Below are 144179 nucleotides of genomic sequence, written 5' to 3' on the forward strand. Positions count from 1 at the left end.
CTTATGATAAGAAAAAGTTCCACTAAGAGATGACCCTTTGGTGATGGTATGGGAAAGTCACTGTACATCAAAACCATAAACATTAATACTATTGTAAACATGTTACCTAAATCATAATCATTAAAAAATATATATCGAGATGCAATTGAAATAATATATCAGTTCAATTTCTTTATTTTTATAGATTATCATATTAAATCAAGTTGCTATCACCATATATACACACACATATATATGCATGCATTCATATACACATACATATATATACTATATATATACATACATGTATGTATACCTTTTTTCTTGGAGCAGAGACCTTTGAGATTTACTCCAACTACTCTCATATTTATAATACAATATTATTAACTGCATTCATTATGCTATAATTGTATATCCCTGAGACTTGCTCAATTTATAACCTGACCTTTGTAACTTTTGATCCTCAGAAAAACACAAACATGTTATTTGCGTCTAAGACTGTTTTAGGAAATAAACATCGGGGCTGGAGAGATAGCACGGCGGGTAGGGCGTTTGCCTTGCATGCAGCCAACCCGGATTTGATTCCCAGGATCCCATATGGTCCCCTGAGCACTGCCAGAGGTAATTCCTGAGTGCAGAGCCAGGAATAACCCCTGTGTATTGCTGGGTGTGACCCAAAAAGAAAAAAGAATCAACATCTTGGTGGTGTGTGCGTGATATAGTGACATTGTATTCATGAAACATTAATATTAGCACTGTTGTGACTCTTGCCCCAAATAAACAAACAAATAAAATTAAGTATGATCAAAAACACTGTCACTGTCACTGTCCTCTCGTTGTTCATCTATTTGCTCGAGTGGGCCCAGTAACGTCTCTAATGTGACACTTGTTACTGTGTTTGGCATATCAAATATGTTATATGATCAAAAACAAGTTCGACAAATTAATGTTGCAACTTTTGTTGGAACTATACTGAATATATAGACTTACTTGGAGAGAGATCCATTTTTTATGATGCTGATTGTTCCCATTTGTGAGTATGGTATAGTTTTCTATTTACTTAGGCCTACTTTGAAGTTTTTTTGTAGCAGTTTAGAATGTTCTCCCTAATTATTTTCTCCATGTCTTGCAGTGTCTACGGTAACTTTGGTGCTAACATAAATGGTTTCTTTTGCATGATGAAAATATGCAACCGAATTACATTTTACTGATTCCATATACCCTAAGCTACTCACCACTTCAGAGCCTGAGGAATGAACATTTTATGCTATAACACACTGATTTGACCTTGGGTTCTCTTTAAATCTCTAATGAGAGACATCCTGGTGGGCACCAGTCCTTTGGTGACAATGAGTGGAGCTTTAAAAATTCTAACCAGTAGATTGGAAGATTAAGCATAGGAATAATTTCAAAGCAGAGAGCACATGTGTAAAATGAATAAAATTTTTTTTCTTAATAATGGTCTCTACAGTGTCTAGTCAGTCTTATTAAGAGTGGTATTCAGAGACCCGAGACAGCCGGTTTTCAACCCCTGAGCCGCGTGGGACGGGCACAGAGGCCCAGCTCTGGGCAACAAAGCTGAACGGCTCCAATTCCAACAGGTACAGCCCGCCCCCAAGGGCCTGGGTTCCTCTCTGGGCACGCGCAGCTAGAAACAGACCCGAGACAGCCGGTTTTCAACCCCTGAGCCGCGTGGGACGGGCACAGAGGCCCAGCTCTGGGCAACAAAGCTGAACGGCTCCAATTCCAACAGGTACAGCCCGCCCCCAAGGGCCTGGGTTCCTCTCTGGGCACGCGCAGCTAGAAACAGACCCGAGACAGCCGGTTTTCAACCCCTGAGCCGCGTGGGACGGGCACAGAGGCCCAGCTCTGGGCAACAAAGCGGAACGGCTCCAATTCCAACAGGTACAGCCCGCCCCCAAGGGCCTGGGTTCCTCTCTGGGCACGCGCAGCTAGAAACAGCCCCGAGACAGCCGGTTTTCAACCCCTGAGCCGCGTGGGACGGGCACAGAGGCCCAGCTCTGGGCAACAAAGCTGAACGGCTCCAATTCCAACAGGTACAGCCCGCCCCCAAGGGCCTGGGTTCCTCTCTGGGCACGCGCAGCTAGAAACAGACCCGAGACAGCCGGTTTTCAACCCCTGAGCCGCGTGGGACGGGCACAGAGGCCCAGCTCTGGGCAACAAAGCTGAGCGGCTCCAATTCCAACAGGTACAGCCCGCCCCCAAGGGCCTGGGTTCCTCTCTGGGCACGCGCAGCTAGAAACAGCCCCGAGACAGCCGGTTTTCAACCCCTGAGCCGCGTGGGACGGGCACAGAGGCCCAGCTCTGGGCAACAAAGCTGAACGGCTCCAATTCCAACAGGTACAGCCCGCCCCCAAGGGCCTGGGTTCCTCTCTGGGCACGCGCAGCTAGAAACAGACCCGAGACAGCCGGTTTTCAACCCCTGAGCCGCGTGGGACGGGCACAGAGGCCCAGCTCTGGGCAACAAAGCTGAGCGGCTCCAATTCCAACAGGTACAGCCCGCCCCCAAGGGCCTGGGTTCCTCTCTGGGCACGCGCAGCTAGAAACAGACCCGAGACAGCCGGTTTTCAACCCCTGAGCCGCGTGGGACGGGCACAGAGGCCCAGCTCTGGGCAACAAAGCTGAACGGCTCCAATTCCAACAGGTACAGCCCGCCCCCAAGGGCCTGGGTTCCTCTCTGGGCACGCGCAGCTAGAAACAGACCCGAGACAGCCGGTTTTCAACCCCTGAGCCGCGTGGGACGGGCACAGAGGCCCAGCTCTGGGCAACAAAGCTGAGCGGCTCCAATTCCAACAGGTACAGCCCGCCCCCAAGGGCCTGGGTTCCTCTCTGGGCACGCGCAGCTAGAAACAGACCCGAGACAGCCGGTTTTCAACCCCTGAGCCGCGTGGGACGGGCACAGAGGCCCAGCTCTGGGCAACAAAGCTGAACGGCTCCAATTCCAACAGGTACAGCCCGCCCCCAAGGGCCTGGGTTCCTCTCTGGGCACGCGCAGCTAGAAACAGCCCCGAGACAGCCGGTTTTCAACCCCTGAGCCGCGTGGGACGGGCACAGAGGCCCAGCTCTGGGCAACAAAGCTGAACGGCTCCAATTCCAACAGGTACAGCCCGCCCCCAAGGGCCTGGGTTCCTCTCTGGCCACGCGCAGCTAGAAACAGACCCGAGACAGCCGGTTTTCAACCCCTGAGCCGCATGGGACGGGCACAGAGGCCCAGCTCTGGGCAACAAAGCTGAACGGCTCCAATTCCAACAGCCCGCCCCCAAGGGCCTGGGTTCCTCTCTGGGCACGCGCAGCTAGAAACAGACCCGAGACAGCCGGTTTTCAACCCCTGAGCCGCGTGGGACGGGCACAGAGGCCCAGCTCTGGGCAACAAAGCTGAACGGCTCCAATTCCAACAGGTACAGCCCGCCCCCAAGGGCCTGGGTTCCTCTCTGGGCACGCGCAGCTAGAAACAGACCCGAGACAGCCGGTTTTCAACCCCTGAGCCGCGTGGGACGGGCACAGAGGCCCAGCTCTGGGCAACAAAGCTGAACGGCTCCAATTCCAACAGGTACAGCCCGCCCCCAAGGGCCTGGGTTCCTCTCTGGGCACGCGCAGCTAGAAACAGCCCCGAGACAGCCGGTTTTCAACCCCTGAGCCGCGTGGGACGGGCACAGAGGCCCAGCTCTGGGCAACAAAGCTGAACGGCTCCAATTCCAACAGGTACAGCCCGCCCCCAAGGGCCTGGGTTCCTCTCTGGGCACGCGCAGCTAGAAACAGCCCCGAGACAGCCGGTTTTCAACCCCTGAGCCGCGTGGGACGGGCACAGAGGCCCAGCTCTGGGCAACAAAGCTGAACGGCTCCAATTCCAACAGGTACAGCCCGCCCCCAAGGGCCTGGGTTCCTCTCTGGGCACGCGCAGCTAGAAACAGCCCCGAGACAGCCGGTTTTCAACCCCTGAGCCGCGTGGGACGGGCACAGAGGCCCAGCTCTGGGCAACAAAGCTGAGCGGCTCCAATTCCAACAGGTACAGCCCGCCTCCAAGGGCCTGGGTTCCTCTCTGGGCACGCGCAGCTAGAAACAGACCCGAGACAGCCGGTTTTCAACCCCTGAGCCGCGTGGGACGGGCACAGAGGCCCAGCTCTGGGCAACAAAGCTGAACGGCTCCAATTCCAACAGGTACAGCCCGCCCCCAAGGGCCTGGGTTCCTCTCTGGGCACGCGCAGCTAGAAACAGACCCGAGACAGCCGGTTTTCAACCCCTGAGCCGCGTGGGACGGGCACAGAGGCCCAGCTCTGGGCAACAAAGCTGAACGGCTCCAATTCCAACAGGTACAGCCCGCCCCCAAGGGCCTGGGTTCCTCTCTGGGCACGCGCAGCTAGAAACAGACCCAAGACAGCCGGTTTTCAACCCCTGAGCCGCGTGGGACGGGCACAGAGGCCCAGCTCTGGGCAACAAAGCTGAACGTCTCCAATTCCAAACAGGAGACATTCCCAACTCCTCGCCCAGTGCCAGGGACTCTTTCCGGAGCCGCGGCCGCTAATGCGGCCGCGAAATATTTTCCCACTACATATGCCATAGGAACCATAAGCTAACTTCTTAGATGGAAACTTCTCTATTTTAGCTCAGCCACTAGAAATACAGTTGCCAATAACTCATAAGCCTATCTTAACTCACACTGCATATCAAGCAGAATAGTAACACTGAACGTGAAGGACTAAACCACACCTCTCACAATGGTAAAGCAACGCAAAAGCCCACCAAACATTCATATTGAAGATTCTAGCCCAGATGACACCAACAGTACTGTAGTGTTAGACAACCTCTCTGACAAGGAATTCAGAAGGGAGCTACTTAGGATGCTTAGGGAATTAAAAGAAACAATGGAAAGCAATGCCAATAGAAGACAAGAGGATCTGAAGGCAGAAATGAGGAAAATGCAATCAGAAATGTCAGACCTGAAAAATCTCGTAGGCGAATTGAAAAGCTCAGTGGAAGGTCTCAGCAGCAGAGTAACAGCGGCTGAGAACAGAATCAGTGAGCTCGAAGATGAAGTTCAGAGACTCTCCCGAAAAGAGCAGAAAATGGAAAAGAGACTCACAATTCGGGAACAGATGGCAAGAGAAGATCGTGATGAAGCCAAGAGGGGTAACATAAGAATTATTGGAGTCCCAGAGGGACAGGAAGAAAACCTCGATGAAGAAGAAACTGTCAAAGACATCATTGCTACAACATTTCCAGAGCTGAAGAAAACCTGTGACCACATTCAGGAGGCCCGAAGGGTACCAGCTAGAAGAAATCCGAATAAAAATACCCCAAGACACATTCTGATCAAAATGACCAAAACCTTAGACAGAGACAAAATTCTGAAAGCAGCAAGATCGAAGAAAGAAATCTCTTACAAAGGAGCATCCTTAAAATTCACAGCTGATTTTTCTGATGAAACCCTCATGGCCCGAAAACAGTGGTGGGACATAGTAAAAAAACTCAATGAAATAAATGCCTCCCCCAAAATACTTTTCCCAGCAAGACTCTCATTCATAATAGAAGGAACAACACACAGTTTCACAGACAAACAACAGCTCAGGAACTTCATAGACTCAAAACCATGGTTACAAGAACAACTAAATGGGCTACTTTAAGGCAAGAAAGGCTCCTCAAATACACCCAATTTTAACATAACAATGGGACAAAATCCCATAACAATAATCTCTCTCAATGTCAATGGGCTAAACGCACCAATTAAAAGACATAGAGTGGCAGGATGGATTAGAAAATTGAACCCAACATTCTGCTGCCTGCAAGAAACGCATCTCAATAGTCAAAGCAAACACAGACTCAGAGTCAAAGGCTGGAAAACAATCCTACAGGCAAACAGCTCCCATAAAAAAGCTGGGGTAGCCATCCTTATATCAGACCACATTGATTTCAGAGTGAGGAAGGTCATAAGAGACAGTGAAGGCCATTACTTATTGATCAGAGGATCTGTACAACAGGAAGAACTTACAATAATAAATGTATATGCACCTAATGAGAGACCAGCAAAGTACTTAAAACAACTACTCATAGATTTGGAAAAAGACATCAATAGCAACACAATACTAGTGGGAGACTTCAACACTGCTTTGTCACCTCTTGATAGATCAACCAGACTCAAGCTTAGCAAGGACATACTTCATTTGAGGGAAACAATGGAAGAAAGGGACTTAGTAGATATATACAGGACACTTCATCCACGAAAAGCTGAATACACATTCTTCTCAAGCGTACATGGAACATTCTCCAAGATAGACCACATGCTGAGCCACAAAACATGCCTCCATAAAATTAAGAAGGTAGAGATTGTATCAACAATCTTCTCAGACCATAATGCGCTGAAATTAGAAGTAAATCACACACAAAAACAGAAAACTAAATCAAACACCTGGAAATTAAACAGTGCACTATTGAACAACGAGTGGATTAGACAGGAAATCAAAGAGGAAATCAAAAGATTCCTAGAAACGAATGAAAATGAGAACACGAGTTACCAAAACTTATGGGACACAGCAAAGGCTGTGTTAAGAGGAAAGTTTATAGCTCTACAAGCATTCCTCAGGAAGGAGGAGCGAGCACACATAAGTAACCTAACCTCACAGCTTAAGAGCTTGGAGGAGGACCAAAAAAAGGAGCACAACCCGAACAGGAGAAAGGAAATAATAAAACTCAGAGCAGAGATTAACGAGATGGAAACCCAAAAAACAATCCGAAAGATCAATGAAACCAAGAGCTGGTTCTTTGAGAAAATTAACAAGATCGATAAGCCTCTAGCAAAACTCACAAAGAAAGGGAGAGAGAAAACCCTAATAAACCGAATCAGAAATGAAAAGGGGGTCATTACAACAGAAACCACAGAAATTCAGAGGATCCTCAGGGAGTACTTTGAGAAGCTTTATGCCACGGAACATCAAAACCTCGAGGAAATGGATAAATTCCTAGACTCCTACAGACTCCCAAGGCTGAACCAAGAAGACCTGGAATACCTGAACAGACCTATCACCATCAAGGAAATTGAAATGGTAATAAAAAGTCTCCCCAAGCACAAAAGTCCTGGCCCGGATGGATTCACTAGTGAATTCTTCCAAATCTTTAAAGAGGACTTACTCCCAATACTCTTTAAGCTTTTCCACGAAATTGAAATATCAAAAACACTTCCAAACAGTTTCTACGAAGCAAATATCACACTGATACCAAAAGCAGACAGAGATACCACAAAGAAAGAGAATTACAGGCCGATATCCCTGATGAACACAGATGCAAAGATCCTCAACAAACTACTAGCAAATAGAATCCAACTACTCATCAAAAAGATCATACACCATGACCAAGTAGGATTCATCCCAGGGATGCAAGGATGGTTCAACATTCGGAAATCAATCAACATAATCCACCATATCAACAAAAGAAAAGATAAAAAGCATATGATCATATCAATAGATGCAGAGAAAGCATTTGATAAGATCCAGCACCCCTTTATGATGAAAACCCTAGCCAAAATGGGTATAGAGGGGACCTTCCTCAACATAATTAAAGCCATCTACCACAAGCCTACAGCAAGCATCATCCTCAATGGGGAAAAACTGAGAGCCTTCCCTCTAAGATCAGGGACGAGACAGGGATGCCCACTCTCTCCACTGCTGTTCAATATAGTACTGGAAGTACTTGCAATAGCGATTAGGCAGGAAAAAGATATTAAGGGCATTCAGGTAGGAAAGGAAGAAATCAAGCTCTCACTATTCGCAGATGATATGATACTCTACTTAGAGAACCCAATAACTTCCACCAAAAAACTCTTAGAAACAATAGACTCGTATAGTAAAGTTGCAGGTTATAAAATCAATACGCAAAAGTCCATGGCTTTCCTATACGCAAACAGTGAGAGAGAAGAAAGCAACATGAAAAAAACAATCCCATTCACAATTGGGCCCCAGAAAATCAAGTACCTAGGAATCAGCTTAACTAAGGAAGTAAAGGACCTGTACAAAGAAAACTACAAAACGCTACTTCAGGAAATAAAAGAGGACATGAGGAAATGGAAAGATATCCCCTGCTCATGGGTCGGGAGACTTAACATTGTCAAAATGGCAATACTACCGAAAGCATTGTATAAATTCAATGCAATCCCTATAAGGATACCCATGACATTCTTCAAAGAAATGGAGCAAACACTCTTGAAATTTATATGGAACAATAAGCCCCCACGAATAGCTAAAGCAATTCTTGGGAAAAAGAAAATGGGAGGAATCAACCTCCCGAACTTCAAACTGTACTACAAAGCAGTAATAATTAAAACAGCATGGTACTGGAACAAAGGCAGAACTGCAGACCAATGGAACAGGGTTGAATACACTGACATCTCTCCTCAATCATATGCTCATCTAATCTTTGATAAAGGTGCAAGTAATGTGAAGTGGAGTAAGGAAAGCCTCTTTAATAAATTGTGTTGGCATCACTGGACGGCTACATGCAAAAAAATAGGCTCAGAACTCTGCCTAACACCATGTACAAAAGTAAGATCAAAATGGATTAAAGACCTCAACATCAGACCAGAAACCATAAGGTACATTGAAGATAAAGCTGGCAAAACCCTCCATGACATTGAAGCTAATGGTATCTTCAAAGATGCCACGCCACTGGCCGAGCAAGTGAAAACAGAGATAGATAAATGGGACTATCTTAAACTAAGAAGCTTCTGCACCTCCAAAGAAACAGTGTCCAAAATACAAAGACAGTCTACAGAATGGGAAAGGATATTCACCGAATACACATCTGACAAGGGGTTGATATCCAGGATATACAAAATACTGGTTAAACTCCACAAGAAGAAAACATCCAACCCCATCCAAAAATGGGGCAATGAAATGAACAGAAACTTTCTCAAAGAAGAAATCCGAATGGCAAAAAAGCACATGAGAAAATGCTCTACATCATTAATCATCAGGGAGATGCAGATCAAAACCACAATGAGATACCATCTCACACCTCAGAGACTGGCCCACATTCAAAAGAACAAAAGCAACCGATGCTGGCGTGGATGTGGCGAGAAAGGGACACTCCTTCACTGTTGGTGGGAATGTCCACTGGTTCAGCCCTTCTGGAAAACAGTATGGACGATTCTCAAAAAATTAGAAATTGAGCTCCCATTTGACCCAGCAATACCACTCCTGGGAATATATCCCAGAGAGGCAAAAATGTATAGTCGAAGTGACATCTGCACTTGTTTGTTCATTGCAGCCCTCTTTACAATAGCCAGAAACTGGAAGAAACCTGAATGCCCAAGAACAGATGACTGGTTAAAGAAACTTTGGTACATCTACACAATGGAGTACTATGTAGCTCTTAGAAAAGATGAAGTCATGAAATTTACATACAAGTGGTACAATATGGAAAGTATCATGCTAAGCGAAATGAGTCAGAAAGAGAGGGATAGACATAGAAAGATTGCATTCATCTGGGGGATATAAAGTAACAAAGTATGAGATTAATACCCAAGAATAGCTGAGATCAGCACCAGGAGCATTACTCCATAACTTAGAGGCCAGCCGGGTATCCTAGAGGAAAGGGCTATTCAGATAGAGAAGGGAGCACCAAATAAAGGATGTTTGGAGGATCCTCCCAGGAGGGGAGATGCATGTCGAAAGTAGACTATGGACTGAACATGCTTGCCACTCAAAGCCTCTTTTGCAGACCACAACACCCAAAAGGAGAGAGAGAACACAGGGGATTGCCCTGCCACAGAGACGGGGGGATGGGGGGATGGGGGTGGGAGGGATACTATCCATGGTGGTGGAAAATGGGCACTGGTGGAGGGATGGGTATCTGATCATTGTATAATTGAAACCAAAGCACAAAAAATTGTAAATCTACAACTTTAAAAAAAATAAAATAAAATAAAGGGAAAAAAAAAAAAAAAAAAAAAAGAGTGGTATTCATAGTCATCATTTCATTTCTGATTCTTAAACTTTTAAATTGATTTTCCCCTTAGGTTCATGAAATGATTATTCAGTTAAGCTCCCCTTAATGTTATTTTTTTAATATACACATAGGCTATGTAAGTTCTAATTTGTTCTTTTGTACTTTATTTCATAATTTGGGGGTTATAGTAGTTTTAGTACTATTTAATTTTTTAATTTATTAATTTTAACATAGACAAAAGATACAACTGTTGATACAATGCTACAGTTGAAATTGATTAGATAGCAAAGCTCCAATATTAAAATCAATAAGTATAAAAAGAATCTATTTTTAAATGTGAAAATTGCTATATCTCATCACGGGGTTATTCAGTCCTTTTCTGAGGACTTACTAAACCGTGTGTTGCTAGTTGAGCCTTCAATGTTGTTATTTTTGTTTGAGTTTAGTTGGCTTCTATGTTACTTCCCTATCTAATTTTGTTCTGTATGCTCCTATGAGAATCTATGGTCTGGACCCAAGAGTTGACACGGTGGCAGTATGGGAGGTAGTTCTGGCTGCCAGGGACTTCAGAAGTACAGGGGTCTGGAGGGAAGCTTCAGAGTTCTCAGCCTGGGCACCGGGATACCTGAAATTTTTGCAGTTTGGTGTCTGTAGAGAGTGTTAATGAAGTGGTGTGGTTGAGCAATTGACATGGTTGCAGGAATAAGATGTGGGTACAACTACCAGGCATTTGGGAGGGCAGATACTTGGCCCACCTCTGAGTGTGCCCCCGTGTTTCCAGTTGGGCAATGTTGTTTCCATGAATTTTATTACCTTCTTGGCTTACATCTCCTCAAAGATTTCATTGTCAATTGGGAAAACTGGAGGGTGAATCAACTTGGAGGTGGCTGTGGGAGGTGTGTATGGTTGCTTATTTTATTTTTATTGTAAAAATTTTTTTCTTGTTCGTACTTTTTAAAAATCTTCAGTTTGGGGGGGCATATTTCATGGTGCCCAGGACTTACTTTTGGCTCTGTGCTCAGGAATCATTCCTGATGGAGCCTGGAGAAACTTGGTTTGGCCATGTGCTGGGCAAGTTTCTTACCCACTGTACTATTTCTCTGATTCCATAAAGTTCTCTTAAGTATTAGACTATTCTACAGTTCATGAGTATAAAGAAACCATGATAGATCTAGACACATATAATACTTGTAATATCTTTGTTTTTTTCCTCTAAATTTCCATGTTTCTGAAGAATTCATTCTTAATGGCATCAGTTCTCTGAAATTTATTTTAATTACTTTTGTGAATGATTCAGTAAGCAGAGCATTTATTCTTTTTCTTGTTGCAAATACTTTGTTTTCTCTTAGGGGAATCTCATTAATTTTTTTTTCACCAAAATATTTAGCCCCAATGAAAATTTTCTTATGGTATTTTTCTGTTTTATAGAGGAATATTAATTTTGCATGATAATTCTATCCATTTTGTGCTTTAAATACTTTGAAGTAATACACATGAGTACATATTGTTCAATAATTTTCATATATTTTTGCAAGACAATTTCTGTTATAAAATAATGTAAGTTATTCTTTATTGTCTAGTCCCAAGTTAATTTTGTCTGATAATGATTTGCTATATTGGATTTTTATTATTTATTATTGTCTCAAATGTGTTCTTCATATCTTGATTTTAAATCTTTCTGTGAAACCATATTTTAATAGTACTTGGAAACACTGCTAAATTGAACAAAATCCACTGAATAATCTTCATTTTTAATATTTATGTTCAGTCTATTAATATTTTCATGGTGTCTGATGTGTTTGCATTTACTTTCAATATCTAATTTACAATTCCCTTTTTTTTATTTTTTCTTTGCCCCCTTTCCTTCTTTTCTCTCTTTTATTGAATTAGTGGAGTTTTAAAACATTTTTCCCCATTTCATTAATTTGGTTATATTGTATCTCCCAAATTGTAATAATCTTAAAATTTATAAATATATAGTTAATTATACCGTTTGCAAAAATCTTTACTTGTTCATTAGTTTTCATTCTCCGGAAGAAGAAAAGTTTTTCACATACATTAGCTTCTACTTTAATTCCTCAACTTTCATGTTACTGTTGCCTAGAACTTTTGTTTTACCACTTCTTTTTCAAAGAGAAACGTATTCATTCTGGCTTTGTTTATCTACCGAGAGTATCTCACCTGCATGGCAGAGCCTGGCAAGCTCCCCGTGACGTATTCGATATGCCAGACACAGTAACAACAAAGTCTCAAATGGAGACGTTACTGGGCCCGCTTGAGCAAATTGATGATCAACGGGAGGGCCTTTACTTTACTTACTTACTCATTGAAATACTTCCTTTAGTAGTTTTTGACTCTTTATCCTTATGTGCTAGGGAACATATTTTATTTCAGTTATGAACTAAGTAGCACAGTAGCACTGTCCTCCTGTTGTTCATCAATTTGCTCAAGCAGACACCAGAAACGTCTCATAACAAATTGCGAGTCTTGCTACTGTTTTTGGCATATCGAATACATCACAGGTAGCCTGCCAGGCTTTGTCCTGCAGGCGAGATCCTCTCAGTAGCTTGCCGGAATTTTCGAGAGGGGTGGAGGAATATGAATTAAGTATACATTTTATATTACATGATTTTATTTTAATACATTAAAGATATGATTTCAATGTAATTGGAACCTCCCTATTTTAAATGAAATTCTGCAGCTAGTCTAACTTGCGACTAATTTATATATTTATTCCTTTTCCTTTTTTCATTTTGCTTCCCAAGCAGTCCCAGGTGAGTCCCACCCTCAGTGTCCCCACCTGATATTTTCAGCCAATCAGGTGAAAGTTATCGTCACTGAGGTTATAGGATCTAAGGATATCATGTTATTTGGGTCCTGCTGAGTTGGGGATTATCTGGGCCATCCTTCAGAACCTCTGGGGCTATTCCCAGTGATGCTTGGGCACTGATGGAACCCAAGCTCAACACATGTTAGGCATGTACCCTAACCACTTTATTATCTCTCAGACCCTTCTCTTTTTTTTTAATTTATTTTTTATTTTTAGTGAGACACCATGAGGTACAGTTGTAGATTTACAATATTTTGTGCTTGGGTTTCGATTATACAATGATCAAATACCCATCCCTCCACCAGTGCCCATTTTCCAACACCATGGATAATATCCCTCCCACCCCCATCCCTCCCATCTCACCCTGCCTCTGTGGCAGGGCAATCCCTTGTGTTCTCTCTCTCCTTTTGAGTGTTGTGGTCTGCAAAAGAGGCTTTGAGTGGCAAACATGTTCAGTCCAGAGTCTACTTTCAACATGCATCTCCCCTCCTGGGAGGATCCTCCAAACACCCTTTATTTGGTGCTCCCTTCTTTAACTGAGCTGCCCTTTCCCCTAGAATACCTGGCTGGCCTCTAAGCTATGGAGTAATCCTCCTGGTGTTGATCTCAGCTATTCTTGGGTATTAATCTCATATTTTGTTTCTTTATATTCCCCAGATGAATGCAATCTTTCTATGTCTATCCCTCTCTTTCTGACTCATTTCACTTAGCATGATACTTTCCATGTTGTACCACTTGTATATAAATTTCATGACTTCATCTTTTCTAACAGCTACATAGTACTCCATTGTGTAGATGTACCAAAGTTTCTTTAACCAGTCATCTGTTCTTGGGCATTCAGGTTTCTTCCAGGTTCTGGCTATTGTAAAGAGTGCTGCAATGAACAAACAAGTGCAGATATCACTTCGACTATACATTTTTGCCTCTCTGGGATATATTCCCAGGAGTGGTATTGCTGAGACCCTTCTCTCTTATCTAGTGAACAAATGTTGAAGATTTATTTAAATCATAAAGAAAGAGAGTACAGTTGGTTACCTGACTCTTAAAACTACAGGAGAGACAGAGTTGTTTAGAGTCACTGAGAGGATTCTGTGTCAATGACAAACCTGACTAATGCAGAAGATTGATCACAACCAACCTTAGAGAAGGATGGTTCTCTCCTTTAAGAGGAACTATCTATGACACAAAAACACTTTCTTTATCCACAGGAAATAATTAATTTACATCTCTTAGAAAAGAGATCATTTGAATAATTACTATTTTGTGCAGAATAAAGCATGTCCTTATAGATTTTAAAATATCCTAGTTCATGATTCATGGTTAAAGCATAGACTTTTAGAGAGTGGTCAGATAATGCTCTAGGGAAGATTTTCAGAAAACATGAATCATCTGTAAATCTATTTCCAAGCCTTGAAAAGATTTCTTACTTATCCTCTACTATGTTTGTAAATTATCTCCAGGGAAAATTCTTAATTCAAAGATAGATCTCATTCTAACTTGGGACTGATGTCATAGGTCTAGCATTCAGTAATTAACATGGGTAAACTGTAGTGTAGTATTCAAAGCTAAAGTTGTTTTTACAAGTAATTATGAATATCAGGGAAGCAAGGGCCAGAGATATAAAACAGCATTTAGGTACTTGCCTTGCACTAGGCCAACACAGGTTTAACTCCCAGCACCACATATGGTCCCCCAAGTCCACCAGAACAATCCCTGCACACAAGGCCAGCCCCGAGCACCACCAGATGTGGCTCAAAAATCTTATCAAAGATTTTAGAAGAAATCTAGCACTAGAAGTTTCAATGTTATCTATTCTTTAGATATTAAATGAAGGTTTGTGTTCTAGATACTCAAAAACTAAACACCAGAATTTTTATCTTTACCCATGTTTTCCATTAGAATCTACAACATTGTGTGAGTTCTCCTTTAATATTTCTTAACATTCAGAGTTTTCTGACTTGACATGCCAGGAATGGACCAGTCTTACTAGTGGATGTTGTAAAACTGTAAAATAGAATGCATGAGAAATATTTCTTAGGCGAATTTTGTAGGAAATGGTTCTACTCAAAAGGGAAAGCTTTAATCTTTAATGGTGCTTACTTTTCAGAGCTGGTTTAAAAAATTTTATGAAATATAATACTCCATACATACTATTTATTTATTTATTTATTTATTTATTTATATCTTGATTAGTCTTGGGACTCCATGACAGGCTGTTTCCACTCGGGCTGCCTCAAAGGGGGGCGGATGAGAGCTCTCCTCACACCAAGGAACACAGCCCCAGCAGCCGACCTCTGCTATTCAACCACCGCCACACTCCAGGTCACTTTCCGGACTGTGCAGGCACTACACACCATGTTTGATGGAGTTCAGACAGAAGCAACAGATTTTTATATATATTTATATATATATATATATATATATATATATAGAGAGAGAGAGAGAGAGAGAGAGGAAGAAGACTTTTCTTACTCACCTTTCCCAACAATTGGAGGTTCTTTCAGGGTCAGGGGAATGAGACCTGTCATTGTATATATTCAATATACTGGTTTTGGTATATTGAATACAACACGGGTAGCTTTGTCTGCCCATGCAGGCGGGATACTCTTGGTAGCTTTCAAGGCACTTCTCTCTCTCTCTCTCTCTCTCTCTCTCTATATATATATATATATATATATATATATATATGTATAAATAATCTCTGGGCTGGGGTGAATAGAGACATCACTGGTGCCTGCTCGAGTAAATTGATGAACAATGGGATGACAGTGATACCGTGATACAGTGATTAGTCTAATTAAGTGAATACAAACAGCTACATTGCATGAAAAGGAAACAAAAAAATTGTTACTGAATTTTAAGAACAAAATAGAAACTTATTTACTAAATTGAGATTAGATATAAATGAAGAAGATGAATACAGTAATTTCCCTCCTAATAATACACCCAACAAAAAGCAGATAGACTCTCAAACGTATGTTTGTACACACAAAAGCATTATTCACACTAGTCAAAGACCAAAAGCAAACTGAATCTGTCAATAGATGAATGGACAAATGAAACCCCACATATAGATGTGGTGAAGAGGTATAACATGTGGATCTTGAAAACAATGGTATGTGAAATAAGTCAGACTTAATGAATCAAATATGTTGTGATTCACTTGCATGAAATATCTAAAATAAACAAATTCATGATTACAGAAGATAGATTTTTGTTAATAAGGACTGAGGGCAAAACAGCAGGGGTGTGGAGAGTTATCACTTAAAGAAGACAGAATGTTTGGGGGGATAATGGAAAACATTTGGAAACGTATACAGCGATGTTTTCCCAATAAAGAGCACTGTATCACTGTAGCACTGTCCTCCCATTGTTCATTGATTTGCTCGAGCGGGCCCAGTAACGTCTCCATTATGAGACTTATTGTTACTGTTTTTGGCATACCGAATATGTCACAGGGAGCTTGCCAGGCTTTGCCATGTGGGTGAGATACTCTCGGTAGCTTGCCAGGCTCTCAGAGAAGGGCAGAGGAATTGAACCTAGGCTGACCGGGTCAGCCACGTGCAAGGCAAGCGCCCTACCTGCTGTGCCATTCCTTCTCCCAATAAAGATAATATCATTAATGCCATTAAATTGTACGCTTAAATATAGTTTAAATGACAAATCTGTGTTTAAAATAACGAATCAAAGCAAATGGGACTCAAACATATACTGGTGCACACATGTTTATAAAAGCATTGTTCACACCAGCCAAAGGACAAAAACAAACTGAATCTATCAATAGATGAATGGTCTAATGAAAACCACAGATGGATGTGGTTGACAGGTATTAATTATAACATGTGGATCTTGAAAACATAATGGTTTTGTGTACAAAGCCTATATCAAGAAAAGACCTTTCTAATATAGTCATTGGAAAATAGACCATTAAAAAATCTACCGACATTATTCCAAAAGAAAATTCACTATTAAATGTCTTGAGTTCAGTTAGTCTTTCTTAATCAATGTGGTTTCCTTGGATGTTGAGTCATCAGTTGGTTTCCATGAAGAAGTTATCTGGCCCTGAATTCCAAAATGTTCTGGAAACCCTGGGCCTCACTAACAGTTTTCTAAGTGATGCCAGCTGCTAAGTCGAGTCCTTGAAATCAGTTGTTCAAAGTACCAGACGGTTTTTCTTTCTCTTTTTTTTTTTTAAAAAAAAAGGTTCTGAGACTGTTCTTCCTCATTGCACACCAAATTTCTAGTTTGCTGATTTTAAAAAAAGAGCTTTCCAGGAAGCATGAAAAAAAGCAGAAGGGATGTTTGGATGATGGAGTATCTTAAACATGAGAACAGAGAAGGGTAAAATCCTCTATTAGAGTACACTGCATTCCTCTTGTGAAGTCTTGATCAATGTTTCCCTTAGAATAAGATACTATATTGCATACTGTACTGATAAAATCGACAGAAGGATATATTCCTGAAGCCTTCAGCAAATAAAATTCCAGTGATGTTCTTCCAATGACTTACTGCAAGTTTATTTGATTATTCGCTGCTGATGTTTATGTAGATAAAAGGATAAAACCAGCCGATACAGCAAATAAATAATTGCAACTATTCTGAGTTCTCTCTTCCACTCTGTATTGCAAAGATTTATTGTCTCAAAAAAGATATTGGTAATTTTAATTTGTTCTGCCAGTTATAAATTATTTTTTCCTTTATAGTACTGAGGGAGAAAATTATAAAAATCAGCAAAGTTAATAATTTTTATACTTTGAAGGCTGATACAGGTATTGCATCTTCGATTAATGCTGTGGACAATTACGTTCAGTTAAAATGCAAAATTAAAAATATCTCCCTTACTTCTCTAAAGTCTAAAATTTCTATAAACTTAATCTATTAATTACAAGTTGCTAGTATGATATCTGCCAATATCTTATGCTGCTTTTCTACCAAAGCACTTGATTCCAAAGCACTTGAGTTTGATTGAAGGTTCCTACATGCAAACTCTTCTTTATCAAACAACCCTTGGGATAGAAAAACAAGTTGTTCAAATTTGGACAACATTGTTTACAAGTTACATCTCTTTGGTGATAATATGAGCTTAATAACAAAGTTGCACAGGTAAGAAATGCAATACAAATCATTACTCTCTAGAAAGCCAGACATTTGATTACAACTCACCATAGGGGAGTTTCTTCCTGCGTGTGTGTTTTCTTTTTCTGCTTACATTAATATGAAGTTTGAACTCTTTCTATTTGATCCAGTATTTTTTTCACTGCTTGGACTCTGAGCAGGCTTGAGTAGAAGAACTCATTGGAGGTGAGAGACACCATCCAAGAGACCTTAGATTTCAGGATGGGTCTAGGTCAAAGGAAGTTCTACCAGGCGGCAAATTCACAGCTTCTACCAATGTACAGAGGTTTAATTAGGCAGGGAGCAAAGGAAGGAAGGGGTACAGAGCTTTAAGGTCTTACAGAGGCTTTGGAGAATCAAGACACCAGGTGAGAAACCAAGAGGTTTTCTGGGTGGGGGTGCTATGAGCATCTCCACAAAGATTTGTGCTCATGAGAAAACAAGGATGCATTTTATGTGCTTCACTGTCACAATCTTAGTGCCGAGTAGGATGGAGTTTCCAGAGTTTTAGAAAAGGATTCGTTCCAGTGAAAACAATCGAGAGAATGAATCTTGACACAAGGCCCGAGTAGGACCTATAGGACCCTATTTAGCCCTGGATCAGAGCCTGCTTGTAGACTTCAAATAGCTCCTGTGGTGAAACTTGTAGGGACCTGAGCAGGGAAACTTGCCAGATCCTCTACAACTCCTCATCTTGTTTTCATTCCCTTTGTCTAGTGGCTTCCTGGTTCTGGATTTATGGTCTGATGCTGGTTGTATAGCAGGAAGCCAAGTTTACCACACAGAATGTGAATACGAGGTACATGGAAGACATGACATGGATAATAGATACAAGGAGAGCATGAATTAAGAATTTAATGCCAACAAAGAACTATGAATTCAAACAAAAACGAGATCATTTTTGGGGGGAGAGGAAAGAATTAGATGTTTTTATTCATTTATGAAAGACTAGCATGCCAAAATTAACATTTTATATATGTCATTAGATTATAAAAGTAAATATTTACATGCATTATATTTTTTTACATTCACTCTGTTTTTATTTTTCAACTGAGGTGTCCTAATTTACAATATAATTGAAGCCATTATTTTATAGCTGCACAAGTACTACACCAATCTTTCACCAGTCTTTCAATATTCCTTCACCTTAATTTCATGGTCTCTTGAGTTCCCAGTTTTAGTCATCTTGTCTAGCTCCAATATTTTTCCATTTGAGATTGTATAATCCCTTTCTTTGCTTCTTCATATTCTTCATGTGAATTAGATCATTTAGTATTAAATCTTTTTTTGTCTGACTCACTTCATTCAGCCCATCAGTTCCTTCTAAATTGCAGCAAACTACAAAATGTCTTCTCTTCTCACAGCTGAATAGTATTCCATTCAGCTGTGAGAAAAGATGTATCTGTACAGTTTGGTGTATACACACAATGATTTCCTAGTCCACTCATAGGTTGGCAAATGGCTGCTCTCACATTACTGTACAATGTTGTAGGAGAGGGGTTAGTGTGGAAGCAGAATCTTAAAATTGTTGTCAGTGGACAGAAATAGCTGGTGAATCTCAAGAAGCCTACATTCTGGGTGGCTAATAGTAAAAGGAGTTAAGAGGCTAGAGAGTTAAAACATTTTTTACCCAATTTGCTAATTTTCTTTGCTTGTTTGCTTGTGTTAGCTGTGCTGTTGTAACAAAAATGCATAAACCAATTAATAATGGAAATTTATTTCCCAAGTTCATAAATAGCAGAAATTTATTTCCCAAGTTCTGTAAGTTGGGAATCCAAGATCAAGGGGAAAGCCATCAGTCTACACCAAACTCATACTTTGGTCCTTAGTCAAGGAAAATATTATTTAATAAATATTTACAAAGGGGTCAGAGAGACAGTACAATGAGTAAGATGCCTGTCTTGCAAGTGACTGACCTGGATTTGATCCCAGTTGATTCCCTGAGACCTCTTAAGAGTAATCCCTGAGCACAGAACCAGGAGTAAGTTCTGTACACTGCAGGGTATTTCCACAAATAAAAATCTTAATGTAGACTCCTTTCCTCCAGTTAGAACTTTGCTTAATTCCACATAACTTAGCTCACCAACATCTAAAAATATATCAAAACACATCCTAAAACTAATGACAAATATTACTCATATTAAAACAATTTAATGTATAACCAACATAAGTTAATTATTATGTGAAAACATGATTAATATATAATTATTAAATATAGTTTTATAATACAATGATAAATGATATATGCATAGTTATTTTTCATTTAATGTAATATTTTTTCAAACATTAACTATTTGTTTATTTTTCATTTTCCCTTTCTAAATGTAACATAACAGAACATTTCCCCATTCAAACACGTTTCTAATTTTAAGCAGAATTAAATAATTCTAATTTATAAGAATTACTTTAATTCTTCACCTTCAATTATTCTAGAGGCAACATATTTTCTTATAATAAAAAACATTTATTTTTTTTTCTATTTGAGGCTTTTATTCAGAAAACTTACTATTCAGTTTTCCTTTTAGGGTTTCAATTTTGGTTCTCACTGATTTATGGGAAATCTTTATGTAGCAATCCTCTCTTCACATTTTTACAAATTTGATGCTTCTTTTTTTAATTTCTGTTTATGGTTATTTTCTTATTTTTACCAAAAAAAAAAAACTTTTTAAAGACCTGTTGCACAGTCCAGTTTATGTGTCTTTACCTTGTGAATACCCTGGGATACGAAGATCCTTGTTCTGTTGCTGGACTCTTGGGACTGTAGCTGCCATGTTGGAATTCAAGGGGAGAAAGTTTCTGTTGGTGCTTCCTGCCGATAGTGTTTGTAGGGCCAACCCATGGCTTTGCACCTTAAATTGTATTTCCCCTTCAAAACATTTTATCAATGAGATCATACAGTCTACAGCATCTGTGCCCCTCTTCTTTTATTCATCAGTGATTTACCACGACCCTTTGAATATTAAGGTCAGTTACCTGTTATTGCTGAGTGTGCTCCATTATGTAAATAAACTGCATTGTGTTTATCTATTCTCCTTTTGATGGACATTTGGGTACCCTCCAGTTTGGGACTCTTAAGAGGGTTACTAGGATTCACTCTTCTGCAGGTCTTTTTAATGGTTGAATATTTTCATTTCCTATAGATCAATGCCTGTGAATGGAATTGCTCAGCCATTATGGAGAGTAGGTCATCGATATGAGAAACTGCCAGATGAGCAGTCAATTGTGTTCCTTTATAAACTACACCAACCGTCTATGAGAGCTCCAGTTCTACAAACTGAATATTAAGGGTTGGCATCTTTTTAATATTAGCTGATCTAGTGGAGGTGTGGAAGATTTTATTAGAAATTTTCTAATAACTAATGATGTTGTGAGCTTCATACATCTTATGCTCACTTTAACACAGTAATTTATCTTTTTATTATTGAGTTGTTTATCATATTTTCTACTTACAAGCATTTTTTGAGGTCTGGTAGAAAGTTTATAAATATTTTCTTCTATTTTTGCTTGTTTGCTTTCCAAATTATGTATTTCAATGGGAAAAAAGTCTTAAATTTGATCATCGAGTTTTCCAATCTTCTATAGCCATTGATTTTTTTTATCTTACCTAAGCAATCTTTGCCTGCACCCTCTTATGATATCATTTTCCTGTGTGCAATTTTCCAGAGGTTTTAGGTTTTCTATGGTTTCTCTGTATAAGATTTTCTGGTATATAAAGGATGGAGAAAGTTTTCCCAGAATACATGTGTAATAGCTGCGAAACTGTTAAAATGCCTCTCTTTTTCCAACTTAATTGCTTGGGTATCTTTGTAAAAAAAAATCTAATGATTGTCTAAGTGTGGGTTCTGTATCTTGTTTGATTCGCCTATGTTTCTACATATTCTAATACTGACTAGTATTTATTAGAATGCCGTAGGGTAAGGTATTATAAGTACTTCAGCTTTGTTCTTATTTTCTTTGCTGTTTTTATAGGAGTCATACTCAGTGATGCTCAGGGATCAGCAGGGCGACACTCTGGTACTGGTAGAGTGGAATATTGTGCCAGTGCTCAAACTCAGGATCTCACACTTGATAGTATTTCTCATGAGTGGATATTGGATTATGTTAGATGATTTTATTTTGAACTGGGGGCCACATTTATTTATTTTGGGCTTGGGGCCACATTTGGCCATGCTCAGGAATCACTCCTGACAGGTGCAGGACAAGAGCAATATTGCTCTAATGGTACCAAAGTTTGGGCCCCAGTATCCCATATGGTCCCTCAAGCACCAAAAAAGTGTTTCCTGAGTGCAGAGCCGGGGGTAGCCCTGAGCATCACAGACACACGCAAAACAAACAAACAAACAAACAAACAAACCTTTTGACAGGCTCAGGTGATTATCTGGGGTTTGAAGGATTGAAATTGGGTTGGCTGAATACAAGGCAAGTGTTCTCCAGCCCAGAGGACTTTTAAAAACCTATTAAAATGGTCATAGTTCTCTATAATTTATTAGTATCATGGGTTAAATTTATTGAGTTATGAATTTGAAGAATTGTTGAGATAAACTACTCTTGGATGTGGCATATATTATCTTTTTTCTTATGATGCAGGATTCAATGTGTTAGTATTTTTAGGAGAATTTTGTGTCTGTGTTTATATGAAAAATTGGACTATTTTATTTTGCAATCTTTCTAGCCTTCTTGTGTTTTCTTCCCAACAGGTTTTTGTGTAAAGGTTATGATGCCCTCATAAAATGAACTGGGAAATATTTTCTCATTCTCACTCATCCTAAAGACATTGGTTAAGATTGGCATTATTTTCCCCTAAGTATTTAAATTCACTGATGAAACTAATTGAGCTTGGAGTTCCCTCGATAGGAATATTTTGATTTAAAAACTTAAGTACTTTGGTAGGGAATATATCTCGGTGGTAGTATTTTTGCCTTGCTTATATAGGCCCTGGGTCTGACCCAAAGCATCAGTAAATAAATAAACTCTTAATGAGAGTGTATGTAGATATTTCTGGTTTGTCTTTAAAAACTTTCATCTGCTAGTTTGACATGGAAATTGTTCACTGTGTCAGTTATACAATTTGCTTACAAGCATGTGGACACTACATTGTCCATGGCCTACCCAGGTTCAGTCCCCTGCATCCCATGTGGTCGCCCAAGAACTTTCACTAGTAATTCCTGAGTACCCCCTGAGCATTGCTGGGTGTGGCCCTAAAGCATAAATTATAATCATTAAAAATTTACTCACAACATTGTTCCAAAGTCCTTAATAGCTTTTTATTGTCTGAATATGTGGAAAGATAACCTATTTTTTACTTAATATTAAAAACTTGTGGTCTCTGTTCATCAGTCTTGCTAGCCATCTATTTTATTAAACATTTCAAAGAATTTTCTCCTGACAGTTTTGTCTATTTTCTGTTTTCTATCCCATGAGTTCTGGTCTTATTTTTCTTCATTAGTCTTGTTAGGATTTATCAATTTTATTAATTAGTTTAAAGGACAAATTTCTGGATTTGTAATGTTTCTCTTTTTTTTTCTATTTATCAAGAGCACTCTTATTTCCTTATTTTTAAAATTTTGTCTAATTACTTTGGGCTTTATTTTTCTTCTGACTTCATATAGTGGAAGTGATTTTTATCTTTAATTTTTGTTTAAATTTCTTTGTAATTTAAACATGTGTTTAAAATTTATTTTTAAACATGTAGAAGTAATTGTAATTATAATGTGAATAAATGTGATTTATAAGTGTAATTTCATTCAAGTAAATGTAATTTAAAATTGTAGCCCACATGTGGATATGTTTTATATTTATTGTTGTTTACTTAAAATTTTAGAATTTATCTCATATTATTAACTCATGAATTTATTTGGAAACACATTGATTATTTTTTACATAAATAATGACTATTGTAAATACTTTTATTTATTTCCAATGTTCATTTTCATGTTGGTCAGATAACCTTTCTGATATTTCAAGCTTTGAAATATATCCAAAAAAATTTGATTTATCTGTACGTCTTTGTGGACTTTAAATAATTTGTGTTTTGTACAAATGTATTATAAAATTCACATCAATGAAATAAAATTTAGATATTCTGTATTTTTAGTGAATTTTTATAATTGTTTTGTTAATTATTGAGAAAATGGCATTAGAAGACTCCAACTATTCATGAGTGTTTACTATCTTTTTACCCTTGGTTCTTTCAAGTATTTTTTTAAATGAATCTTTAAAAAAACATCCATTAAGACAGAGGGAAATGGACAGTCTGGTGGAGGTGGTGTCTGGGTGTAACATGCATAACACCCTATTATTAATGGTTTTAAAAATTAAAAAAATAAAATAAAAGCCTATAAACAAAAAATAACACATAGTTGGATAAATTTTTGCTTGGTATCCATCCTAACCATCCTTGCCTGCAGTACAAGCTCCCTCACCCCATAAATTGATTATTAACATGTCTAAAGTAGTTTTTCTATTTTCTTCCTATTTGCCCTTAGACATTTTCATTCTACTTATCTTTCTAAAGCCTCTTTTGCATTAACAAATGATTCATTTTTCTTTTTCTCCTTTGGACTCTTCTAAGTATTCCTTTTTGTGATTGTTGTAGGAATTACACATCCATAGTTTATCATTCACCTTTATTTATATTGCTGCTGATTTTTATTTTTGGAGGATCATTTTATCCTTTTCAGTTTTTCAGTAGTGTATTATTTATCCTTTATACTTACCTTGGTACATTTTAAATGCTGAGTCAGATACATTTTGGTTTAAAACTTTATTTGATTTTAAAGATATTAAAGTAGACATTAAAATTTTAATATATATTCTATATAAAGATATTAAACTTCCTTTATATATATTTTTACATGTCACATTTTCAGTGTTCTACATTATTTTCTAAGACATGAATTTCTGTTATTTAATAATTTATTTCTAGCCTAAAAACTTCTTTTGGAATTTTCTTTCTAAAGGCTTGCTAGTAAAAATTTATTTCAGTTCTTATTATCTAAAAATAGCTTTTCCCTTTATTTTTGGAGGATATTATTTTAGGATATAGAGATTTTGAATGGCATGGCTTTTTCCTCACACTTCAAAGGTTCTGTTCTACTCTTACGGGTTCTGTTTCTGATGAAACATTCACCTATATTTATATTACTGTTGATTTTTATATACTAGCCTGTTATTGAACTGTATTTTTATACTTATTTGGCAGGGGGGATGGTTAGGCCATACCTAGAGATGCTTAGCGGTTACTCCTGACTCTACCCTCAGAAAAACAACTCCTAGCAGTGTGAGGGCTGGAGTTTGAGTTGGAGTCAGCAGCATACAAGGCAAATGCCCTACCTGCTGTACTATCTCTCAAGTCCCTTAACCATATTTTTTTGAAATTTCTCTTTATGTTTAATTTTCATCTATTTGAGTATGGCAATGATTAACCACAGTGGTTTTCTTTGTGATGTTAAAATTTGCATTTTGCTTGCTTACTGGAAATGTATATTGATTTTTTTATCCCTAATATGGGAATTTCTCAGCTATCATTTCCATATATTTTTGTTCTGTTCATTTCTTTCCTTTTCTTAATATTTTATGTTATTGAGCTTCTTTTCATTATAGTTTGATTCTTTTTCTCTATGCCCTTAACTCTAAATAAATTTTATCGTCTTTTTCTTTATAAAGCTCACAGACTCTCTTTTTTCTGCTGCTCCAAATCTTGTAGAATCTATCTAGTAAGATTTTTATTCAGATATCTATTTTAAAAGTAAAATTCCATTTATTTTTATAAAAGTCTACTAGATTTCTCTATCCTTTTTATCTCTTGCAATAATATTTCCCTTTAAGATCTTGAAATCATTCACTAAAGGTGCTTTAAAATTAACTTTTTTGTTTCTAACATCTATTACTTTGAGACATGCTGTTAACTACCTTTTCATTTGTGTGTGGTTCACGCTTTCCCGTTTCTTTTCATTTCTACCAAGTTTACTCTGATTATTGAACATTTTGAATAAGTGGTGCCAAGCATGTTATTGTCCCCTTACAAAAGATGTTACTTAGGGACTGACGTGATAGTTCTGTGGGTGGGTAGGACATTTGCATTGCATGCAGCAGACCCTGATTCCTTCCTTGTCATTCTCTATGGTCCCCTGAGCCAGGTGTAACCTCTGAGCATCGCCAGGGGTAACCCAAAAACCATAGGAAAAAATACAAAACCCAAAAGATATTACTTTCTTTTCATGTAGACATTACCTTGTCGATTATTTTGATTTCATCAGAATTTTTAAAAAATTTGTAAAGATCCATTTTTTTTCTTTTTTGGACCAAATCCGACTGTGTCTCTTAACTCTAGCTTATGATCAATCATTTACAACTGATTGTCCAGTGTACTGAGTATAATTTCTTTTTGGGGGGGGAGGGGAGGTAATCACACCCAGCAATGCACAGTGGTTACTCCTGACTCTGCACTCAGGAATTACTCCTGGCGGTGCTCCGGGGACCGCATGGGATGCTGGGAATTGAAAAAGGATTGGCCCCATGCAAGGCAAACACCCAACCCGCTGTGCTATCACTCCAGCCCTAATTTCTTGATATGAGTAAAACAGAACTCCAATGTGTTCTCACACTCATATAAAATCTCAGGGATCATGTTTACATCTCTTCCCTTTAGGAGGTTGACCTTGCGACCAACCTGTTGGGTCTTACAGAATCTCTCTTTGGCACAGTTAGTTCAGCTTCTGAGTCTCCATGAACACCTCTACCCCACCCCATACACAACGTTACTGTGAACGCTTTCAGCTGTGCTTTCTGGACCCCAATTGCTGCGTCTTCAATTTAGGGCTGCTGCTCTGAGTAGCTGCCTCCTCCTCATTTGTGACATAAAATACCTTCAGGTAGAAGGGAGTGTGGTGGAAGAGCTGATGGGATTTACCTATTTTTGCATTTCCTTTCTTTTGAGTAGTAGTATATGCTTCAGAGCTATTTTTCAATGTATAGAAGCAGTGAATTCACTTTTTGTCTAGTTTAATTTGGGAGAACGCAAGTTCAGTACCAGGTATACTATACAGCTGTGGTTTGAAAGAGAAGTTAATGGGAGTTATTTTGAAATACTGTTGGTCTTGGAATGACAGACCATTACCTGTCTTTTCTTTTATTAAAGTCAATGACATCCTTGTGTGTGACAATTCATTTTTACTGAAACCATGTTATCTTCCTCTCTCCTTATACCTATAATATACAGAGCATGTAAATTATTGTTTTATAAAAATATCTGAGGATATATTTACCTATTTGGGGGAATATATGCTTATGAATACTAAATATATGTATATCTTTCAGTGTCTTTTACTCAATAATACATCTTCCTAAGCCAATTTTTATTTTATAAATCCTGATTATTGATACTAGATGTAACTAACATTTATAATTTTTTTAAGGAAATGACTGGAGATGATGCTCAGTCTACACTTTAATAGGCAAATTTTTTAACCATATTCTTTAGCTTATCACTACATGTTTGTGTTATTTTCCCTAGTCTTAGATAAAATTTCATTTGAATTTCCTGGAGAGAAGTTATACAAGTGAGTATAGATTCTCTATACCTCTCTTAGAAGTGGTAACACATTTGAAATAAATTTTGTTTAACAAATGAATTTACTAATGAGGAACTAAACATAACAAAGTTTCAGTAGCTAAAAAAATCTATATTTTAACTTAATCACACTTTTAGCACAGCAGGTAGGGTGTTTGCCTGGTACATGGCCGACCTGGTTGGCCCAGGTTCGATTCCTCCGCCCGTCTTTGGAGACCCGGAAAGCTACAGAGAGTATCTCACTTGCACAAAAAAGCCTACTGAGCTCTCCGTGACTTATTTGAAATGCCAAACACAGTAACAACAAGTCTCACAGTGGAGACATTCCTTGGCCCGCTGGAGCAAATCGATGAACAACAGGAGGACAGTGCAGTGCTATCATTTTAAAATTATTTGGCTATAAAGTTGCACATAGGTATTATAGTAAGTGTATAAATTAGAAGAAATAGAAAACTGCTAAACATTGGTAAACTCTAACCTACCTAAAATCACCCAGTATTTTCTGATTATTTCAAGTTTTGTGCAATGTGGATACCTATATGTATATCCATTACATATCCTCTATCTTGTTTTCACAATAAGAAAGCATGAGAAATCTGCTTTAATTGAATATTCTATCAAATTCTTCTGAATGACTGCATTAATGTCCACTTGGCAATGTGCCTTAGCTTGACCAGTCTTTATGCTTGATAACTTACTTTCCCCAACTTTAAACAACAGTGTAAAGAACATCCTTACCCATCAACCTCTGTCTTCAATCCACTGTCCTTTTAATCCATTGTCACTCAATCTTTCCAGTGGTATCAAGATTAGGAATTCAGGGCTTCTCATTTTCTGTGGCCTAAATTTGAGGTAATCTTAGAATATAATTTAGTAAGAGCCATTGCAATCTTAGAATATAATTTAGTAAGAGCTATTGCAATAAACAAAATATCTCTAGAATATTTTTTTTTTAAATCTCCATTGCTGTGGAAGGTTGGTGAGCTCCCTGAGAAAAGAATTTGACTGCTCCTGGCCAGCCCAGCATTTAATCCCAACCTGTCACCAGTTTCTATGAAGTGAGGTTTCTATTACTTCCTGGATTGCTCTAGTCTATCAGAGGTCACCATCTCCAATTTAGCCTAGATGTGGATGGGAAAATACCCTGCACAGCCCCAGCATCCAAAGAACATTGGTGTCAAATTCAATTACTGGAGAGGGAGACCTTTTTTTTTCAAAGGTCTCTGAATCCATTTAAAAAGCTTCTCAGATTCCTAGCACTTGTGCTGATGGTGAATGTATCTCCCACACAAGCCTTCTGACAGCGTTTCTGTAATTTCACATTGTCAACCGCTTTTGTGGTCTGAGTTTTATTTATTGGGAAAAAAATCGCAAATGGAAGTAGAGACAGGTATGTCTTTAACATATGTCTGAGTGTGGCTGAGTGGGGTGTCTGTTATGACCCAAGATGACTTCATTTCACAAAGCATTTCTCTTTGCAGACTCCCAAGCATGTTGATTTTCCAAATGTGAGGTATTAATTCTGGATTGTTGTGGCCACAGTTCTCATTAATCCCCTTGCGGGCCTGAAGGAATGAAAGTATTCTTCAGATCTGTTTTCATTTTATTCTAAATTTCTCTTTTGTGCAAATTTCCTCCATGTTATTGTGCTTGGTTTGGAAAGCTTTTTATTTTCTCTGATTATGAACTGAATAAATTGATTTTGAATTGAGAAACATGACACATGTTTTATTTATTTATTTATTGGTGGGGGCGGAGCATGTCCTAGAACTTTGTTTTCACAATTAAATTCGAGTGAAATCATCTAACAGTTATGAAAATTAGGTGGGTTTCCTCTCTCTGTTCAACAGTCTTAAAATTTGCCTGAAATACAAGCATATTAAGCCTTGGAGCCTGTTTTGAGGATTATAAAACGTAGCCTTAACAATTGGGTGAATCTGGGTACATAAACCTCCCATTTGAATCGTTAAGAACCATTTCCACAGAAGATACATTTTAGCCTGCTGATTGAGCTTTCCTTTTATCCTTTAAAGTTCAAATTTCATAATTAGATCATGATGAACAATAGAATTCTCACAGAGGAATAAAGATCACCCAGGATTTCTTTTTACACTCGCCCTTGAACGTGGAGTAAATGGCATGTGCTAAACTTTGCTGGATCATCTGTCCTTGTTCCAATCGTTATATTTCTGATCATTTCCATGGGGAAGAGGGACATTCTCAGATGGTGCTACCCCAGAAAAAAAAACTCCAAAAAATTCAGCCTAAATAGTACTAACTAGTAGCAATCATTAAGACATTGTTTTGGAAGATAATATACCAGTATACTTGAAATTTTATTCCCTAGAGTCAGCTATAATATCTAAATATCTTTGTCTTACTTTCTTTTATTTTTTTTAGAATTTTTTTTGGTCACACATCTTAAAGCCTGTTTTTTTTTTTTTGGTAGGTCTAAAAAACTAAATCTTGCATACTGACCTGTGTCGAGTCTGCCTACAATGACTAATGTAGAATGGAAAAGTTTCACTCTAGTCATGCTCAAGTTAAACTAGAATCCTCACTTGGAGTGAAGAGTAGTTTGCTCTCATAGTCAATACATATTATCCAGAGGTGCCAATTGATTCCATCAGATTTGAATGAGTAGAACAAGATGTAAGAACAGAAGTTTTCACACTGGGTTGTATGATAAGCAGACTTTAGTTTCTAAAAAAATTGCCAAGCTGTATTCTGGAATGACTGCACCGCGTGCATGCAGGCCTCCCGTTAAAATAAAGGAGATTCAGTTTCTCTGGTTCCAAACTCACATGTGGTATTGTCACTTTTATTTTTGCTTTTCTACTAAGTGTGTAATAATATCTTGTTACAGACTTAATTTGCTTTGCCTTGATGCCGGATAATGTTGAACATATTATCTCTTATTTATTCAGCATTTGTATATCTCCATAGGTGAAAGGTCACTTGGTGAAAATTCTTTTCTATTTAAGTAGTTTTATTTTATTGAATTTTGAAATTATATTCATATATTTTACAAATGTCTTTTGTCACATATATAGTTCACAAACACTCTAATTTGTAGCTAATTTTTTTGTTATTAAAAAGGGTCTTTCACACAGCAAAAGTGTTTATTTTAATGGATTCCAATCTATTTTTTCTTTCATGGATTATGTATTCTGGTATCATGTCTTAAGAATTATTAAATACATCCTACTCCTAAATATCTTATTTTTATTGATGTTTTAGTTTTTAACATATCGTAGATATTTTCTGTTACTTTTAATCTTTCTATGGTATTACATTTTAATGGTCTCATATCAATTCTTAAATTCAATCTCATAATCCTTATCCTTTTATTGACATTTTGTCACATTCAAATTTAATGCAATTGCTGATGTATTTTGTCTTAAGACTACCATTTTATTGTATTTTATATTCCACATCTGCAGTTTCACTATACTTGTTTTCTTTTTGGTTAATAATATTTATATTCACAAAACATTTCTTTGGGGACTGATAAAGTGACTATAGTAGACCCAGATTTCTGGGTTAATTCAGTCAGGATTCAGCTGGTATGAGGTTAGAATCCAGACTTTATTAGTTCTGCTATAATGTACTTTACTTTCACTACTGCAGTGTAGGCCTTAGGATTTGACTCCAAGCTGTCTTCTTTACTAGGGTTTAATTCATAGAGACTCATTTATCCTAATTTTGATCGTTATATGTTTGTAAATAGCAAAAAAATAGCAAACAATGAAAATCTCTTCAATTTCTTTTTTAGCAGATATAGACTATTGTATTTCTCAGTCTCTGTACCTTCTGCACATTCAACTTACCAAATGAGTTAAGAGAAAAGCAACAAAGCACACTGTGATTGTATCAATATTGTTCCACCTTTTTGAACATCTTGGCTCCTCACACTTTGGGCTATTTAGTGTTTTACCTGTGATTGTATCAATATTGTTCCACCTTTTTGAACATCTTGGCTCCTCACACTTTGGGCTATTTAGTGTTTTACAAGTATTTCTTGTGTTTTAAAAAATTAAATTGTAATTTAATTTATCGCTGGAGCAATAGCACAACGGTAGGGCGTTTGCCTTGCACGCAGCCAACATGGCCGACCCGAGTTCGATTCCTCCGCCCCTCTCGGAGAGCCTGGCAAGCTACCGAGAGTATCTCGCCCGCACGGCAGAGCCTGGCAAGCTCCCCGTGATGTATTCGATATGCCAAACACAGTAACAACAAAGTCTCCAATGGAGACATTGCTGGACCCGCTTGAGCAAATCGATGATCAACGGGAGGGCCTTTACTTTTATTTTACTAAATTGTAATTAAATTGTAATTTATCATCTTACTTTCTGGGAAAATTTGTATGGTAGGAACCATTCACTAAGTCTAGGAGTAGAAATTTGTATGTAATTTTATTTCTGGAGTCAGTGCTGTTCTCTCTTTTTTTCTGTGTTTTGTTTTGGCTTCTTAATAAAGGAACTTGATCATTGATTCCTTGCCTTTCTTGTGTCAAATATTCAACTCTGATCTAGCCATCAGAACACAGCTTTATCTGTATTCTACAAATTTTGACATTTTGAATTAAAATTTTCTTTCAACTCAAAACCTTCTCAATTGTCCTATAGCTTCTATTTCAACTCCTAAAAAACTTAGAAGTGGGCTATTTTTGTTTCTATTTAGGTGAATGTTCAGTTGTCTTTTATTAATTTTAATTTTATTATGGTGAAATGTATTTTTTCATCATTTCTATGATTTACTAATTTGTTAAGGTTTATTTTATTTCATTTTTTCCCCTAGGTAGTGGTTTGGACCATGCCTAGCTATGCTCAGGGCTCGGTTCTGGCTCTGTGCTTAGGGATCATTTTTGCATGCTCAAGGGAACATGCACAGTGCTGGAGAGTGAACAGGAGTCAGTCACATGCAATGGCAAACACTTTCATTTCTATACTGTCTTTTCTGCTCCATGTTAAGGTTATGTCATAGCCCAGAATATGATCCTTCTTAGAGACTATCTGGTGGTCACTCAAAAAGAACTGGGGCTGGAGCGATAGCACAGCGGGTAGGGCGTTTGCCTTGCATGCAGCCAACCCGTGTACAATTCCCAGCATCTCATATGGTCCCTTGAGCACCGCCAGGAGTAATTCCAGAGTGCATGAGCCAGGAATAACCCCTGAGCATCACCGGGTGTGACCCGAAAAGAAAAAAAAAATGTGTACTCTGCTATTTCAGAATGGAATGTCTATAGGCCAAATATTGATTAGAATCAGTTGGCTCATAATTTTATTCATGTCTTCCATTATTTATTCATTTCTGTCAATAATAATTTGTATTTATTGATATGTAGTGAGGCTTTTGTTTTTTCTTTCCCTTTGTTTTTTTTTGGGGGGGGGGTCATACCCAGTGATGCTCAGGGCTGACTCCTGGCTCTGCACTCAGGAATTGCTTGTGTCAGATCTCAGGGGGACCCTATGGGATGCTAAGGATCAACCCAGTTGGCTGCGGTGCAAGACAAGTGTCCTACCTGATGTATCTTCACTCTGGCCCCTTGTGTGTTCTTCTTAAAGCATCTCTAGTAATTAGTTAATCTATCTCCTTATTCCTAGTATGAGTCTGGTTTATGGTAATATTAATATTCTTTTGATTTCTGTGTGTATGGTAAGATATTTTACATTAAAGAGTCTGTAATTGATGTTTCATTAAACATTTTTCACTATACATTTTGCATTACATTTACACGTATAAACAACCCCATTGAAGAGTGTTGTAAGTTTTACTTTTTGGTTTGTATTGGGGGGTTACACCCACGAGTTCTCAGATGACGCTCAGGGATCACTTCTGGAGGTGCTCAGAGGACATAAATTGGCCATGTGCAAGGCAAGAGTCTTACCCACTGTACTGTTGCTCCAGCTCATATACTTTTTATTATTTTTTTAAATAATAAAATGTACTGCTGTAAAAAAAAAACTTGAAAGCGATATACTAGGGCTTTAAAAACATATTTGCAATGATTTTCTACAATAGTGCCAATTTTAGAATTTTTATAAGTGCATTGCTGCTCCACTTGCCTACCACAGACTGAAGGATGTCTCTGCCATCACAACCGCCCCCTCACACTCCCCCTTCACGTACCATGTCTCGGTGCTATTGCCTTTATCTCAGGCTCTGTCTCCACTGGGAATTGTCTAATCCTTTGCTTTCAGAAAAACTAGTTCTTGATATTTACGTAGGTATTTATCTTTCCTGTTGGTCTTAATTTCTGAACACACGTTTCCCTCTGATATCGTGGCTAAGTTTGGTTAGATATTTTAAAAATCGAGAGAAATATACATCCTGTGAAATTCACCATATGAACCAAATGTATTCACGTTCCGTTCAGTCTCTGGAAGTTTTGTGTCGTGTAAAACTGAAATTCTGTACTTATTAGCTCCCCAAGCTCTTCTGCTTTGAACCCCTGACAACCACCATTTCACCATTTTTTCATCATAAGAATCTGACTAGGTACCTCATATACAAGAAATAATATACTATTTGTTTGGGGGTCGGGATTTGGCACACTCAATGTGCATACGGCTTAGTCCAGGTTCTGTGCTCAGGAATCACTTCTGGTGGTACATGGGAGATGGTTCTTGGTGCTGGGGGACAAACCTTGATTAATATAGACAAGCAAGCACCTTACTTCTGCACTATTTCTCAGATCCCAGTATTTGTTATTTTTTTCTTTATTATTATTATTATCATTATTATTAGTTTGGGGGTCACATCCAGCTGTGAGCAGGGCTTTCTCCTGACTCTGAGCTCAGAAATCACTCCTGAACAGTTAGGGGAACATATGGGATGCCGGGGATTGAACCCGGGTTGGACCGCATGCAAGGCAAGTGCCCTACCTGCTGTACTAGTGGTCCAGCCCACCACCCAAGCCCACTCTCACTGTATTTGTTTTTCTATGTTTGACAAGTTCATTTCACTTATAAAACCCTCAACTTTCTTCTATGTTATAGCTGTCTGAAATTTCTTTTGAAAGCAGATATTGTGTCTAACTTACTAAGTAATTTAAAATATTAAGTGCAGTTGGTGTCAGCAAGATAAAACAGAGGTTAAGGCACTTGTTGTGTTGTGACTGACCTCACTTGGTCCATAGCTCTGCCAGGAGTGATCTGTGAGAGCAGAGCTATGAGTAAGCCCCGACTGAACACCACTAGGTGACTCCCCAAAACAAGCAAGCAAACCAAACCAATAAATAATTAAAATATATGGCATTTGTTTATAAATTTAGTACACAAGGATTTGCACGATATAACCTGTAATAACACAGCGGGTAGGGCATTTGCCTTGCACATGGCCGACCCGGCCAACCCAGGTTCAATTCCTCCGCCCCTCTTGGAGAGCCCGGCAAGCTACCGAGAGTATCTCGCCCGCACAGCAAAGCCTGGCAAGCTGCCCGTGACGTATTTGATATGCCAAACAGAGTAGTGTCACAATGGAGACATTACTGGGCCCGCTTGAGCAAATCGATGAACAATAGGAGGACAGTGACAGTGACAGTGAACCTGTAAGTATGAGATGTATATTTTATAATACACATATTCATTCTGTGTTTGAGTGACTGAATCCATGAATACAAAAAGAACAACCTGAAAGTTTATACACTAAAATGTTAATCATAGTTATCCTGATGTGCTAGAATTTTAAAAGGCTTTTATTTTCTTATTTCACTCTTATGTATCTTCTTTTGGCATGTGAATATGTATTGTTGTTTACTAGAAAGACAAAATTTCTACTTTTACTGGGAATGAAAAAGATCCCAAACAAAAATCCACAGATTTTTTTTTTTAAATTTAAGTTTTTCTCTACTTTATAAAGTACTAAGCATGTTTGCTATGGAGGGTTGGGGTTAGAATCTTGAATGTCTTATGAAATCTGGATGGCTATAATATGTTTATTGTTGATATAACTAAATTTGTCATAGATTATTGAATTCGGGAAGACAAAATTAGCTTCCATGCTTCAATTTTTTTCTGGGGGTAATACTGGGAGTGTTGGACCACATATGGCAGTGCCCAGGGCTTACTCCTGACTCTGCTCAGGGGACCATATGGAATGTTGGGGACCAAACCTGGGTTGGTTGTGTGCAAGGCAAAGGCTTAAAACGCCCTGGCAAACATTCTTTTAAACTTTGTTCTGTATAGGGAGTAAGACACTGAGCCTAGAATAGGTAAAATTTCTAACAATATTTCATTAGTGGGTAGATTTCAGAAATCAGATTTTTCAAATAAGAAAGGAATAATTGCCAAATCACTGTCTTTAGCTTTTCCGTGAAAGTAAAACAATTTCCTCCAAGTTGGAGGCTATATCTTGTGTGTGTCTGTCCGGCAGAGCCTGAGTAAATGCTTGGAAGGAATGATTGTGATTCTATGTGGTCATTTAAAAGAGATGAATTTCCACTCTCCCCCTTATTTGAAGAGAGATCACAGGTCACAAAAACTCTGGGAAATCAATACTTTGTTTTGTAATTGACCCTGTGATCTATCTGTGAGTCAGACTCATATTGGGTTGTTCTTCTCTTTTAAATTTTCATCTCTCTCCCAATATTTTCTTCCCCCTCCCAAATCAATAAGTAGGAAGAATTCCACAACCTCCTCTCAAATGGGGTGGGCCAGTTGGGAAACGCTGATATTCTCTTTTGGAATTACACTTTGGGAGTCCTTGTAAATCAGTCATGTATCTTCCTGTCTCTTCCTCCAACACCAAAAGTCCTGAATTCTCTGCGCCAGCAGCTTTGCATGGGAATCGCATATCTCAGTTGGCTATCAGTATTCCAGGTTTAACTTCATTTACACTTTCATAGGCCTTTGAGCTTTTTGCCTCCCAATTTTGTTTTAGATCCACTTGTGCAAAAAAAAAAATGAATCAATATATGATCCTAAAAATTTCTAAGTATAAATAATTCTTTATTATTTGAATTTGTCAATGTACTGACAAAGAAGATTTTTGTGTTCTAGTTCCACTTATTGGAGATGGATTGATATTCCCTAGTGATCAACATATGGATAGGAGGGGAAAAACTGGTGCCTTTTTTAAATCTTGGGGCCAGCACTAAATAAATGTGGGGATATTTCTGGGATGATTTTGATTCAGATGCTTTTATATTTTATGGACTTTCGGTGTGACTAATGATTTCCCCTAATATTTTATGTCACCCCATTATAGGATTGTGGATATGTACTGAAGACTAACAGCAATGTCCTCAAAACCATGCCTGGAAGATTAATTGGTTTTTGATATTTCAATGATTAAATTTCCATGAAAGGATTACAAGAGAGATATAACTGACGTTAAACTCTTCAGCTGGTCAGAAATGTGTTTTGATATACTTTTAACAGTTTCTTCCTCTGAATTTCTTTTTCTACAATACAATATTTTTTCTAACAAAAGCAATTTATTCTTAATTTGAAAAGAGTAGAAAGTGAAAAAAACTATAAAGAAGAAAAAATATTATTTTAAAGATAGCACTTTGACATTAATTTAGAGAAAAGCATGAACTTTTTAGGTGGAATCTTTCAGAATTTTTTAATGGCATTCACTCTTTTAAACCCAGGTGGGTGAATTCTTATTCTTAGACTTTTGGAGTGGGGAGGGAGAGGAATATATAACCCATGAAATTTTCAGGGGCTCATCCTCGCTCTTGTCAGGAGTGACCCCTGGATGTGCTCAGGAGACCATATTTTGTGTCAGGAATTTAAACTGGGGTTGAAGTAATGCAAAGTATGCACTTTAACCCCTGTACTGTCCCTCTGGCACTGTTCTTAGACTTTATACATATATAAAAACTACGTGATCATATGATCATAGACTCTTAACCTTTCTCCAGAGATGATTCATCTAAAACCAGAATCAGTATGCCTTTATAAGTATTATTATACCATCTGACTCATCTAATACCACTGTAGCACCGTAGCACTGTCCTCCCATTGTTCATCAATTTGCTCAAGTGGGCACCAGTAATTTCTCCATTGTGAGACTTACTGTTACTGCTTTTGACATATTGAATATGCCACGGGTAGCTTGCCAGGCTCTGCCTTGTGAGTGGGATACTCTCGGTATCTTGCTGGGCTCTCTGGAAGGGATGGAGGAATTGAACCGGGTTGGCTGTGTGCAAGGCAAATGCCCTACCCACTCTGCTATCGATCCAGCCCATCTAATATCAACCCAAGTTTTTCTTCTAAGATTTTCATATGTTTTTGATAAACTTGTTTTGTATTATGGGTCACAAACATAGTGTTTGGGGGATTGTCTTGGCTTTTGTTTGGGGATCACTCCTTTTGGGGGGGGAGGGAAGTTGAGCCATACCTGGTGATACTCAGGGCTTATTCTGACTCTTGTTCAGGGATCACTCCTGGTGGCCTCAGAGGACTGAAACCAGGACCACATGCAAAGCAGGAGCCCTCCTGCTGGACTATCTTTCTAGCCCTCTCCTGGAAAGCTCAGGAGACCATATAGGCTGGACATCAAATCATGTTGGTTACATGCGAAGGAAGTGCCTTAATCCCTATACTATTCCTCCAGACTTATGGTCAACTGTTTTGTAGCAAATCTTTACTAAGAAACTGAAAGTACAGTGAAGGCCTCCAGAAAGAATCATGGTGATATAAAGTCAAGCAAGAACATAAGTACATAAGAACCAAGAAAGAATGATACCGCATGGAACTTGGGAGGTGGGTGTCACATCACACTCTTGGGAATCAAAGGATCTCAGTTTCATGGAGTCACTAAAAAGAAAAATAAACAAGCAGTTTAATTCTGTTGATGTCATATACTGCACAGTGATGATTTTTCTCTTTAAAAAAATTTCCCCCAATGCCAGAGGTGTCCTTGCTTATATACTCAATGACTAGAGCCAGCCCCTATTGGCTTCCTTAAGCTCTTTATTTCTCCCCAACACTTCCAAGGGCACTATTGTAATGGTAATTTTCATGACATTAAAATTGCCTTACAATTTTCTTTCTCAGTGGGGGCTACTTTAACAAAGTACCATACACTGGGGTGGTTTAAACAACAGTGTTTACTTAAACAATAGTATTTTTCACACGTACTCTGCTTGAGAAATCTAAGATGTCTTAGGGTGTTAGCATACTGGAGTGTTGGTGAGAGTCCATTCCTTGGTTTACAGAAAGCTCTCTATTTTATATGTCCTCTCTGGGTGGATAAAGAGAGGAAGCCTCTTCCCATTTTCATCAGGGCTCAAATGTATCATGACTACATCCTCAAGGACTTATAGAAACCTAATTACCTTTTTTTTTTTTTGGTTTTGGGGCCACACCCAGAAATGCTCAGGGGTTACTCCTGGCTCTGCACACAGAAATTACTCGTGGTGGTTCTTGGTGGGGGTGACCATATGGGATGCTACGGATTGAACTCTGGTCTGCCACATGCAATGCAAACGTCCTACCTGTTGTACTGTCACTCTGGCCCCATTCTAATTATCTCTTGAAGTCCTCATCTCTAAACACCATCTCACTTGGGACTAGGGCTTCAGGAAATTAATTTGGAGGTAGGAGAGTCCAACATTTGGACATTAGCATTTTCTTAACCCATTTAAAAAAGCTAGCACTCACTCCCTGACCACTTATGAGCCTTCATGGAAATTTGTGCTCCTGTAAAGAGAATTTTTCAGTACTACATAGCTACTTCATTAGAAATGCAATAAAAAATTAGCAGTGGAAGCATTTTGAATACAGGTTTGATGCCGGGAAATAAGGCAAAGGAATGCAATTCTCACAGCATATCTTAGAATGCCCTAAACGAACTGGCCCCAAAGATAATAAAGCTGCTGTAGCAGAAGGCATTGACGTGGTTGTGGAAACAGGATAAAGAATGGAATATTCAACAGGAGCAGAGGAACATGGCAGAACCAGAATGTGTCGTTGTGTCGTCATTCTTTGCACTGAGCATGGAATGTCAGAATTCTGAATCAGGACTTCTCAGTAGAAAACAGAAATGAGATCTCTCTGCTGTTCTTTCTTTATAAGGCTGTGGCACTCTCCACTGCTCTAACAAGTGAAAGATCTCTGGAAAGCCTTCAATACCCGGAAATAAGCTATCTAAAGGCATAAAGAGGTAGAAATGCTTCGTTGGCAAGCATTAATCTGACCCAACAATTTAACCAAGCTCATGAAATATTCTGATCCCTGCCCTGACCTCACTTGCTTTTGAGTACACCCACTCATGGTCTGCATACACCAGACTCAAGGGGCAGGTGAGCTTAGGAAAGCTAAACTTATTATTGTAAGAACATATTTCAATTAAATATTATGAAATTAAGAGAATGCAACTACAGAGAGTTGATGGGCCTATGAAAGCAAAGTTAGTTCATTGGGATTTGACAAAATTATTATCAGGAAACAGATCACACTCTACTGCCTGTTTCCTCACTGTCCTTATATTTTCTTTCAACTTTAAAGAAACTAGCTATCGGGACTAGAGAGTGAGTTCAGCAGGCAGGGTGCTTGCCTTGCCTGTAGCTGGTCTAAATTCAATCCTTGGCCCCATATATGGTCTCTTGGCACTTCCAGGAGTGATTCTTCAGTGCAGAGGCAGAAATAAGTCCTGAGCACTGCAGGGTGTGGCTCCCAGACAGACAGGCAAACAGACAGACAGACAGACAGACAGACAGAAAGACAAAACAACAACAAAAAGAAATTAGGAATCAATGATCAGGCTGTATTACGAATACAATGATCATGTTCTTACCAAAGGAAGCTTCATTGAGTGTGAAACTCTAATAATCACTGGCCACTGATTTCAAAATAAGGATTGATCATTGAGCAATTACAAGGGAAAGTGTTTTTTCATTAAGTTACAATATTTAGGGGCTGGAGTAATAGAACAACATATACTGCTGGGAAACCTACTAGAGAGTAAGCTTTGTGCTACCAAGAGGATATTGGGAAGATTTCAGGAAAATGACTAATGGTGAACACTGCATATGTTTAACTTTGAAATTCAGGCTGAAGGAAAGCTTATAGGGTGATCATATTACAATGCTATGCACATTTTACTTGCTCTCTAAATGTAGGAATGATAAACCAGTAAAAATGGTTGGAGGGACGCAATTGTGGCCAACATTCCTCAGAGTTAACAGTTGGGAGTTAAATTCATCCTTTGAAACTGACAAATCGAGTGGTAAAAGTTTTATTTATTTAACAGTAAAAGGGTAAATAGAGAAGGCAACTATTGTATTATTTAAGATTAGCAGTTGGGGCCGGAGAGATAGTACAGTGGAAAGGGCACTTGTCTTGCATGCAACCCACATAGGTTCAATACTCGGTGCCCATATAGTCCCCGGAGCAATGCCAGGAGTGATCCCTGAACATGGAGCCAGAAGCAACTCCTGAGTACTGCCAGGTCTAACCCCAAATAAAACAAACAAAAAAGGTTAGATAGTGAAGAAAGGTAAAGAGTTTTTCAATTATTGGTTGCATTTGGAAAAAATATATGAGGTCTAATGTCAAAATGGGGATTTAAGACTTTATATAAAAGTAATTTAAAAGTAACTCCAAAAAAACCCCCAAATAACTCTAAATACTAGAAAAATAACCGAACAGTGATAAACACAGGAGAGCAAAGCAAACAGATGTGATGTTAAAATGACACCTTCATATTTGTGTATGGTACACACACATATACATTTGTGACCTGCTATTAAGAGTTGAATGTTCTACCAGCTAAGATGTGAAGTTTAGTTTCTTGATTCATGCATTGCGTAACTTTTAATAAAATGCTTGGGCCAGAGAGATAACAGCAGAAGTAAGGTTCTTGCCTTGCATGCATCAGTTTGATCCTGGCACTGCATACAGTGCCTTGAGTGTCACCATGAGTTACTCCTGAGCATAGAACAGGTACAGTTCTTAATGATTTATTATCAGTAAAAGTTTGACATGTCTATCTGTTTAATTTGCCTATTTACCCACGCTTGCATAAAAATTTCTTAGTCAAAAGGGTTCATGAGTGGAAAAAGTTCAAAAATCACACCAATTGTGGTTCTCAGAAGGAAAGAGGAGGTGTAAATTGGATGAATGGGTGTGAATTGTTGAATTGGGCTTTTAATGGCAAATGACTTTTTAAATGATGCATGCCTATACTTATGAAATATTATGCTAAGAAAAAATAAAGTCATACAACTTGGAAGATAAAGATGGTAAATTGATAGTAAACTAGAGAGCAAACAGCTATTAAAATTTTAAAGATAAAAGAATACATTTTTAAAAATTATATCAAATACGGAGCGATAGCACAGCGGGTAGGGCGTTTGCCTTGCACGCGGCCAACCCGACGGGTCTGGGTTCAATTCCTCCACCCCTCTTGGAGAGCCTGGCAAGCTACTGAGAGTATCTCGCCCGCACAGCAAAGCCTGGCAAGCTCCCCGTGAAGTATTCGATATGCCAAACACAGTAACAACAAGTCTCACAATGGAGACGTTACTATTTGCTCAAGCAAAACGATGAACAATGGGAGGACAGTGACTTTGTAAAACATTTTATAAAATAAATTCAACTCACCTATTAGAAGAAGTTTCCAGCTGGCATAAAAGGCTTAGACAACTCAATTCTGTGCTTGAAAGTCAGCTAACAATGGTTAAAAGTGAAATGAGAGGAAAGACAAAATTACTCAAGTAAACTGTAGGGCACAAATAGAATGTCACAATTCAAATATTTAAAAATGGTAAAATTCAGGCCAAAGAACATTAATAATGAGAGAAAGAAACTTTATATGTTCAGAGCTATAATTCACACAAGAGGCAATAATTGAGCCCGCTCGAGCAAATCGATGAACAACGGGAGGATAGTGTTTGTTTTTTTAGCAAAAGATAGTGGGAGTATCCATGAGCAGAAGCTTCAGTAGAGAAAAATTCACCAGTAACTGGAGGCTGTGGTTTACCTCTCAGTTTTATGTATATAGATAACCCCAAACTAAGTAAATAAGAAGCAATAATGGAGAAGAACTATCACACTAAGTTAGCTCTTCTGTTTGGTATTTTAAATCAACATCCCTAATCTCTTTTTTAAGTGTTCATAGATCCTTCACAAAAATTGATCGCATATTAATTACCCCACACAGAGAAAATCTCAGTAAGTTCTAATGAAGTAGAAATAGTGGAGCAAATTATCTGACAACTATGCAATGAATCTAAAATCCAATACAGAACAAGGTTAAAAATAAAAGTGTTAAGCAATTGTTGGGTAGAAGAAGAAATGTAAAGATGCAGCAGAATTTTGAAGATTTCTTCCTCCTTCCCTCCCTGCCTCCCTCCCTCCCTCCCTTCCTTTCTTCCTTCCTTCCTCCCTCCCTTCTTCCCTCCCTCCCTCCTCCCTCCTTCCTCCCTCCCTCCTTCCTCCTTTCTTCCTTCCTCCCTTTTCCTCCCTCCCTCCCTCCTTCCTCCCTCCCTCCTTCCTCCTTTCTTCCTTCCTCCCTTTTCCTCCCCTCCCTCCCTCCTACCCTCCCTCCCTCCCTCCTTCCTCCCTCCCTCTCTTCCTCCCTCCCTCCCTCCCTCCTCCTCCTCTTTCTTTCTTTCTTTCTTTCTTTCTTTCTTTCTTTCTTTCTTCTTTATTTTATTTCTTTCCTTTCTTCCTTCCTTACCTGGAACTTAAGTTTCCTGCTTATAAAGGCTCCACTGAGTTTCAATCACTGGCCCTAAAAGGAAGAATTTAATAACCATAAAAGCATTTTCCCAAATCTTGGTATATTACTCTACCACTGCAAACAAACACACACTGTACTCCCGTTGTTCATCGATTTGCTGGAGAGGGCCCAGTAACGGCTCCATTTTTTTGAGACTTCTAGAAAAAAAATGATACAAAATACTTTGATTTTTAAAAATAAACTAGTTATGTGGTTTAAAATGTCAAGAAAGAAAAACAAAATTGAAAACTGAGAAGTATACAAGGAAACAAAAAATTGCTTTCATTGGTAAGGTATCTGTCAGAAGGAAGATCACAATTAAAGAACAGGAAGTGGTTGAGTGACTTTATATCCACACTGGTCCATATGCAGGGTAACCAGTGAATGAGGAAGAGCTCCGAGAACAGCAATGATAGTTAATGCCCCCCCCCAAAAAAGGGGGTAGAAAGGTGTCCTAGAGACAAGAATGAATATAAAGTACACTTTCCTCTACTTATTATTGCAGAAAGAAAACTTGGAGGGACCAGGGACGAAGCAGTACAAATGATTTCTTCAGGGTGTCAGTGCTAACACAGCAGGGAATGGAGACCCGTTGACAGGGAGTCTTCTTTGTCCATTTTTAGAAACACTTACCTTTGGGACCACTTTTAACCGGGTTTTAAAAAAAAACCAATAACAATAAAATTGCGAATGAAAGGCAGGCAGATCAGAGAAAGAGTTTCAAAGACGCTAGACTGTGAAGTGAAAAAGTCAAGAAGTTGTTGGGAAGGTGAGTGATGAACCACAAACGCTTTCAGGAGAGAGGCAGAAACAGAGGAAGAGTCCCGGGTGGTCTTGGTCAGGGGAGAAACTGTCAGCAGCTGGGCTTGCTGGGAGCGTGGCCTTGATTTCCTGGTGGGGACATGAGGTCTTCCTTCTGGGCTTAGCTGACCAGCAGGGCCCTGGGGGGGATTTGGGGACCAGACCGAGAGATGCCGGCCTAGAGCTGGCTGAATTATTTCATTAAGCGAATGGACTTCCAGGCCTGCCTGCTCAGTTAGCAAATGAATATCCTTCATCTTTAGATGTGTTTGTCCACAGACAGAGGCAGAACCCTAAGGAATAGGGCCTAATCCTAGATGTGCAGTCTCTCATTTTTTTATTCGTGAGCATCTGCTTCGGTTTCACACAGTAGAATCACATGCTTTTATTTCACACAGTAGGATCACACAATATCCCGGAGCTGATGGAACTCCCAAATGGCAATTTAACAGTTACAACTTTGAGAAGCGTTTAATAGTTTTAATCTGAACTAAAGTTTTTCAAAAAGGAAAAGAAGCCAAAAGGAATGCTCAGCTAGAAATGCCAAGTTTCAATCCAGAGCATATTTCTTTCTTTCTTTCTTTCTTTCTTTCTTTCTTTCTTTCTTTCTTTCTTTCTTTCTTTCTTTCTTTCTTTCTTTCTTTCCTTCCTTCCTTCCTTTCTCCTTTATTTTTTCTTTCTTTTCTTTTTCTTTCTTTTCTTTCTCTCTCTCTTCCTCCCCTCCCCTCCCCTCCCCTCCCTCCCTCCCTCCCTCCCCTTTCCTCCCCCCCCTTTTCTCCCCTCCCCTCCCCTCCCCTCCCCTCCCCTCCTCCTCTTCTCTTCTCTTCTCTTCTCTTCTCTTCTCTTCTCTTCTCTTCTCTTCTCTTCTCTTCTCTTCTCTTCTTTCCTTCCCGTTGAGCGGGCAGATCTTCCAAGAGGTCTTGTCAAAACAGAAACCATCAAGGATCATGAAAAAACAATTCTTACCTGCCTTACCATGACTGATGTCTGGTTGTATAGATGTGGTAGAAAATGCACTGTTTGTATAATAAGCAAATAGGACTCTGGTGGCAAGAAGTTTCTCTCTCTCTCTCTCTCTCTCATCTCTCTCTCTCTCTCTCTCTCTTTTCCTTCCCCTCCATCCCCCTGGGAGTGTATTTAGCACAAAAAGACATAGCCATTTTGCTGTATGAAATAGGGCTGATTGCCCTTCACCCCCACATACTTGCATCAAGCTTCCTACAATTGATCAGTCCTTCTGGCCTCTGTTTTCCTGGCTTTGGATATTAGTCTCATACCATATGTTTTTTAAAATATTCCACAATATAGGATAGAGAAGGGACCAACATGACAATAATAGTTAGAAATGATCACTCTGGACAAGAACTGAGTGTTGAAAGTAGGTAAAGGGACATGCATGATAACCTTTCAGTATCTGTACTGCAAACCGTAATGCCCAAAAGGAATGAGAGAGAGAGAGAGAGAGAGAGAGAGAGAGAGAGAGAGAGAGAGAGAGAGATAGAGAGAGAGAGAGAGAGAGTCTGCCACAGAGGAGGCAGGGGGCAGGAAGACTGGAGGTGCAGGAAGTAACCTGGGAACATTGTTGGTGGAAAATGTACACTGGTGAATGGATGAGTGTGGGGATGTAGTTTGACTTTAAACCAGATCATGAACAACTTTGTAACTGTGTATCTCACTGATTCAATAAAAAAAAAAGAAAGAAAAATAAAGAAATACAGAGGCCGGTTTCTGTTCAGAGAGGCGGTCCCTATCAGTAAGGAAAAAGAAGCGTGCACTTATTCTGCCAAAACTCTTCTCTGGACAATCTGGGTAAGGGAATCCTGGCTCCGTGTATTCTCATGAGGTTGGAGAAGTCAAGTAGAGCCTATTGGGGGTGCAACGGCCAATTCTATGAAAGACGGATGAGAGGAGAAAGAGGACTGACTCTGTGCAGATGGCCTAAGGTCATCTGACACGTGAGGGGAAAATACAGAACCAGCTGCCGTTTCACGCTGGTTCCTGATGATCACAGAACAGCGGCTACATGGTAGGGATCAAACTGGACAAGCCCAGGGGTGACTGCCCTTTGTCCCCCCTCACTTCTGCCTTGGCCTCTGCAGTCAGAAGGGTGGGCTTCTTAGGTGGCAAGAGCCCCTCCAGACTCTACCAACTGTGATCTTTTGAGGTGGGGAGGGAGGGATGGTCGGTTGTGCATATCTTGGCATAAAATTCCACTTGAACTCTTTCTAGACTAAAACATAAACCGAAGAACTATATTTTTTTCCTTTTTGGGTCACACCCAGCAATGCTCAGGGTTTACTCCTGGTTTTGCACTCAGGAATTATTCCAGGCGGTGCTTGGGGGACCATATGGGATGCCGGGGATTGAACATGGGTCAGCCGCGTGCAAGGCAAACGCCCTACCCATTGTACTATCGCTCTGGCACCATAAACCGAAGAACTTTGGGACTTCTCCATAGTGTCCCCAAGTCTCTCTAGAGCATCTCCCCAAACAAATAGAAAACAGTGAGGGAAAATGAATGTATGCTGGTATTATTACAGAATGGTCGGCCTTTCTCACAGCCTTTCTCCTTTCAATCTGCGCCGCTCCTCTCTCTCTCCTCTGCCCTCCCCTCCTCTCTTCTCATCCGCTCCCCTCCCTCCTCCCTCCCTGTCCCTTTTCCTGTCTTCTCTCCTTCTTCCACTTCTCCTTTCTTGACCCACACTGCACCATTTGACAACTCTGAGAAAAGAATGTCTCTTGTGGCTCCATCTACCATGCCCTTGTCCCTGCACACCATCCCCTCCCCTGGCCCCCCAAGACTGGTGTCTTTGTCCCCAGGTTTAAACTGCTTAGTGGACAAGAACACAGGCACAGGTATGCTTTTCCGGTCTGGAACTGCAGCCTGCAGAGAGGTGCCATCTATTCCCTGGCTGACTGGACTTTCCGGGGCTGGCTCCCTACTGCTCCCTCCTGCCCAGTTCCCCCTCAGTGTTCCTGCACGGGGGTCTCTGCCTCCCCTCTTGTGCCTTTTTCCTGCTGAATCAGTTCCTGTCAGTTTAGGTCATTTTATTTTGCTGTTATCCCTGGGGTCTTTGGGCGGGGCGGGGGGTGGGGGGGAGAGGCATGGCTTATCAAAACTCTAACCTTCCTGGCGCACTTAAAAAGAAAAAAAGAAATAGTAGCAACAAACATACCAGACAGGCCTGGGAATTAAAAACAAATCGACTGACAAGTGGCAGTTCTGCTGGGATTTTGTTTTTTAAAGGGTTCAGTCTTTAATTCAACAAGCCAGGTGAGGTTATTTTGAAAGTCTCTGGGTACCGCGGCTGTTACGCCAATGTCGACCGACTGAATTATTATTCCCTTCTTTTTGAGATTTTTTTCTTTGAAGTTTCTAGATCTCTGCTGTCCAGTGGTAAAACAACAACTACAAATAACATTCTTTACTCCTGTGCAAGGTGGTAGCATTCATCTAGAACTTTTTTTTTTTCTGACTAAACCTGGGAATCTTCCAGTGGACAGTTCCACAATGAAATTGACCACATCATATTTAGTTGACAGTTTTACCTGACCAATGTCGCTGTTGTCCCAAAATTCCAAACGGGATCGGACCACTGTCTCCTTCAAGCAAAATTCTGCTTCACGGAATGGGGAGAAAGGACTGCAAAGTTTAAGGAAAGAACTCCCAGAACGACCACCAACTGGAAACTCTTTGGCACTATTGCAGCAACATGGAAAGATGCTGTTGTTGACGACATTGACGAAGAATATGATCCACTGGTTCAGCACTTCCATGATTGTGTGAGAAACGCCGAGGGAGAGAAAGCGACAAAAAGAAGTCTGTATTCAAAAAGCTGCAGACCAATGGAACAGGGTTGAATATACTGACATCTCCCCCCAAATATATGATCATCTAATCTTTGATAAGGGCACAAGAAATGTGAAGTGGAGTAAGGAAAGCCTCTTTAACAAATTCTGCTGGCAAAACTGGACAGCTACATGCAAAAAAAAAAATGGGCTCAGATCTCTGCCTAACACTGTGTACAAAAGTAAGATCAAAATGGATTAAAGACCTCGACATCAGACCGAAATCCATAAGGTACATTGAAGACAAAGTTGGCAAAACCCTCCATGACATTGAAGCTAATAGTATCTTCAAAGGTGTCACACCACTGGCCAAGCAAGTGAAAACAGAGATAGACAAATGGCACTATCTTAAACTAAGAAGCTTCTGCACCTCAAAAGAAATAATGACCAAAATACAAAGACAGTCTGTGGTTCAGCCCTTTTGGAAAACACTATAGACGATTCTCAAAAAATTAGAAATTGAACTCCCATTTGACCCAGAAATACCACTCGTGGGAATATATCCCAGAGAGGCAAAAAAGTATAGTTGAAGTGACATCTACAATAGTTTGTTCATTGCAGCACTGTTTACAATAGCTAGAAGCTGAGTGTCTGAGAACAGATGACTGGTTAAAGAAACCTTGGTACATCTACACAATGGAGTACTATGTAGCTGTTAGAAAAGATGACGCTAAGAGAAATGAGTTAGAAAGAGAGGAGCAGACATAGAACGATTGCATTCATCTGGGAAACATAAAGTAACAAAATAGGAGACTAACACCCAAGAATAGCCGAGATAAGTACCAGGAGATTTACTCCATGGCTTGGAGGCCAGCTGCACATGCTAGGGGAAAAGGCAGCTCAGATAGAGAAGGGAGCACTAAATAAAGCGTGTTGGGAGGATCCTTCCAGGATGGGAGGTGCATGCTGAAAGTAGACTATGGACCAAATATGATTGCCACTCAATGCCTCTTTTGCAAACCACAGCACCCAAAAGGTGAGAGAGAACAAAAGGGAATGCCCTACCACAGAGGCGGGGTGGGGTGGAGGGTACGGGGTGTGGGAGGGCTACTGAGATCATTGGTGGTAGAGAATGGGCACTGGTGGAAGGATGAATACTCCATCATTGTATAACTGAAACCCAAGCACAAAAATTTGTAAGTCTACAACTGTACCTCATGGTGTTTCACTAATAAAAATTTAAAAAAAAACTTGAGTTCATTTGCCAACAATATCCTTCATGAGCTATATTATGAATTCACTACCAGGATCTCACCATTCTACAAGAATGTGATCAACCATCTCAAGAGAGGGGTTCGTTAGGGTGATACCATTTCACAGAAACTCTTCAGTGCCACCCTCGAGAATGCCACGGGGTGACTGGAATGGGAAGGAATGAGAGTGAAGATACACGGTCGGCAACTGCACTCCCCCTTCACTAATGACATTGTTCTAATAACACCAAACATTAGCCAAGCAGCACAATGATAAAAACAGGATGAGAACGTGATTCGGGTCTCCCAAAGAGGAATCAAAAGAGCTCTTCTTGGAGTATCACACTTCACTCAAGTGAGAGTAGGTATCCGGAGTTCCAACCTCCATCAATGATTGAGAATCAGGGATGCTGTCTCGTTTGCCAAGGCATTGAAAATCAGATGGGTTGGACACGTAATGCGATTTGGAGATGACCGCTGGACTAGATCCGTTATCCACTGGATTCCACGGCATGTCAAAAGATCACGTGACCACTCACCTATGAGATGATCAGACTTCTTTGTCAAGACCCTGAATGAACAGTTTGAGGCTTTTCAGGTTTCTGGAGTGAGCAGTGCCATTGGGCTACACTAGCACTCAACAGGGATGAATAGAGACGTTACTGGTGCCTGCTCAAGCAAATCAATAAATAACAGGATGTCAAGTGATCAAGTGCTGAACACTTGATCACTTGACATAGCACCCTTATCTTCCAGAGCAAATGTTAGCGTAACTGAGGTATGGAAACTTCTCAGGCAAAGTTCTAAGATGCATGCCCTATGGAGTTACATTAATTATGACTGAACATGCCAGTCTAGTGGCTTTTGGGGAAAATGGTCATACAGCAGTACATTTGCAATTTTTTCTTGACCTTCTCTGAAACCCCCAGATCAGAGATATCTCTACATATTTATTGTGGACAACCAGGGTCCACTCCCAGTGATATCTGCCCAGTGCTCAAGGTCTTTGTGGTGCCAGGGATCAAACTGTGGGCCTTGAGAATGCAAGGAATGTGCTCCCTCTGAGCTCTCTGCCTGGCCCACACAAAGAACTTTTAAACAACAGCCCTGACTACTTGGTATATGAACTTCAAAGGTTCCCCATCTTTTCTATAGCGAAGAGGACAAGTAGATTTCATCTAGGATTGGGTGGACAGGAAGAGCCTCCCCAGAGCTGTACTGAGAATGAGTCTCAGGCTGCGTGGGGAAGGTCTGCCTCCATGATACTGCAAAGAGATAGTGATGCTATAGAAACACTATGATCTGTGCACACGGCCAGTCCCGTGCCTTGTCGTACATGTCCCTTTGTACATTGCTTTACCCTTAAGCGGTTACACAGAATTTGTGCATCTGTGTCCAGGCTTTTGCATTTAGCATTCCATTACCTGCCTCTTCCTTTGGCCAATGATTTTTTTTTCCTGTTTAGATTTATTTGAATTTAGGAGTTGAGCTAAGATTCATCTTCCTAGAGAAATCCTTTGATTGCCCTGTGATTGTAGCCCAGGTCCAATGCCTATGAGCTGCCGTTGTAAACTACTTTTGACTCCATCATTGTATTTAACTTACTGTATTATAATTACCAGCGCAGGTGTCTCCTTCCTTCAGGAGACCACAAAGTCCCTGAGGACAGAGGTGTGTTTAATTTTCTCATAAACTACCTAGCACAATGCTTCTTAGCTGGTTTACAATGATTGTTTATTGAGGAAAAACATGTATGGCAAACAAAAAAAGAACTCTTAGAGCCTGAAAAATATGGTGGTTACCGGAGGGGAAGGAGAGGGTAGGCCGTTTGATAAAACACACTAAGACTTTACTTAAGGGAATGTGGAGAATACTCACGTAGAAAGGGAATGACTGTACTTCTAAAATTTAGTAGTATCAGAGCCAATGGCAAATCAATATGATCTGACTAAAAGTTATTGTATGCCCTCATAAAGAAAGAAAAATAAATGAATAAATGTTGTATTTCCCATAGGTATGAAAAATGAAGTAGAACTTACTGGGTTTGTACTTTATATAATCATGCAAGCAAATAAAAGTTTGTTAAAATTAACATAGTACTGTTGAATAATTTTAGTAAGTTTTTTTCCGTTTGTTGCCACATGTTAATTTAGTGCTTTGATTATGGTGAAATTCATTTTTCTCTTCCAACAGTCCTGAGAAACTACCTTCCTCTCTATGGTTCTATGAATTTGATTATTTTAAAAACTTCATGCAAGTGTAATCATGTAGTATTTGTCTCTCTGTGACTCACTTAATTTGCCAAGGATGCATTCCAAAACTTTATTTCTCCTTAAAGGCTGACTGGTATTTTCATTTTAGTATATGTACCACATTTTCTTCATCTGTTTATCTACTTAAGTATATAATATTTAAGTTCTTTACATGTCATTGCTATTGTAAACAATGTTGCAATAAATGAAGCATTAATATTATTTTGAAATACTAACATGGATTCTCTGAATTAACTGCCCAGCTGTGGTATTATAACATAAGGATTTTTGGGAAACACTTGTGGAAACTCCAAATGGTTTTCCATATTAACTCCACCATTTTGCATTCTAACCAAAAAATAAAAAGCTTCAGATTTTCTCACATTCTCCAAAATATCCATTTTTTCTAAAAAAAAAATTAGTGTGTCTTGGAGAAATGTCTGTTTGCAATCTTAATTCATTTAGAAATAAGTTTATTAGGTTTTATTGCTATTGAGTTCCAGAAATTCCTTGTAAATTTTGGAGATTAGCCTCTTATGTGATTCACAGATAATTTTTCCCATTCCACATATGTCTTCTTATGGAAATACATCTTGTGTTTATAAAATGCTTATACTACCCAAAACAATCTACAGATTCAATGAAATCCCTATCTCAAAACGCAGCAGTATTTTTTTACAGAAATAAAAAAAAATATTCAAACAGAATCTTCAAAGACATCTAGCAGCTGACTAAACTATTTTCTTTCTCTTTAAATCATTTTCTGCACCTAATACCTTGGTCATGGGATCTTTGAGTTCTTTTCATTTAAACACATGGTCATTTAGAATAAAAGCTAGCCTTTCTGATCCCCCTTGCAACACATGGTTTGGGAGACAGACTTGGCTAAGGAGTTATCTGTCTGGGTTTGAGGAACAGTACAGTGGCTAGAATGCTGCCTTGCATGTGACCAACACTGGTTCAATCCCTGGCACCCCATTATTCCCCTAGCCTGCCCAAGTACGATTGCTAAGTGCTGACTTAGGAATAAGCCCTGAGCACCACAGAGTGTGACCCCGGAAATAAAATAAAACAACAACAACAAAAAGAAGTTATCTTTGTCAATGTTAATGTATGGATTTAGGGGCGTGTCTTTAAAAGGAGATGGCATATTTCTCTTCTCTTCTTTCTTCTCTCTAGAATGTGCATGCAATCTGCACTCATTCAATCCACACTCAAGAAAGGGTTTAGTGTCATGATTTAGCAGTCCCCAGGTGGTCTGCAATCTTATTTGGCTTACTGTCTCCTCTTTAGAAAAAAAAAAAAAGATTGCCCAATACCCTGCTAAAAATCTATCTTCTTTAAGTGGGTAAACAGAAATCACTCCCCAATTGCCATCTTTTCTTCTCTGAGGCCTCCATCATCCCGGTGGATAGTTCCCGGGTGGCACTGCCCACTTTGGGAAACACTAGTCTAAAGAGAAGAGGAGAAAAGTAGATATAGCCTACGTTTCATGTGTTTGAGGAATGGCCTCAGAAAGTGTGCATTCTCTGCTCCTACACCATCCACTTGGGAAAATGAAATTGGGTGTGCTTAATGCATCGTTAATAGATTTTTAGTCACTTGCACCAAGGCCAAATTTTAATATGTCCAACTTTCAATCTTATGGGATCTAACTGACAGAGTGTCTGCTATGTTAGTCTTATAGCTTTTACTTTTCTATAGCAGTGAAAAAGATATTAAGTCTCCCGAGCCAGTAAAATCTCGAATGGTTTCAGTTCTTTGCATTTGTGTTTTCACCTTTGTCTTTACAAAACTGCGTTCTTCTCTATGTTTTTTGGATTTGTTTGTTTTTAGAATCATCTCATTGAATTGGGATCTTATCATTTTCACTGTGTACCCAGAACCATCCATACAAACCAGACAAATTCTGATACCTCCCTCTCTTCTTCATAATGTGTGTTCTGGAAAGTTAGATACCAATTTGGTTTCTCGTGTCTCCTCCTTGTTCCCACTTGGAAAAATAGTTCTAGAAGGGCATAAGAAAAACCTTATGGCAAAGAAGATAACTCATATCTCCTACAAAGTTTTAAAAGAGCAAACCCTGTGAGAAGGTATGACCTAAGCTCTATGTACATTCCATGGAACTTGACCTGGTCCCTCTTTCCTCTCTCTCTCCCCTCTGCTATTTCCACTCACCAATTTCCTCCTTTCAGAGTAGTTTTTGTTGCTCCAAACCCTATGTACTCAGGGTGGTCTTGCCTCAAGGCCTCTTCACTTTCTTATTCTTATACCTAAAAGGTTCTTCCCTGGAGTTACAGCTTTATCTCAGAGTGGACTTACCCACACCACTTTTATGCTTGATTTTTACCCATAGCCCATAGTATGTAAGCTTGAACTTGATAGCTATGATAGAATAAAGCTGGTACCAGGATAGTCACCAAGGTACTATTTTTAGTGACAAGATTCTGGAGACAATTTGCATAAGGTATTGTGCCCAAGTAAAGTGAAAAATGCAGGCGACAGAAATAGTGACCTAGATTTACAAGAAGTAACACACACAAAAAAGGAGTTGAGTTCAAGAGATCAGGAACAAGGTCAGCATAAAATTATTATGCTGAAATGTCGAAGTTCAAAAAACAGGCTATGTTACAAAATATATGGATATAACTAAATACCTTGATCATATATGGGATGGAAGGATAAATATTGCACAGTTTGAGAGAAAAGAGGAGTCCAGTAAGTAGCAAGAAATAAAGTTTTAAAATACAAGAACAGAAGAAGGAGAAGGAGCTTATGCACATCTATAGTACAGTATGCTATGCTTGATTGATAGTGAAATTCTTATGAATTCACAGGAATTTCATACCGATCACACAGCACTAACAACAAGGACAGGGAATCTCAGTGGGTACCAGGCAGCTAAAATGGGAAAGGACTTTCTAATGATGATGATTCCAAGAAATAACAAGCAAAAAAAATTAGGAGAGTGGGAAGAAATAAAGATAGAAAGACACACAGAAACGAAAATTTTGCAGAGAACCAAATACTAAGCAAAGGAGATTTTTCTCACTTCATTAGGCAAGGAGGAACTATTAAGGGTTTTTGGACAAGATGAAATAACATAGGAAAATTAATGTAGTGTGTAATGGATTAGATAAAATAGCAGATTTAGAAGCAGGGAGAAGAGTGAAACAAGAGAGTGCACCAATCCAAGCAAGATGTACTGCTCAGTGTGAACTTGGTAGAGATGTAAGAAAAGTTTGTGACTTAATGTGAAACAAAACAATGTATGAATCACATAAATCCTAGCACTATGTCTAAGACTAGAGGAATGAATCATATGTGAATTTATTAAAGTGGCCCAAAGTACTGTGGTGGGAAAACAGCATGGGGACAAATACGCGGACATCTCTTAGGTGTTACACAAAGTTCAGAGGAGATGAAAGGACTGCCTGTGGTTTGTGCAATGTATTTGAACAGGGGTTGCCAGGTAACTGAGAACGCTGCTGTAAGGACCTGGGGATAAGTGTGATTTTTGTGGAGAGAGGAAATGCAAAAGAAACTAGAAGTGTTCAACCGATAAAACTAAAGAAGATGATGTGTGAATCCTCACAAGGCAAATGCCGGGGAGCCATTCAGGCAGAGATGGCTTTAGTTTGTGGGAGAATTCTAACAGGTAGGCTGTTGGACACGTGGATTTAGTTCAAGGGAGAGACCAGAGCCAACACTATTGATCCAGGACCCACTTTCCCAGGGTGGTGGAGAGAGCTATGGTCATCACTATGGTTATACAAAAAGTGATCTGGTCACGTTCATCCATGCATAGGGCTCACCAAGAAAGAATAGATCTGTCAAAGTGAGATCATAGACATTATTATCAGGTCACATCTTAAATTTTACTTATTTATTTTTATAAAGTTGCTCCTGATTTATTACATTCAATATCCCAACACCAATCCAACCACCAGTGTACCTTCCCACCACCATTATTTCCAATTTTCCCAACCCTTCTTTAAGCCTCAGGTGATAAATTTTAAAGTGAAGAAAGTTCCCAATTCATACTTATTATAATAGACTATATTCATGCAAATATATAAGTATGAATTTATAAATAAGTAAAAAATATTTAAAAATTATAAATCATACATGTAAATATATACATTTTATATATATATATACACAGAGGGCATGTCTTTTTAATTATCTTACTTTGATTTGATATAGCACAAGTGAGCTTACTTTTAAACGCCATTAAGGAATCTGTTGATTTGAACATTCTAGAATGAAAGTCAATGTGAAAAGAAGATGGAGATGATATTAGAATCAAGTATTCAAACCAAATGATAAGAAAATAAGTATTTGGAAGTTGTTATGTGAAAATGAGATCAAATGGTACCTATTCTGGAGTTTAGGACTTGTACCAAAATTGCAGGGGAACAGGCTTGGAGTTTGAGGCATGTTCTTCAAGGGCCTCTGACAGTCTCCTTCCTCACTGAGGTGTGCACTGGGACATTTTCCCCAGACAGATGATGTCCTTGTGCTGTAGGGACAGCGATAAAATTTCTCCTCCTCTGGGTTCTTCTTGGCCTGGTCAAGCAATCAAATAGACTCCAGAAAGATGGAATGGAGCAAAAGAATACTCTGAATATATTCATAGAGAGAATCTACATTTTTTTTCAAATTTTAGAGTCAATAGGATAAAGCAAATTTGTTCTAAATCATGAATCAAAGAATACAATAGGGACCTGGGGACTCTTGACAAAAGTCACACACTTTGTGACTAGATTTTCTCCCTGCCACTAGAGATGGTTCTTAATGAAAAGACTATTTCTTGAAATAAACTTAAATCTGGACACTGCCCTGGAATCTTGAGTCTTCTAAATAGCCAATGTATTGATAAAAGTCTCTGTTGAAGACTACAGGAATTTGATGAATCTTTGTTGAAGCTAGCATCCATGCCAAAGGGGCATGTCTTGGAAGGCCTGCTTTGAATATCTCGGTAAGCTCCCTTAGGAGTGTCCTATGTATGCCTGAGTTTAATTCATCTGGACATAAATTGGCTTATTAACTTTACTCATACATCTCCATTCCTTTTTTTATTCAGTGTGCTTAGAACTCTAGAACTATACTGGAAAGTAGCAAGAATGATTCTGGTCTCTGAACAACAGGAAAATATAAACTTTTCTTCTCAAGATAAAGGGAGAAATTATTACTTCTACCCACTGCTCATCAATGCATTCTTGGTCACAGTCAATCATAGCTTCTTTACTTTGAAAATAAGTTATAAATTATGTAGATATCAACTCAAGGACCAAGGGATATTTTGTTTATAAATGGTACTCAATAGGAAAAAGCAAATTTCTTTATAAGCACTGAGAAATTATATAGAATGCAATACTTCTTTTTAAAAATAAAATGCCAGCTGTTGTGATTTGTATAAAAGTACAATGAGTCCAGGACCTATTAAAGATTTCAAATCTGAGCTTCAAGTCTGTGACTTTTCGTTCAGTTTTTAGACTTTCTGCAATAACATTTCTTGAAATAAAAATATTCTTAGCTAAGGAACATGGATGGAGGAATGCCAGGCACTTAGCTGATGTCTGTAAATTGGCAGACCTGGGAAAACATCTTCTAACTGATTTTCAGAAACAGGGTTAGCAATCAACAAATATTTCTGGAGCGTTGCACACACATATGAAGAATTTCTTTGAAATAAAGATGCTAGAAAAATAGAATGTGCTATTAAAGGTGATGTTGGATCTTTTAATACAGCCACGAGAAAGCACCAGGAATTTTTTAGGGGGAGAATGGATAATGGTATATATAAAATAGTAACCCTTTGTGTAGGTTCAGAGAGAAAGACCCAAGTTAAACTGCAGTTTAATATAGAACAGGCCCTGCTCTCTCTCTCTCTCCTCTCTCTCTCTTTCTCTCTTCTCTCTCTCTCTCTCTTCTCTCTCTCTCTCTCTTTCTCTCTGTCTATTTAGATACTGAGAATAGAGGTAGAAGATTGAATTAAAGACAATGTAAGTTTTTTTTTCTTTGCGATAGTGACTCTAATTTTTAAGAGTTCCATGTCTGAAAAGAAATGGAAAAATAATAAATTACTATTTCATTCTGCTGTCCAGATCAACCCTGGTCCCAAAGCACAGGGCAGAGAAGGAAAGGAAGGGAGAAAGGGGGTGGAGGTGATGTTGGTGGGCCCCATGGGTGACTTATGTGAAGTGGGGAGAAGAAAGACGGTCACTTTCTCCCCACCCGACTCTGGGACCCAGGGTTACTGGGTCCTTGTCTCGCCTTGAAGAAAGGAATTTCAGGAGTAGACAAGCAGTGAAACAAATAGATTTTATTTGGAGGATTTTTAGGTGTGGAGGGAGAGAGAAAGAGAGAGAGAGAGACAGACAGAGACAGAGAGAGAGAGAGAGAGAGAGAAATGTACTCAAGAGAGAGCATGGGCTTCTCCAAGAGTGGAGAGAGAGAGAGCCCCTACACACATTCTAGCATTTAGACACGAAAGCATGAAAGTACACATCTCAAGAGGGGAGATGCGGGCGACACATGTGCTCGGGCACCACATGTGCTCAACAACGTGCGCGTAAGCACACATGGGCTCAGGCAGCATATGTGCGCCCTTCCTTTGTTCAAGGTGGCCTTTATAGGGTTTCTCCAGCCTGCCCCCACGTGAAGCTTCTTCCCTGGTAAAAGTCCATTGCTAAGGAGGTTACCAGGGAGGTTGGGAGCGTGATGGTCTTCTTTGGGCTGAATCACTAAAGTTAATCAGATTGAAGGGGAGGTCCAAAAAGAGGAATTTTATGGGGAGGAGGCCTATATCCTCAGGGTCTGCAGATGGTTTTATCAGGCCTTTGTTTTCTGTATCCACAAGGTGGGTCATTCCAAGAATTCTTCTTCCATGAAACTTTGTTTAATTGCAAAGGGCCTTTCGCTATCTACCTGCTTACATCAGAGGGGAGGGAGAGACAAGACAAATGAGAAGCAATGGGGTCTAGGTCAAGGGACTCAAGTACAAAAGTGGCGTTTTGAAATAATGCAGCCAAATATCCAAACCACAGAGTCAACAACACTGAATTTATGAGATCTGAACTCTAACAATCAAACTTAGAAAGGTGCCTGTCGGGAGGACAGGCTGGAGGGAACGTTGTTGGAGGGAGGGGGGCACTGATGGTGGGATAAGTGCTGTAGTATTCCTAAAACTCAACGACAAAGAGCTGTGTAGAGCATGGTGCTTTGATAAACTTTATATATATATAAAGTTTTATATATATATAAAGTTATATATATATAAAGATATGTATAAAAAGATATATATATTTATATATTTATATATCTTTATATATATAAAGATATATATATATATCCTACCAATAATATCACGAGACTCTTCCAGTGAGAGTGGACGTAATTCACTTTGCCTGTGCTACTCAAAGGAAGCCTAGAAGTTTCTGCCACCCAGTACCATGAGGTTGGGACTCAATCAAAACTCAGGTTTTGGGAGACAGGAAGATATTGCTGCAGGGTGGTTAGCCCTAGATTTGGAGCTTCCTCCCCCTCTCTCTCTCTCTCTCTCTCTCTCTCCCTTCGAGCCTTTCCCCCCCCCCCCCCCCCCCTTTTCATTTTCAACAAGTCAGGTTGAGGACGATTTCTTTTGATTGGAGCTTTTGGGAATGCAGAGAGTAAAAGGAAAATGAATCCACCTGGAGCAGGAGCAGATTTGGGCAGTTAAAACCAAGCAGGAAACACACACACACACACACACACACACACACACACACACACACACACCCCTGTGCCTGCGAGTGCGCGCATGCGTGCGCAGGCATGCGCTTCAGCTGCCCAGGAGAGACCCCAAGCGCGGCCTCTGCTTGCTTTTGTGTGGAGCGTGGTCACACCCAGTGGCCGTTAGGTTAATCGCACACTTCTATTCCCCAGGGGTACCTGAGAAAGAGCAGCTGGCCTCAGCCACTTCCCAGAGTCCTGCCAGAGGCCAATTTGGATAATAGCAGAACCACCTTGTTCCTCTCCTTTGTTCCAAAATGTGGATCCTGGGTAGGAAACCGCCCCACACCATTCACAACGACAACAATAGCAGCATTAACAGTCATTGGACTCCCACCGTGTCTGCTATTCTTTAAATTAGGACCCAGGAATATAATGAGATGGATTTTTGCAGCAACCTTTATGGGTAGGCTGAAACAAAGAGGTATTGCTACTTATTCTTACTTCCCTTTATTTATGCGTAATTAAAACATTTTTGCACGTTCCGCTGTTCTTTTCATTTTGTTTTATTTTTGAGTTAGAGGGGAGAAGGATCTGATACCATTCATAAAAGACCTTCTTTTTAGAATGCAAATAGAGGCAGAATCCCTATTTAGACCTTTTTTAAAGAACTCTGTGAAACAACTTCAAACCACTGCATCCTCCATTACCATCACAATGACTCTTTTCTTTCTGAGTGCTGGCTCTAGGAAATTCTCTTGGTAGACAGAGGAAGGCCTCCTTCATACTTTCAAATCAAGGCTTTGAAGTTGTACTTGTGAATTGTACCTTCCTCATTTGTGACCCTGGATATAGATTTCCTTTCTGTTGCTTCCCTATCTAGGCTGTCAAGAGGACAGTGTTCATGGTCTGGAACATTGTTTCTCAACTGGGCCCATAGGACCCCTGTGATCACCCAAGATATTTCAAGGGACCACAGGTGATACTTACAAACTGGTAGAGCAATGAAGGCACAGGAAGGAAAGAAGGTTGAAAGGGGACCAGGATGGGGGAGAAAAAAGTTGAGAAACACTACACTGGAAAGTCCAGGTACCACATTTTTAACTTAAATCAAGTCTTTTTTTGTTTGTTTTTTGGGGAAGCACACACAGTGATGCTCAGGGTTTATTACTCTTGGCTCTGTGCTCAGGAACCACTCCGGGTGGGTCTTGGGACCATTCTGGGGTGCTGGGGATCAAATCCCTGTCAGCTGTGTGCAAGGCCCCTACCCACTGTGCTATCTCTATGGCCCTCTACATCAAGTCTTCCTTTCCTAATTGAATAGCTTTCAAAGCCATGAGTCCATAAAGTACCTGTTCAAATCAAACGGACTCTGGAGTTCGAACTCCCTTCTATACAAGCTTCACCATGTATAGAAGGCACAGTCTAATTCACGAATCTGTTGTAAGGACAAGAGGATGCTCACTTAGAGTGGGATAGAGAGGATAAATTTTGCAAAGCAGAGTCCTGCATTCATTGTTTGCTGTTTCCTCCCATTTCTTGAGCTGACCTTTGGTGGGCCCTGATGACACCAAGGGACCAGATAGTAATGAATGTCACCAGGTATTCTTACCTGGGAGGAATTTAAGGCAGCAATGGGAAAAGATCATGGAGTTTATGTAATAATAGATTTAATTTCAGCTCTGTCTTCAAACAGTTATTTTCCTGCCAGAGGGAATTTGGAACTCTTTTTCTCTGGACATAGAGGAAAAGGAAAAAAGATGGAAAAGCTGATGCCAGGAAGAATGAAGATGCTGAAGAGAACATGGACAGAGACACAGCAAACACAGCCCTCCAGCTGTGGCACCACCGGAGAGAAATTACTTTGGCAGATGTTCCAGAAAGTGAGCTCTCACCGCAAATTAAAAGCACCAAAGGCTCAGACTTTATAGATCAGGATTTGACAAAGCCAATAGTAAGGCTGAGAGTAACTATGCCTTTACGAAGGGCGGCAACATTTCATACCACTGATTCTCAAATCTCGATCTTAACCACATCATCTAGATGATCTTGAGAAGTCGACACCTTGAGACTCTAAGTTTCCATTTCTGGTCCATATTTGATAGGATCTGAGAATTCTGATTTTTAACCTGTTTTCAGATGACTTCAGTGCTGTTTTATTATTTATTTATTTTCAAATTAAGGGTCATACTTGGTGGTGCTGTGAGGGCAGTAAGGTCACACCTAGTGGTGCTCAGCCATATCCCTGGCCTGATGCTGTTCTACTAAAGTCACACAAGGCTCATTGAGCATTGTACACAATAAACTAATGGATTTGAAATGTTTGGTCTATGTTGATCACTCCAAAAGCTAATAACATTTGAAATGCTTGATTATATGCAACTGTTCTTACAGGTTGAATTTTGATTCTTCTACTAAGAATGTACCAAATCAGATAAATACCACACAGAATTATATGTAAATGAGGCAGATAATGGCCAGGTACTGCGAGGCCACAGCATATGCTATAAAACACTATATTTTTGTGTATTAGTAGGGCATACAGGAGATTTTCTTCATGATGTCTTGTTCCTATTTCCCGACTGAACTGACATCAAGTTTGTGCTCAGCTTATTTATATTATTTATATTATTGAGAAAACAGAACAAATATGAGAAACTAAAACTAGGGAAACACAAAAAAGATACAAGAATCTTCTTAAGAACATCCAAATCAACTCTCCAACTATCCACCTATCCATTGGTCCTCCCAGTCTGTGGATTAACTTTTCAATTTCTCAGTAATTTTAAATTATTATTTTTTTATAAAGTATTATTTGTTGTATTTTTGCTTAATTTTAATGTTTTCTGGATCATAACAATCTTCACCTATCACATAATATGAAAATTTTCTTACATGGTTCTCTAAAAATTTCATGATCTTTACTTTCATGTTGAGTTCAATTTACATTTTAAATAATATTTTGTATATGGTGTGAGCTACTCTTTGAGATTTATATCGTCCCCAATCATTATTTTAGCCCTGAATAAACAACTTTCCTGAATCAAAACAAAGCAAAACCAAATTCTTTTCTTTAGAATCCACTTCACTTATTTATACTTCATTTATAAATTTATTTCATTTATCTATTTTTATTCATTTTCACTTTTTCCTTTATATGTTTAATTCCCTTTTTCTAGTTTCTTAAGATAGAAACTTAGATGACTGATTTTATACCTTCATTATTTTGTAATATGAGTATTTGACGTGCTAGCTTTTGCATAAGTACCATCATTACTTCTATTTCACAGGCAAAGAAACTGGGGTGCAGAGAGCTCATTATTCTCCAAGGTTGAAGTCAGACAGGATGGGTGGAATCTGATTTCAGACGCAAGAGGCAGGCATCAAAGCTTCCTGTGGCCCCTTCAGAACCAAGGACAAGATACTATATTGCACCATTAAATAGTCAAAACTCAGGAATTCCCAAGAGCTTTTGCCTTTTTTTTTCTCTTTCTCTTCTTTCTTCCTTTTTTTTTTTAAATAAATAAATAAACCAAGAAAAACTTATTAAATGTTTGAGGGCAGGGACAATTGTCTGAAGTTTGTATAAAATGACTTGGAATTAATTGGCTCAAGCTTGGTTGCACTTAGCTACATCAAAGGCCGTTTATACACAATGATTCCTGGCATGTGATTCTTCCTTCCAGTCATTCTGTTATGAACTCATATTTGGGGACGACCATCAAGATTCCCTTTTCCGTGTGGCTTTGATTTGCTCTTTAGATCTTGGTGGCCTTGCCACGCTATTTCAGGAGTAGAAATCCAACGGGTTTGGCAAAAGCTGCAGTCTGTGTATGTTGGATGCCACTGAGTTATCAGAGTACACTGAAGAAAGAGACTGTTGGTATGAGGGTCTTGATTTGGGGCAAATTTTACTTTTATTCAAGCGAAAATGTAACATATGGCCTGTAGCTCTAGAGAACTTTGTATGAATGGATTTAAACTTTTCTATTTAAAAAAAAAAAACACTCCTTTTAATGGAGCAATCACTTTCATCTCCAGAAGAAAAATCACCTTTTATTTGCCCATGCTGTCAATCTGAAGGAATTTGGATGGGCTGAACGGAGATGCTGCAGCTGGGAGAAGCCTCAAACAGCCTCAACTGCAAAGGAATCATCTTATGTGAACTATAATATTTTTATGGGGCTACAGCTTTGATTTCCTGGCTACGGACTATGTAAATTGGGGGATGGAGCACCCCCAGCAGTGCTTGGATACTGCTCCCAGGTCTGAGTTTGGGCTTTCCTTCTGGTGATGCTTGGGAAACTATGTGGTGCTGGGATCAAACCCTGGCTTGTCCCACAAACCAGCCAAACTTCTAATACCCTAGACTATTTTCTCCAAGTGAAGGGAACTAGATTTTCAAGAGAAATTCTGTTCAATACAGCGTAGATGCTTCAGTAGAAAGTTAGGTAATGTTCTCATATTTTCTCCACTTCCTTAGGTAATGGTTTATATTTAAATAAGAATTTAAAACATTCTTTTTTGTGAAATTGAAGGCTTATGCCCCAACTTTTTCTATGGTACCGATTTTTTGGTTTACTAGAATAGGTTATCATTACCAGCGTAAGTCAGTATTCAGATACTGAGGCGACAAGTGCACAGAGAATGTATAAGGATGATTCCTGGAAATGGTATTTGCATTTGAAAAGAAAGTGTTCTCTAGCTACTGGGTAGAGGATCCTTCCAATATGAAGATAAGGTGGTTGATAGTGTTAAGATCATCTGTGCCTTGACTGGCTTTTTAAATTTTATGTTTTTGGTTTTGGGACTGCTCCTGGTAGTGTTTGGGGTTTACTCCTGGCTCTGTATTCAGAAATTCAGGGATCACTCCTGGCAGTGCTAGGGGCATTCCTTGGGAACCCAGGGATGGAACCTGGATTGGTCACATGCAAAGCAAGCACTTTATATTGTATCATCCCTCCAGCTCTCTTGACTGACATTTTGTTGAGTTGTTCCAGCAATTACTCAGAGAAGAGATGAAATTCTGCAGGCATCCACTATTTTTGTTCACACTATCTAGCACATTCATGTCCCACGCTCCCTTCTTCCTTTGACTGTGTGAAACTTGTGTGATTTAGTGGCATGTTGGCATGCCCCAAACACATGCTTAGAGGGTTCATATCCATGTGGATGGATGGCTTTGGGGCTTTTCTGAAGTGAATATGTGTGTGTGTATTTGAGTGTGTGTGTGTTTGTTTTCATTCTGAATGGCCAATACTTCACCCAACTCTCTGCTCCATGCTGCATTTACCAGTTGGATTCTTGGAGACTGAGGCAAGAGGATTTCACTGGGACCAGCTAGCAGCTCTCTAGCATCCAGGGCCCTGCAGGGATAGCGCAGCAGAGTGTGCAAGGTCTGTGCTCCAGGCTGCATGATGCGTTGACTGTTCCCCGAAGAGTCCTCTGCTTATAATTGCAGAGTTTTTGGCATGTGCTCCTTGACAAAAGAACAGATGTTTCCTCCGAGAACAAAAGAACGGGGCATAACTGTTGCCCTAACGGTTTGCCACTAATAACATGGAATGTGGAAGCAACAGGTTCTAATAAGAATGTCCCCACAGGATCAGGAAACCAGTGCCAGGGAATTAGACTGGAAATGAAAGGACCAGTGCTGCTTTTACGTTCTAATAGGCAGTGTACTGGATACTTCTGACCCGTGGGGGAAAGTAGCTGCAGACTCTTCTTGCTAGCTCTGCACATTATTTGTGTAGCTGGTAGCAGTGCCAGTTTCATAAGGTTATTGAGCAGATGCCATGCTAATCCATTTCCAAGATGCAGGTAAACAATGGTGATCACAGACTGTTCCACACCAAAAGCCTTTGCTTGGAGTCCATCTCTGGGAGACACTGTCCCTCTATCATAGCTCTTGCTCAAACTGGAATTACCAGTGCAAGTCCATCTTATCCTCTCCGACTGGATTTGCAAAGTACAAATAGTCCACAGACAAAAAAAGAAATCAACAAGGGCATAGCCTCCCTCAGAGGTTTCCCCTGATTCAAGGGGCCTCATGAGAGGAAACTCTCCCCTGTGACTTCACAGGTCCTCAGGGTATTGGAAACATTCCTGTAGAGGTTCCTCTAGTTTTTTCATCTCTGAATAATTCTCCTTTGACGTTGTCCTGGGCTTGAGCCCAAAGGAAATGCATTTTCTCTTTTATTCTTTCCCCAACCTACTTCACACACTTTCTTTCTTTATAGAAGAAGTGGGGAAAAATAATATTTTGATTCCTTTAACATTTTTTTTAGTCATGAACTGTAAATCACCCAAAGAGATTACTGCTGGCGTTTTGCAAGTGATGATTAGAAAAGAGTTTTTACAGAATCTTCTTTGGAAAATTAATGCTATGTTAACATGATCTTTGTAGAGGTCTCCCCAAATTTCCTTGGGACTTCACTCGAGTGAGTCCATGTCCCAAGGGCAACAACTGGTGAATGCCATCGTGTGCTGTGGTATGTTCTGGCATCCTGTTTGCTAATTGGCTAATACATTCCATGGTCACCATCTATTTCCCAAGTGCTTCTTTAAGATCTCTCTGTTCTGACAATTGATACAGAATTTCCTGTTTTCATTCATCCTCATGATGCAGGAAATGTGGAACCAGACGCTTGGAAGAGCTTGAAAGTTTCATTAACTCTCTTATCCTATTCATGTCTCAATCCATTTCATTTTTCTTTAAGGGCGATTGAGTGATGATATTGAATAGTAAGAATAAAGTGTTTCTTTGGAGGTTTAAAAGTTTGAATTCAGTTAGGTATGTAAGGCATAGATAGTTTTAAAATTCAGCAAGGTATAAATAGTTCTACATAAAAACTCTGATATCTGGCTTGCACTTTTGGATCAATTACCTGCTAAGGAATGTTGCATACAATCAGATGATATTAGTTCTAATGGTACGTTCTATGCCGCAAAGTGCAAACATCAATAGTAGGTTCCTTTAGAAATAAAATGGGTATGGATTCCCAGCAAGTAATTCAAGTGAGTTTGCATTTCAGAACATCACACAAGATGTTCTTAATTTACTCCATAACAAAACGGGCATAAATTACAAATTATTTTTTAAAATCTCAGCAATGTAATATGGTGTCAAAAAAAGAACTATAAAATAACATAGAAACATAGGAATCTATAAAAAAAAAGTGGGTCAGGCTGGCAGGAAGACCAATCCTTGTCTGCCAACTTTCTTTTCAAACAACTGTGTAACTTCCAACTTTTCTCTTGGGCCTCAGTTTTCAAATCTGATAAATGGTGATGAAGAATCACTTTGTGTGTGAAGTCTCATAAGATCCTCGTCAAGTGAAAACAAGTCCCTCACTGAGATAATGATTTGAAAGTAAAACATAAACATAGCATTCAGGAGAGTGAAGTACAAGCTTTGATCGGAAAAACTCACACTACCAAATGATTTTTTAAAAATATCCTAGACTGTAATATAAAGTAACTCAACTATTCTCTTTTTATTTTTATAGCTTCATCCCAAACCTAATGAAAGTAAAAGTGTATCAATTACTATTCATAACTGAACTACCTGCCTGAGTTGGGATGGAATAAAAAGCTAGAAAAGAGGGAAAGCAAAACAGGCCGTCTCTGCTAATAAAAATGGAGCTACACAAAACTGAAAATGATGGAAATTAATTGACCAGAAGAGGTAAGGTCCAAGGGACTCTTGGACCCATCGGCTCAGCCGGGTCCCCTCGCCACTTCCTGGGCTGGCAACACCTGCATTTGGAAGCAAACTAGAAATGGGGGTGGTGCTCGGTTCTTTCCATTCTTTTCCAATTCCTGGATGGCCCGGCTTCACAGAAATAAGCACTGCTGTGTTGTTCTTGTTTGTGTTCATATTTCAGTTCATCACACCAAGGCTCACCTGCCTTCATTTATTCCATAACAAAAACTTTAGGTTGGAAGGGAGAGCTTTCAAAATGCAGAGGGCATGGTATTGCTGTCTGCAAGCCATTTGAGGTCATTTTCCCCTCCAGAGGGACTTGAACTCAGGCCATCTTGCCCTTTCCTGCGCCTTCTTGTGAGGGAAAGTTCATGTTAGAAAAGAGCTGGGTCCAGGATCCTTATCTAGATATACCAGGAGTGGATTTCTAGGTAACTTCTGTGTCCAGTTGACTGGCATGAACCCTGGTTTACCTGGGGCAACCCCTTTTGCACACATGATCCTATGCGACTACTCATAGCTCCTTCTCTCTGTTCTGTGGTATGTAGATTTGGGTGATAAATTAGTAGGTCACACAACCGGTTCTGAATGTGACCACATACCTGGGGCACACGATCCCCAACGCCCTGCCGGCCAGAAGGCCTGACCCAGGTAATGCAAACCTGTTACCGATGCCCAATATTAGGGTGGGCCTAGGAGCTCGGTGGCAGCCAATTTGTTAGTTTGTGCGCTTCCTTTTAATACATATTCCCAAACTAATTGTCTCACTAAATCCACTAAGTGCCTTTTCTGGCTGCAACATTTCAATTTGGGAAAGGTGCCAAAATTGTCAGCCAGTAAAGACTTCAGTCCTTTCTTGGCCAGTTTGCCAAAAAAACATCAGAGGGAGTTATTGATCTTTTTCTCTTGTATTCATTCAGCTAATTTTTTTCTGTTTCCTTTCTCTCTCTCTCTCTCTCTCTCTCTCTCTCTCTCTCTCTCTCTCCCTCTCTCTCTCTCTCTCTCTCTCTTTTATCTTAGACTGACATCCAGTAAAAGCTTTTTTTTTTCAGGTGCTTGTATTATTTCAGTGCCAACAGCATTCACAATATGGGTTGTTGTTTCCCCCTTTTCCCTACAAAGATTCTTTCCTGGCTCCTTCTGACAACACAGGTATGTGTCAGGTTCACTGCCCTGGTGCATTTTTTTCCCTGGGTCGATACACATAGGTCTAAATCCACTTGGATATTCCATTTGGATATTATTGCAAGTTGCACTCTTAAAATTACACAGCATGCAAGTTATCAGGGCAATCTTATTTTATACTTAATTTGTAAAAGAAAGCTGAGAAGATTAGTCAGGGACATTTAAATAGCTAATTACTTTCTCAACAGGAGTAAAATTCAGATTTGGCCTTCAGAAATATGAAGTATTCTTTCAAAATTGCTAACACCAAATAGCAGTTCCCACCCCACTGTGAGAGCTATTCACCTGTGGCCCCGTCTTAGCTGGAAGCCTGATCTCCAGTGGTCCTGCGAAGTAAGGGAAGGAAAAAGAGGGGCTCAAGAGCTGCTGCAGAGATGTGCAAAGCCGTGATTGCACTGATAAATTCTGAAGGTGTCTGGAGAGCAATGAAGACAGGATAGTGGATAGTGATAACTGTCAGCTGATACTGGTTTGCATCGTGCAGTCAGATCACTGGGCCCGACAACTCTGTGATCTGTTTGCTTGCAAGCTCCTGCAAATACTCACCCCTCCACTGATATTGCTGCAAGATCCACCAGGTCAATGATTCCACACACAGGTCCATGGACAACTCTATGGTAAGGACAGGAGCTTAGAACAAGCAATGTGGGGATTTAATGGGGATTCTCAGTCCGTTGTGGAACAATAGAATCATGGTCCGGAATCACGGTCCTCCCGTTGTTCATCGATTTGCTCAAGCGGGCCCAGTAACGTCTCCATCATGAGACTTGTTGTTACTGTGTTTGGCATATCGAGTATGTCACGGGTAGCTTGCCAGGCTCTGCCGTGAGGGCAAGATACTCTCTGTAGCTTGCCGGGCTCTCTGAGAGGGGCGGAGGAATCGAACTCGGGTCGGCCATGTTGGCTGCTGCAAGGCAAACGCCCTACCTCTGTGCTATCGCTCCAGCCCCAGAACAATAGAAAGAGCATCACAAATTTTACATTGACAGAGATGCTGTTCTTTAAGTACCTGACAAGTCCAAGAACCACCAGACTTCCACTCCCCTCTGCTCAGACTGGATGCTGCACCATCTAATTCCCTTTCCTTACGGACTCAAACCAGTAATCTCTCACTACTGTAGTGGAGACTGTGTCCCTTTCTTCCTCTGTCCCCTTCTTACTTTGGTGGTCAGGGTTTCTAAAGGTTTAAGTATCCATTTCAGTAGGAGTTACTTGAAGTTAGGAAGTGTTATTTGAAGTTGGGAAGTGTGGATCTCAGTCTATAAGTGATTTACAAATTCATATGCAATTCTAAAAATAAGACTGTGGAATTTTTGTAATTCTAAAATGGGAAGGGAACCAAAATGTTTAGTCAGACATGATAATTATAGCTAACATTTATTGAATGCTTATTATGGGCCAGCTACTGTTCTAATTGCTTTACATTTATTAGCTAATGTATTTTCTATGCAACCCAATGAGACCATTATTATCACCATTTTAAAAAGAAGAAATAAGCACCAAGCAAGTGTAATGGGACCAAAGTCATCGTTAAGGTGGAGGGTGGGGTTAGTATTGGGGCCTGAGTCTTCTTGCTTCCCAGGGAATGTGCTTAAGGGCATGACACTCCAGCAATTCCCAAGTGACTTTTACACTTGCCCCTTTAAAGAGTTCTGCAAGGATTTTTCTCACAATACATTGATGCTGGTGAAAGTCTCACTTCTGAGGAATTATCAATCACAAAGCAATTTATTTCAGAATAACTTAGACCTCACTATTAATGACACGGAGAATGAATGCATCAGTTTCCTAGGGCTGATATAATAAAGTAAACAAATTAATGACTTATAACCAAAAGAAATCTATTGGTTTTGTAGTACTGAGTCTCAGTACCACAGGACCAGGCTCTCTCTGAATGTTCTATTCTCCACTCAGCATCTGGTGGGTGTCAACAAGCCTTGGTGTTTGGCTTCTAGATGCATCTTTCATCACACGAGGCAGAATTTAAAGTTTGCATTCACATTTTCATCTTCTTATTAAGGACACTGATCATTGGATTTAGGCCCAGACTAATCTAGTATGACCTTATTTTACCTGATTACATTTTCAAAGACTCTGCCTTAAAATTTCACATTTACAGGTACCGAGGATTTAGACTTTAACACCATTATGGAAGATACAATTGCACTCATAGCAATATACAGATGCGCTTAGCGCATATGATGTCCTCTGTTCTAATTTGGGCAATAAACTAAGACAATATTTTCCCCATGTAATGCCTTACTTTTTCCTTTAATAAAAATGCATATTTCTCTTTCCTTTCTCAAATAGCATCTACTGCACTGACAAATGTTTCCCCTATCGTGACAAATTGCAGAGATCTGGGGATCAGGCTGGGAAAGTTTTCCCAGTGAATTTTTTAAATAGCAAATCTAACTCTTCTCATTTAACCTGATTTTTTATTATCTGTTCGTAATAATATGAAAGGGACAATGTAGCTGATACTCTATATATCACTGGTTTCTCCATCCTATTATAAAGACTTTGGTTATTGTTATAGTTTATTATATTATAACCAATTGCGCCACTGGAATCACACCTGCTGGAGCGATAGCACAGTGGGTAGGGCATTTGTCTTGCATGTGGCCGACCTGGTCGGCCCAGGTTCGATTCCTCTGCCTCTCTTGGAGAGCCCAGCAAGCTACCGAGAGTATCTCGCCCACACGGTAAAGCCTGGCAAGCTACCAGTGACATATTCGATATGCCAAATACAGTAACAAAAAGTCTCACAATGGAGACATTACTGGGCCAGCTTGAACAAATCGATGTACAATGGGAGGACAGTGCTACAGTGCTATTATGTTATAAATAAAAATCAGAATCAAAATATTTCACCAATTTGAAGAACAAAATTTAATCATTGTATATTTGGGCTAAGTTGGCTCCATTTTTTTTCTTTTCTTTCCTACTGGAAATAATATTTGTGTGAGTACTCTTGATTTAGGTAATTCTGTAAGAGGGAGTCTTCAAAAAATATAATAATTTAGTATAACTTGATGACCTACTGCTTGATATAAGTGCCAGAAATTAACCAGAATCACCCCAATATTGTTATCATTGAACTTATCATTGAAAAATTTGCTTTAAATGGTCTTTAGTTATTTTAATTTTTACTTCATAATTAGCATGGCTGATACTTTTAAAATGCATTTCTTCTAAACATTAAACTTATCTTGGAACTGAAAAAAACAGGACAGCTTATCTTTCTTTCACAGTTGTTAAAAACACATGTGAAGGAAGTTAGATTGAATTAGTTGCATAATCCAATATTTTAAGTTTCCTGAGTTGACATGACTGCAATAATTTAATTTTTGCTCAGAATGTTCGCATTTCCAAATTCTGATTAAAATAGATAAAATTAAAAACTGAATATACTTGTCTTATTAACAGAATTACAAGTTTGTTAGAAAAAAGATCCAGTATACATACTTTCTTATTTCAATTAAATAACTATTTAAATGTCTACTATACTTGGTGGTGTTTTCCCTCTAATTTCCATCGTAAACATATGTCCTAAATACTTACTATAAACTTGAATGGAAGATGATTCACCCCTTAATGGATTCATAAGTATCTGCTTAAATTAGCTTTAGTAAATAAAATTACCAGCTTATCACTCACTTCTCCAAAATGACTGCTGCCAAATTAATTTGCAAGTTTATCAAATTGCATTAGGGCTTTTAAATGTATAGTAATGCACATTGATTGGGGATTTACCTTTATATCAGATATCTGAAATGTGTACATTTAGGGTTCATGTATGATTAAAAAAGACATGCTATATTTCAAAAACATAGAACTTCATTAATGTGCCCTTTCAACCAGATCTACTCTACATCAGCTATTTATTATAAACGAATTCAAGAGTGTTTTGTTGAGGACAAATAGAAAGGAGGATTTTGTTTTCTCATGCAATTACACTGCAATTCAAATTTTCCAGTTCTTCTGTTTTAAAACAAGCATGGAGTTGACTCCAAACTCAGAGTCCATTTTGAAACTCAATCCTACATTTTTATAATGGCAGCCTCCTTCTTGACCTCCATTCAAGCTTATTATTGCCAGTCAGTGCTGTAGACAAAGACAGTGACTTCAAGCTCCAGCTGTTGAATCCAGCTAGTCACACGTCTTGATTCTGATCCCATGCTGACTCCAGAATCACACTAAAGAGCCAAGTATCAGGCTGAAAGTACATACTTTGCATGCAGAGGTCCAGAGTTTGATCTCTGGCATCTCATGGTCTCCTGTGTAATGCAGGAAGTGACTCCTGAGCACTGAGCTGGGGTAGACCCTGCCAGGTGGTGCACACAGAAAAGCCAAACGTTTCAAGTTGCTGCTTTGCAACATTACTCTTTGTTTTAATCTTTCCAAGTCCTCGGTAAATCAAGGGGCTGTGTTGACTGTCAGTTGATATGAGCATAAGGAATGGATAACAGGCAGGAAGATACCCTATTTCATGAGAAATAAGGCTTGCTTTTATTGACCACTGTGCTGGTTGGTTTTCCTTTTACTCAGATTCCTTTGTGCATGTGTGTGTGTGGGAGGGGGGAGGGTGCATTGTAAGTGGCTGTGCTCAGGGCTACTCTTGGTTCTGCACTCAGGGATGACCCTGTCATACGAGGTGCCAGGAATCAAACTTGGTTGGCTGCATGCAAGGCAAACACAGTATTCACTATACTATCTCTCTGGCCCTTCAAACTAATTTCACTAAAAGATCTTTTGCACTAAGAAAGTTTCTGTTGGGGTAATAATACTCTTCCCTCTGTCAGATTCCAGTACAGCCTGCCTAAGAATAGGGATGTTTGACTCTGTTTATCTTGCCCATCCAGCATGCAGTAGAATTTGTAGCATCACAAGTTACAAAGTAACTGCAAGCTGCCTGAAGGGAGTGGATCTTCCTCACAGCTGTGAGACCCTCACAGCTGTCTGCTGACACATACCCTTAGCCACACGGGACTATTTTGATCACCAAGACCCCTCTCCTGGACAAACTGCTCTTGGAGACTCTCATTTCACTACTCTGACAGTTTTTCTTATGCATTGCTGGGTTTCAACCCCAGATTTTGGACTCGAGAGCAATAGGTGTTCATGTAGTCTTCCATGATAAATAGACTTTGACCACAGCTGTAACATCTTCCTTCACATCCCCCCCAGGAAGTCTCTCAGACTTTTGGCCATAATTACAGCTTAAAGTAGGATTCATATCTGACCAGTTGAGCTCATCCATTGACTTGGTTAAATTACAGCAAAGCTTACAACTGCCTTCACTGCCTCCTGGTCTACACATCCTCTACTGCCAGGCAAAAGAAATGCACTCAAAATGTTTTTCTGAATAAATTGATGAATGTTTCATTTTGATGGCAAAACAAAAAGGAGCAGAGAAATAGCAAGGGCATTCTAGTTGAAAAGGAATGCTATTAAGACTAAATGCATTCATTTGTCTTTTTTCACCTAATAGGCAATAAAAGATTGCCCTGTTGGAAGAGAAATTCAAAGCCAGATGAGATGCCAAAGGGACTTTTGTACAAAGTTTCCCGATATCCTTAAGCTTGTCATACTTTCCCGGGAGCTCTTGTCTTAAAGTTCAAAGACATCAATTATTGATGCAAGGAGAGAAACACACACAAAAAGAAACGGAGCTACATTATGTGGAGATTAAGTATGCACACAGATTCATTATTGAGGTGCCCAACTTTTCCTTCGTTTGTATTTCTATAAATCACATCATTAACCATTAGGCATAGGAGGGAAACCTAGGGTTTCGAAACACACTGAATATTGAGCTTTTTGTTTCATTCTCTACCTTATCACTGTAGGCAACCCCCAACTTCTTGAAATTTCTGCTGCTTCATCTGATTATTAGAAATAATAATGGTTACCTTGTTTCAGAGATTTGTTGAAGGTGCCAGATAGTAACTAGTAATTAATAAGCATGTGCCTTTGGTAAAGTTGATTTGGTTCATAACTGTGGTTTATAGAATGACAGGACAAGGGAATACAGTATTAAAGAGTGGCTTGCTAGATTTCCCTTCACTCTACAACAGGGAAGCAACAAAATATATGAGTTGTAAGAAGAAGCAGATGGGAGGTAACAGGAGCTGGGATAAACAGAGCCAGTAACACTAGACGCACGAGACCCAAACTACAACCAAACTTAACAGGGAGGCTCACAAGGAGGCTGACTCGCTGGTAAAAGGGGACCTGGAGATATTGGTCAAGGGAAGTTGACAAAAGTTGCAGATTGATGTTGGGACATTGCATGCCTGAAACTCAACTATGAATAAATTTATAAATCACAGTGCCATAACAAAAAATAAGTTGAAAGTATAAGAGTTTAAAAAGCATAGAGAGCTATTGGGGCTGGAGTGACAGCACAGCGGGTAGAGCATTTGCCTTGCATGCAGCCGACCTGGATTCGATTCCTCTGTCCCTCTTGGAGAGCCTGGCAAGCTACTGAGAGTATTCTACCCGCATGGCCGAGCCTGGCAAGCTACCTGTGGCATATTCAATATGCCAAAAACAGTAACAACAAGTTTCACAATGGAGATGTTACTGGTGCCCGCTCAAGCACAGACAGTGATATAGAGCTGTTGCTTCTCTCCCAAAAGGAATAAGTGAGACTCTGTAGGAGAATTTACAGGAGAGGAATGCCAAGTCCTGCACAAAGAAAGAACTGCAAGAACCACCATCAAAATGGTTCCTACTAGGATATAGACAGTGATCTGGAGTAAAATCTAGTCTAAATGACATAGAAACTAATAGATGGTGCAGACCCTTGGTCCTAAGTGCCTGAAACCTCAGTTCCCTACCTAGGTGACAAAAACAGCAATAGCAAAAGTGACTCATGAATTAACTTCCTTTTATAATGTCTTGGTGGCTAAATAGTTGGTAATATTTTTCAAAGAGGTTATTGAGATTTTGATTTGCTTTCTTGTAATGATATGAATTATTAAAGAATTCAATAATCTTCAATTATTGGAGATGTGATTTTCTCACCCTGGCCAGATTATTTAAAATTTTTTTTATTAGAGAAAACATTTTTTTTTTTCCCCTTTATTTTATTTTATTTTTTTTAAAGTTGTAGATTTACAATTTTTTGTGCTTTGGTTTCAATTATACAATGATCAGATACCCATCCCTCCACCAATGCCCATTTTCCACCACCATGGATAATATCCCTCCCACCCCCATTCCCCCATCCCCCCGTCTCTGTGGCAGGGCAATCCCCTGTGGAGAAAACATTTTTTGCTAAGAGATTTAGTGCCTGTCTAACATTACGGTGTTATTTTCCAAGTCCTGTTCCCTAGTTCCTCACAACCTCTAAGATTCTTCCCAGATTTTGGGTACTGAATACTTGAGCTGGCAAACGCTTTCATTCTGTGCTCATCAAAATTCTCTCTCAGTCAAGGTCTAAGCATGAAATTATTTGGCCTCATCTTTGCCAAAATTTTGTATCAAAGTTTCTCTTTGTATCTTGCCCCGTCCACCCTCCCACTATCACCAGACTCAGTCCACAGCGAGAGCTAAAAGGCAGCCTTTCTCAGTGGGAGCAGAAAGGTTGAAGGTGTTGTAAAGCCCTAGAGGAATAAATTGGGATCGGATAGAGCTCTATGGCAGAGAAACCCGCATTTTTAGAAGGTCTGCTGCACTTTCACGGAGAAAGGCAGCTTAGTCTGAACACGAGGGCAAAAGGACTTCTATATAAATTGAAAACCTATATCTGTGAGCCACAGGCTTGCAATTTGCACAGAGACCACACATGGGCAAGGGGGATCAAGTATATGGCGGTGACTACTATGCAGGGGTTTAAGAAGGGCAATTACAGTACTGTGCATATGAGTGTTAATAGCCAATGTTATCTTCATGAACACGTATTTTTAAAGAAGAACAAGCCTGGTTAGCAGGAAGAAATCTTAACATCAACTGAGTGCAGGTTACATGGAACACAACCCGATTAGGAAAGGTCTTTAGCTCTTCCTTCTAACCATAGGCTCCGTCTTCCTGCTCCTCATGTCTTTTCTTTACACAGATGAAAAATAATAATGCTTACTTTCTTTTGTTAAAAATATTTATTTTATTGAATCACACTAATATACACATTTTCAAAGTTGCTAAGGCAAGACAAACCCCACAAACTCAACAACTTTTCATAGGAAGATGGCACAAAACCCCATGACAATAATCTCTCTCAATATCAATGGTCTAAATGTACCAAGTAAAAGACACAGACCGGCAAAATGGAGTTAAAAACTGAATAATACCTACTTTCTTAAAGTGATGATCTCAGCTCCACGTTAACTTCCAACCTATATGTAATATTTCAGACTTGCTTCACCATGACAATTTGCTATGAACTCACCGAGACTAGTGACAAAGATTAATTCGCATGTTTGGTTTCAATACTGTAGTCAGTGGTTAGTGACTGACTAGAAACTCCAGAGAGTTTTCACCCAAATTCTGAATGCTCAGAAGAAACGCTCAGTCCAGTGGCAATATTTCTGTAGCTAAGTGATGATCTCTACATTCCTTAGGTTCTCCCACAATTCAGCCCTGAAACATATATTAGGTCAAATAGAACTTTTTGTCTGAGTTTTCCAGATTAGTCAGCATTAATCAGATCATCATACTCCTAAATTTATAGCATGTATACATATATATATATATATCCATTCATCATGCACTTATATGTGTAGTTATAATAAAAGCATCTCTTTTCAAAGTGATTAGATTTTAACTTTACGAAAGAATTTAGTAAAGAATTAAATTGTAGAGTGTTATGTTATTAATATTTCAAAATGCCTCTTCTGACTTTAGAGAAGATCTAAAATCAGGAATTTTTCAAACTCCCACCAGGCATTAGGAGAAAGTTCTGTTTCTTGCCGTGATCTAATATTAGACAGCCATGGGTCTTATATAAGAATGGCAGTAGAGTTAGAATGGAAACAATCTCATGTGAATATGAGGGGGTTGGAAATATTTTCAAAAGAATGTTTCTCATTGTTGCCGGGATAGTGAGAATAACTGCCAAAATGTGGGCAAAATGAGAAAATTATGCAATGGGAGGAAAGAGAGCAAAACATGCACCCAATTCTAACTCTATTGTTATCAGGGAATTTTTTTTTTGTTTTGAATTAATAATAAAATTGAGCAGGTGGAAGAAGTCAGTTGATGACTCAGGAAGGCCCATAGGAAATATAAAACTGTCAAACCAAGGCTCTCCCTCACTGTGAACTTTAGCTTCTTTAAATGCTCTTTCAACAGAAGACTTAATCTGTAGGAAGATCTGTACACAGGACGGAGCTGTACGCTTCCCTCCTGTCTGAATCCAAACCTTTAGGAAAACATTCAATTATTAGAACAGACTGTCCACATCAGTTCTTTGAGAAAAACAAATGTTTTTAGGACCCACTCTAGAAAGTTTCCAGAAAAAGGGGATGGTGGAAGATGGAATAATTGAGGAAATGATTCTCTAAGAAGAATACTTGAGCTTCAGGCCTATCTATCTCTCAGCAGTGCTTTGAAATGGGTTTCTGAGCTTCCCGTCTGCTTGGGGGTTTCCAGGACACAGTTCTAGCAGCTGTGATTCTCCCTGGTGATGTTAACCATGCGGAGCCCAACCCATAGACATCCCAGGCTTGCCATAGGGAACTCTTATCAGGTACTTCCGGGCTCTGTCAGTCTCCTGTCTTCTTCACCATGCTGTGTAGGAAGCAGGGATATCTTTCTGGTTTTCCTTTCACCTGAACTTTTTAAATTTTTTTCCTCTCAATCTTATAGACAACAGTTCACTGGATCTTTCTCGCGTATTTCAGACTTCCACGAATACTCCATGATGTTCAGTAAAGATTCACATGCTTCTCCACTTCAAGACTCCATTGCATGGAATCTTTCAGCTCCATTTTTCTTTACCTTTGCTGAGTTTGAGATGAGGCCATGCAGACAACAATGACGTTCATTTCTCTGGATGATGGCGTATGGTGGTGGCATTCCTGACAGGTCTTGGACCTGCACAGGGTATGCCACTTGTCTGGGACCACCCCTCATCTGGTGAAGACTTTTCTTTGGTTATGCATGCTGTGTCTGGGATTTTGAAGCTTCAGACTTCAAAGATTTGCATGATTTTTTTAAATTGTAATTTCTAGATGTTGTCTCTCTCTGTTCTATGACCAATAAGCCCAGTCTTCCTCTGACTCCCCCACACCCCTCCAGAGATCCACGTAGGCTGTGGGCGTCAGGTTGAAAATTTGATTCTTTCTATGTTTTTGTTTGCAAATTATCTCTTGTGTGGAGATATGAGGACACATTCACCAACTGGTTCATCAGATTTAACCAAATCGTATACCCAATTTTCATCTTTGCTGGATACTCTAGTATTTTCATATTTCTTCCCATCAGCAATTAAGGTCTTAATTTGAAAGGATGTTTAATTTCTTTCTGGGCTGACATTGTCCAGACTAACATTTACAAAGAGCTTCTATAACTGTTTCTAGGATCTCTGAAAAGGTCTTTGCATGCCTCAAAACCTCCATATTGTCATTGACCAGGGGTGCTGCCATCTGTATTCATTTTTTCTTCTGGGTTTTCATCATGTTGGTCATACTCCACAATTTCATAGTTGAATTCCTGGGCTGAGTGGGATACGTAAATGAAAGCTTACAGCCTACAGGAACCCTTGCAAAGCAAGAAACAAAATTCTATAAATTGGATGCTGGAAATGGCACCTCCTCAGTGAACCTAGTTTTTTTCTCTAAGTAAAAGCCATGATCATCACTGGGAGCATTATTAAAATTTAACTCTCCATTGACATCTCAGTTCCCTATCCAAAAAAGGAAAAAGAATATTTGCTATAATTTGTCACAAGTGAAAGAAATCTCTTAAGTATCCCCACAGGAACACCAGGGCAATCTTCTTTCACAATTTCTTTTTAAGAAACTGTGTTTTCTGGGGCTGGAGAGTTAGCCCAGTGGGTAAGGGAAGAGCCTTGCATGTGGCCAAACCACGTTGCATCCTTGCAACTCTATAAAGTCTCCCAAGCCGGGGCTGGAGCAATAGCACAGCGGGTAGGGCATTTGCTTTGCACGCGGCCAACCCGGGTTTGATTCCCAGCATCCCATATGGTCCCCTGAGCACCGCCAGGAGTAACTCCCGAGTGCAGAGCCAGGAGTAACCCCTGTGCATCGCTGGGTGTGACCCAAAAAGCAAAAAAAAAAAAAAAAAGAAAAAGAAAAAAGTCTCCCAAGCCTCCTAGGAGTGAATCCCTGATAACAGAGCTAGGAGTAAGCTATGGATGGCCCCAAAGGCCTCCAGTTCCCCAAAATATAAGAGAAGAGAAAAAAAAAGAAGAAAAAAGAAAATAAGAAAAAGGGAAAGCAAAGCAAAGAAATATACACCTTCAGGGATTACATTTTCAGAACTTATAGGGTATTCATGCTCAATTGCTGACATCACATCCTCTGACTGATTACAGATGTTGATATTACTCATTTATAACAGTGACTATCAGTGAAGTGTAGTCACATTTGGGAAATGCTGTTCTAAAATATTCTAGTGGACTAGAGAGATAGTATGGGGCGGACGGTGTGGGGAGGGGGGTTAAGGGGTTTGCCTTACATGGAGCTTCCCTGATTTAATCTCCAGAACCACATTTATTTCCCAAACACAGCAAAAGGCCAGTCCTAGGGAAGGGAACATTAGGATAATGAGGAGAAAAGTGCCAGCATAGAGGGGTATGGAAAGGAAAGGAAACTGGGGCATTGGTAGAGGGAAGTGGACATTGGTGAAGGGACTGGTGTTGGAAATTTGTATGCTTAATTCTGAAATTCATGGTGATCTAATAAAAAAAATTTCAAAAGGTCATTCCTGAGCACAGAGCTAGAAATAGTCCCTGAGCACTACCAGATGTGGACTACCCCTCCTTAAATAATAATATTTTAAAGAAACAATTAAAAAGTTCACCAGTCCAAATATCTTATCATCATTTATACTTATAAGGAAAGGTAGAAAGATTTACAATTGCAAAAGAACAGGTAGTATTAGTCATGATATTATCTTCCAACACTAAGATTTTAAATAAAAGCAAGTTAGAACTGCCCTACCTTCCTTTATCAGGAAACATAAGTTCCAAAATTATTTAAAAGATTTTCTTATGTGTGTAATATTTCAAGTAGAGCACCCATTAATAATCAGATTTGGTGTAATGATCAATGGCATGAATGCCATAATATCCATGGCAAGGTTGGGGAAATGTGCTTAACAGAGCTTCCAAATTTTTTATCTTTGTCTATTCCGTTGCTTGGAATGAAGCCCACCATCTTGGATTCTGGGAGGTGAGGCATAACACTCTTAATTACAAGGACTTTGGGGCAAAACTAGACTTCACATTTTATACCTGGACTTCATTTGCATGAATGAAGCAAATTAAGCATTCCCCAACTTTCTGTTTTGGGGATGCAGTTTGGGTCACACCCTCTGGAGGTCTGGGTTTACTACTGGCTTTAGCTCAGGATTCACTCCTGGTGGTTCTTGGGGCACCCTACATGGTGCTGAGGATTGAACCGAGGTTTGCTGCATTCAAGGAAAGCACCTTAACTCCTACACTATATCGGTGGCCCCAAACTTTCCCTTTATTAAAGTTTCTGTTATATATTGATTTATATTTTGACATACACAGCCAAACATAATCCTAAATAATTCAGATTTAGTTGGCAATTAAAGTCCTAATTTGGAAGGATTTTTAATTTCTTTCTGGGCTGGTATTGTCCATCTATATTTTCATTTGTTTATTGAGATTGCCACACATCAGTGCATTGTATTTTATTCTGCTCTGTTCAGCTAATTAGATTTGAAGCATGAATGTGTGAAAGCACTGTGGAAGAATCCAGAAAAAAGGAAAACTGTTTGTGGCTACAAGGTGGGTCCTTTACATTTTCCTCCTTTATCTTTGGTATTAAAGCTTTTTTGAAGTTTGTACAAAATTGACTTATCATGTTGGTAGAAAGCTTTATCCATTCTGAGTGATAAGTTTCATGAGTAGTTGTCCTCATCTTTTGTACTTCACATTGCATTTTTAAATTATTGTGAATAAAAGATACTTGTAGTTGAGAGCAGTCACAGGTGCAATGGTTATTTAACTATATTTACTAAGGAGGAAATGTAAAGCAATACTTAAAATTAGTTTTCTTTAATATTCATTCATATAGGACTTATTTCTTCTTCCATGAGGGTACATTATGATTTACCCCAGTAACAAATAATGAGCATAAAAAATCCTCTTTTTATTTTATTTGTACCTAAACTTTTTTCACTCACAAGATGAGAGGTAATCAGACAGAACAATTAAATACATTCTGACTTGTGGAAATACAGTTAGAAATTTTTTGAAAGTTTAAATATACAAAGTCTGAACCAATGAGACTCTCAATATCTCTGAGTCAGGATATACTGGTATTAGCAATTAGTATTACCATTTCACACTGATTGAATTTTATTGATGATAGAATTATTAATCACTCATTTTGTTTTCTGAAAGACCCGATTTATCTTTTGTCTTATTTTATAGTGAATGCATCTTTAATGGGTCTCCATGACTAAGAACTTGAAAATTTATGTGTTTCTTATGATACTCAGTAGATCTGATTTTGTTTCCCTGTGTTCCTGGGCTCTAAGTTGACTTTCTGCATGTATTGCTTGTTTCGCTTTGGTCTGAATGAATGAGAATGAATTCTTTGATACGGATAAATATGCACTTAGGTTTTTTAAGGTTCACACATATTGTGCCAAAAATTGTAAAATGGGTTCCTGATCTTCCTACCTGAAAATCAAATTTTATCTGTTAAACTGCTATGTAATCTGTTTGAACAAAAGGATTCTGCTGCTGAATGATAACATGAATTGAAAATTATTGGTGGAGGACTAAGCCATCATTGCTATTAGAAAAATAACCTCCAATATATGTCCATTATGTGTGGGCAGCATGGTTAGTATTAAAGCATCTGAAGCATAACAGATCTATTTTTTTCAGTTTTAATTTGTTGTGAGTTGAAGGAAAGGAAAAATAGTTTATTGACCTTTTTCTTAGCAGTCTAGCCATTTCCAATAGTTTATTTGTGAGTTTGGAATGCTGAAAAGCCTGGGGGGACAGTGTCAGAACAAAGAGGTTATTTAGGAAGCACTAATCTGCTGAGTTGCTACAGTGAACAAAAGAAGACTGACTGCTTCCTGCACTAGGTGAAGCAAGAACTCTGAGGACCAACACAGGACATGAAATTCTGATGAATCATTCTTCCCTTTCTAAAGCATACAAAGTGGCTGAGCTCTGCAAAGGGCTTAGAGCAGTATGGTAGATTATGTCCTTCAAATTCTTTTCTTTCAGCTGCTTCCCCTTCTTTACTTGTCTAACATGTAGTCAACCAAAGGGTTACCACTTCTGCCTCATATCCATGTCGTGAAATACTCAGAAATCTCAACTATGTAGGTTTTCCTGGGAATTGTAGTGACGAGACCATGAGGGTTCCAGAGAAACAAATGCAGTCATCCCTGCCTGCATTGCTGGTTCCCTTCTTATCTCTGGCTCAAACGTAGTTCCTATAAAGATACACCTTCAGCTCAAGAAAGCATACCGAGGTCACTCTTAGGTTCCATACAACAAATCCATTAATTCTAGATTCTTCCAGTGAACTGCACACAACTGAGCTCTGATAATGTCTAAGTGCAAACAGTTCTCATTTACTTGTCACATCTCTACTGAGATCTATCGAACTAGAACTGAGACTCTGAAACCTACTAAAACTCTGAGAACTACTAGAACTCGAACTGAAACTCTTTCATCCCTGCTCTCTCAACCTACTCTGCGTTTTTGTGGTTGTAAGTACTGTTAGTGGATTTTTTTTTCGCTTTTTTTGATCACATTCGGCAATGCACAGGGGTCACTCTGGCTCTGCACTCAAGAATTACCACTGGCAGTGCTTAGGGGACCACTTGGGATGCTGGGAATCAAACCTGGGTCGGCCGCATGCAAGGCAAACACCCTACCCGCTGTGCTATCACTCTAGCCCTGGCAGTGAATTTTGAGTTGGTAAGTTCTGGCTCATCACCCCAATCCTGAGATCCTAGAAGCTGGTCCTCTGGATATACAAGCAAGCTGTCCACCAATGGCTGGTGAATGAGTTGATACCAGTGATGAAATAATATGTAATAATAAGCTTTTGGTTTAAATTGTTACCATGATCTTTGTCTTTAGAAAGAGCCAAGACCTATTTAGTGCTATAACTTACCTAAGTCACCCGATAATGATCTTATATCCCGGAATATTTGAGGTACTCTAACCCTCAACTGATCTTTTGGTTAATTTTAAGATTATCTCTGATCAGATAACAGCAAATGGATGCAACTTTCTGAAAGAGGTTTTCCTTGCTACATATAAGTGAACCCTCAGTTTTGATTGAAGTGTCCATTGAGAACTGGGGCATCTTCTCAGTATTTAGTGACATAGTACTTAGCGACAAAGAAGACAATGAGAGATAATATGCTCCACTGCTCTCAGGGGTGATTGCTCCTGCAGATGATCCATCATTTATCCATTCACTCAGTAGGTACTTTTGAGTTAACTCCACACACCATTTAAGTCACTGGAGTTAGTGACTCTAAGCCAGATATACTAATATCCCTGACATCATGGGAATTACTTGGGAGTAAAGAGAGCCAGATAACAAAAAAAATAAAGTACATGGTAGGAAAAGGAAAGCAGAAGGAGGTAAAGACAGTGCTGTAGGACCATCTTTAATTTGACCCCTTTTTAATTTAAAGTTCAACTTAGAAAGGGTACAGGGCGGGGCTGGAGTGAGAGCACAGTGGGTAGGGCGTTTGCCTTATATGCGGCCGACTCTTGTTTGATCCCCAGCATCCCATAAGGTACCCTGAGCACTACCAGTAATAATTCCTGAGTGCAAAGCCAGGAGTAACCCCTGTGCATCGCTGGGTGTGACCCTAGGAGAAGGTGGCATGGAAGCAAAGAATGCATGGAGGTGAGGGCCATGGGCAATGACTGACCCAGAATGTGTTCCTGGCAGAGATGAAGACAATACATAGCTCCTAAAACAGAAGATGCCCGGAATGTTAGATGATCAGTAAAGAGGCTAGTGTGGTTGGATGTGAAGGAGGAAGCATGGATGAGAGTGAACGGGCCTCCTGTCTAGTCTGCATGGCCAGATAAACCCAGAACCCTCAGTCCTTTTCCTGGGACATCTTTTTCATTTCATTATGGGTCATCTGGGTTTGAGTTTGCTTTACCCATGATTCGCAGAAGGCAGGTGACCACATTTTTTAAATACAGGCTATTTAGCAGATTTCTAACAGTTTCCAACAATGATGTTCAAGTATTCTTATAAAAGCACACATTAGTGTAATAGTGTTTCATATGCTAATCTGCCCTTTCTTAAAAGCTGTAATGTGAAAGTCCTTTATACTGCAACACACGAATGAAAAACAAAAGCAAGAGCTTTTGAGCTACAATAAAATATTAAAAATATTATTAACATTATCATTGTTGCCATGATTAGTATCTCATTGCTGGAAAATATACAGGAGAAAATGAGTAGGATTAGAAGAGGATGCAAAGTTCAAGGAAGTGAAATTAAACTATCATTTTCCTGTATGGCCGCTTAAACATAAAATGAATTAACTTCACATCTGTTGGTTCATTTATTTAATTCTTTCTCTCTTTCTTCCTTCTTCGGCTTCTTCTCCTCCTCCTCCTCCTCCTTCCACTTACTGGATTTGGGGTCACAAATAGCAGGACTCAGGGACTTCTCCCAGCCTGTGATCCAGGGTCATTCTTAATTGTACTCAGGGGACCAGGCAGTGCCAAGGATCAAAACTGGAGCATCTGAGCATGTACTTAGCCTGTTAGTCTGTCTTTCCAGCCTACTAACTCGTGGGGTTTTTGTTTGTTTGTTTTTAAGGACTCAGGATACGTGAGAACAGGTAAAGGGCTTTAATAGCTGAGGAACTCCAGTGAATAGAACTTAGGATATCACTCCAACAATTAATGACAGAAGCAATATTAGAGTCCGTATCCCTAAGTGTGGCTCTTACAAATTTCACATTAAGTCACAGAGACATTAAGCAAAGATGTGTGCTGGCATTGTCAAAGTAAGGAAGCTGATGAAGTCACCTTGCTTCTGGCCCTTCTTAATTGTAAACTGTGTCACTCCTGACACGTAAGGCACATTATCCACCACGACATACCTCCGTGTATTAATTCTCCCCAAAGCAACAGAGCAATGGAGTGCACTGAACACACCTCCCGGTGCTCATTGTGGGGGTCAACATTTAACATAAAATGTCCCAAGTGTTGTAAGATCTGAATTGAGTCATAGGACACAGCTCAGGGAACACATAGCAGTTCTGGGCGACCGAGAAGGCATCCTAGAGAAGGTGACATTTCAGCTTGCTTGGAGGAGAGCAGGAGTTTGCCAGACACAGAAAAGAGCAAATGGCATGCCGGCAGACTCATCACATACAAAAGCATGTGTATGGGAAAGCACTCGGCACATTTGGAATCTCGAATCCTCCCTCGTGGGTAGAGCCAAGAGTACATTGAGAGTGGAAGCAAGATGAGGTTTAAGAAAGAAACCTGACAGAAGTGTCACCTAGAAAATTTCACATAGAGCTTTAACCTTCAGAGTTCCCAAAAGAAAACCCAACCCTGTGGCGGAAAGTGGGTTCCCCTTGTAGCTGATTCCTGCTCTTGTGTTTCCAAGTGACCTTACAGAATCTCTTTCCGTTGTCCTCTGTGTTCATATCTTTCCAACCTTGTGTCAGAAGTTATCCACTAGGTTCTGACCATTTCTCCGCCTTTTCTCCTCTCTGATTTTCTGGTCTTTCTTTAAAAAGCTGGATTCTTATATGCAGCAGTTACACACTTTTTTCTAGTTCAGTTTCTTTGTCTGCTGAAACCCAGGAGGGAGGGTTTGGGCTGATGGACATCCTTCTTTTTTTGGGTATTTGATACTCTGGGATGAATGTCCCATAAGAGGTTCTTGCCCTGGGGCAGGGTAAGTAGACCAAACACCTGCTCTTCCTGGTGCTGGCTGAGGTGCTCTGGCAGCACTATTCGGAAGAGAAGATTTAGTTCGTGATCCTAGAAAATAGACTCGACTCCCAGACCCAGAAATTACTCCTCCAAGTTGAAAAATAAAATCCAACTATCATTCTTTTTAAATGGGGTAACGTCTCTGGAATACATGGTTCCCAAAATAAGATTCTCCAATTTGGAAAAATCTAACTGAAATAAATGAAAATAACAGATGGAGGAGAAATAACAGAAGCTATCCAAAGAACTGCAAGAGATATGAAGTGGGGAATCATCTGTCTAGAAAATGGTACTCGGTTGTACTTTTGAAATTAAAGGTACATTGACTTCGGAAGAGATTGTGATTTTCCTCTTGACGGTTCCCCTTTGCACATTATGTCCTTTCTGGGCCAAGGTTAGCACATAAGAGGTATAGTTTGCTTTTCTATTCCTACTTCTCCCATTTGTGCAGTTTCCATCTGTTCGAAGGTGTTAAGATCAAGTGCTCTGGTCCCCTGGATAAAGGATTGGGCTCCTGGCAGAGCGTGTGATAAATACCGAGCTGTGCTGTTAGTATAGGGAATGTCTAATAGCAGATTATTTATGTACTTTTAGGCTTTCCTCAGTGTAATGTTAGGCAATCGGGGTCTCTTCAGCAGCCTAAGGAGTGCCCCTGACAGCAGGACTGGGCCATGGTTCCTCAGCTCGGTCACAGGAGGCCTGTGAACAGCGGCAGAGAGACCTCCCTGGGATGCCCTCCTGGCTGCAAGAATACAGCTCTGTCACTTCATTGACAATGAGGCTGTGAGGAGCTCCTCGTTCCTTATCCACCCCTGTCCCTTCATAACCGAGAGGCCAGGTACATGATGACTGACTCTGCATTTCCTGCATCCCCTCCAACCTCCCTTCTGGTGTTCTAGGAATGGACTGAAAGGCTCCAACCTCTGAGAAAGTAACTAGGGCTCTGATCCTGGTTTTTTGGATGTTCTACACACCTGCCAACCATCCTTAGGGTTTCTGGGGGCCATCGATGGAAGAAAAGAGAGAGTCGATTAGATCCAGTCATTTAAGTGATTTGGCATTCTCTCTGTCTCCAATTCCTAACCTCTTTGTCTGGACAAGTGAAATGGACCGTTTTACTTTGTTTTCAGTTTAGGAAGCCCACTAGCATTCTAATCTTCTCTACACTGATTCCGTTCATCGCTCCTCTTCCCTCTGCTCTCTGGACCTTTCCGTAGTCAAAGGCATAGTGTTGAGGGGGAAAGAATTTCTGTCAAGAATTGTCATCATCTAAAATGCTCCTGCACATTTTAGAGAAGAGAGAAAAAGAGAAGAGAGAAAAGTAAAGAGTAAGGAGAGAATGAGTAAAGAGGAGGGGAGAAGGAGAGATGGAGAAGGTTGGGTTAACAGATTTTTACCCGTTTTCAGCATGGATGTTCAAGTGTTCTTTTGAAAGCATATTAACAAAGTAGAATTCTAGGAGAGGGTGAGAAAAGGAGAGAATGAGAGGAGGAAGGAAGGAACAAACGAGAGATAGGTCCCAACCACCTTCATAGCCCAATGTTCCCATCAGAACTTGTTTCTTAACAATTCTTGGATTTAGGATGTCCTACTGAAGTTACCAGTTGTCAGTTCTGGTGGGGATAAATTTGCATGTCTTCCTAAAATATACTTTCCTGAGAGAGTTTGAGGTCTGAGAAATTTGGGATGAGAGGCACCAAGCTGGGGCCGATGTCACTTTTAACTCACTTCCACTTAATTGTGATTTTACAGTTTCTCTCAAAAGGATGTTTTAAGTGGGTCTCTAACATCTCCTTAAAATTCCAATACAAGCCATTCCAGAGTGAAATGCAGGGAGATTTCCCCCAAATGCAATGCAGTGTATGTCCTAACATCCTCCCATGCCTTCCTATGTCATCTTAAAGTCTTAGAGAAAGAAAAGACATAAGGAAACTTCCTAACTCCCCATGATCAAAGTACTGGTGCTGAGATCTGTATTCTCCAGCAAATAGCAGATCTGGGAAGAGTTCCCTTTTTTTTTCAGTTCTTTGCCACACTCTTGCTTTTTCTGCCACATTCCTCGCTGTTATGGAAGCTGTAGAGGCTGTCAGAGTGGAAAAGCTAGGAAGAGGTGCTGATATCAAAACAAATTGGTGTATGAAATGCAGGAGTGAAGAACGAGACAGTTCAGTTCCCACTGGAAATTCCCAAGCAGAAAGATTGTTGCTGCAATAGTTTGATTTCAAATTTGAACTTCAGACCAAAGCTGTACATCTGCCTGCCATCAAAGCTTCCCTGATCATAGCTTTGATTTTTTTCTCTCCTCCTACCCCCCCATGCCCAGCTGCTCAGAAAGGGGGTGTTCTTTCCTTGCATTCTGCATATCGGAATTTGACTTCATTCTCTTGTCTTCTGTGGTTAAATAAAACCAATAAAGACGAAGGTTGACAGGGACACAGCTTTGCCTGAAAGAAGATAAGATACATCTTTGAAGACGAGAAAATCCAAGTCACTCTGCAGGAGAGAGATCTTGATTTTCCTGACTCCATCATTTCATTTTTTTTCAATAGTCTTTGTCTTAATGATCAAAACCATCTGGTCTCATGGGCATTGGCCTTCCTCCAATTGTTGATACCCACTTTGATTTCTGTTTGGTGTATCCATTCAAGGCCAAATACTTCTCAGGTCTGTCCATGGAACCCTGGTCCTTATTGCTAGACTTCTTCAAGAGAGATGTATTCACTGTCTGCCTTACTCTGAATCACAGCTATTTCCTTACTAAGGTCTGCCTATGTTCTTCTACTGAACTGCTTCAATAAAAAACATCAATGGTCTTTTTATTGTGAAGTGTCTCAGTGCTCGCTCGCTCCCTCCCTCTTTCCGAAATTCTTGGAAATATTGTTATTTTTAACAAATACCTCTCCCCTTAAAAATGTTTCTTTCGTCTTTATTTAATCACCCCCACCCCTGCGCCCTGCCAACGAAGTTGTCTGCTTCCTATGTTTTCCTCTCTGTTGTTTATTTTCACTCCCCTGCCAATTCGTTTCACACTTCTGATCTCATTATTGGTCTCCCCATTTTCAGAATTGACTTTTTCTTGTGTTTTGGGACCCTTCTTTACTGCGCCTGCTTGATAAACAGCTCTAGCGAGTTATCTTTTGGACAACTCGAACTCAGCATTCTAACTTCACTGGTTTGCCTTTCCTCCCAACTTATCACTGCCTGATGCTATTGATTTTCAAGACATTTGGGGTCATCACAATTACGTCTTTAATCCATCTTCATTTCCTTCCATTCCCCTGCTTAGTATGTGATTGCTGCCGTTAGATCATTGTAGTAATGAAGTCAATATTCCTTGCTCCGTGTTCCTCTTTACTCAAAAATTGTCATAACTCACACACTACTGATAGGTCTTCTAACATCAAAGCTCTGATTCACCTACTCTACCTGCTCAACGATCTTAGATCATGGCTTTTCATGAATGATTAAGGCAAAAAATTTTTTTGACTTCACTTTTAGTACTCTCGATTATCTGGTCATTTTATACTTATAAGTTTTATCTTATAACATTCTGCTGAAAATCAAATTCATGATATTTCCTTTAAATGCTTTATATTTTTCTGCTTGCTTTATTCTATTCTACTGTCAATGCATCCCACCCACACCCCACTTACTGTATTTTCCAAACATATCTCTCTTAAGTCTCTCTCTCTTAAGAGAGAAACTAGAGAGACTATAAAACCCAGATCCCGGAAGCGAATGCGGCCAAGCGACATCTTATTATTTCATGCTCACTTTGGACAAACTGGCAGGCTACCAAATGTAACCTGCCCACATGGCAGAGTCTGGCAAGCTCCCCGTGGCGTACCCAATATGCCAAATACCAGTAACAATGATGGGTCGCATTCTCCTAACCCTGAAATAGCCTTGAATCTCAGGGCTAGGATGAAGAAGACATTACTGGGGCCTGCTCGAGGCAATCGACGAACAACAGGATGGTCGTGATAGTGATCGTGATCTCTCTTAAGGATTTTGTTTTTTCTCTGTCTGAAGAATTAGCTAATGATCATGTTCTCCTCCCTTTCATCTCAAGTACACATAATACTTTGTACAAATAAGTTTGTCACAAGCATTCTTCAAGTTAGTATAAGATAGTGGTGGTAATATGAAATTACCTGTTGAACCCAAGCTCTAGAAAACAGTGAAACTTGTCTTCTACATTTATATAAAAAAAAAAAACTCCCCAAGCATATCACAGGCAGCCTTTCTTAAATAGTAGGTATTCAATTTGTCGCAGAAATAGGATTCATCTTGATTTTTCTGACTACACTTGGTTAACAATCAAAATTACCTCCATTTCCTTTTCTCTCACTCCCCCTCCTTCCCCTGCCCCATTTATATAGAAAACACAGACTGCTACCATATGGTGTCTTTCTAATCAGATTCTCATGGGAGAGGAAGAGAAATGTCATTACAGACTACCCATCCTTTGGCTGTACTAAACAACAATTCTAACTTAGAAGATCTCTGATTTAAAGTTTTGAAGTTTCAGTGATCTTCTGATGGGTTAGTGAGCCTTTATCAGCAAGTTGAATGGTGGACATATACAACAAAGATTCTATTAATTTGACTAAGTAAATATTTTCATGAAAGATGTTCTATAAGAAACCAAAAAATAAAAATGGTTTTTATGTACAAGTAAATATAATTCTTTTAAAAAATATCCATTCTCATCTCATTTCTAATTAAATATTAAAATATTCCCTACTTTCCCCACGTTCTTCTATGTAAAGCAGAACGGAGCCATAATCTAAATACAATTATCACTTACTCTCAAGTTCACATCCTTGACCATTAAGCTACTTTATCATTAAATTATTAATTTAAGTATAATCCTTGAAGTAGTTCTACTTTAACCTTGCTTTAGTAACCAAGATTACTGTGGACATAACTTTTTTATGGTGAATGTAGGATAAAAATGATAACAAGAGAAAAAATGTTTTACATATGAAATACAATGCTAGACTTTTGGTACCGACTACGGTGAGCTCACTTGTTTATCTATCACATTGACATAAACATAAATCTCAGGAGAAATAAGAAAAACAAGCTATTTGAAAGCTCATAAAGGTAAGATTAAAAGAATAACAGTATACAGAGAAGAGGAAAAGTAAAAGATCAAAGAACTGTCAGTAATGGTAAGTTGGCTATATTTCCCCCTTCATGTTTTAATTTTGATTCACAAAAGGCTAGCAGTCTTAGAAGTGAAACTATGTACAAGTGTGAAATGAAATCCAAGGGTAAAGTTATATTTATAGACTACCAATCCATAAAGGAGGCACCTAAAAGTCAGAGAAAATGGGATATAATACCTGTTTCGCTCACTTTCTGTCTATGCCTTAACTATCCCATTCACGGTGTTGTATTCCCTAGATAGGACAAGGATGGGTATCTGATCACCTAGAGATAACCTGTGTCTAGGATCCGAGGAATTGAGAAAATGGTCCCGAATTTCCAGACATTTGTTTTCTCTTTTACTTCTATGCCATCATCCCATGGCAACCCTCCCACTGCACGAAACAACACATCATAAGACATTTTTATTTTCTGACCAGACAAACTGGTGAAATAGAGCTTTGGGGAGAAACCAGGGTGGGGAATCTTTGAGAGAAGATCATTGGATATACAGCTTCTACTTAAAGGACTATAACTAACGCAATTCTCAGACTTATCCCTGAATTCTATGTACAAAACAAACCAAAATAACTATACTAAGGGCTGTGAAAATAAACAAATGATTGAGACAATGATTGGAAATATTATCAGTGGAACATAAGACAAAACTTGTGGCTAGAATGTCGCTGATGTTATTGCTTCTGAAATCAAGCAATTAAAATGAATATTTTTCAGAAGATTTTAATATGGACCCAACTGTTGAATATCATATTCAGTATTTTCAGAAAATAATACAATATCACTCTACATATGGAAAAGCATGAAAATATAACCAATTCTCAAGGGACTTAATAGATCCAGAGAAGAAAAGAATCAGATATTAGAATCAGTAAAATAATTTTAAAATAGTACTCATACCCATCAGACTGGAGTGATAGCACAGCAGGTAGGGTGTTTACCTTGCACATGGCCGACCCAGATTTGATTCCTCCACCCCTCAGAGAGCCCGGCAAGCTACCGAGAGTATCCTGCCCCCATGACAGAACCTGGTAAGCTCCCCATGGTGTATTCAATATGCCAAAAACAGTAACAAGTCTCACAATGGAGATGTTACTGGTGCCCGCTTGAGCAAATTGATGAACAGTGGGAGGACAGGACTACAGTGCAGTGCTACTCATGCCCATGCTTCAGAAAGTAAAAAAAAAAAAAAACACTGTTGAAATAAATAAAAGATACTGATTTCCACAGAAAACTGCAGTGAGCAAATATCCAAAAGGGGATTTTAGAATAAAAATATATTGTATGAAATTAATATAATGTTCCCTCAACAAATGATTATGGTGGGTAAAGGATACTATAAAGAAGAGGAAAGAAAATTGAAGCCTAGGAGGGAACCTGGGGACACAGGTGGAGGGAAGTGGACACTGGTCTTGAGACAGGTGCTGAGTTATAGTATGCCTAAAATTAAAATATGAATAACTTATTGAATCACAGTGCCTTAGTAAAAACTTAAATAAAAAAAGAAAAACTGAAAAGAGTCAGAGATATGGAGGAAAGCATCACAGTCACTAAAATTTGCATCATTGAGGTCCTAAAAGAGTGAAAATAAAACATTGCATCAAAGGTATATAAAATATATGAAATCTCATGACTAAAAGCCTCTCTATTTGTTTAAAGACATAAAGAACACCATAAAGTAGCTCAACACAAGAGAAATTCAGTGTCATTCAGGCTTATCAGATTCACGATACTCAGACTGCTCACTGTCACTGTCCTCCTGTTTTTCATCCATTTGCTCGAGCGGGTCCAGTAACATCTCCATTGTGAGACTTGTTGTTACTGTGTTTGGCATATTGAATATGTCATGGGTAGTTTTCCAGATTTTGCAGTGTAGGCAAGATATTCTGGTAGTTTGCTGGGTTCTCTGAGAGGGGCGGAGATATTGAACGCAGATTGGCCGGGCTCACCATGTGCAAGGTGAACACCCTACCTGCTGTGCTATCATTCCAGCCCAACTGCTCACTATGAAAGCTAAAATGTGATCTTAAAAGTAGCCAGCAAAGGCAAGATATATTTCACATATGGAATAATTTGACTGATTTTGTATATTATCTACTTCAGAAGTCATTTGAATCCATCTTTAAAGTAGAATCAACCAAGCAAAAAGGATCTACAATCCAGAGTTTTATTACCATAAAAACATGCCACGAATGTAGGTGAAATAGAGATATCCCTGGTTAAAGAAATTTCTTCAGAGTGAAGAGAAAAAAAATTATGGAGAAAATATAAATGATAAGAGTGACAAGAGATTTTTTCAATTGTATTTAACAACATAATTGATAAATATATCAGAAAATAGATATTTTAAAATTTTGAGTTTTAAAAATACATGTGAATGTACAAAACAAAATATATAATACTTATGTTGTATATGTTATGTTATGTTTATGTTATTCAAATGAGGCCATATGATATGCATATGTAAACATATATAATGAATAAAACATAAAGGAAGGCAAAAAGGGTTTTATATAGCTGAAAGCAATAAAATATTAACTCTAAATGAGCTAAGAAAGAGGAACTGGGACAGGAAAGATAATATAGCAGAGGGTAGGGTGTTTGCCTTGCCTGCTGCAATCTAGGTTCAATCCCTGGCATCCCAAATGGATCCGGAAGTCTTCCAGCAGTGATCCTTGAGCACAGATACAAGAATAAGTCCTAAGTATTGCTGGATGTTACCCAAAAAGAAGAGCAGCAAGTTAAAAAATATTACAAATATGTAGTAAAGGCCTCCCAAAATGAATTAAGAAGAAATACTTGAAAACATTCAAATTACAAAAAAAGTCAGATCTAAGTCAAGCAAAAAATACCAGAGAGCAGGGGTATGGTGCCGCCAGCAGGTCAATCTGTACCTGTGAGGCTAGTGCATCAGCAACCTTCAGACTTCCAGATACCCCAAAATTGCTGCTGTGCCTTTGGCCAGACCCCAAAAACTTGGGACGAAGTTTAACAAGAAAGTAAATGGCCAAAAGTTAGGTATGTGGGAAATACACCCATAAACCACCTCCGGCTCAGCTATATAATTGGAGGCATGGCCTCTCTGGTTACTGATCAAACTGCTTAACAGCCATGATCCCAGAGACTCAGAAAGAAATCTCAAAACCCAATGGCTTTGGCAGAAATGCATCCGGTCCCTGCAGTAGCTTATAGGCGCTGGGCCACCGCAGGTGGGAATAGGTTTTGTGCCTTGGCCTGTTCCCCCTGGCGGCCATCCTCCAGAGACCACTGGACAGTCAACTTTGGGCCTGCAGTGACGAGACATGTGGGGCCTCACGGGATGGAGGTGTAGCCGGCCCTTTCCTCCCTGTCCCAACAAGACCCTGAGTTGCCACCCACGAATGGCCTCTCTGGCTCCTGATCAAGCTGCTCAACGGCTATGATCCCAGAGACTCAGAAAAAAATCTTGAAACTGAACGGCTTTTGGCAGAAATGCGTCCGGATCACGCAGTAGGTTACTGTCACCGGGCCACCCCAGGGGGGAAAGGGTGCTGTCCCTCCGCCTGCTCCCTCTAGGTGGATTGGTGGCCGCCATCTGCCAGAGGCCATTGGACAGTCAGGTTTGGGCCCTCAGTGATGAGACACGTGGGGCCTCACAGGATGGGGGTAGAGCTGGCCCTTTCCTCCCTGTCCCAACAAGACTCCTAGTCACCACCCACGAATGGCCTTTATGGCTCCTGATCAAGCTGCTTAATGGCCATGATCCAAGAGACTCAGGAACAAAACTCGGAACCCAGCAGGTTTTGGCAGATCCCTCCAGATTTAAGTGTGAAAATTTCTGAATTTCAAAATTGCGCGGCCACTACTGCAGCCACACAACATCATATGTTATTCATAACCAGCAATAGAAAACAAATTATCTACTATTGCCTTTTCAGCAGATCTGAGTGTTGGGGTAAAATCCCAAATAATAATGGTGGGTCTGGTATCAAAATATTGAATGTAATCAAAGTAGAGAGAGAATAATGTGGAAATCATCTTCCCCTTAGGTAGGGGGAGGGTGTGGGATGGGGGTAAACTGGGATTTCGGGGAGTAGAGAATGGGCACTGGTGAAGGGACAGGTGTTTCATTGTATGACTGAGACTTAAACCCGAAAGCTTTGTAACTACTCTCACAGTGATTCAATAAATAATTTTTAAAAAATTACCAGAGAGCACTAAAGAAAAACAGCAAAATATGAAATTGAATGAGAAAAAAGCAATAATTTCAGTATATATAAATTGTTTAAATATACCAATTTAAGAACTTGAGTCTGGTGCCTTAGGGCTGGAGTGATAGCACAGTGGGTGGGGCATTTGCTTTGCACGTGGCAGACCTGGGTTCAATTCCTCCGTCCCTGTTGGAGAGCCCGGCAAGCTACCGAGAGTATCCCGCCCCCATAGCAGAGCCTGGCAAGCTCCCCATGGTGTATTCGATATGCTAAAAACAGTAACAACAAGTCTCACAATGGAGATGTTACTGGTGCCCACTTGAGCAAATGGATGAACATTGGGAGGACAGTGCTACAGTGGAATTTAAGAACTCAAATTTACGGTCTATAACAAAGTCATATATAATCTTAAAAGATATTTTGCAAGTTTAAAAGGTAGAACATTTTTATGTCATTGAGAAACTAATAGAAGGAACAGGGGCATACGGATTAATTAATATTGGATTATGTGGAGTTAAAGTAAAAAAGTACTTACCAAAATAATGATGAAAATTATGCAATAATAAAAAGGGGTAATTTATCAAAAATGACTTGGTAATTCTAAATGTGTGCATATTTAGCAAGAAAGTTTAACATATATGAAACAAAAACTGATAATGTGGCAAATTCATATTCATAGTAAAAGGCTTTTGAAAGTTTCCTTTTAGTAATTGAAAAACAGGTAGATGCAGCCGCCATTGTCCGAGCTACCAGAGATTCCCTCTTCTTCTCTGGGCGTTCCAGGGTGAAACCTGCAGTGATTTCCTGGATGGAAGGAGAAGCTCTGAGGCCAGGGAGGAGAGAAATGCGTGCAGGTGAGTGTCTGGGAACCCTCCTGGGCATGAATCCTGGGCAGTGTGTGGGTGCCTTGAGCTCATGTGAATTGTGCTGCTGACCCCCGGTGCCCTAGGCTCCCAGTTCCAGGTAACTGTGATGAGCTCATACTGCCCTTCCTTCACCTAAACTATCCGTCATGAAAACTGCGCTTTGATTTCTTTGATTTGCTCCATTATTCTTCATCTGTCATGCGTCTGTGATATTGGGACCCTGAATACCCCATCCCCTCTGTCTCTCCCTTACCAGCCTGGCTGCACAGCCTAAAATGTTGGCATGCCCTTTTCATGAGCAGCAGAACCATCTCCCACCCTGCCCTCTCAGTCCCTATGCAAGTCTTTGCCCTTGGATCATTAGGATGGTTTTTGAGCATCCTGAAAAAATACTTTTATTTTATTGTGGGAGGGACCTGGTTTTACTAAGGAGTTATTTCTGGTGGTCCTCAGGGGTTTCTTTGGGCAGTGCTCAGGGATCAGCCCCTTTCACCCTTGTATGCCTATAATCTCCCAAGGCTGAATCAAGAAGATCTAGAGTATCTGAATAGACCTATTAACATCAAGGAAATTGAAACTGTAATCAAAAGTCTTCCCAAAAACAAAAGTCCAGGTCCAGATGGATTCACTAGCGAATTTCTCCAAACATTCAAAGAGGACATATTGCCAGTTCTTCTCAAGCTTTTCCAGGAAATTGAAGAAACAGAAACTCTCCCAAACAGTTTCTATGAAATCCATATCTCTCTAATACCAAAAGGAAACAAGGACACCACAAGGAAAGAAAACTACAGGCAGATATCCCTGACGAACATGGATGCAAAAATTCTCAACAAAATACTAGCAAATAGAATTCTACAACTCATCAAAAAGATCATACACCATAACCAAGTGGGATTTATCCTGGGGGTGAAAGGATGGTTTAACATTCGGAAATCAATCAACATAATCCATCATACCAACAAAAGAAAAGATAAAAACCATATGATCATATCAATAGATGCAGAGAAAGCATTTGACAAGATCCAGCACCTGTTGTGATGAAAACCCTCGCCAAAATGGGTGTAGAGGGGACTTGCCTCAATATAGTTAAAGCCATCTACCACAAGCCTACAGCAAGCATCATCCTCAATGGGGAAAAACTGAGAGCCTTTCCTCTAAGATCAGGGATGATATACGAATGCCCACTCTCTCCACTGCTGTTCAATATAGTACTGGAAACACTTGCAATAGCAATTAGGCAAGAAAAAGATATTAAGGGCATTCAGGTAGGAAAGGAAGAAATCAAGCTCCCACTATTCACAGATGACATGATACTATACTTAGAGAACCCTAAAACCTCTACCAAGAAACTCCTATCAACAATAAACTTGTATAGTAAAATTGCAGGCTATAAAATGAATACCCAAAAGTCCATGGCTTTTCTATACGCAAATAGTGAGAGAGAAGAAAGTGACATTAAAAAAAATCCCGTTCACAATTGTGCCCCAGAAAATCAACTACCTAGGAATTAGCTTAACTAAGGAAGTAAAGGACCTGTACAAAGAAAACTACAGAATGCTACTTCTGGAAATAAAAGAAGACATGAGGAAATGGAAAGATATCCCCTGCTCATGGATCAGGAGAATTAACATTGTCAAAATGGCAATACTTCCCAAAGCATTGTACAAATTCAATGCAATCCCTAAAATGACACCCAAGGCATTATTCAAAGAAATGGAGCAAACACTCCTGAAATTCATATGGAACAATAAGCCCCCACGAATAGCTAAAGCAATTTTTGGGAAAAAGAAAATGGGAGGAATCAACCTCCCTAACTTCAAACTCTACTACAAAGCAGTAATAATTAAAACAGCATGGTACTGGAACAAAGGGAGAGCTGCAGACCAACGGAACAGGGTTGAATATACTGACATCTCCCCCCAAGCATATGATCATCTAATCTTTGATAAGGGAGCAAGAAATGTGAAGTGGAGCAAGGATAGCCTATTTACCAAATTGTGCTGGCAAAACTGGAGAGCTACATGCAAAAAATGGGCTCAGATCTCTGCCTAACACCATATACAAAAAGTTTTATCAAAATGGGTCAAAGACTTCAACATCAGACTGGAATCCATAAGGTACATTGAAGACAAAGTTGGCCAAACCCTCCATGACATTGAAGTTAATAATATTTTCAAAGATGTCACGCCACTGGCCAAGCAAGTGAAAACAGAGATAGACAAATGGGACTATCTTAAACTAAGAAGCTTCTGCACCTCAAAAGAAACAGTGACCAAAATACTAATCAGTCCACAGAATTGGAAAGAATATTTGCCCAATACCCATCCGACAAGGGGTTGATATCAAGGATATACAAATTACTGGTTGAACACCACAAGGAGAAAACATCCAGCCCCATCAAAAAATGGGGCCATGAAATGAACAGAAACTTTCTCAAAGAAGAAATCTAAATGGCTAAAAGGCACATGAGAAAATGCTCTGCATCATTAATCATCAGGGAGATGCAGATCAAAACAACAATGAGATATCACTTCACACCACAGAGACTGGCCCACATCCAAAAGAACAAAAGCAACCGGTATTGCTGCAGATGTTGTGAGAAAGAGACCCTCCTTCACTGCTGGTGGGAATGCCGACTGGTTCAGCCATTTTGGAAAAACAGTATGGACGATTCTCAAAAAATTAGAAACTGAGCTCCCATTTGACCCAGCAATACCACTCCTGGGAATATATCCCAGAGAGGCAAAAAAAGTATAGTGGAAGTGACATCTGCACTTGTTTGTTCATTGCAGTACTGTTTACAATAGCTAGAATCTGAAAAAAAAAAAAACCTGAGTGCCGGAGAACAGATGACTGGTTAAAGAAACTTTGGTACATGTACACAATGGAGTCTATGTAGCTGTAAGAAAAGATGAAGTCATGAAATTTACATACAAATGGTTCTACATGCAAAGTATCATGCTAAGTGAAACGAGTCAGGAAGAGAGGGATCAGCATAAAAGATTGCATTCTTCTGGGGAACATAAAGTAACAAAATAGGAGACTAACACCCAAGAGTCGCCAAGATAGTGCCTGGAGCTTTACTGCATAGCTTGGAGACCAATCGCACATGCTATGGGAAAAGGCAGCTCAGATAGAGAAGGGAGCACCAAATAAAGGGTATTGGAAGGATCCTCCCAGGATGTGAGATGTATGCTGAAATTAGATATAGACCGAAGCTGATTGCCACTCAATGCCTCTTTTGTAAACCACAGCTCCCGAAAGGAGAGAGAGAGCAAAAGGGAATGCCCTACCACAGAGGCAGGGTGGGATGGGGGATGAGGGTGGGAGGGATACTGGGATCAGTGGTGGTGGAAAATGGGAACTGGTGGAGCTATGGGTACTTGATCATTGTAAAACTGAAACCCAAGCACAAAAAATTGTTAGTCTATGGCTGGAACGCTAACAAAGTGGTAGGGCGTTTGCCTTGTGCACAACCTGCCCGGCTGAACCGGGTTCAATTCTTTCACCCCTCTTGGAAAGCCCAGCAAGCTACTGAGAGTATCTCCCTGGCATAGCAAAGCCTGACAAGCTACCCGTGACGTTTTCAATATTCCAAACACAGTAACAACAAGTCTCACGATGGAGACATTACTGGGCCTGCTCGAGGAAATCGATGAAGAACAGGAGGACAGTGACAGTGACAACTGTAACTCATGGTGTTTTATTTTAAGACATGTGGTTTACAAAAATATTACTGTTATGGTTTCATAAATCAAAACTCCAGCACCATACTCTTCACCAGAGTGTTAATGTAACCCCCTCTACCGTTGTCCCTGTGTCACCTTTGCTCTCTGACCTTGGCTCCCTGTGGTTAGGTTGCTACTGCAAACAAGTTATCAATTATCAGCTTCTGTTTCCTTCATATGTCTGCTTTTCTCTTAACAAGTTCCTTTATGTCCCAAACATGAGAGAGATGATTTAGTGTCTGCTCTTCTCCTTTTGGCTAACTTCACTGCATATGATACCCCCCAACTCCATCCAAGCAGCTCAAATTGCATGATTTCATCTTTTCTTATAGCTGAGTATTATTTCAATGTATTATGTACATAGTTTCTTTATCCAGTTATCTATTTTTGGACATTTGGTTTGCTCCCATATTTTGCCTATTGTGAATAGTATTAAAATTGAGATAGCAGTCAAATGTCCCTTGTGAGTAGAGTTTTTGGCACCTTTGAGATTTGTGCCAAGAGGTGGAATTGCTGGTCCATAAGGAAGTTCGATATTTAGTATTTTGGAAGTATCCATATTGTATTCTTAAAAAAGTTGGACCAGTCAACATTCCCACCAGCAGTTAATGGGCTTGCATTTCCCCCCACATCCACACCAATGCTAGTTGATTTTGTTCTTTGTCATGTGTGTTAGTCTCACGGATGTGAATTGATATGTCATTATTGTTTTAATTTGCGTTTCTCTGATAAGTGATATATAGCATTTTTTTAATCTCTCCCCCACATTTTTTGATGGAGCTGGTTGTATTTTTCTTGGTTATTAAGCCTTTATCTGATGATTATTGGGCAAATATTCTATCAGAATCTGTGGGTGTTTTTTTTTATTTTGGTCATTGTTTCTTTTGAAGCGCAGAACATTCTTAGTTTGCTTGTACCATTTTTTAATTTTTGCTTCTGTTTATTTGGTTATTGACTCATTGAGGACATTTCTAGATTAATATCAAAAAGTGTTCTGCCATGTTTTTATCAATATAATTTGTGAATTCAGGCCTGATATCTGGGCCTTTACTCTGTTTTAAATTTATTTTTTTGTGCATGGTATTAGAACGGGGGTTTGTTTCATTTTTTGCATATGAGCAACCAGCTTTCCCAGTGCCATTGTTGAAGTGCTTTATTTACTCCACTTCATACTTTTCCTTCCTTTGTCAAAGACTAATTCTCCATATACTTGGAGATATGTCTCTGGCCTCTGTTTTATTTAATTGGTCTGAGAGCTTGTCCTATTCAAGTGCCATACTATTTTGATAACTATAGATTTATAGTATAGTTTGAAATTGAGTAGAAAAAGGGCCATCCATATTTTTTTCCAAGGATTGATTTGGATTTTTCTTTGGGGTGTTTTAAAATATATTTTATTTATTTATTTATTTATTCATTTTATTGAATCATTGTGAGATAGACAATGGCAAAGTTACTCATGATTGGGTTTCAGTCATGCAATGTTCCAACACCCATCCCTTCACCAGTGTACATTTATCACTACCAATGTCCCCAGTTTCTCTCCTACCCCCTCTCACCCTCCACCCCCTCCTGCTTCTATGGAAGCACCTTTCTTCTCTCTCTCTCTTCTTTTGGGCATTGTGGTTTGCAATATAAGTACTAAGAAGTCACTATGTTTGCTCAGTATTTTTATTGGAAAGGTAAAGCTGAAGGTAGTTTTGTTTTGTTTTTTCAACTGGGTGGTGGGGTTGGGGTGTGGATGTGACTGCCAGGGCTTTTGGATGTACAAGGAGGTGGGGAAAGGTAGCCCATCCCAGACACAAGAAAGTTGGGAGATTTCAGTCACAAAACCTACATACCTGAATTTTCAGCAGATTAATAACTTGGTGAGGTTCATCCTGGGGTGGTGGAATCTGGGCCTGGGGCATGGTGGCAATTTTAGAGTGCAAGAGCAAACAGCTGCTGGGGCTTCTGTTTGGATGGCACAAGGCTAATCCCCTCCCTCTGATATGCTCTGGGTAGTTCAGCATTGTGGGGGGTCTCAGATTAACTGTGGCTTTTAATCTCTTTTCAAGATATATTTATGGGTCTCTGAAGCAAGACCGGTAGAAGAGCTTACACGGTCGTGCTAGAGTTGGTTCATGGGGGTGACTGTCAAGGCTTCCAGGAGTATAGGGAAGTGGGGGTGGGGGGAGGTAGCCCATTCCGGTTCTGAGAAAGCCTGGAGAATTTTTAGGGGTTTATTACCCCATATGAATTCCAACAACGTTTGGTTTAGTTATTTAAAAAATGTCATGAGACTGCATTGAATTTATATAATGCTTTGGGCAGGACTGTCATTTTGACAATATTATTCTTTTCATTCCTTGAATAGGAGATATGTTTCTATTTCTTATGCCCTTTTTTACTTTAGCATTTTTAATACTTTTATTTCTATTTTTTATGTCTTTTGATAAAGTTTTTTTCTGGGTACTTGATTTTCTGAGCCACAATTGTGAATGGGCTGTTTTCTTTTTTTTCTCTCCCACTCTCTCTTCTCTGTTCCATTATTTACATATAAAAGAGCCATGGATTCATGTGCATTGATTTTATAGAATGTCACTTTACTGTACAGGTCTATTGTTTCTAGAAGCTTTTCTGTAGAGTCTTCCGGGTTTTCTGGATATAGCATGTCATCTGTGAATTGTGAGAATTTGACTTCATTTCTGATCTGGATGACCTTAGCATTTCTTTCTTGCTTGACTTTATTGAATAGTATTTGAGAGAGTGGGAAACTTTGTCTTATACGTGATTAAGAGAGAAAGATTTCAGTTTTTCATGTTGAGAGTGATGTATTCTGTGGCCATGTGATAAATGGTTTTAATCATGATCAAGAAAGATCCTTCAAATCCTATCTTATTGAGGATTTTTATAGTGAATGGGTATTAGATTTTGTCAAAGGCTGTCTCTGAGTCTTTTGATATGATCACATGCTTTTTCTTTTTCATTGCATTGATATAGTATACTGCATTGCATCACTTACATATGTTAAACCAATCTTACATTGTATACACACACATATACAGTATCACCATTTCAATCCCCTTAGTAGTAATTTGTTTATTTGGCTACCCTGTCTCCTCTTGATTCAGTTTTCAGAAGTTATAGGGTCAAAAAATTGCATTTTTCTAAGTTCTCGAGTTGAGTGTCACAAATATTTTGAAGTACTACCTGAGATCTTTGAACTTCTGTGGTATCTACTGTTATGCCTCTTCTTCTGTTTCTCACTTGGTATACTAGAGTTTTCCCTCTTTCTTTGTCAGTCATGCTAATGGTTAAATGGTTTGTCAGTCTTGCTTATTTTTTAAATTAAAAAAGTATTGTCTATTTAGTTTGGGCTTTCAGTACTATAAATGATGACTTCTAGTGGACATAATTACATCACCACACATATCACCAGTATGCTCATCTCCCCTCCCTCTCACCTACTCTCCCCAATGCAATTGTTGTGTCAGTGTCTGTTATGTTGCCTTTGGACCTTTGTTGCCACCTCACTGTGTACCTATCACATATGAAAGAAATAATTCTTCATTTGTCTCTTTACTTCTGACTGATTTCACTCAGCTTAATATCCTCTAGTTCTATCCATTTTTCTGAAAAATGCATGATTTTGTTCTTTCTGAGAGCTGCATAGTATTCTATAGTTTATATGTACCGCAATAAATTCTTGATCCATTCATCCATAGGTAAGCATTTGGGTTTTCTCCATAACTGGCTCTTGTACTGTTTCCAACAAAAAAATTCAATGCCTCAACTATAAGTAGGGTGAGTGATGAATAGATACTTCTTTCCTATGAAGATATGTGGATGGTCAATAGGAATATGAAAAGTGCTCATTGCCACTTATAATTAGAGAAATGCAAATTAAAACAGTGAGAGACCATCTCATGCCTATGAGAATGGCACATATTAAAAAAATCTGCAAATAGCCAGTGTTAACAAGGATGTAGTGAGAAAGGAGCCCTCACCCACTGTTTGTGGGAAAATCGAGTTCAAATTTTATGGAAAGAAATATGACAATATCCCTGAAAAATAGAGTTTCCATATGATGAAACAATACAACTTTTTGGTATATACAAACCACAAAAATATTCATTTGAAAGAATATAGGTACACCTATGTTCATTGCTGCACTTAGTACAATCTTGTTTATTTTTTTCCCAAAGGAACAGCTCTCGTTTTTATTACTCCTTTGAATATTGTTTTGCTTTCTATTTATTAATTTCTGCTCTAAGTTTTATTTTTCCCTCTGCTTACTGTGGTGTTTTCGATTTGCTAGCTGTATATTAGATTATTTATATGGCCTCTATCATGCCTCTCATTAAGTGCTTGCATTGCTATGAATTTTCCTCTTAACAAAACTTATGTTGTGTCCCATCTGTTCTTGTAGCACATCTCCTCATTCTCATTTGTTTCTATAGTCTTTTTATTTCTTTTATTATTTCCCCTTTTGTATTTCAGTAGTGTGTTGATTAATTTCCAAATGTTTTTAGGGGTTTTTTTTCACCACTTCTCTTTGTAATTAATTTCTATTTTGAAAACATTATGAACAAAGAAGATAGTTATACGATTTCTATTTTCTTGATATTATTGAGTTATGTTTTGTAATCCATCATATAGATTACATATACATTATAGAGTTCTGGAAAAGAATGCGTATTTCTCATTTGGGAATGAATGGTCCTATATATATCTCTTTGGGTTGGAGCGATAGCACAGCGGGTAGGGCGTTTGCCTTGCACGCAGCCAACACGGCCGACCCGAGATCGATTCCTCCACCCCTCTCGGAGGGCCTGGCAAGCTACCGAGAGTATCTAGCCCGCACAGCAAAGCCTGGCAAGCTCCCCATGACTTATTCGATATACCAAACACAGTAACAACAAAGTCTCACGATGGAGACGTTACTGGGCCTGCTGGAGCAAATCGATGAACAACGGGAGGACAGTGACAGTGACAGATATATATCTCTTTAGACTTTAGTTTCTTTTTTCAAGCCAATGTCTCCTGCTTGAGTTTTTTTTAGGTGATCTACAGAAAAGATTGATTAGTGTTGAAGTCTCTTACTACTATTGTTTTGCTGTCTATATTTTTCTACTGCGCTCTAACCGATTGCGCCACTGGAGCTCTGCCACCTAGACCTTTTTCTAAGGTCTTTAATCAATTGTTAATATCTTTCCAATGAAATGCTCCTCATAAGGCAAAAAAAAAAAACAAACAAAAACAAAGAACAGGTTTATTTATTTGTTTGTTTTTTGCTCTTTGGGGGTCACACCCAGCAATGCTCAGGGATTACTCCTGGCTCTGCACTCAGGAATTACTCCTGGTGCTGCGGGGACGATATGGGATGCTAGGGATTTAACCCGGGTCAGCGTATTCAAGACAAACACTATACCCCTCTACTATTGCTCTAGTCCCCCCCTCCCCAGAACTGTTTTACACAAAGTTGTAGATGGATCTGAACTGTATTATGAAAATTAAAAAACTGCCACATTATATTTCTGCTTAACATATGATTCCATGTATATGATATTCAAAAAACAAAATGATAAACTCAACAGGTGAGTGATCTCTCTAAGAAAGAAAATCCGGGAGAAAGATTTTCTTTTCACTCTTTGGGTAAAATTTTATGAAGTTTACAGAAAATCACTATACATTTGTTAGAAATCCATAAAATGCATACTGAAAATAGCTAATACAAAATGAATGGTATATGACCAGAATTTGGAGGCTATAGCAATCACATGCTAGAGGATCAAAGATGAAATGAGTTATGACCTGCAATAAAGGATAATGTTTTAAGGAAAGCAAAAAAATATATAGGGAGAAACTACATTTTTAGATGTCTTCCTGATGGTGGGCAATGTGACTCCTGGCTCCATATTACAAGAAACTTTCAATTATGTTTCCTGTGGCTCTTCCAAGCTTTCAGGATTACACTTCCGTCTTGTTTCATTTTGGAATTAAAAAAGAATACTGCGCTTGGTCTTAAGAAAGAGTAAGTGACTCACTCTGTGGTTAAAAATTCTCAGGATCCTTCTGAGTATAGGTCACTTCTACAACTACCGTTCTTAAAATGTGATGCCCAAGTTGAATACTGATGGTTTGAATTTGGAAAATAATTCCCCTTCGATGGTAGTGCAGAGACTGTACCTCCCACATACACACATTTTCAAGCTGTACACATACTTTAGACTATTTGAGAAACACACCAAAATCCAACACGTGACAAGAAGGGCATGTCATGTTCTAAAGGATGAGTGGAACTCAATAATTCTAAATTTAAGGATTTATGATGTCTGAAAGCGTTTAAAAATGTCCGAGTGATTTTGAAATTTTTGAAACTGGAGTTATGTAATGGAGAATTATAATTTGGTCGGGATAAAAATGAGTTAAAATATATGTTTAAATTTATGAATACCCAAAGTGAAAATAGGCTGTGCCTGGCGCGGCTGTGGGTGGGGGCCAGGGCGAGCGGAACAGGAAGATAAAACATTTTTTCACTTCTGACTTTGACAACCTTAGAAACAATGGGTAAGCAATTTCTAATTGTTTTCCTAAAATATATTCTCCCTTCTTCCTTGAAAGAAAAACCCAGTTTTGCTCAGAGTGGCAACCTATGCAGATAAAATTCCTTTGTTTTCTTATAGCTAAAGGTAGCCAGGAAATGTAATTCTCGCTTAGGTGGCAGAACTTTTAGGTGTTTGGAGGTTCTTGGTTGAATTTCACCCACAATTCTTTTTTTTTTTGAGGGGGGGTCACATCCGGTGATGCTCAGGGGTCACTCCCGGCTCTGTACTCAGGAATTACTCTTGCAGTGCTCAGGGGGCCATGTGAGATGTTGGGAGTCGAACTCTGGTTGGCCACGTGTAAGGCAAACACCCTACCCGCTGTACTATCTCTCCAGACCCCATTCTACAGCTCTTATTAACTGCTTCTTCTTTCCTTTCTTCCCCCTTACCCATTTTCTTACTCTTTGGCTCCTCATCTTCCCCTTCTTGTCATTATCTCCTCCTCCTCTTCTCTTCCTCATCCTTTCACAGCTCACTGTACCTGCATCCTTCTAATCTGTTTCTCTCTCTTCACGACCTTCCCATCACCTGTGTGGATCAGCATCCTATTCTCTTCTGTTTCTTGTAGAGTTAACAGACATCTTGGTTCTTCTTCCTCCACCTCTCCACCGACACTCCTTCCTTTTTAGTCCTTTCTGTTTGGGCCGTGGACCAAGGGCCAAAGACAGGGACATCATCTGGGTCACTAAGGTTCCTGTGGGATGACAGCTTTATGCTTGGTACGACACAGCAGAGTAGGGAGGAGCCTGGAAGACTCGGGGGGAACAGCTGTACAGCCATGCACCCCTAATTTCTGATTTCCTGTTGTGTGAGAACAGCAAGTCCCAGACTAGATGATTTTCTATTTCAGGTAACTCAACCCAATCCCGAACTGTGTTTTTGAAAACATAAATCTAACCATTAATAGAATCATACTTGAAATATGTATTTATCAAATTATGAAAGAGGAAAAAGGCAGCAAAGTGTCATGTGTTATGTAAGCAGCAAAAATAAAACCGAGCAACATAAAAATCAACAAGGAACATAATATAAAAAAGATAAAAATGCTAAAATTAAGTTCACATGTATCACATATGACAATAAATAGGGAACAAGAATAAAAGGTAAAAATGTTTCACTATAACCTGCTTAGAAGAATCATTTCTCCATAAAGAACCAACAAAAAATGTTACACATGTCAAATACTTGTCTGGGAAGCAACAAAATAAAATATAGAGCCAGAAGTATTACCCAACAAAATAGATTAAGACCAAACCATGCAACAATAAACAGTTCTTTGATTTTTATATTAGTTTCAATTATTTATGAAAATGATATTTTCAGAGTCACCTTGAATATATCAATAAAACAATTAGAAAAACTTCTTTCTGGAAACCCTTAACAGAACCTTTTACGACTTCTTTAAGAAAAATACACCAGTTAAAACAACTTTATTTGTAGGGTATCTTTTTAAAGGATCAAATAGATACCCAACACCGAATAATGCCAGACTGACTTTTGGGGGAGTGGGGAAGGTGGAGGACTTTGGGCCACACCAAGCAATGTTCTGGGTTTACTCTTGGCTCTATCCTCAGAGATCACTCCTAGCAGAACTCAGGGAAACTCTCCAGTACCACATGTGGTACTGGAGAGAGAGCCCAGGCTTGCTACATGGTACTTACTTTTAAGTACCCTACCTACTGTATCTTGTCACTCCTAGCACCAGACTTTCTAAGACTTTTCTTATACATAAAAACCTATGATAAAGTTTAATTTATAATTTAGGCCGGTAAGATATTCCCAACAACCAATAATAAAGGAGAGTAATTGTAACACTATACTGCAGTAAAGTTATGTAAATTTACATTCTTTTAAAAAATTATCTTATTTTATATAATATTTACAAACTTCAATTGACAGTGAGAAACTGAAACCACTGTGAGATCATGGTTAAGAGGGGTGGACATAGAAAATTTAGATATGTTTAATAAGATTACAGTAATAATTGTATATTAATCTGAAAACACACACATACACATTCATCTGAAAATACATACACAGAAAATATAATTTTTTAAGGTTAAAATTTTTTTCAACACTGTAGAAATATAGAACATTGGTGATCAAGTGTTAGTATAGTGGCTAGGGCATTTGTCTTGCAATCAGCTGACCCTGTTACCATCTCCAGCAGCTGGTATGGTCCTCTGAGCCCTGCCAGGAGTGACTCCTGAGTACAAAGCCAAGAGCAAGTCTTAAGTACCACTGGGTGTAGTCCTCCACAAACAAATAAATATTATAGAGCATTTATAAAAATTTTGGGATACACACATATAAATGTATATATGTACATATATACCTTTATTTAAAGGAACATAGGAAATAAAATTAGATTTAAAAGATATTAGTAATTTAAGATGCTAAGTGAGGCTTGACCTGGGAATTCAGAAGCCAGAAGAGGGGACTGGTGTTTGCGAGTTCTTTTTCTGTGAGAAATGACGTTGAAACGTGCTCCTGAAATCCTAGGACAGTACCACTCCTTCCCAGTTCTCCTGCCTAATCAGTAGTTTGGACAATGGTACCTGTTCCACTAAGAGCTAGTAGGGGCCACGTGCCAGGAGCAGGGATAAAACAAAGGCATCACTTTCTGCCCCGGAAGTGTCGTCATCTGCTTCATTAATTTGACTTGACCAAGTTGCTCGAGCGGGCCCAGTTGAAACTAAAATAATCCCACTATCACCACAGTGTAAGAGCCTGCAAATGACCTTGTTAAAAAGTAGCAGGTGGGGTGAGAGGGAGGCAGGAAATAGTGGTCCCCAGAGTTTCAGGCTGGAGTTAGAGGCGGTTTGATAGAAGAGGCGGAGGGAAGGAAAAAGTTAGAGTAAAGGTAAATAAAGAAGAAGGAGAGAGAGACAGAGACAAAGGATATAGAATTTCTCAAAGTTCTTCAGCCCACAACAAAATCTGCTACAAAGAAAGAGGAGCAATATAAATATGAATTCATCCCAGATGAATTGTTGCAACAGAAGTAGAGAGAATCCACATAGTAGTTTACCATTGATCTGTTTCATGATACATATTTATTAAAACTTCTTTAGGATGTGATCAGTGTTTATAAAAGAACATGGGACCCAAACTGACTAATCAAGTTATCTAACTTCTGCTTGCTAAAATGTTTGGCACACAAATCATGTTCAGCATACCTACATACGTACATATATAATAAAAGACGTATATGATAACCTATTGCTAAAATGAAAAACTATAGCTCTAAGTCTTAAGTCTTAGGGGGAGATAAGAAATAATAAGTGGGTCAAGGAGGAGAAAAATGACAAGTTTAGTAAACATAGGCCTCAAAATAATTTTAGGTCCCTAAATTTGAGGTGATTTCATTTTTTTTTCAGCTTTTGGGGCTACATTTATTTGATAGCGCTCAGGGCTTCCTCCTGGCTCTTGACTCAGTGATTACTCCTGGTGGATCGCTGGAAACCATAAGGGGTACAGGGATCAAACTCAGGACAGATGCATGCAAAGCAAGTACCTTGCCCATTGTACTCTCCAGCCCACATATTCTGTGACATAGGAGTGTCAGAATAGAAGTATAGCCATTCAAGAGCAATGTTCCCTGGGCATTGGGCCCCAGCCTGCTTCCTGAGAGCACTGCTGGTGTCCAGTTTGGAATCCAAAACTTTAGCAGGCTGTGAAATGCTCCAAGTGCAACCTCCTCTGTCCTCTGCCAAGACTCTTCCATTGGCTTCTGTCCCACAGCTGCACCTCCTTCTGTTTTGCCCCATTTGCCACTCGTAGCCTGAGTTCAGTTGTCACCAGTTCTGTTTGTTGTTGGCTTTCCTGTCACTCTTGCCCTTCAGCTCATGCTTCCGGTGTTAAAGCCCTTTTTCTTTTAGAAGTTTATATATCCCAGGGCCTGGTCTTCTAGGGATACTCGCTGAGCTGTCTGCCTAAGCCTTTGTCCATAATAATGATCTTGTTTGTAGCAGCTAAGGATGTTTTTTACCTTCTGTGGACCCTTCTGGGCACTTAAGATACATCCAACACTCTTATGTCCTCTTATTTTTATTGAATCACCATGAGGTACATAGTTATAAAGTTGTTCATGATTGAGTTTCAGTCATACAATGCTCCAACACCCATACACCTATCCCTTTACCCATGTATATTTACTACCATAAATGTTCCTAGTTTCCCTTCTACCACACCCTGGTCCTGTCTTTTCCATTCTCCTGTATGGTAGACAGTTCTCTCTCTCTCTCTCTCTCTCTCTCTCTCTCTCTCATTTGGGCATTATACTTTGCAACCAGGTGCTGCAAGTTTATTATGTATATTCCTTTACCTCCTTTCAGTACTCAGCTCTTACTCAGAGTGATCATTGCTCTTATGGTCATAGTGGTCCCCTCTATGTTCTAACTAAACCCCTTTGCTCCTTATGGCAAGCTTCCTACCATGGACCCCTCCTCCTACCCTACTTTTTTTCATTTCCTTTGGGTGTTATTTTTCAATTTTCTTTGGGCATTATTCTCATACTATATTTTGTACATCCCACAAAGGAGAAAAATCATTCTACGTGTGTCCTTTTTCTTCTGACTCATTTCTCTCAACAGGATACTCTCCAGTCCATTCATGAATAAACAAATTTCATGATTTCATTTTTTTTCCTGATGGCTGCATAGTATTCCATTGTGCAGATGTACCATAGTTTCTTTATCCAATCATCTGTTCTCAGACAATTGGGTTGTTTCCAGATTCCGGTTCTTGTGAATAGCCAGTACTCCCCCTTAACAAAAGTCTTTTTCCATGTAGTCCCAAAGTATCCAGATATACTATACCAATTGAATTAAGATTCTCTAGAAAAGTAATATATATATATATATATATATATATATATATAGATAGATAGATAGATAGATAAAGGCCTTCCCGTTGATCGTCGATTTGCTCGAGCGGGCCCAGTAACGTCTCCATTGGAGACTTTGTTGTTACTGTGTCTGGCATATCGAATACTCTCGGTAGCTTGCCGGGCTCTCCGAGAGGGGTGGAGGAATCGAACTCGGGTCGGCCATGTTGGCCACGTGTAAGGCAAACGCCCTACCCACTGTGCTATCTAGGGTTCAAATGGTGGTTGTCAAGGCTTAGAATATATTTTACAGAAGGGGGTGAAGTAGGTACTTCCTCAACAATAAGAAAAGAAAAAAAGAATGGGTCTAACTTCAGTGAGAATAATTCTGGTTAGACTGTAACATTGAAGAATATAATTATTCAAGAATACTAATATTAGAATGCCTATGAAAAATAATTCTTTAAGCAGACTCACTAGCAAACAATTTTTCTACTTCACAGAAAGGTGAATATAGAGATATTAAGAAACAGCTGAACGTGTTGGTTGTACTGGGTGGGATCTGGTTGTACTTTCTCCTCATTAGCAAGTGGTTAATTTCCAATTTTTTGCTTTTCTTTCTTTGGCCTTTTTGTTCTTGGGTAACACCTGTAGGTATTCAGGAGACAATGTAGAACTCAAAGGATCACGTGATGTCAGGCATCAAATCCAGGCCTTTCACATGCAAAACAATCTCCAACCTCCAGATAATTTTTTTTATTGTTGCTGGCTCTTCTGATTATTTCAATGTGCCAAGTACTATTCCTGCTCTCTACCCATCAGAGGTCAGCAGAAATTCCTCCCTTTTCCTGTTGTCATAAAAAAAACCCTCTCATGCAAATAACTCCAGGGGAATAATAAGGCTGACTTCATCAAACCCTGATTATTTTAATTTTGGTATTGGCTCAGAATATTTCTCTTTATAATTTTTTTTATTCTTATGATCAACTAAAAGGGTAAAAAAGGAAACCCAATACAGGTGGAAACATAGTAGAACCCCAGAGTTCTAATCCTTTCAGACAGAATTTAGTCTGCCCCTAAAATAAGATACTAGAACAAGGACTACAATCACTATTGCAGATGAACAGAAGCCTGCAGTGATCAATCTAATCCAATGTAGTGTCAATGCTCAAGAAGGCAAGCCGTGAAAACAAGTCCTAACTGGCATAAAATAAAAGGTTTTTAACCACACGGAGCAAATCGGTCTCTGGGCTGGGTATGCCAGGAAGGAATCTGGAAGGGACACAATTATGAAGATTATGACTAGAGAGATGATTAGAGACTTGGGGAGTTCTTTCTGCAAGGCCTTGTTAAGGAAATGGCACTGTAATTAGAAAGGGAAACAGAATGAAGGCTTTTCCCATCTCTTAGATGAACTAAAAAGCTTCAGTAAATATATAACAAGAAGCTACAAAACTTCCAAATTAGTTTAAAAAAAAGTTACTTCAAAAATCACTAATGAATAGATCCGAAAGCAAAGAGCTGCATGTAGAAATCATGTTCTTGGTTACCTGTCAACCCCAGAACTTAAAGACTTTCCCTTGTATCCTGAAACTGCAGTTGACAAGCTATTGGAATGAAAATTCTCAATAAAATGAGGACAGCCCATTGACATAAATAAGGGGAAACATGGTCAAGATCGAATCAATTTGTGAACTGGGATTTTTGTTGGCATTTGTTTATGTGCGATTGATACTCTGAAAAGTGTAGAAAGTAATTTTTGTCTTTTTTGGTGAGGGAATAAAAAAACCAAACTGAGATATGAGGTTTATTTATTTATTTATTTATAGTTTGGCAAGTTTCAAAGATAGGAAAGTAGAATTTTTTTGGCACTCAGGGATTGAGAAGAAAATGACATCATATGTCTTAAGGGAAATAGAGAGCTAAAAAAAGCACATTTGGAAAATTTCAGAAGCTGGCTGCTGCCGAAAGAATTTTGATTTTTTTTTCCCCAGTAAATTTAGTTGTCACAAGAGACCTAAATTGACAACCCTGCAGAAGAAAATGTGCAGACCAGGAAGAGATGTGACATCAGTCTCTGTCTGAATAGCTCCAAAGCTGGGCAGGATACATCTCCCATGTCCAAGTTGGTCCTTCCATATTGGTAAAACCTTGGGGTAGGTTAACCAATTCAACCGATTCTTGTGACTTGAAGAAATGGTGGAGAGTCATGTTTTATAAGCTGGTGCCAGTTTCCTTAATCCTAGTGGCAATGAAGATAGAAAGTAGAAAGGTTTATCCACAAGGTCACCGTATTCAACCCCTTTCTTGTTACTTGCATTTCCCTAGAGAGAGTTCAGAGAAATGTCTCCTAATATGGAAGATGATGAGTGGGGAAAACACATGATGAGAAAGGATGAGTGGGGGAGACAGTTTCCCATAAAACTCTTATTGACTGCTTCCCTCAAGCCTGGACCACCAGTAGGGAAAAAGTATCAAGGGACAAGATGTCACTAGGATGCAAGAACCTAGACTAAAAGATTTTTCTCGTTATTCTCCTTTTTCCCTTTTAAAAATCCTAAGCCTTTTAATTTTCAACCGCTGACCTAGAGTTGGTGGGTTTTAAAATTAATAAAGTTACACTGAAGCTTTCTTAAGGGAAAGCATGTTAAAGTGGAATAAAAAATACAAGAGGACAGAAAATGCACGCAAGGCTTCAACTACATACCCAGAAATGGACAAGTGTCTCAACAGCACTGTCCAGGAAGTACAAGGAACATGTAGTGACTTCATGTGAGTCCTTCGCCAGCGTTCTGAGTCTATTATATTTAATCTAGACTCTCACTAAATCAACATCATTGTTCATCCTCAAGTTGGAAAAACAGAAGTGGATCATGTGCATCCAGCTAATAACGTCCAATCAATTTCTTACTTTCTTTTCAACTCAACCCCAAGCCATTTGCTTCTTTCTTCTCTATTGTCCATTGTGACTTATGGCTCCCAGAGGATTGGTGAATGTTCTGGTGTTTGCCATCCCCATCCCCTCAAAAGTCAGACTTTCTCCCTGAAATCCTCCCTTACTCCAGGTTGTTATTCAAAGTAGGAGTTCAAGGAAGGTGTGAGCAATAGACCAGGTCTTTCTTTACTGCTCTTCCCTGCTATCCTAAGACCATATGAGGAATTGTCCCAGCTTCTTGCTTATGATTTTTTAACCTTGGGTTTCTATTTTTCTTCCTTCCCTACCCTATTTTTGTAAGCGAGCTCTAGCACTTGTGGGCTCTTGATCCATTCTCCTTCTGTTTCCCCAAAGTCTCAGCTACATCAATTATTTCCTCGTTTTCTTAAATCTTCAATTATTCTCTCTCTACACCAGCTCCTTACTGCTTCTTCTGCCTCTGGCTACGAACATACTTAGATCTCCTTTATCTTAGGAGGAAAACATACCCTACAAAAACTTCTGTGTCTCCCTCAACTATTACCCTCTTCACACTCCCTTTAAAACAAATGCCTCTATCTTTTGACCTACATTTGACTCATCAACACAGCTCGGCTCTGCAATGCCTCTACCCCCAAGCTTTTTCCATAGCAACTGCTCTAAGAAAAGTCAACAATGATCAACTCCTAATTGTGAAATCCAATCAATTCACCTTGCTTTCATCTTCCTTTCATTTGGCCTCTCTGTAGCCTGATACCTGTGTTTACTTTTCCTACTTGAAGCTCTTCTCCTGATTTTCTTCCTGCTTCTTTGATACTCATTTTATCCTCACTCGGTTCCTTTCCTTTTTATGCTTGGCTTAAATGTCAATTCTCCCCTTGGTACCACCTTCATCTAATTCTCTTTTCATTTGAGTGTCTCTCTAGATAGTTTTATTCACTCCTGTGTTTTCAACTATGTCTTCTCCATGGGTGACTTTAAAATAATAGCTTTTCCAGTCCTGACTTTCTTTCTGTCTCAACACCCCTCTGGTCACTCTAGTTGCTTTCTGATATATCAAATGCAAGCTGTCAAAAACTGAACTCATTATCCCCAGAATCAGGTATGGAGCTTGGCATGTGACAGTCTTGCTGAAAGCAAAAAGAAGCGTTTCTGGCAGGTCAAAAAGATAAAGTTGCCATGCCCATCACATATGCAATCTTCTTTTCCCTTGGAGAGTTCAAAATCAGGCAGATTCAAATTGGCAATTCCCCTCCTGACTTATGTTCAGAAACTCCACACATTCTATAATTACAGAAAGCAGAGAAGACAAAGTAATGAATTCAAACCTTATATAAACAGCGTTGGTACAACCAGAGGCCTTGAACTGTCTGACTTCAAAGCCAGAACAGAATTGCTGCATGATCCAGTGCTATGATATCTCCATGTGCTTCAGTTTATTCTTGTTATTCCCCTGCAAAGAGATAATAAGCACACTCCAGGAATTCTAGCTCTGGAATTCTGCTGTGGATCTATTGCAGATGGACCCCAGCCTGTGTCAGGGCTGAGTTCTGTGATTCTCTTGGTCCGACATTTTCTATTCAAGTTATTTTGGTCCAGTTTTATTTATTTATATTTTGTGTAGAGACTAACAATTCAACCTTCACACAACATTTCAGGAGGCAGAGAGGGATACTGTTTGCAGGTGGTACCATTGTCTCATAGGATACCTATTTTTTTCTCCTGAATACCTCATCGAAAGAGAGATGAACATTAGAAATGTGTTTGGGTTAGAGATGGAAGATAGCAGAGTTCTCTATAACCTCCTTTAAAATGCAAAATAATCCCATAATGGAAGTAACATCTTAAACTATTATTACCCATTTAGAGTAAGAATAACTATTAACAATGAGTAATTGGTCCCACTTGGATCATTTTAAAAGTTCTTTGGGGTAGACTGATAGCAAAGTCTGGGAGTCTTGGGCCAATAAAAATAAAAGTCAAGAACAGGATGCATTTGAGGACACAAAATCAAACCAACCCTATTGCACTATTTCTTAGGGTCAGCGAAGTAGCACTGATACTTCTAACCTTTTCCTGCTGTGGTGGCAGTTATGAGAGCATTGGAGAACAGAGTTCAATGCTCAACTTGGGAACAATACTTTACTTCATTTTGTAGGAGGGATATTTTAGTGGAATGTTTTAAAGAAGTACCCCCCTTTTTATGTTTTGTATAGCATTGCTCGCATTAGATCTAATAAAGACAAAATATACACAGATCATGTTCGCATGAGACTCCCAAGAGTTTCATTGGAAGAGTTTGTTTGTATTCCCACCCAAAGGAAGTTTACCTCTGAATGCAGAGGGATGTTTGAGTCCTTCTAAAAGATAGAGAATACCCTCAACCCCCAGCCCCCAGCCCCTCAATAGGAAGGTAAGTCAGACAAAGATAAAGTATATAATCATTGGCAACACAATTCCCAAGTGTTTTTCATATTTTTATCTGGTCCAAACTATGCAGGTGTATTTACAGAAATCTCTGGTTAAACAAATGCATATACAGGGGATACTCATGCTGCTTTATTGGGGCTGAGTGAAGAGGCAGAGAAGGGGAAAGAGTATGCATAGATGGGAGTGAGACATGGCTTTACCCACAAGGAATAGGCATTAATGGGATACATGGCGTCTTGTTCAGTGATCCTGTGACATTTCAGTCTGTATGTTTAAGGATCTTTTCAACTCAATGCTTTTATCTTATACTGACTATTGATGCAAATGAGAAAGTCTAGTGCGTCAGTAATATCACCAAATACTCTGCCCTCGGCTCTTATTGTTCTGGTCATATTGAGTCAGGCATTGGAATTGGCACAGAGCAACCCATAAAGACTAATTTTAAGTGAGAAGCCACTTTTAGAGGCACTGCTGCAGTATTTCAGATTTACAGATATTCTCTCATTCAATTAAGGAGATGGAGACCATTCAGCCCCTGCTGGTCAGAGACCCAGAATTCCTGTAACAAATTTATGCTCAACTAAATTTGGCTGCAGAATTCTCTTATAAGAGAAAATTTGGGTCTTGTCCCCTGACTTGATGCCCAACGCTTTAAAGATTCAAAGGAAATGTGTGGTGCAGAACAGAGTGTTCTTCCAGTTTGCTGGGAAGAGCCGCTCCTGATCCAAATGCTCCTTTCAACTTTGCTTACATCAGGGAAATACTTGCCCACTGATGCTGCTTCTTAAGAGCTCGTGGCTTTCCTCTCCAACCAAGAACCATGAGAGTCAAAGATGTATCATTCCTTAGAGCTGCAGATGGGTTTTAAAGCATTTGTATAAGCAATTTGGATTCCTGGATTTTAAAAACATATATATATATATATATATATATATATATATATAAACCCTCCAAACCTACTGTGGAGGAGGGTATCATTAATGTTAGAACTTTGCATCATAAATGGAGTATATGGTAGGTGAAATACAGTTCTGGCTACTAAAGTACCCAGAACTTAAAAGTTAATAATCATGCAAACAATTAACCATAAAAAAGTCGCATATAGACTCAATTAAGTGCAGACATATTAGTTATATAGCTCAATAAATTCATCCTCCCATGCTATCTAGATCAGGCAGGCTTAAGGAGAAAAATGTGCAAAAAATGTGCTATATAATAAAAGAAAGTCTACACAAATTTTTCTTCTAGAGCCAAGGGAGGTGCAATCAACTCTAAGTCAATAATGATGTCAAATTTTGTTAGTGAATTTATCCAGTCTGGTGTTCTGATAGATAAAAGACAACCGAAAGGATGTCGCAAAGAACTGAGTGTCGATTGAATAAGTCAGATACTAAATCCAAAGTTCAAAAGGAGCTGCGAGACACAACCGTCAGGAATTTAGTCAGATTTTTGCTTAGTATTAAAATGTTAAGTTGACATAGTTTTAACAATCATGGTTCAAATGTGATATTAAAGTGATTTAAATGAGAAAATACAAAAAAATAAAACTTACTCCTTCGCTGTCAGTCCCAGGGTTAGGGTTGAAGAAGGAAAAAAAGTATTGAGAGCCTCAAGGACCAGCACCACTGAACTGAGAATAGTAGTGGCTGTGTAGGCTGTAGGAAATCACAGGTTCCTTCCATGATAGAATTGACCCTGTTTCAAGGGTGAATTTTCATGTCCATCCTCTACTCTGTTCTGGCCCAGAGGACTTCCTGCTGGAACCTAAACTGAGCTGAGGGCGATATTATTGCAAATTTTCAGGTCACATTTTAAAATTGACAACACTTTTTAAAAAATCCCAGAAACTCCAACTTTTTCAATGTGGTTTTGTTTTAAATTGTTATAGAAAATAGATAACACAGAAGTCACCTTTTATTTTTCGTCATTTTTTAAAGTATTTAACAATATAAATTGCATTTGAAAGGCTACACAGACATTGCTCCCATTCATCTAAAAAATCTTTTGTCTTCTCAAACTGAACTTCAATGCCCACAGATTTTTCTCTCAACTCCATCCCCCGCCCCACCGTTTTACTGGCTCCTGGTAACCATTCTTCTACACCCGATTTTTATGAATTTGCAACTCTTGGTGTCTCATATTAGTAGAATCATAAAGTATCCATCCGTAGTGTGACTTGCTCATTTAACTGAACCAAATGTCTTCAAAGTTTATCTATGTTGTAATATGTGGCAAAATTTCCTTCATTTGTTAATATTGAACACTATTTCATTATATTTATACACCACATTTCATTTACACATGTATCATACATACTTAAAATTTTTCCTCCCAAATAATGCAAATTTAAAATGATTTCTATACATTGTTAGGAAAAGAAATGAGGTAAAGAAGCATTTTAATGAGAAATTACTATCACATCCACATTTAGATGAGGCAAGTGTAGTAATTTGTACTAGCAGACCATGCCCCAAGCTTTTAAACTTTTGTCTACTTTGCTTTGTATAGAGGCAAAACTCAGGAGAACTAATCCTGTAATTTTTAATTTTGTGGAGTTGATGTTTGGTTATTCCTCCCTTATCTCTGTGTGACAAAGTCTAAGACTTTCAGATGATGCCTGAAACCTCATATTGCATTGAACTCTACATACATTATGTTTCTTCACATACATATGTACATATCATAAAGTTCATTTATAAATTAGAAATACAATAGATTATCAACACTGACTAAAAATAAAATGGTATAAGTACAACTATGCACTACAATAAAAGTTATATCAAGGTAGCTTTCTTTATCTAAATATGTATGTCTAATATTTTCAGACAAGAGCTGACTTGCATAGCTAAAATTGCAGAAAACAAAACTGAATAAAGGGGGATGACTACTCAGATGGCAGACTTAGAATGATCACACTCATTTGTGGGACATTAAAAAAATAGTATGAGACTGATGACCAAGAACAGTAAAAAACACAGGCCAGGTGGACTGGTCCACGGCTGGAAACTTGTCTCAGGTGCTGAGGGAGAGAGTGGTTGGGATAGAGAAAGGACCACTATGGCAATGATAGTTGGAAATCACTCTATCACTTTGGATAAGAACTGTGTGTTGAAAGTTGGTAAAGGAACAAAACAGGATAACTTCTCAGTATACGTATTGCAAACCATAATGTCCAAAAGAGAAAGAAAGAGAGACAGAGAGAGAAAGAGAGAAAAGGAAGAAGAAGAGGAAGAAGAAGAGGAAGAGGAGGAAGAAGAAGAAGAAGAAGAAGAAGAAGAAGAAGAAGAAGAAGGAGAAGGAGAAGGAGAAGGAGAAGGAGAAGGAGAAGGAGAAGGGGAAGGGGAAGGGGAAGGGGAAGAGGAAGAGGAAGAAGAAGAGGAAGAGGAAGAGTAAGAAGAAAGAATAAGAAGAAAAAATGCCTGCCATAGAGGCAGGCTGGCAATGGGAGGTGGTGGAATGGAAATTGAGAATATTGGTGGTGAAAATGTACAATGGGTTAGGGATGGGTGTTGGAGTATTGTATGACTGAAACTCAATCACAGGCAGCTTTGTAACTGTGTATCTCATAATTAAATATATATGTATATATAATATATATATATATAGAGAGAGAGAGAACACTGTCCTCCCATTGTTCATTTATTTGCTCGTGCATGCCCAGTAATGTCTCCATGATGAGATGTACTCAATATTCCAAACACATTAACAATAAATATATATAACAATATTTTGAGGAAATATCCAAAGATGATACAATGTTTTTGAATCATAATAACAATAAATAATAAAACTGTAGGAAAACTAAGGCAACATGAGTAAATAAACAGAATATTATATAATTAAAAAACAAAAGTAAGAAAAAAGGGGGATGGCTACTGTTACCCCTTTTCCACTTTCAGTACCCTTGTCAGTACCCCTTCCGAATTTCACTACCCCCAGGTACTCTACTATCTAAATTGGTATGAGCTTGAAGAACTTTTATGTGAAAAGCTAACAGCTGAATAAAGAAAATCATATTATTATTTCAATAGACACTTAAAAGCATTTTAATTCTTCACATTCATCACTTAAGAGAAAAGAAAAATATACCACTTAGCTAACTAAACAGCAATAGCCAAGTCCTTTGACTTCAGTATTCCCATCTACAAAATGAAAACTAGCCTTTTCCAAGCCTTGAGTTTCTCCTTTCCGCTAATCATTCAATATTTGACATTAGTAAATCATGTGTGTTCATTTCTTTCAGTGACTGTCTGCAATCCTGGAAGTTTCTTCAATGATGTAAATGCTTCATCCTGGAGAAGAAAGATTGTGCTTGGTTGCCAGTGCCTGCGCTTTTTCTAAAGCTTTATCCTATGTGTGGTTTCTTTCAATTAGTTAAATGAGAGATGTGCCAACTGCACTGTAGTACTGTCCTCCTGTTGTTCATTGATTTGTTCGAGTGGGCACCAGTAAACGTCTCCATTCTGAGACTTGTTGTTACTGTTTTTTTCCATATTGAATACGCCATGGGGAGCTTGTCAGGCTCTGCCATGTGGGTGGGATACTCTTGGTAGCTTGCTGGGCTCTCTGAGAGGGATGGAGGAGTCAAACCCGGGTCGGCAGTGTGCAAGGCAATAAAAAGAAATAGAAGATGCCCAAAAAATGGAGTGATCACCTATGCTCACAGGTTGGAAGAACTGTCTGTTAAAATGGCCAACTTATTACACCGTTTCCATGAAATCCTGACCATAATTCCTATGGCATACTTCAAGGAAACAGAACAAACATTCTGAAATTTGTATGGAAGTAGAGAAACTAAACAGCCAGAGTAATTCCGAGGAAAAAAATGACAATGAAGGTGTCTAACTGCCCCAATTCAAATTATACTACAGAGCTACAGGAATCAAAACAATACGTCATGAAGCTACAGGAGACAATAAATCTCGTGGAACGCAGTAGGTAGGGCTTTTGCCTTGCACAAGGGGAACCTGAGTTTGAGCCCTGGCATAACGCATGGTTCCCTGAGCCCATCAGGAGCGATTTCTGACTGCAGAGCCAGCAGTAAGCACTGAGCACCACTGGGTATGGTCCTCAAACTAAATTAATGATAGTTCTACATTTTTAGTCAGCAAATCTTCTCTTAGGCATCTATACAAAGAACAGAAAACAAACAGTAATCTGAACAGATACATGTCATTCCTCATAGTCAAGATAAGAAAATAACATAAGTGTCCAATGACTGATGAGTGGATAAAGAACAGAGAATACATTTCCTTACTGTATCTTCCAGGTTTAGTATATATATGTAAACACAACAACAACAACAAAATGATTCTTTCCCCTTTCAGTATTTTTTCCCCTCTGCTGCTCCCCCCAATCCAGCAAACCATCTTTGCTTCTCATTTTTAAATGATGAGGAAGGACCCCTTTCAAGGCTTATTTCTTCATAGAAGGAGTAGTGTTCTCGTTTTCCCCTCATAAGAATTTTAATTTTTTTGCATGCACTGTTGTTTCTTGTTTAAAGGTAAAGGTAAAGGCCCTCCCGTTGATCGTCGATTTGCTCGAGCGGGCCCAGTAACGTCTCCATTGGAGACTTTGTTGTTACTGTGTCTGGCATATCGAATACTCTCGGTAGCTTGCCGGGCTCTCCGAGAGGGGCGGAGGAATTGAACTCGGGTCGGCCATGTTGGCCGCTTGTAAGGCGAACGCCCTACCCGCTGTTCTTGTTTGGTAGAGAAAAAATAATGTATAACTACTTCTGGTGCCAGAGGGAGATCTCCTTCCTTTGGGGAGACTTATTCAAATGGACCCCTCATTAGATACTTGCTCAGTAAATGTTCATCAGTGCTTGTGATGGCTACTGGTTTCTTTTGTTTAAATGTAGGATAAGTAAAAGACACTACCCAGGCCCTTCCCACCCAGCCAGTCTGTCTCTTTCCCCAGTGTTCTTGATTCTGGACATTCTATACAAGTGGAATCGTATAATAAATGGTCTTTCATGATTGATGTTTTTGCACATTGCTTAATGCTTTCATTCATGATTCTTTTAACTCATTTTTTTATTGCTGAATTATGCTCAGTTGCATGGATATTATATTTAATTCCTTTTCTATTGAATGACACTGGTGTACAAGTATCTGTATGTTTTAGGGGTACAGTTTTGCCTCTTAAGATGAGTGTAGCCGTGACATACCCACAGAAAAAATACCTGTACCCTTCCATATCTAGGGGACCCCCAGTCTTTTGCTCCCTTCCTCTTGCCCTTTTTGATAACCTCAGCTATGTGATCTTCAGTCAGAATCCAAGATTTGGTTTATGTTTGGATTTTCTGTTCTCTTGCTTTGATTCTTCATTTATTATGCCTGCATCAGATGATCTGGTGTTTAGCTCTCAGGCTTATTTCACTTCACACGACCCCCTCTAGATCCATCCATGTTGATACAGTGCCAGGATTTCCTCCTTTCTTGGAGTTGACTTTTGTTCCTTGTGTGAATGCCAACTAAATGATCAGTTTACAGATGCTGAGAATTATAAGAAAGAATGAGAAAATTGTGACTCTACAGTATTGTTTATGTCTGAATATCATATCAACTGGATGTCAGTGTCAGCACTTGAACCCCAAAAGATAATGAGTTCTTCAAGCAGAGATAGACGACCCATGAATTAATGAGTACTCCTGTAATTGTAAGTGACAGACACGTAGCCTTTGGTCTTGGACATGAGAGAAGGAGGTTTTTGATTCTTAAAAGGAAACTATGAGACCTCCAGAAGTTGACTTCTGTATGCAACGTATCAATGTATCTTTGTTTTGATTCTCTTTGCATATGCTTTAGTTTTCTCTACAGTGGTGAAGTTACTGGCAGAGGAACAAAGGCATGCAGGTCCCAGGACTGAGATCTCCAAGCCTACTCGGATCAGGGCTGAGCATCCTCCACCCAGACCCTCCAAATTCCAGTAGGCGGGGGTCACACCCACCAACTGGTCCCCTGGCGCCGTGTAATCCCATCAACGGTCAAGACTCAGAGACTATAAAACCCAGCTCCCGGAAGCGATACCTTATTATCTCATTCTTACTTTGGACAAAATGGCAGGCTACCGAAAGTAACCTGCCCACATGGCAGAGTCTGGTAAACTCCCCGTGGCGTACCCAATATGCCAAATACCAGTAACAATGATGGGTCTCATTCTCCTAACTCTGAAAGAGCCTTGAATATGGCACTTTTTTAAAAATCTCAGGGCTAGGACAAAGGAGACATTTCTGGGGCCTGCTCGAGGCAATTGACGAATAACAGGATGGTCGTGATCGTGATCGTGATCTCTACAGTGGAAAACCTCTAACTTTCAACTACTCAAAATGTTTGTTTCTAGTTTGATCAGAGGAAATGATATAATTCACTGGACTTAGTTTTAAAAAATCTCCCACAGGTTGGAAACATAGTTTCAAAGTGAAGGGTGCATATCTTGTAGAGAGAAAAGTTTCTAAGTTGATCCCAGGAACTGCAGCCCCAACCATCAGTACCCACGGCTATAGCCTTGGTGATGTAGCCCTAGAAACACAACATCACTGCTGGATGTAGGTCACTCGGTGACCTGACCAGCCTATCAGGTGTGATTGGCTGAGAATCTGGGGAGCATCTCTATCTACCAGACTTTATGAACACTGTTCAGAAGGCCCCTAAAATATCCAGTGAAAGATTAACTAATTTCTCAGTCAAGAAATCCTCCTGATAATGTGCTCTATATAGTTAAGGAAGCTGTGAAATGTTCTTTTTACAGAAAATGCTTCTAGAATGTTTCTAGAAGGGGTATTAAGGAGAGGGTCTAAAACAAGAAATCCCTGGGCATTTTGTTTGCTCTGAGTTGGTAGCCACTGATGATAGTATAGAGTCATCATAAAGGTCAGAAGCTTGTTGTATCTGGGTCTAGAATTCAGAGTGAGTACTTCAGGGAAGTTTATTCTTCAATTTCAGTTCATTCCTCATTCATATCTGGATTTGCTTATCGTGCTGAAAAAGAAACGTTGGCAAGTTGGAATGTGTCCGAAGTGGAGTTTCCAGACATGGGAAGAAAAAAAAGTACTGGGGATGTAGAGAATATGATGAAGAGCCAGATAGTCAGACCTAAAGGAGAGGATATATATTGAGTCATGACAGGTGTCAGTCATGTGTTAGAGGAGGCATCTTGTGTCAGCAGGTCTGAACTAGCCCTGTGTTACCCTTGTAACCCAATGTAGTACCAACAATGCTTGATAGCTTACTCTTGAAAGCCCCGATATGTAGTGGGGAGCACAGGTCTGCACCTGGAAACTGTATTGCATGTTAGCTATACCATCTTAATTGCCTTGATCAAGAATTGCATCTTACATGGCTATATCAGTGACTCAGAAGGTGGGTGCTAAAGATTCTGTAGTGCACTCATAGGTTGCCTGACCCAGCCCGGGACTTAACCCCTGATAGAATTAGTATTAACAGACTTTGGAGACACAAAGAATGAACAAACTGGGGGAGCCAGCCTGGGGGATCCAGCAGCAAACGAGAGCCTTTCCAGGTCAGGAGTCTGATGTCATCCTGCTGCTTTAAGTAGATGCTTACAAACCTCTTGGTTACACAAATGCAAACACTTCCCATTAGGATTAGTCTAGGTGGTCTCAGGGTCCTCTCAGAGAGCCAGTCATTTGAGATCTTTATCTGCCTCTTAACTCCCTTCAACAAAATTTCCAAATTCATATTCATAATTTATCTGTTTTCAGAAATTTAACAAGTAACAGTTTTAGCGATAATTATTGCGTTTCTATATTTATAGATAACTGGCACATATGGAGGTGGAATAGCACAATTTGATATTTTCTCATGTGCCAGATTTTTTTAATAAATATAGAAAATCCTATAGTTATGAAAACTATTTGTTAAAATTAAACATATATGCAACTGGGCATCTGTTCTGATATATCAGATCTCTTGAGAACCAGTTTTCCTGTTGGCATTGGCTAGAATCCAATATTAGCCAAGAGTTTGAGGACCATAAATCTCACAGTACCTAAATAAAAATTTGGAAAAAAGCTCCACTAATTCCTGCTAATAATTCCGGTTAAAATTCAATTTTTCTATTTATAGAAATTAAATATAGGCTTCACTTTCCTGCAAAAAGCTATTGTATGGTTTTAATTTTTTTCCTCAATAATAAGAAACCCAAGTAGACTGAAGTAAATTTGGGTATAATTCAGGATACTTTTCTACCTCTGCTGTTAGCAAGTTGTTTAATATCTTGGCATCTTCTCTTCCCACTAGTCAAAGGAAGAGGGTAATAACTACCTTTTGGATATATTGAAAGGACAAAGTAATGTGCATAGTATCCACAGTTGACTGTGGATTTTTAGAATGTTGGTTTCCTCTTTGATATGTGTGAGCCTTTTTATTTGGAAATGAGAATAGGGATCATACTTATGATGACAAGAGTCATCAAAGTAAAATTTACCATTTATTGGGTCTCTCCTATGTGCTGGGTACTAGATTCACAGATCACAGATCATCCTGTTATTCGTCGATTGCCTCGAGCAGGCCCCAGTAATGTCTCCTTCATCCTGGCCCTGAGGTTATATTCAAGGCTCTTTAGGAGAATGAGACCCATCATTGTTACTGGTATTTGGCATATTGGGTGCGCCACGGGGAGTTTGCCAGACTCTGCCGTGTGGGCAGGCTACATTCGGTAGCCTGCCAGTTTGTCAAAGTAGGAATGAGATGTCATAATAAGATGTCATGCTGCCATCGCATTCGCGGCCGCGCGGTTCCGGGAGCTGGTTTTTTTAGTCTCAGAGTCTTGGCCGCTGATGGGATTACACTGCGCCAGGGGGCCAGTTGGTGGGTGTGACCCCCGCCTACTGGAATTTGGAGGATCTGGGTGGAGGATGCTTGACTCCAATCCGAGTAGGCTTGGAGATCTCGGCCCCGGAACCCACGTGGCTTTGTCCCTCTGCCGGTACCTTCAGGTGTGCAGAGAGTGGTCTCAGCATGGTGGTGGCTGGTCCTGGAGGTCTTTGGCTGCCGGGGCCCTGGCCAGGGCGGGGAGGAAAGCTCAACCCGCTCCCCTCCAAGGGGCTCCGGTGAGGAATAGCCAGGCGCGGGGGCAGGAGACTGCGCTCTTCTCCTCCGGGAGCTGGTTTTTATAGTCTCAGATATACCCTTCTTAGAGTGCACTAGATTAAGCATTTAAAAATCTATCATTGCTTTTTGTGTTTGTCTGTTTTTTTGGCCACACTTGGCGATGCTCAGAGATTACTGCTGGAGCTGTGTTCAAGGATAACTGCTAGTGGGACTGGGGAACCCTATAGGGTGCCAGTGATCAAACCTGAATCAGTTACATGCAAGGTAAATGCCCTACCCTCTGCATTGCCACTCTGGCCTCTAAAGTCTATGATCACTTTTTATCCTTTCAACAGATTCCTGGGCTACAAGGCAGCAAGATCATTTTTCTCCCTAGAAGAGTGAAAAACTGAGTTTTGGGGAATTTAGCTTTATGATCATCCCGATTGAAGATATGGATCTCAGCCTCAGATCTCAGATAGAGACTTTAACTTAGTATTGCTTCACTGGTATTCTACAATAATATTTAAAAGAGAGGAAGCAATTTTAATGACATGTGATACTTACCATAGTCATGATTCTAACTTTTATCTTACTCGGGTAATGTTTGTTTGCTCTTAAGTGATTGAGCTCTTACTGCCTATGCTTTTGTACTTACAACTCCTATAGATTTTGATAAATCAGCATAGAACCCAGGGCCACTCGCAACTGCAATGGTTTTTAATTTCTCATTAGGCTGTTTTTTATTACTTTTATGTCTGATATGGCTAGAATCAAAAAATAAAAACGTGATCAAGTGTTTTCAGATGGTTAATTTTTATGGTGGAATATTGCAGGTAATGTGATTTAGATGAAAAATAGTGAGCTTAATTTTATCTTCCTTCTTAGAGAACTTTCACTGGGTGTGCCATGGCCTCCACCCCCATCGGAGTCAAATACAACTTGTTTTATTTATGCTGTCTTATCCCTGGAAAGGTATGTCACCCCAGATTGGGCTTAGCAGCACACAGAGTACTTATTGCAATAACCATCCATTACCCTCGAGAACTTCCGTAGATGCTGCAAACATCTACGATGCCTTGTCTTTGGACTCAAGTATACTACTCTAGCTTTTTCACAGACTATGCTTAATTTACTACCTTCCAATGTAGGCTTCTTTTTGAGAATTCAACTCTCCTGTAGACAAATTAGGTTAAATTGCATATGACGAGGAAGCGACTTGACCTTGAATCATGTTCTTTTTCCTTTTCGAAGGAAGAGTTGACAAAGGGGCTGACAGATGAAATTTTACATGCTCTGGTGAAACCAAAGAGAGCTTACCAGCATAAATATACAGATCAAGGAGCAAATAAATATGTCAAAGACATCATCTCTGGCACCATCTCCAGGACAGAACAGTCTCCACCTTTTTTGATGATTGTACCTAGTGCCAAGCAAATGTCACAGCATGCATTTTTAAGTGGTCTTCTGCATCAAACTTACTCATAATTTACAGACTCAAACCAAAGTTTAGAAAGGTAATGTAAAAATATGAAAAGATCAAAACTTATTGGGATTGTAATATACATTTAAAATATAATTGTACTTCTTTGATTTTTTTCTTTTTTAGTTCAATGAATTTCCCCTGTACTCATAAAAGAAGCATCATCTCTTTGTTCAATAACCTCTTGTCTTTAATGTTTCTCAAAACTTTCATAAAGGGAATGACTTGGCATTTTGTTTCCAAACAAATATTAGATAAGTTGGAAGAGAGAAGAGAGAGACCGGTGAAAAGTTCTATATGTTTTTGACCCTCATCTAGGGCAGTGGTTCTCAAATTTAGCACCTATCAGAACTACCTGATGAGTTTATTAAAGCATATGGCTGGAACCCACAAGAGGATCAGGTGAAACAGGTCTGGGATGGCCAAGCAATAATCTACCAGCTGACCTTGGTACCTCAAATTTAGGAATCCTACTTTAGGGACCACTGAATATAGGCCATATAATCTGCTGTCTAATAGATACATGATGTGAGCCTCATAGGCAATTTAAAATATTCTCAGAATATATGAGTCTTTACTCAGCAGTCATATAAAATAAAAGGAACATTGGTAGTCACTATTTGGTTACATTTTATGTAACCAGAATATTCAAAATACTTTTATTTCAACACAACCAATGGAAAAATTATTGATATTTTAAAAATATTATCTTTCACATCAAGCCTTTGGAGTTCAGTTAATATTTACCTACTATATTACAGGTGCATCTCACTTTAGTCTAGTCTCATTTCAAGTGTGAACAGCCACATGTGGTTATTGCCTATGGTGTTAGAAAGTGAAGAGTAATATACTGTACTACAGAGGAAGGGCTTAGATTGTCAGTGATGATTCTGTGTATCAGAATCACTTGGAGAAACCTATCAAGCATACCAGTGTTTGGGGCCCACTTTCAGGAAAATCTCATTTAGTTGGTGGAAGGTCAGGTGTCTGCAGCAATATTCACAAAAGAAAACCCACTCAAGAAACTATCTCATGATATAAAAACGTATATTCAGACCACGTGGATTTACCCTACCAGCCCTCTGTAAAAAATCTCCAGAGGGTGACCAGGGGATGGCCCCGATGGCTCTTCCCCTGGCCACCCAGGTTCTGGGACCCTGGGCCTCTCCATCAGCGGGGGCGGCCCAGACCCTGGGGCAGACAACGGAGGAAATCACAATCACAAATCGTCCTGTTAATCGTCGATTGCCTCGAGCAGGCCCCAGTAACGTCTCCTTCATCCTAGCCCTTAGATTATATTCAAGGCTCTTTAGGAGAATGAGACCCATTATTGTTACTGGTATTTGGCATATTGGGTACACCACAGGGAGTTTGCCACAGGGAGTTAGCCTTTTGGCTAAGATCATTCTTACAGTCTAGTTAAATCCCCCAAACCTTGAGGGGCTGGGCTTACACATAGGTGTGGTCACAATCAATAGGGTTAAAGTTCTTCCCCTGAGGGGATGTTGCTTCTAGGACAGATTCTCTTTCAGCAGGATGACCCACCCAAGGGTGTAATTCCATGGGTGTGTTTCTCCTCTCCTTGTCCAACAAACATATAAACACTCATAATATTAATCATTTTGTATGGAAACAGTAAGAGATGCATTAAGCTTATAGAATTGCTCTCCTGAGGTCATCCCGATCTCAGACTACAGTGCTCAGGCCAGATCAGTCTTTTCTATCCCTAGCAGGGTCCTAGTCTCTTCATTACTTTTGTCCATGATCAAACTCTTAACTTATAGTCAAGAATTGTGGCACTTTGGCCAGGCCCATCTCAATGCCAGGGTAGCACATAACTTACCACTTGCCCTGGTTCCATCCAGTTCCTCATTGGGACTCTGCTTTTGGGGGCACTAGGAAGTGAGGGCAACTGAGGCTTAAGTTGAGAAAGCAGCTGCCTGGGAATGAAAAATATTTGAAGCCAATTAAATCCCAAGATACAAAATCATTATATTAATTGTCTTCTTGTGTCTATACAAAAGGACTTTGCTTTAAAGTAAACTATTCAAAAGACATAAGGAGAGGAGAAAGGCAATAATAACTTACAAGTTCAGTGTCCTAGAAAGATCTGACCTTACAAATTAACAGAAACTGATTAGTGGAATAAGCTGATTAACTGTTTGGGGAAGAGAGCATAGAGAAGTAGTTACAAATAAACAAAAGAATGGGAGTGACTTGGGAGCACTGGGATGGGTGTGACCGGATAAACCTAAGCTCCTTGTGACAAGGGAGAAAGGACAAAGCAATGTTATCCTACAACCCTCCTCTACTGATTCAGGACTATATCTTGGAGAAGATTCAAGCCAAGCAGCCCAAATTCATGGACAGACTAGTCCTGGTCCCCGAGGCTGAAAACTCTGGAATGCTCTCAAGAGACTAGCTGGCTGAATCCCCACTCTGCCAATGCTCCAGTGGCTGCAGCCACACCCCTCCGCTGTGGCCACACCAAGGGCTCCACTCTACCACTTAAATAATATTCTCTGCAGAGATGCCAAACTGAATAATTTCTGGTACCTGGTACCCAGGCAAAGAAGTCCTGTGTCTTCTCCTACTGGGGCAGGCAGCCTCCCTCCATCCCCCCATACTTTTAGAGTCCCTGACAGCCATGCCCACTTCCCATAGCTGCCAGCATGTGAACTCATTGGCTCAGAGCATAGATCCTGAAATCTCTCCACCGGTGAGTCGGTCAAGTACTCGATCGTGCAAAACACCTAATTCTTCTGTACTGAAATTCCAGTAGTAGCATAGAAAACTAAAGAGAAAAGAAACATATCAGCAAGTAAACTCAACAAACAAAAACTGCAACACAGAAGGTTCAATTAGCAAGAAACAGCTTAGTAAACTCTTAGACAAGGACTCAACAACACCGCAATTAATTAAAATAATTTTCATATAAAATTGATGTATTATACTCATTGAATTTAATACTGGAGCATTGATATCTAATCAATTTCAATGCTAGAATTGTATCAACAATTGTAGCTTCTGTCTACATTAAAATAAATTAAAATAATAAAAACATTAAAAGAATATCTTAAATAGGAATATATCAATTGTGCTTTTATTAGATATTGAAGTTAAAAAGCCAAAGGCTTCCTATAAATTAAAAAAGGATATTTGTATCCCTGTGTTCATAGCAACTGCCCTCCCGTTGTTCATCGATTTGCTCGAGCGGGCCCAGTAACGTCTCCATTGTGAGACTTCTTGTTACTGTGTTTGGCATATTGAATATTGGTAGCTTGCCAGGCTCTCCAAGAGGGGCGGGGGAATTGAAACCGGCTCGGCCGGGCTGGCTTAGTAAAAACTAAGGTGGTTACAGGAAGGAAAGAGGGGGTAGATGGGAGAAGTGAAGAAAGGAATCCTTCTGGTTGTGAGATATACTAGAACTTTGGTAGTGGAAATTTCTAATTACATAAACACAGAAGTGTGATCCTAAACCCCTAAGATTACATATTGTTGTAAGTCAATGAAGACGTAAAAATTATATTTAAGAAATTTACCCCAGAGGCAGAATAGATATTACAGGGTGTAAGGTTCTTACCTTGCCTGTGATAAACCTGGTTTAATTCCTGGTACTGCCCCCACGCCTGGCTGTCCTCGCTGGGGCCCCTTGAAGCGGGGCAGGTTGAGTTTCTCTCCCCGCCCCGAACAGAGCTCCAGCAGCTGAAGATCTCCAGAACCAACCACCACCATGCTGAGATCACTCTCCACATGCATGAAGGTACTGGCAGAGGAACAAAAGCATGCGGATCCAGGGGCTGAGATCTCCAAGGCTGCTAGGATCGGAGCTGAGCAGCCTCCACCCAGATCCTCCATATTCCAGTAGGCAGGGGTCACACCCACCAACTGACTCCCAGCTCCGTGTAATCCCATCAACTGCCAACACCCAGAGACTATAAAACCCAGCTCCTGGAAGTGACATCTTATTATCTCATTCTTACTTTGGACAACCTGGCAGGTTACTGAATGTTACCTGCCCACAAGGTAGAGTCTGGCAAACTCCCCGTGGTGTACCCAATATGCCAAATACCAGTAACAATGATGGGTCTCATTTTCCTAACCCTGAAAGAGCCTTGAATATGGCACTTTTTAAAATCTCAGGGCTAGGATGAAGGAGATGTTACTGGGGCCTGCTTGAGGCAATCAACGAACAACAAGATGATCATGATCACGATCGTGATGTCTGTAATTCAAATATTTCCTTAACTAGAACTGTGGAGATAACATCACTGACTCTTTGCTTCACAGAATGCCATTTCCTCACTTTTGAAGGAACATATACACAGATTTCATTACTAATAAGATAAATATACACAGTAAATTATTTTACATAATTTCCAACCAGAGCAATAGCACAGTGAGTAGGATGTTTGCCTTGCATGCAGCCGACCCAGCAAACCTGGGTTCGATTCCTTTGCTCCTCTCAGAGAGCCTGGAAAGTTACCAAAGGGTATCTCGCCTGTACGGCAAAGCCTGGCAAGCTATCCATGATGTATTCGATGTGCCAAACACAGTAACAAGTCTCACAATGGAAACATTACTGGACCTGCTCAAATAAATTGATGAACAACGGTAGGACAGTGCAGTACAGTGCAATTTCCAACCAGGTTGGATGGCAGGGAGGTGAGGAAAGAAAGATGACTCAGCATGCAGGAGTTGGGAATACACCCCCAACCCCCACCCAAACAAGATGACTTAAACAGGTTACTGATTTTTTCAAGTGATCTTTCCACTTTTAAGGGTAGCTCCTTGGCTGGAGAGGTTAGTTCAGGAGCAAAGGCCCAGATCTTGCATGTGGTTTAATCCTCAGCATCAGGTGGTCCCTGAGCACTGCCAGCTATAATCCTGAAAGTCCCCAAGCCCCAGTGGGCTGCTCCATATCATACCCAGCACTGTAGGGCCTGAGTAGCACTATATCCTCAGGGCCACATATTGAACTGCTGACCACTTGCCCAAGAATTGTGAGGGTCATCCTAGGGGGTGGGGTGTCTCCTGAAGCATTACTTAGAAACTCCTCCCTCAAAAAAAAAAAGAAGTAAAGGGAACTTTCTTTAGGTTATCACATGTATATGATTCTCTGAGTTGAAAGAAATGTCCATTTGATACAAGAAAAACTTTTCTAACTCTGATATGTACACTTCAAAATTCTTTAGAATTTGTAAGCCATGTCTTAGACAGGAATACATGGTGAGAGACAGCAAGGTGTGGCATGAAATCCACAGCTTGGTGAAGGAGGCATGGACAAACCATTATAATTTAAGTTCTGGTGGACAGGGAAAGATCTGAATACTCTTGTGTAACAAGAATGTTCTTGTAAATACAAGAATGTATTTACATAGAATTATTACATTAATGCTGAATTGAAACATACACCCCAATGTCTATTGTAGTTTTTCATGTAATGTATTATATCTATTTGTCTACCTACCTACGTATCTTCAATCTCAGAACTAAAGTGACTTAATATCTTATTTATTTCAACTAATTCCCTTCTCCTTAGTGGCTTAAGGTTTAAGATATGTGTGTCTGAAGCTAAGAATTATACCTATATTTTCTTATTCATATGATATTCATCTTTCTGGTCTAATTTTCACTTACTCAAAAATCATTAAGGGGAAAATAGGGACTTAGGTCTCTCATTGATCTGTCCTTATTTTTTAAATAATAAGTGTTATTTACCTAATAAAACTATCTGATTGCACCAATTAGTTGTCTATTCTTCTTATCAAGACTATAACTATTTCTTAGACTTGCTGTTGAGAATGTGAGCCTTAAAAAACTTTCTTATAAACTCTTTTTTCATGCTTACGTCTAAAATATCCAACAAAATTCTTATTTAAGTTCACATCTCCAGTTATTTAAAAATGGTGACCAGTGATTTGAAGAAAGCATAAATGCTTTAAAATCCATTATTTAATAATTAATTAAAATCCATTATTTAATAATATTGATAGTCTTTGCTATGAAGTTGAGGACCTGACAGTTAAATAGGAATTTAGAAAGTTACCAGTATGGACACTTGGACACTTTATCATAGAATCTTGTGATCAAGGAGGCCTGGGAATAGCTCAGTAGCAAAGTGCCTGTCTCGCAAGTTGAGGACATGAGTTTGAAGTCCGGTCCTGTTGACCTGTACTGAGTTCTATCCTGCTGGAATTTGGAATCCCTGGCACTATGACAAGTGTGTGATTGGAAATCCAGTGCACCATAGCCAAGCGTGTGTGAGCACCACTGCTAAAGTATTCAACTCAGTGAGTACTGTTACCTTAACACACTAAGGACCAGCACTAAAGTGTGACTTCCAGTGAACACATGTGTGAGAACTATCAAGAAGTGTGTGATAGCTGATCATTTCAGCAACAAAAATAAGAGGGGAGGGGGAATCAATAAATTTTAAAAAATAAATAAAACTTTTTTAAAAATAGTTTTTTAAACTTTCATTCATCTTAAAAATAATAAAAATGAAAATGAAAATAAATAAATAAATAAATAGAATTTATTAGAGAAGGCTCCCCACCCTGCCAAAGCTCCACAGCTGCTCCCAAAAGGTTCAGCTTCACTGCTTCATCTCTAATCTCTGTGGAGACACCAAGAAGATAAAACTCCCAGGTATTTTGGTTTTCAGGATGAAAACTCTTGGGTCTTCTCTGATTGGGGTGGCCAGCAACTCCTCACTCTCTTCCTCCACTAGTGCCAGAAGTCTAGGCAGCCACATCCGCACTGCACAGCTGCCGCCATGTAAACAACAGCCCCTTTTCCCAGGTTCATGACTAATCTCAGAAGAGATGAAACTCAAGGGTATGCCAGTCTTCAGGCTGAAAATATTGGGAACCCCTCCGGAAAGGGGCGAAATGAGAGTTGTTCCAGTTTGAGAGATCCTGGGAATCCTGACGTATACAGCTCCATATGTGGCCGCATGACACCTCCAAATTCCACAATACTTACAGCCTAGAAGGAGCACAGCAAATTGGATGAAAGAGTAGCATAGAGCCAACTAAGCTAAACAAACAGACAAACAACACACAAACAGCTCAGTAAATACTCAATGACTTTAATAACTCTATTCTGGGATAAAACAATTTACAAATTTTCTTTCACTCAGCTATTTTTTTTAATGATCCCATTTGCCATGTTGTTGTAACAAGCAATATAAAATAAATTATTTTTTTCATGCCAAGGGGCGAGCGGGAAACTGGGAAATGGCGAAGAGAAGGTTACACTGGACGTGACAGGAAGGGAGGGGCCAGAGTACGCTTAGAGGCAGGGGACTTATCTTCAGACAAGACAAGGGCCCAGATGAAGGGGACAACCATGTCCTCTGAAGGTGTCCACCCAGGGAGCCTCTCAGAGGAGTAATTTAACCTTAAGAGGGATGATCTTCAACTCGTCCAGAGTCAGCAGAGAACAAAACTGGGAAGTTATTGAAAGAAATGTAAAATAAATATGATAAAATCAATCTCTGTTAGAATCCTACAGGATTATGCTTATTCAATGCGGTGGTTACCTAAAAAACAGTTTTTTGTTTGGTTTTTTGCTTTTTGGGTCACACCCAGCGATGCTCAGGGGTTACCCCAGCTTTGCACTCAGGAACAACTCCTGGCGGTGCTCGGGGGCCCATATGGAATGCTGAAATCGAACCCGGGTCAGCCGCATGCAAGGCAAACACCTTACCCACTGTGCTATTGCTCCATTCTCCCCCCCCCAAAAAAAAAAACAGTTTTAAATACCGAAAATAAAAATACAATCAAAAAGGCCTGGTTAAGTTTGTAGATCTCCTGTTTTATCCAAACCTTTTCAGAGCTGTCACACTGTTCTGTATTAGAAAGATTTGTGTAGCAGTGCATGGGGGGAGTAGCCGGGGTGAGAGACCAGAGAATTTCTGCCTCTCTTGGCTTTAGCCTTATTTCCTCTCACTCTTAGTAAATATCCTTGCTTGGAGGCTGGCCGGCTCCATCACACACTTCACAGATTATTGCTTAGTGATTTGATTTGTTCTCATCTCCTAAACTAGAACCTCCACACCCAACACGAGGAATTTGTATTCATAACAGTCACTACAGTTCCTGGCATACTGTTCATATTTGAGAAATACTTTTTACCTTAAAGATAAGTCTCAGTTGTACTCATAGAGAGTTTGGAGCATTCTTTAATAATTTACTTTGCTTGAGTTACAGTTTTTTTTCAGTCATGGAAGATTGGTCTCAATTCCTAAGTGTCTCTCAAACTACAAATATCTGATGCAATAAATGTCTAAAAAGAAGACACTTGTAACATAAAGAATCAGAGACAATGTCAATGGTTGACAGCTGGAAGGAATATGGCACCAACAGACAGAACTCATTTCTGTTTGGAGAATTAGAAGAACATTGAGAAGAACGTTCTAGAAAATTGTTTATCTGAGAGGACATTAGCGTATTCAATGTAAGATCATTCTATATATTATACTTGCATAATTTTAGCAGATTGATACTAGAATTGATGTACCAGGAAGGAAGCAAAGTAACAAAAAGTTGAGGATAAGCTGAGGGTTGGCAGGTGGCTAGAAGGAAGATTCCTTTTGTTGGGAAAGAGCAAACAGGACAGAAGGAGCTCAGAGGTGTTCTATCCCTAACGAAAAACATAACTCAAACGATGCTTGCAGAAACCAAAAGTTTCTGGTGTTTATACTTCAAGGTAAGAAATTGAATTTGGATGGAATTGCTAATGTCTTGCAATCACACTTATGATTTAGTGTGACCTCTTAAATTTCCATTATTTGACAAAGACATGCACCATGTTTTATATGTCTATATAAATATTTTACACATATAATATAATACATTATTGTGATGCATCTACCAATGAAAAGTTCCAGACTGAATTGGAAGATAATTATATTTTAACTTCTTTACTTTTGCAATAAGAGAAGAAGCAATGATTATTTCAGGTACAATCTTAATGTGTTATTCTCAGGGAAGGACAATAGGGGTTAATAAACTATTGTCCTATCAAAGACACATGCATCCTTCCCTCAAGCCTATGGATTTAATGTGGGCAGGATTTTGTCTAGCTCAGTAAACGAGAAACAAAAATCATTTTCTTTGGCAGCCAGCATGTGGATGTTCTGTTAAAGGCACCGTGGGACTAGAATCAGGCATTCAGTCTTACAACTAAAAGACCAATAAGTCTTTTGGCATAATATTGGCCAGATCAGATAAACAGGCCCAGGAGAATACCATGATCAATACTTTTAGGAAAGAGAACCAGATGGGAGATAGAGCTGTTAAAATAGCCTAAAATAGCCTAAAATGCGCACATTGGATATCACAGAATTTGTTACCCTAGTTCCCTCACCCAGATGCTACTGTGACTTGGCCTGCAGATAAAGTCCACAAGCTTTGCAAGAATCAGCCCAAGCACCAGTGGAAAGACACACCCAAATATTGCTGTCGCCTTGTCTTCAGAAAGGGCCAAAGTCTCTCCATCACAATCCGAAGGCAGAGGGAGAAACCGAGTTCTCTATTACTAAGATCCTTTCTGTGTATTATAAACTTCAATAGCCGAGATTCATGGATACTGTGAAAATTGCTTGGAGAGCTGGGTGTGAGAAAGCTGTCCTGCATCAAAGAAAACCTGCGAAGGACACATTTTCAAAAGGCAAAATTGCCTGGCACAGAGCGCTGGGGACAATCAACATGAAAACAGTGGCTGCTCGAATCACAGCTAAAGGAACAAATGTTAAGTATTCCGCTGTTAGCTCAGCTGGCCTATTATGCCTCTCAGTCCCCAGGCTTCCAATGCCTACCATCCCTCCCTCCAATTTCAGAAGTGTCAGACAGGAGACACCGTGCCAGCAAAAAAAAAAAAAAAAGGAAAAAAAAAAAAAACCCTTCACGATCTCTTGTTAGCTAACTGCGGTGTTTTGTTCCGTGGTTCCATGTCTGCACAGGCCGTCATTGTGTCACTCATAATTACCACCTGTTCGCTGGCTCCCTTCAGGTTCCATCACCTCTGCAGCATTAAGCAGCCGGTGGCAGGAAGTAGCGTGGATTACCCAGGAGCAGTGACTGTCAGGCTCTGGGTAGCAGGGGATAATTGCCACCTGGACACAAATAGTCCTGTACCCCCCACCCTCTCGACTCCTCTGACTCCCCCAAATGGTAAGGAAAAGAGCCCCGTGTACCTCCTCACTCTCACCTGCATTCTTTAGGCAGGGATCAGAAGCGCTCCGGATGTCGTTCCTTTGCCATGAATCAGCTCTGAATGCTCACACAAACATGTCAGTCCGTTTAAAAAAAGAAAAAAAAAAGTTAGACTTTTCAAAACTGTACAGATCCTGTGTCTTCTTGTCCCCGCGAGTTAGCAAATGCACTCTAGTTCTTTTGTTTTCTAATAACATCAGCCCTTGAAGATTTGGGGTAGACGTTCTTAAAAATGATATTTGGATCAGGTATTTACATTTTCCACCACTTATTCTAATGACATGCGAACACATCACACTCGCTAACTTTGATTGAGTGCTGAGTGTGACAGGATGGCTTAAAGCATTTTATGTGAAGTATCTAATCTAATAATCATCTCGATTCAGATAGGTATCCATTTTGTTCCCTTTTATGGATGGAAATATTGAAGCAAAGACTGACCCAATTATCCCAGGTTTTCAAGGATGCCTTTATCTTTTCATACCTCAATTGATGCCCATATGTTTGCCCTTTCATCAAGCTAGTTTCTACATATGTTAATAGGATGACAGCTATTTTTTTTCTCTTTTCCCTCTCAAGTTTTGTAAAATATTTGGCCTTTAACTTACATGGTCATCATAAAGCCCTAGACACAAATCTTCACTCTTAACACATGCTATTCAGGAAGAAAATCACAAGAATTTTAGAAACACTTATGGGGATGGAAGGGATAAATTAGACAATAGCCTTGCACAGGATCAGTCCTTGTTCAATCTCTGTGGCTTCATGCAGGGCCCTGGAGTGCCCTGAGCATTGCAGGGGTGTCTGGGATCATCGGATTGTCTCTGATGAACCCCACAGGGCTCCAGCAGACCATCCCGAGGCCTGCAGACTGGTAGGTTCCAACTGAAAGCACTTCCCTTTGGGAACTTGGCAGGATTAGCTGTTTGCTCTCTCTGCTAAACCAGGAGAGGAATGAGGGAAACTTCCCAAAGTGACTTGACTGTGTGATCCCTAGAAACTTGAGCAGGGAGGGACTGAGAAATATTACATCTGGTGTGGTGCTTGCCTTGCACATGGCTGACTTGGGTTTGATCCCTGGCAACAGGTAGGGTGCCCTGTGCCCATAAAGCCAGAAGTAAACCCTGAGCACCACTGGGTATGGCCCAAACCCCTATGCCCTAAAAAAGGGGGGGGGTTGGGGAAATGCAGACTTATTTCTTAGTATCTTTAGGGCATCTGCCTTGCAGACGAATCGAACCCGAGTTCGATTTCTCCGCCCCTCTCAGAGAGCCCGGCAAGCTACCGAGAGTATTCGATATGCCAGACACAGTAACAACAAAGTCTCCAATGGAGACGTTACTGGGCCTGCTCGAGTAAATCGATGATCAACGGGAGGGCCTTTACTTTACTTTACTTTATCTTTCACCAAATTATGGATCAACATGTTTGGTCCTGAGATCGGGGAGTATGTGCTTTTCAAACTGCCCTAGTTAGTCCTGATGATCAGCCAATTTGGGAAACAGTTATATTCTGGGCATGGATGTGGCTTAAAGAGGTTTGGTTTGCATGATGGCTGAGAGCAGTAACGGTCATCTTCTGACACGCAGACACAGAATCCCCAGGGAAGGGAAAATCCTCAACTCAACAGCTGGCCATATCAGTAACAGGAAACAAATGAAGAAGAAATTGATATATTTTTTTTCTGTGGGTATTTTCAATAACAGACTCAATTAGAATCACCTTAGGAGCTCTGATGCAATGTCTATGTCCTGGGACTCACACATGCCAATTAGTTCAGAATTTTACATCTGATGAGGTCTGGGGCATCAGGGGTCCTCGGAGCAGCCGCCAGATGGTGCAGACAGGTCAACGGTGGGATTAACAACATGGTCAAGGAGGTTTTCATTGGAGATACTTCAGAATCTGTCATGGAAATCATTATATGATGGAAAAACACTACACTGAACAGTCTAGCATTTTCTAAAGACTTTTCTTAGAATTTTATTTCCTGAGGTTGCTGAGAAAACACCACTCTGTGGTCAAACACATTTTCTTCTTTTTTTTTTTATTGAATTACTGGGAGATACACAGTTACAAGGCTGTTTATGGTTGTGTTTCAGACATACGATATTCCAACACCCGTCAATTCATCAGTGTATATTTCCCATCACCAAGGTCCCCAGTTTCCCTCCCATCACTACCCCTCATCAACCGGTCTCTGTGGCAGTCACTTTTCTTCTCTCTCTCTCTCTCCTTTCTCTCTCTATCTCTCTGTTTCTGTCTCTCTCTGTCTGTCTCTATCTCTCTCTTTCTCTCTTGCTCTCTCTCTTTCCTTTTGGGCATTATGGCGAGCAATACAGGTTCTGAAAGGTTATCATGACTATCCCTTTACCTACTTTCAGCACTCATGTCTTGTTCAAAGTGATCATTTCTAGCAATCACTGTCATAGTGAACTTCTCTATCCAAATTGCCCTCTCCCCTCTCCCACTTGTAGCAAGCTTCCAGTGGTAAGCTAGCCATCCTGGCCCCTGTTTCTACTGTCACTAGGTATTAGTCTCCTATGTTGTTTTGAATTTTTATATCCCACAAAATAGTGCAATCATTAGCACAGCGGTAGGGCGTTCGCCTTACAAGCGGCCAACATGGCCGACCCGAGTTCGATTCCTCCGCCCCTCTCAGAGAGCCCGGCAAGCTACCGAGAGTATTCGATATGCCAGACACAGTAACAACAAAGTCTCCAGTGGAGACGTTACTGGGCCCGCTCGAGCAAATCGACGATCAACGGGAGGGCCTTTACCTTTACCTTTACCATAGGTAAAGTGTCTTTGAAAATTATATACACTCATCTTGTTTTAGGTGTGGCTGGAAGGGCCTTCAAATGGTCCTGAGGAGACTCCAGAAGTGCCAGTAAGGATTCTCAGGCAAGGAGGTCAGTAGTACGATGGAAGGATGCAAGGTTGTAGGGCTGATGGGTTATATCGTGCTGAAATTACCCGGCATTGTTCGGAACCTCCAGGGATGAACTGGGGACTCTCAGAGGTCCTAGGGTTATAATGAGTCTGCCTCATGTAAGGCTTGTAACTGAGCCCCTAAACTAAGTCTCTTCAAGACGAGTATACTTAGTGAACATTAATATCCAAGAAGACCTAAGACCAAAAAAACTGTTAACTGGGGAAATCCAATATTTTCACAAAGTAGCCATAATTTATTTTGCATGGCATTTATCAACATGCCATGGAGCTCCAGGAAAAAAGACACATAAAGAGGAGGGGTCCTGAGAGGACTCTGTAACAGAGACTTTTCTCCATCATGTGTATTGATTCTTTAGTTTTAAAGCAAAGAGCTGTGAAGTTTGAGAGCAATGGGCCTTCCTTACATGAATCAGTATGTTTCGACCCTTAGTTTTATGACATCATAATTTATTACTATTATGTTCTGCAACCTTCAGTAAATCACAGTAACATTGTGTACTTTTGTGAGAAAATGGATATCTCAGACGCCAATAGCAAATCATTTTCCACATTAGATATATTTCCAGTTATGTTCTCCTTACATTAGTAGACTAATGTGACTTGCAAGTTGAATTTAATCTTACTTCGAGGGTTTCATGGCCTAAACCACTATTTTTCTTTGATGACATTTTAGGTGTGCAATGTACTTTTCAAAATGACAAATATTGAAAAAGTTATGTGTCCTTTTTAAGAAAATGGAGAAATGTGAGCTGGAATTTTTAACATGAATCTAAGAGCAGTTGGAACTTTGCTTCCAAGTTAAAGAGGCAAGGTTTAATGGAGCATGCATAAGTGTAATTTTTCCTCTATTTAAATAAAATGGTTATTAGTATTTGGGGAAAAAAATCACAGTAACAGCCTTGGTAGATACCTTCTTCCTCTTAACTATAGCAGAAGAAAAACTAGTGGCGATGAGTCCAGAGACTTTTCTCTTGGCCTGTGACTTACTACTGAATTTTGAGTGGAAGTGGTTGAAGAGGATTGCATGTAAATCAACTGAAGTAGAAGGTTTCAGGTGCACATGTGGCATATAATGGAATTGAAATCAACATTTAGAACAGAGTTTCCCATACATATAATTCAGGGATATAGTCTGTTACATCTTGAAGGGAGGAGTAACTATGCTTTATAATAGTCTCACCATGACAAAAGAACCTAACACAGGTCTCTAGATGCATGTTCTCACTGAGGGATGCATGGTTGATCTTGGTTGGCACATAGTTTGGCTTTGCTTCTTCTCTCTTCTTTAGAAACGATATGTCCAGAGAATTGCTGGTTCTGTAGTCAGTTTCGGGACAAGAACATATGTGGAGTTGAGTCAGTCAAGCCTACCTCAGTCTTTTTGATATCTGAGAATGAAATAAATAATTCTGATTTTAGTGTAATTTATTTTGCATTTCAATGCAACATATAATCCACATTGGCTCCTGAGTCAATGAAACCAAGGAACTAAAATATGAAAAAAGAGCCAGAGACATTTGCATGCTGAACTTAACAAACCAGAAGTAGTAAAAGTAGCCCTGTAGCACTGTCCTCCCATTGTTCATCGATTCGTTCAAGCGGGCACCAGTAACATCTCCATTGTGAGACTTGTTACTGTTTTTGACATATCAAATACACCACAGGGAGCTTGCCAGGCTCTGTTGTGCTGGTAGTATACTCTCGGTAGCTTGCTGGGCTCTCCAAGAGGGACAGAGGAATTGAACCTGGGTTGGGCACATGCAAGGCAAATGCCCTACCTGCTGGGCTATCACTCCAGCCCAAAAGTATTTTGCTCATCTTTTAATAATCATTATTCTTTGTAATTCATACTAAATCAGCTTTGCATGAAGTAACATAATATGAGGACAGGTAACTTAGTGGAGTCCTAAATGAAGAACCAAGGAATTGATAAACATTGAAACTGGGCAAGTGGTAATTGAAGTATTTACTATATATATATATATTTTTCTGTTAGTATAAAAATTTCCACTCAGGTTAGAAAATCAGCATGAACAAAGACTATTTTTCTATGGTTAAAGTTTTTTGTTCATTGCTGGAATTAGTAGTCTTCTAATTCTGTAGTATTATCAAAAAGCCACCTCGCCAAAAAAATGTCAGAGATAGTTAATAATTTCTGTCATGAAATTCTTAACACTACACATCTCAACAGATACTGGTGTGTACTTTCAGATAGAATGCTGAGAGTAAAGAAGATGCAGAGAACACATAGGATAATTATCCTTTTTAAATATTGACATACATGCATGTTTTTCCAGACGTAGATTTTGTGTAGGCGAAAGCTATTTGATTATAAAAGATCGAGTTTCTTCAAATTTTTTAGAGGTAAAAACTTCATTAATTAACATCAAAGAAAATGAAGCATCTGTTACTTTTTGTCAACAGATTTTAATAATATTGAGCACTGCTAATTGGATAGAACTGAAATATACCTCTTTGTATGTTAAAATAAGATGGTTTCTTCTGCTATTTTTTTTATCCCAGTAAACTCGATTTAAGCCATGACAACGCTTCAGAGTTTTCATCAACAACTTAAGTTGAAGTAATTTTTGAATACTTACAGAAAGAAAGAATTCATGTCATAAAAGTCTGTCATTATTGTTGTTGCGATATTTATTGTGATCTGGGGGAAGGGGAGAAGCAGTCAAACATGTTAAGGTATCAACTCAAAAGTTTTTTGGGATGTTGTTGAAGTAGGGCTGGAGTGATAGCACAGCGGGTAGGGTGTTTGCCTTGCACGCGGTGGAT

This window comes from Sorex fumeus, unplaced genomic scaffold (genome assembly GCF_029834395.1).
Source record: "Sorex fumeus unplaced genomic scaffold, SorFum_2.1 ptg000061l, whole genome shotgun sequence".
Taxonomy (NCBI): domain Eukaryota; kingdom Metazoa; phylum Chordata; class Mammalia; order Eulipotyphla; family Soricidae; genus Sorex; species Sorex fumeus.